At 38.5% G+C, this 129212-nt stretch overlaps 1 protein-coding gene and 2 long non-coding RNA genes across 12 annotated transcripts; 2 read left to right on the top strand and 1 right to left on the bottom strand.

The window, feature by feature from the left end:
• Positions 1–10049: 10049 nt before the first annotated feature.
• On the bottom strand, positions 10050–116935 carry PHIP (pleckstrin homology domain interacting protein). 10 transcript variants are annotated; one of them, XM_030490333.1, is made up of 40 exons: positions 116636–116935; positions 116445–116503; positions 116230–116259; positions 116007–116066; positions 105216–105366; positions 105005–105103; positions 96994–97154; positions 86157–86378; positions 85454–85554; positions 78627–78697; positions 77779–77864; positions 77581–77621; positions 77093–77191; positions 74937–75090; positions 73817–73951; positions 57909–58037; positions 52471–52696; positions 49668–49805; positions 48432–48615; positions 47619–47742; positions 39163–39306; positions 38244–38320; positions 37275–37506; positions 36080–36199; positions 33024–33131; positions 32496–32620; positions 32207–32289; positions 27645–27756; positions 27362–27423; positions 26337–26492; positions 24508–24628; positions 22394–22519; positions 20338–20410; positions 19886–19936; positions 19438–19587; positions 17732–17884; positions 16191–16354; positions 15451–15731; positions 14939–15100; positions 10050–13061 (listed from the first exon to the last, which is right to left on the bottom strand). In XM_030490333.1, the coding sequence occupies exons 1-40, from the start codon at positions 116679–116681 to the stop codon at positions 12418–12420; spliced, it is 5460 nt and encodes a 1819-aa protein (XP_030346193.1). In that variant the 5' UTR covers positions 116682–116935; the 3' UTR covers positions 10050–12417. The 10 variants fall into 10 exon arrangements, with proteins under 10 accessions (XP_030346193.1, XP_030346190.1, XP_030346191.1 ...); XM_030490330.1 differs by having other exon boundaries at positions 77741–77841; XM_030490331.1 differs by having other exon boundaries at positions 10050–13058; positions 77741–77841.
• Positions 75671–82533, top strand: LOC115609730. Its single transcript, XR_003991974.1, has 3 exons — positions 75671–75684; positions 82321–82325; positions 82435–82533. It is a non-coding gene; the product is annotated as an uncharacterized LOC115609730 (long non-coding RNA).
• A 413-nt stretch (positions 116936–117348) lies between the features above and the next one.
• On the top strand, positions 117349–119670 carry LOC115609727. The gene is made up of 2 exons (XR_003991973.1): positions 117349–117660; positions 117952–119670. It is a non-coding gene; the product is annotated as an uncharacterized LOC115609727 (long non-coding RNA).
• Positions 119671–129212: the final 9542 nt, after the last annotated feature.

Here is a 129212-nt window from a genome sequence, read left to right as displayed (position 1 = left end):
GAACAGAAGTCTCCTGAGTGGTTTCGGTAGTGCATGTATCAGTCATCAAGTAGAGCCTCCCTCTGGGTCTGTGGCCAGCGAGCTGCTGCATGGGGGTCAGAGCCTGTTGATGAGTCAGGGTTCTCTTTGGCGTAAATTCAACAGTGATCAAATTTGTTGATGACACCTAAATCAAAGTGGGAGCAAACAGAAGAGGACAGGCTCAATCTGCAAATGACCCAGAGAGGTTTAGAGCAACGGGAACATCACAAACAACACAGGAAATTCAGCAGTAGCAAATGTTGAGTCTCATCGAAGGAGAGGAAATGTTCTAGTCATCTCTTCTCACTTACTGAGCATATCTCTGTGAAGGGCAGCACTGTGGAAAAAAAAAAAAAGGAAAATGTTATCAAGCTGTTGCTTACTCTTCATTGTTTCTTCAGAAACATGTTGATAGTTACACCTTTCAAATGAAAAACTTCAGAAAGTACTTTTTCCTTTAGGCACATGCTAAAAGCAAAAATAGTCTCAGAAATGACTTGAATAATGCAGAAACTACACCATGTGATGATACAGACTGAAATAGCCCCTGCTCTCTGTTGTGGACAAAATCAGCAATGTATAGTACAAATAGTGCTACCAATAGTGGCCCAATATACAATGTTATTAGACACCTAACAAGTCATTATGTCTAATCTTCATTAACACGGCCTGTAGTGACAGGACAAGGGATAATGGTTTTAAACGAAAAGAGGGTAGAGTCAGACTAGATACAAGGAAGACATTTTTTATGATGAGGCTGGTGAAACACTGGCACAGGTTGCCCAGGAAGGTGGTAGATGCCCCATCCCTGGAAACATTCAAGGTCAGGTTAGACTGGGCTCTGAGCAACCTGAGTTGAAGATGTCCCTGCTCATTGCAGGAGGGTTGGACTAGGTGACCTTTGGAGGTTCCTTTGAACCCAAACCATTCTGTGATTCTATAGATGGGCAATATCATGTAGCATCTCCTACATCATGTTGGACAGGGCAGACGTGTTAGCTTTTAAGCAGAGCACACTGTTGGCTGCACCAGTTTGACACAGACAGTTGTCTTGGGCAGTGGTTTTGAGCCTGGGGCCCATGAAATATAGTTGAGAAAAGCAAGCATAGTATCAGGAAGCTTACATGTAGCACCCTGGGGCAGGCTGTCAAACAAGGATAATCCATTTTTCTAGTGCATAAAGTGCTTTGAATTCCTGTGTCTTGGCTAGGCAGGAAGCTAAGGAAAATAAGCATCAGGATTTGGCACTGCTGCTTTCCCTTCTCCACTGCTTGTGTTGCCACTTGTTCTTCCTTTCTCCTGCCAACTCAAGGTCTCCCCAGAGACCTTCTTGCTTTGGGGACTGTCTCAGTTTGTCAATTTTAAGGTTGTACAAAGATGATGAGAGGTTGGCAAAAATTACAATAGTGATTTTAAGACAGCATTTGTAGAAAATACATTATGTGGGAACTAAAAGCGGCCAGGCTTTGGGTTTCATTTGTTGATGGATTTAAACCTGTGCAACATGGCAGGTATGCCCATGTGAGTTGAAAACTCACATAAATACTGACCCAGACTAATAATACAAATTTAACCTAAGAAAAATTTGTTTTTAAAACATAACCAATCAAGTTGTTTCTCTATAGATAAAATACAACAGAAATAGCTTTGGTTTGATAATCTATTATTCTTCAACCCAATTAAAATCTCATTATAGGGGCAACATAACAGCTTAAGTTTTCTGAGAGTCTTTAGGAATAGCTTATCACAAAGGTGTCACAAACCATGGCCACATCAGCACAAGAGAAGATGCGTGTTTATCCACTACACTGATATGGCAGTAACAGAAGAATGAGTTTAGGAACGCTTTTAGGAGCCCCACTTCCCTTACAGCCCAGTCAGCATCAAAAGGCAAAGCAACTTGAAATAATAGGAAGAAATAAAAATAGGGACAGCAAAGCACACTGGACTGCTGTGAGCGCAGCTTCTAGCATTTAAATGGGCTAGCTAGATTTGAAAGTAACAACTGTCTGAGAAAGCAGTGATAGAGAGGTTGAGGTGGCACTTATGCTGTTACTTGAATAGAGACAATTTCTTGCAAGACAGGAATATATTCCTACCTAGTGATAGAAAGGTTATCTGTGCAGTGGGAAAGTCTCTCCATACGTTCGTGATATGAAAAAATCTAAAGTTATCAGTGAGCTGGTGAGGAAGCTCCCCAAAAAGAAGCTTTTACAACCTTTTGCATGTCTCTGGATTATTTTAGAGTTCTCTGCAGTCGTCTTCCAGGTAATAAGAGCATGGCCAGCAGGGAGAAGGAGAAAGGCTGCCACAATAACTATGTTACACTATTCATACACTTACATACTTTTTCCTGTAAGGAACAGGCACATAATCAGCAGGGTGTCAGGTGGTTGGAAAGCAATCTAAATCCACACACTTTTTTGTGAATGATACAGGAAGTGGTGAAGAGGTGCTGAACTATTTTTTTTTTCCTCTCAACTGTTTTCCTGTTCTTGGCAATGGTATGATTTCAAGTTAAGATTGCTAAAGTCAACCGTTTTATTGTCCTGAACTAAATATATACCTTTTAAAAAATTAGGAAACATTTTCTTCCTGTGCTGTTGTAAAGATCAGATGCTGTTTGGGTTTTGTACACAGAAAGTAGAAAGACTGAGAAAAACAAAAGGGGGCTGCAGTGGTTAAATATTAAACGTCTCTTCCCTGGAAATGATCTTCCTTACAAAGTCAAGGTGGAGAACCCTGCACAGTACAGTCTGTATTAGATCTTCCCAAAAATAAATAAATACCAGACATTTTTCAAGCCCAGAGTTTTCAGTATCACTATGCCCATGAAGAACTTTGAAGTTCTGTGCAGCTGAACTTTGTGCAAGTTCAACCAGATACATTTGCATACGATAGCACCAGATGTTTTGTAGTTACTCAGACTCTTCTCTCCCCGCAGATGGAGGCACACACAGCACACCCACTGCAAGGAAAGGAAGGCATCAGCAGTGAGAGCTGCTTCTGGCATGAGCATACTCAAACTGAGCTCTCAGTCCACCATGGAAGACCACAAAACTGCGGCTGTAAGGGCCTTAAAAGCAAGGGCAGCTTCAGTCTCTGCCAAAGCAGGCTGTGCCAGGGGTGTAAGAAATAATTATAAAATCAATTGTGCCCTATTGTCTGCTGACATTTTGGCTCCCAGAGTCCTGGACTTGGATGGGACCAGCTGCAACACCACTGTACTGTGATCTCTTTAAGGAAGTAAAATTAATCGAAGGACTTTTAGTTCCTAAAGGTTTTGATTTATTAGAATACCAGGGGAAGGGAATCAGAAAAGTTTTCCTGATGTGTAAGGGGAACCTCAGACCAAATGCTTAGAAAGCAGATGTTTTTTGGATGTTTCAAACAGGGGAGGGAGAATGACACGTGTCAAGAGCTACAATTCATTTGGGGTGCTCTGGACTGGGGAAAGATCCCAAGTTTAGGAAACAATTTCTTAAATAGTTGCATAAACTTGTTTGCATGTGTAAAATTCTCATTGTTTCTGCTGTCCGTTTCCTCCATGCAGAAGCAAGAACTTTCAGATGTGCAAAAGAACCAAATTTCTCTTCCTCAATAAGACAGATAGCTGTGAAACAGCAGGGATTACCAAGCTGTGGAAAACTAGGAAAACTGTTTTCTGTCTTGTAAAAATTCCAAACAGCCTCTTTCATGAAGACAGATTTCTCCATAACCAAATAGAATCAAATTGCATGCACAGAAAGAAACTGCAATTCTCGACCGGTCTGCGAAACCTGGGATAAGGAGACTGTCACTCAGCAAACCGCAATTCAGCCACATGTCTTCCATGGCAATAACAATCCCCTGAGGAGGATTGAGGAGGCTCAACAGAGAGCCAAGGGCACCAAGACAAGTGCAAAAATAAGGTCCAAAGCTCAAAGAAGTTTTATAAGACTGTAGGTTTTGTAAAAAGGCTAGAGACAATGCTACACAGACTGAAGCATTTTCTTGGGACATTTCCAAAGCCAGAGGAAAATTAGAACTCGATGAATCAGCACATAAGAAAGAAAACCCTGTCCAGAAGACAATTTCAGATGATCTACCTTTCTTAACACAAAGCTTATATGAATTTTTAGTATTTTTCCTAAACGATTTAATGTCTCATTTCCCTAATAACTTCCTCAGAATAGTTTAATATTAACTCACATTTTACAACCTCAAACCCTTCACAACCATGGGAAGTTTTTGATATTTGTTAGCAGTTCATGGAAGCTTACCCCACCCTCCTGAGTTATAAGGAGAATTCAAATTTTGAGTTAGGGTGCTTGAATGTGATAAAAAATAACCCCACTGGATTTCTTTATTGTAGAATGTAAATAAAGTCATTCTTTCTAGAATCTTAGTCATATTCTAACTAGCTTTGCATTTTAAGTTACAGTCTTCATTATTCGGAATATCCTTGTTCAAAGTCAAATTCAGAGACCTGAGACAAAGCACAAATTCACAGATAAGGCTGTCTGGCCCCGGAACACCAACATTTAGTTTGAATTCGGTACCTTCAGGAATACGCCTCTGCAGAAGTTGGATGCTGAATGAACCGACTACCTGCCTCTGCTCGTCTCCTTTTTCTCTTTTCCACTGAGAGTAGCTTGTAGTGCTAAAAGCTAAAGTAAAATGAGAGGCAGATAGGACCAAGTCTAGGTGAAGCCTTCCCATTTGCAAGATGAGAGAAGGTAGCATGAAGGAAATTTTTATGTCTGTTACCATATTAGAACAGCATTCCCAAATTCTTTACCCTGTCCTCCCTTCAACACACACAGAGCTTTCAAACTATGAGAGGGGATTCTTGCTACATTTCTGTAAAAGAATCAGTTAAGCCCGTTGTGAAGATATCGAACACAAGATTTCTCTGAGCTAGAAAAACAACCTGACATTTTGGGCTGAGTTTCCTCTTCACATTAGTAAAACCCACAAAAAGTGTATTTTGCATGCTAATTTTCTGTACAGAAACTCAATCATAAGCCAGTTAAATTCTAGTCACCTTCTGCGTTGCTTGCTGGGTTTAGTTCTCTGGCGCTTGCTTTATTTTCATCATGTGCTTCAAATAGAAACATCGATTAATTTTTAAAGCCATTATACTTTGCTCATTTGTCTTTGGGAAAATGACACATGCACTCTTGTGAAGCTCTTATTGATAGCTAGAGCAGGAAAGAGCACAGGGTTTGGTACAAGAACTTGTCACTTTGAAAACAAAATGGTCAACTTCAATGATCGCACATAATTTCCTTCATTTAATGAGCATTATGATCCATCTAACAGGAATAAATGGTACTAACAATGAAGCATTAGTACTGGCACAGTCAGCACCTAGCTGTCAGATACCAACATTTCACAGAGTTAATCCTAAGCAAAGTCTTGATTCCTACCTAAAGTAAAATAACCACAGTAGGTTTCTAAAAGACACCTGTCACACCAGTGAGAACTGGGATACAACTGTATTTTAAGGATTCTGTACAAAGTTATGTAGAAAAAGATCTTTTCAAAACAAAAAATATTAACTTCTTAAGACTATTTACAGTAACAGAACAGTGGCTTGTTTTCAGAAAAGCATGTCACTATTGCAGTACTGTAATACTGAAGATGCATATGCAATAGAACTACTACCTCCAGAACTTAACAGGAACATGGAGGCGTGCTGCATCTTCAGTAATCTAAAATAATTTATCTCCAAACAGAACGTGCCAGTTACTAATACTCAGATACTTGAGACAACAGAGATTTTTCCTCATATGCTAAAAACAAGTCTTGCTTTTGCCAAACTCTGTAGTGGATGTGTCTGGAAAGCTACAGGGAACTCAATTGGTTCTGCTATGACCATTTCCTGACCCTGTTGCTCAACAGCACACATACCTGCATCTGTGGGGTAAGAGTTCTTCTATGACTTCCTTGTGATTTCAGGTAAGGTACATAAGGAGGAAAAGATGATCTGATAAAGCAAGTAACGTGAAATGAAACAGAATCCACATGGTGCAGTATTTAAAATACCAAGCATTTCTTTAGTTTTACATCTGTTGAGCAGAAACGTGGATATAAACAAAGAAACCCCACAGCACTGTGAGAACACATCCTATATTGACTTTTCTGTGTGTTACCCATTCAGGGCAACTAGCCTGGAAACCAGTACTCTGTGTGCAGGAAGGCAGGAAATTTCTCTCTGCTTAGTTTTTAGCTTCTTTTAGAGTTGCTGGGAAGCAGAGATTTCCACTGAGATTGGACATAGCTCTGGTACGAACAGCTGTCACCTGAACAGAAGTGGCTTCTTGGAGGCAAGGGCTACCCTGCTGCACACATGGAAGTGAGCTAAGAGGACCAGCAACATGGCATCTTCAGTGCCAGACACCAGTGCCTTTACAGTGCCTCCAGAACTGCAGGGTTTAGTGAAAACTCTACAGAACAGTAAACTTGGAACACTATCAGAGTGTTCTGGCTGTGATTTTGCCTGTTCCCACATAAAACACTAGGCGATACCACCACATACTGCTATACTGTACTCCATGAGGAATCAAACCAGGCCAATTTTAGGCTGTTTTGAAGAACACATAAGCAATTGTCCCTTCCCTTAACAGTAAATTACTAGATAGAAACACACACAATTGGACAGCTTAGAAAAACATGTTTTCTATTTATTTAAAAATAAGTTTGTAGTTACTACATTGCAGTGACAGTAATTCTTACACATACATTCTAGTTTGTATAAAAGGATTCAAAGTATTATGCATCAAAACTAACATAGAAAGTGTCCACATAACAGTAAAGAAATTTCCAATCCATATGTACAAAAAGAAAGGGCACTGTTATCCTGGTGAGATACTTCAGGTTATAACATGATAATCTAGATTTCTGGAAGGAGGAAAAAAAAAACCAAAACCTTGATAAAGCTAAAGAATTATAGTTTTCAAAACTGTTACTCATTACATACAACAGATTTGTGTTTTACATAATTCTGTACAAAATAAGCGTAATTTTTAATCTGAAAATGTGTCAGTTTCAAAATTAACCTTTCTAGGTCATTTCCTTGAAGTTGAGCTCCATTCTATACATATTTAAACATTATGACAGAATTTGATTCACGCAAGATCATTATCCAGTTGTCCACCACACTTCTGCAGTTATAGTATGGTCCAAAAATGTAACTTCTGTAGGGTGTCAATGTATCAGCAAACCAACGCACGCAGTGGTAAGCCCAAAATAGTACATGTACATCATACAGGCATGTGTACATGACCGGTACCTATATTTCATTCTACTCCTAATTTGTATGACCTCATTCTTTGTTCTTTCAGGGCAGAAATTCATAGTACAGCACTACCTTCCCTCCCTAAAATGTCCTGTTTGCATTATTTGAAGTGCATTTCCTGATGTATTTATCTGCATTAAAAAGGATCCAAATGACTACTTGTCTCACTACCTACCTCCTAAAAGCTAAATTCATTCACTTTTCTTTTATTGCAGCATATAGGGTTTCTCTTTAGAGTGCCTTGAGGCTGTTATAACCTTGGGAAAAGGGAGGGGGGAAACTAATCACCTTTTCCCACTATTTAAGATGTCTTTTAATCTTGCTTTCCTGGCGTGTTTCCTCCTCTAACACACTGTAAAAATGACACGGCAAATTCCCACATTGAAATTAGCACAAGTGCAAGAGCACCTAGAGGTTAGCTCTAGTTTAAAAGCTACCTGTTATTCCTCCCAGGCACAGTAGAAAGCATACTAGCTATATTCCTGATTCGAAACCAGGAAACTACGTAAGCTGTCAGTACCAGATTGCTATTGGAAACACAGTGTCAAGCCCTGGCCAATTTTATGAAACTCAATACACCTTCCTCTGCATATGAACAAGCCTGTATGTACAATATTTTACAGCAGAAAACTAACAGCCCTTCTATCAGTTGAATATCTAGGTCCCCTTGGAAACCAATCTGTTACAAGAACTTCAGGGATAAGAGAAAATATATTATATAGCAATTTTACACAGTTAATTTGTCTTCATTAGGTAGTAAACAGAAAATGAGCTTTTGCTGTTTCTAGGTGAGGTTTTAAAGCCCTCCACCTTCTGGAGCACAGCACCGTGGCCGAGGTGTATTTAAATTGCTGTTAAACACTCAACTCTCCAAAAAAAGAAACCCCACCAAAAAAAAAAAAAAGGCAAAAAGAAAAAGCTTTGAAGAACAGCCGTGGACAAAATATACCATTTTAGAGTAGGGTAAGGACTAGGACACAATGTAATTATTGTGCTATGGCGGTACCTCCACTGACCAGCAATATGCTAAAATTACCTCTGCAAGATTCGCATGCTTCAGAGTAAATGTGAATGCTGATGAAAGTGAGCTTAAACACCTGCGACCTCCAATCTACTCTAAGTACGGGGTGAAAGGGTCCCATCCAGTTAAGCCTATTGCTTTTACAGAACCAGTCAACCATTTAATATGTGCCTGAATTCAAATTACATGCTAAAGCATTTACTTGCTATCCTTGATCCAACAAATGTAAGCAAAAGACTGAACAATGTGGTGACAAAATTGTAACAAGCCTGAAGTTACTGAATGGACAGACTATTTTTCGTGTTGTATCTCATCTTTTTTTTGGTAAGACAAAAGCCTCTGGCACAGAATCAGAATTGGTACTTGAAAAATATTTGTACAGCAGTACAGAAAGTTGTCTCTACACTACAGTTTATTTTTTTATAGATATTAATATATCCTACGTGCTGCATTAGGGTCCTTTATCAATTAACAGTTTTACAAATATTAAGCCATAGTAATATTTAACTCAACCAACTCAATCTTACAAGTCTATCAACAAACTGATCACATGTACAAACCGGACACTGTACAAATAAACATCTGTAAATCTATATCACAGCAGGCTAATCACCGGAGGAAGACATTTTTCTGTAAAGTTGAATCGCCCATCGGTGCCAAGTGACAAAGACCTCTAGTTCAATATTGACAGTAATGAACGCTACAGTGGTAAAATTTAAGTTCAGTCCCCAGAGAACACACTAACAACCAAAACAAAATGCCTAAAGAGTTAAGTATGCGGGCACAGGTACAATGATTTCTGTTAAACATTTAGAGCACACTGGCTTCACAGCAACAGAAGTTATTTCCTCATTGGTAGTTAGAGAACACACTGTTATTAAGATACTACTCAGTGGTAAATACCAATTTGAATGCTTCCCAGTATAGAGTAGAAATATCAGAACAGTATCCTCATACCCATGTCAAGTATAAATTAATTTAATGAATAAAACTGCGTTAATTGCTGCCAGGCCTGTAAGATCGTTTGCATGTGTATGACTATGAACCTATTTACAATGCAAATGTGAAACAAGCACATAAGATTCTGATACTCCATTTTCTGAGCCAGTTGTTAGGTACTTGAGATGGCATTATAAAACATGCTTATAACCATAATTCTTAAATTATGTCAGAACACTGACCAATAGTTCATTGCTCACATTTAAAAACTTAAGACTTTGTAATCAAAGCTCTTTTTCTGTGCTGATACAGTATGTCACAACAACCTCAAGTAATACATTTTTTCCTGACCAAAATGCACAGTCTGATGGTGACTGAAGTCTCATAAATAAAGTCTGCAACCTCATGAAATTAAATTATAAAAATATAACTTTTAAATAAATCTGGTATTCATTTCTAATAAATTCTTAGTGTTGCTGCTATAAAAAAAAAATGACCCTAATTATCCACAATTTATTTTAAAAGGAAAAATGTTAATGTGTCCAATATGAATTAAAACATTACTGGCTAAAAACACTGATATCACTGCGTGGGAAGCAGTGCCCAGGTTCTGCAGGTAAGGCCTTCTACTCTCATAGAATTATGATGTACAGTTGTCTACCTACTGTTAAGGGAACGCATATTATTTCAGTCTCCAAAACTTACATACAAGGTATTTCTGATATATAAATATATACATAAACATGCCATAACAAACATTATCACAAATGGAGTAAATACAGAAGCTGAATTTTAGATATAATCTATTTCATACATTACAATGCAGATAACATCAGGAAATTACACATTTTCAAATGATTGCCTTCATCAGTGAGATTTGACAAAATTAACAAGTAGAATGCATTAGCTGTGAACTGTGAAGCATTATTGCAACTGTACAACCATAGCTTGTTCTCTTACCACACATTTCGGGACTCCATTTTAATTGGATCATAGAGAAATACTTGTTAGAAAAATAAATATCCCAACAAATGAAATGCAAACTAATCCCTGCTCCCCACAGTCAGACCTGCAACAATTCAAAGAGGATCTGGACAGTATTTTAGTCATTCTTTGTAGCTAAATGCATGGTGAACAATGTAAAACTAGGTATGGTGGATACTAATTTGCTGTCCGCAGTAGCATTGGTCTATTCCTCTCAGTGCCAAATACCAGTGTTCTTTAAGCTTTTGGTTTTTTTTTTTTTCTTTTTGTATGTAATAGAAAATAAAGAGTGAAGAATCAGGCCTCAAATATGAATACACAAGACAGAATCTGTGCAAATTTAAGGTCTTAATTCTGTATGCCCTCCCTGCCAGATATTGCAGATGACATTTGTAAAAAGAGAGAAGAATTATTTTTCAGTAAGGGTGTACAGAATTGAGGTTTCATTTCAGGTTTATTTTCTTCAACTAAGTTAGGGTCGCACACACACACACAAAAACCCCTTTCACACTACCCAAAGTAATGTATAACCAGAAAATTTTGGTTACATTTTTGTACCATACCGGATCTCAGAAAATATGACCGCTTCCGTAGTTTTTTTCCTTAAAACTGGACAATACTTTTTTAAGTGATAGAAAATGGTATTAAAGTTTTGTAAAGGTATAAAATAACTAGATGTACCATAAACAAATAAATAACTGCTTTTCTTTTCCAGAGCAGTACATATAACAATACATTCCCCTACGTCATATAGTTATCATTTACAATAGACAACTTAATTTTACTAAGGATGCAAGAAATAATAGAATACAAGGCACAATCATTAAATGGATTTTTTCTTTAGGGTGTATGTTGACTTATGTCAGCGTGATATACCATAAAAAGTGCAGAAAAACACAATGTGCAATGAGACCACTGTATAAAACATGATTGCATAAAAAGTGATTTGGCCTTTTAACCTTAATAATTGAAAATAACCAATCTTCCCCTTAAAATTAAACTATAAAGTATGACATTTTAAAATTTATTTTCAGTTCTAGTGCTATCTAAAAAATCCTGAAAAAAATTTATACCTGGGTAATATTCTATATGTATGTGTTCATGTATATATTAATATATACACATACACTCTTCTTTGTAGGTCATTTTAGCCTCTTCAGCACGTCTAAAGTTGTAGAAACAACAATCAATCTGGATCAGAAAGTAAACATCTTCATTCCATACCTGTCCTGTAATTTCCTTGAATCCTTTAACCAATTATACGTTTTGTCTAAAACATCTCTGTCAAAGGACCCCACCAGTGCATTATTTTCTACCAAAAGTACCAAAAAGGATACATTTCAGAACAATGTTAACAACTTACTATTTAAAACGATACACAGCTTTTATCACTGCAAATGGTATGCTGTACTGACACTCGGAAAGAAAAAAAGGCTCTCCACTGCACTGATTCTCAGTCTTTGGCACAATAAACAGAAATTTAGTGATTGATACAAGAATCAAGGTCTGAAAAATTAGACATTAGTCAAACTTTTTCCAATGTGGATATATATATATATATATTTGTGATTACATTTTTGCTATGTTTGGCAGAGCTTGGATAAACCCACAGCCTGTGCTAGGCTTCCTTTGCAGTTGAACGTTCCATCACAATTGAAATTAAGCATTTTCAGATTAGCAAAGTTTGGTATTTTTGTATTTAGTAGAAATGTAAGTGAATTTACTGCCACTTTTTGCCAAAATCTGCCTTCCTACGCAACTTGACTTTACGATCAAGGTGTACCTTGCATGGTTAAAAATAGACTTCTGCTTTCAGTTTGTGGCATTACAAGTTGTATCATCTGTTTCTTTATTTGTGTAAGGATACTACGCACTACTCGAGCAGAGTAGCTCTCAACTCTGTACATCAGCCAGAAATTGCTTTCGTTACTCTCAACTGTGAACAAAATGACTGTTGAAATGCATAACCTATTTGGAGGGCAATAAATAGCAAAAGTTTAAAATATATATTTCTGTCAAAGCCTGCTCTTTATTTTTTTGCTAATTTTTTCTCCTCAAACCAGAACATACTCTTCCAACCCATAATAGCAGCAGGGAAGCAGAAGTCTGTTCTGCCATTCCTTAACTGTACCTGCTTCATAGCATTCCGAAGTAAAACCCCTGGTAAAAATTACCAACCAATTAAATTAGCTTTTGCTTTTTCAGTCAACTTTCGGACTCTGCCTCTGCTAGATGTTCCAAAAGTTAAGGAGGTGTCCTCAAACAATAGCTGCCTTTGCTCTTCCTCAGAGTCATCTTCATTGTAAAAGGCTGTCCTCCTACCCTGGTTTCTAGTTCTCATGTGAGGTTCAGAATCTTTAAGCTCTTCAGACCCCTCCTCCATAGGCTCATCTATCTTTTTCCTCCTGCTTCTTGTTTGCATTTTAACATTCGCAGGAACTAGGAGGTCCGAGCCTGGCTGATGGGTCTTTATCTTCCTTTTTGGCTTTCTACCCCCACGGCCTTTTTTTTGTAACAAGTCTTCCTTCATATTATTTTCAGAAAGAGAATTGCATGCAGTAGAAGCAGAGGCTTCTTCTGGTACATCCCTTGTGGTCTGGATTGCGTTCTGCTCTGCAACCTTCTGCTGTTCAACAATTTGTAGCTTTTTCGGTTTTCTGCCTCTTTTCTTGTGCACCACCTCACAGCTACTGTTATTAGCCTCCACCTTCGGCTTCCGTCCAGGACCTCTTTTAACTGGAGGTTTCGAAGGCTGTCCACTGTGTCCATTTACCTGGATGCTTCCTGATGCCAAAGCATTATTCTTGCAATCTGCTGCAAAGAAATGAGAGTACATATCAGGTAACAGATTTGGATTTACATTCACTTTTTATTATTTTCATAATAAAATTCTTACTAAAATATCTGAATGGATTCACAGTGATTGACAATCTGTCAAAATCTAAGAAACCCAAAGTAGAGGTCAAAGAGCTTCATTCCAGTATGCAATGAGGACTAACTTCTAGTTGGGTTTAGCTCAAGGTAGCTTGAAGAAAAAACAAAACAAACCCCTCCTCCACAAAAACAAACAAACCAACCCCATAAAAAACTGGGGGATGGGGAGGGGAGAAGAAAAAAGGGAACAGCTGAAGAGTTCTTCTTGGCTGATACACCACTAGTGGTACAGTGTAGTACCACTAGTACTAAATTCGTATTTAGTACCTGCAACAAGTTGCTCAAGAAGCATTGCTGTAAGGATCAAGAATGCTTCCCAGCAGGACATTTCTGAAGAATGCTACCTCTTTCAGCTTGAGGTAGCATCCTTTATAGCCAGTTCATTAGACCAGGGTTATTTCAACAATACGCCAGGAAAAGGGTAAAAACATGGGAGAGACACACACACAAACACACACAAAGGTATGCAATCTGCACAGATCTCTCACATTAACAGATGTACAGCAGAAGGTATTTGCTTGGAGACTTTCACGGCCTATGAATTTTTCTTAGGTGAGTGGTACCTAACTTCCTCGTGGGGCATGTCACAGGACCTCTTACAGAGGTGTTCTGATATCACAACGCTGCCTAAAATGCGGCCAGGAACAGACTCACAGCCAGCATGACACTTCATCCTATCCTTTGATGGAACATTCACGCACAGCTCCTGCTGTGTTCAAATGTGCTCCATCACACACTAAAAGCACAGGCCTCCACTGCCGTATGAGTGGGTGTGCAGGAGAGACAGGATCACGTCAACAACATTCAAATACCTCTGACATGACCAAACATTCAATCACATAATGGGTGCATATTTAGTCACATAATATGCTGAGGCCTTTGTGAGAAAGCTTGCAAGGGATGGACAATTTATCAGACCACAAGCTTCTTTTTCAGAAGCATGTAAGAAAGAATGGATAATCCTCAGGGAGAGGAGGACTACAAGGAGTAACCACATTAATTAGGCAGGGCCCAATCTGCAGACCGCTTTCCATCTTCAGAGAAAAGATGCTTAGTGGATCTAGCTGCTTCACAGAAGCTTCATAACAGTTCAAAGCTCCTTGAAATCTTTTCAAACAGGAAAGATTTTGACTAGGAGATCTTACTTCAGTCTCCACAGAGCCTTAAGGTACTCAGACTCCAAAAGACCAAACAAGTTCAGTTAGAAGACTACATAAAACTAGGTCCGATCAATCCTATGATATAGGATTGATACACTAAACAGAAGCAGTAAACACTACATAGTTCCATTTTGCTGTGGCAAAAAATGAAACAACAAAGTCGCAGCTGAGATACTCTGATTTTTTGCTTGTCGTTGTGGAGTGTCATCACACTCAGTGTTACTGACCCAAACATAACCCACCTAAGTTTTACTAGGTAAAACCCACAGGCTTCAGTGTGTGACCCTGCATAAATCCGCTTCGGAATCTGAGAACTCATAATATGACCCTTGTAATAATTTACATGAAAGTACAGATATCAAAATTGGCTAGACAACAGTTATCGAACCATGGAAATGGTGTTCAGAGTAGTCAAAACTGTGCTGATTTATGAAGAAGGAACTAAGTGTGACTCAGTTGCTCTATGAGACTTCCCAATTCTGCTAAATCATAATGCACACTGATTTCCCCACCCTCAAACTCTCACTATTAAAGTACACCACTACAGCCACTACATCAATAACTAGAGGGGACAAATGTCCCAAAGAAACTCTGTACCTTGTTGATTAACAGTGGTAGATTTTACTTTGCGCTTGACTTGCTTCTCTTTCTCGGGATTTTCTCTTGTCGAGTTATTCCTAGTGTGATGACTGTAATCAGATTGAGTAGGGATTGATACAATATTCTGGTTCTTGGAATGTTTGGTCAAATTCTCCAGTACTAGAAGGACAAAAAGAAAAAAAAAAAAAAAAAATGTTTTTCTAGTCAAGTAGTTTATACCGCAATCATTCTGATCTGGCTAAAAAGGAACTCATGTTCTACTATAAACAAACAATTTGAATCAGTGATCTCACAGTGAAGTGAGAAAGCTTCCTGCATAAAACAACACAGCCTAACTTGTTGAGTTTTCCTCTGAAGAACCTCAAACGCCCAGCAGCTTGAAAACAGAACCAGTCTTAACTGAGACAAATAAACTGTGTTTCCAAAAAGCAAGTTTTATGTTTAAAAATATTCAGTTTAAAAGATTCCAACAAAACTCCCCACAAACCAGTAAAAAAACCGCAACTTGCCTGACTTTCCTGGCCCTGCAGTAGTATTAGACTTTGTAATTAAAGGCTTTATTGTTAAAGGCTTTGCTCCCGAAGAAGTAGATGGTTGCTCTGTAACAGCCACTTCTGTTGTTCCCCTATTGCTTCTAGTCCGCACAAGGGAAGAGGTTTCAGCCGCTTTTCCATTCATCTGAGGTGGAGCATGTCTCAGTGCTGTTGATCGTGCAGGTGCAGAAGATGAAGAGGTGGCAGCAGTTTCTGCTTTCAGCTGAGGTTTTATTAATCTCCTCTTCCTTTCAGGGCTGTAAAAGGAGTAACAATTTGGATCCTGGATGACCACTTTTTTACTCCCACATCTGAGACTGTGCGAGTAAAACACTCATCCTCTGTATGAAGTATGTTCAAAATATGACATTTACTGTGGAAATTCATGTAGTTGTGAGCCTTCAAAAAGTGAATCTTTACAATAAATGCTATAGTTACATGACAACGCATGATGCCATCACTACCCTAACGATGCTGTTTTACTGTACATGTTTAGCAGTTATTTAAATTTTAAGCACTTACACTAGGATAGCTCTAAGTAAAGTTTTAAACTCTTCCGCATCATAGGGACTTGCATGTCAAAGCTATCATTCTGCAATATAGGGAATAGTAAAGGAACTATTATGAAAAAAACCCAAACAGCATATTAAGTTCTACTGTTTAGTTATGTCAAACTTGCATAGCATTTCATGAATAATGTACAGGAATTAATGTACCTGGATGCAACACTACTGGAAACTGAGCTGCTTCTACTTCTTTTTTTCCTTCGTTTCTTTATTGTATTTCTTTTATGAAAGCGTAGGGCAGATTTATAATCCGATAAAATAGAACTTATGTGTTCTTCAAAGAAAGCAGACAGGCGCAAACTCATGCTGTAGATCTAAAAAAGAAAAGCCAGTAAACAAGCAAGTTATGTACTTTTCCAAAGCATCGCTGTACTTATTTACCATTGAGCAATAGCTACAAAAGTAAACTGATTGAGATGGAAATGTTTAAGGAAATTTACAGTTTGTCTCAACAAATTTACCCTAATCCATGAGTAGGTTTAACTATTTTTGTGTGTTACAACTGCAGATTACACACAAAAGGAAAAATTAGAAAAGTCACCTTTTCAACCACCCCCTTTCATCTGCCTTTCCAGAAAGCATCCCTTTCTGGCTTCAGCAGAAACCACAAAGAGAGATCCTTAATGGAATTTTACTGTATCATACCAAGGGTCAAGAAATCTGATTTTCTTCTGTATTAAGTTGCATCCTTATATCCTGTATTTGAACATCAGTCTCTTCCTTTTATATGGATGAACCGATACCACCAGTGAGTTGTTTGCAACAGGTTCAATGCATGTATTAGAATTACGTAGGTGCTGATTCTCAGGCAGCCCCAACAGCGAGTGGGATTGTCTATTACTGACTGAAGAGAGATCAATCACTGATCAGTCCTTCTTGCTAGTCACCTACTAAGGAAATTTGTCCCTATGTTGTAAGACAATAAAGTCCTGATGATTAATTTGCTATTTAGAACAGCCAAACATAAAAGCTGTTAATAATTCTAGCTTAAGTAATGCACATTACTAGAAGAAAAGCTACACAGAAGCCTTAAACATGTGTAAGCATACATTTATAAAACTTTCACTGCTTACAGATCCTGTACTGACAAGTCAATTTTAGAGAAAAGCATTATTAACTCTACCGCTGGCAGGGCATTTCAGTAGCAGGAAGAATAGCTTTGTAGGCTCATGCTTTCTGTAAACAGTTTTGTTTCCCAGAAAGTCTAAGTGCTTCATTACAATCTCAATGCATACTAACGAGTAGCACAGAATTTCATCATCCCCTATTCTCTATACCCATGTATTTCAGTTTGGGGCAACCTCCAAAGTGAACGAGTTTAGGGCTCCATCTGTGTGTTTTGAAAATCTAGTTTCTTCACAAAAACACCAGTTAAATTCCATTACTGTGCCCACGATCGTGTTTCTACAGATCTTTCTTTCAATGTGGCTCTTCCTTTAGATCCACTTTCAAGTATTTGTTTTTGAAACATACCTGCAGAACATCAGAACTTCAGGCATTTAAGCAGCACACATTCCTTTAAAACCCAAAACTATACTACTTTCTCAGAAATATTCCTGTTTGAAAATCAGAAATAATTAAACTTGTTTTTAAAGTAATCTCTCTGTTAACAGTGTCTCTTTTTTTTTCTGTCCTGTATTTTTCAGATGTAAGTATTCTTTCAAAGAACAAAAAGAAAGAAAAAGTCTTACCCTTGATCTTTTACTTGGTGTATAGGCCTTGGAATTGCTGAAAATAAGTCTCACATCTTTACATAACTCCGTTGGTGACTCATAGTTGCCAGCTTCCAGTGTTTCTCTAACAGTAGCAAAATCCATAGGAGTGTCGATAATATCTCTGTAATCCTGTTAAGAAATAGCAAAGCCATGTATTACAAACTCTTTTTTCCCCCATAAGTCTTAATGTATCATGTTCATTAGGATGCATTTGACAAATCTGTTCAAAGCAAATGTCTTCTTTGAACAGGTATGGAGAGCAATTTGCTCCTTTCCACTCATACACAACGTAACTCCTCAAGAGGATCGAGGATAGAAGTTAACTGATACAAGAGTTAATTAATTTTTAAAACAGATTTACTGAAATACAGAGCTCAAAATTTGCATCCTAAGGGCTGTATTCCTGAAACACACTCACGAAGGTAACTGTGATGTGAAAGTGTGACTACAAGCTTTCTGTGTGGCTTACCAGCTCAAACTTGGTATTAAGCCTAACACTGTTTTTACATATTAACTTTAAAATATGAAGTTTGGCTATTTGAACCTGATCACAGGCTTAGCACATCCCTGCTGAAACCAGAGCAGTTTCCCAAAAGCAGACCTGACAATTTAGGGAAATAATGTTAGAATAATGAAAACTCCACAGGCTTAAATGGAACTGTATTCAAACCAACGACAGAACTTTTCTCAGGCTATGGAAGAAACAGAGGAATGAAAAAACTTCAATACAAAAATGAAGCAAATAAGTTAACTTAATCCATGAGAACAAAGAGACCCTGTGTGAGTGCTTCTGAATGTTAAACAAGTTTGTGACATCAGGAGCAGAGTGTTTCATGCCTAAACCTAATAAGGTGCTCTCTCTCTCAGATCATTTGAGGATCTCAAACACAAAGGGCCACTTTTAGTTGGCCATGGCATAAAGCTTAGTTACTTCGAAAATTACGGCTGCAGAAGTGTCAAGACAGACATACCAGTGACTTCTGAAAGAGAAGCGTTTCTTTTCTCTAATTGGGAAGATTCATTTCCCCCATGTTAATCACCTTAGAGTGATATTTTAAACAAGACCATAAGATACACTAGAAGGAAAGCAAGCAAACCCTTCGGCTTTGTTACTTAAACTAGCCTAAAAGGCTAAAACAGACCCAAGGCAATAAGACTTTCATGTTAAAATATTCTGAAGTTACAAACTAGCTTATGACTATCTGAACTCCAGTGCAATCACCCAAGCAGAAAGCGAAACTGGGGGAAGTCATCATTACTACAGTTAATGGTTCACTACAGTTCTTCAGTGGGTACTTTTTCTGCATCGAGCCCAGATGACTGATATGAAAACTAATTTTTGTACTTCTGAAAAAAAAATGACCCATGACAACATTGGTCACATGCAACAACCAAACACATGTACTTCATATATGACCATTTTTCACTCAGAAAAGGAAAGACGCATCTTAATTGTAAACGCTGGAACTTACTTAACACAGGCATCCCTGAATACAAAAAATTTTGCAACTAAAGTATAGAAGAAAGTATAGGTTTTTTTAAAATTACTTTAAAAAGACAATAAACATTACTGTAAAGTGACAACGAAGCACTGAAAAAAATTGAGAGTTGGAAACACGGTCACAGTTTAAAAAAAACAGGAACCAACCACCTAACAACCCTTCCTGTTCTAAAATACTCACTGGATATTCAAGGAGATCCACTGGTTGTCGAAACGGTTCAGAGTCTTCACACTGAAAAATGAGATTCAGCAGCTCCTGGCATTGCTTCTTCCATGACTGAATGTCATATGACTGAGCTCTATTACGTAGCCGCCGCTTTGGCTGATGATCCTGAAATGACAATGTTGTCTGGTATATATTAAACAAACTAGCTGTTCTTACAAAATCTAATGGAAAAGGTACCCTGCAGGATATAAATTCTAATTAATGAATTCGTGACATGCAGCAGCACAGACAAAAACGCTTTTGCACTCAACAGATCACTAGAACAACATGTCATTTTAAAGTTCAAAACTTTCCAAAAGCTGATATTAGATGGTAACAAAAACACTTTCAGTTTTGCATTTCTTTGTTTAACCAATGCTTGTCTAATTATTTGTAGCACTGTAAATCATAAAATAAAATTTACCTTTCTTTTTCTAGTGGAAGTTCCTGGCACATTTGTATCTTTCTCTTCTTCCTTTGAGCAAGATAATGAGTCGCATAAAAAGGTTAAAAAAATATAAGCATGTATGAGTAAGGTGAGTTCTTTTATACTTCATTTATAATTTGATATTTTACAGTTCTATCCCTGTCCCTCTGGGAAGCACTTCATGTGACTGCCAGTTTTAAGAACCTCTCAGAATTCTAAGCAGCGTCTAAATTTTCCAGCAAGCTGCTAAAGCTCTCTGCATTAAAGGAAAGGAGCCTGAATTTTTACCCAGTCTCCCAGTTGACAAAAAGAATCATTTAATTGACAGAAAAGTACACCCCACTCCCTTACAGCAACTGAAACCAGTACTTTTGTATCCAGCAGGACAGAGACAGCAGTCTCGTTTCTCCAGTCAGTCAATGCCAACATCTTAAGACACAACCACTTACCTCATCAGAGTCAGACAACACTTTCTTCTTCATTGCATTGTATAATGGAATTATGTCATAGCAACTCTGGTCTCTGTGTAAAAAGAAATACACGCTAACATTTATTTTCCATCTTCACCTATGAGATCAACTGTATTATGCCTGAGACAAGGAAAATGTTTATGAAGCCATTCCCAAATAAAATGATACAGTGTTTAGTGCTGTATGAATACTAAGAGGACTGCAGTAATGAGAAAAGCTTATCTTCAGCTCAAAAAGCTGTAAAATACCTCTGCACTCTGTAAAGTACAGACCATTTAACAGTGTCAATGTTTTAAAATTGAAAATCATTATCCTTTACCATGAATGCATTAGCATTAGAAAAATCTAACGCTATACCATATAAAGGGCTCTGGGGCCCATCTAGCTTTATAAGAAACAGTACAGTGGATTTAGCGTACAAAAGTGCAATTTAATACATTAGCACCCACAAGGTAAGACATCCGAAATGTAATGTTTATTTGTGTATGGACTAACACTGTTATTGTATAAACCTGCATAATTAAATCAGCAAAACAAACACTGATTTTCAATTCTTGTATAACACAGCAAAGTCCTACACAAAAGAAAGCCCAAAGGTGTTCTACTATGTAGCCATACAAATCACTGTAAAACCAGGAGTAAACACTCAGCAACTCTACACTGGAACTGCAATCCATAATACAGGCTACTATATTTAACTGTAATTATCACTAGAAGAGCTAGGGGAGAAGGTGAGAAAAAGATCAAGCAACACCCCCTTCCCTATTTTCTGCTTTTTAAAAGACTTGGGTAATTTAAGAGCCTAAGCCTTGGATTCCCAGATGCACCTAGATATTTCACTCTTGTTAGAACCAAGGCGTTTGCCTTCCATGGTCTACACCTTCTTCCCCACACTGAAAAAAAAAAAGTCCGGGATTCATGTGCATTGCTAGTTCACTTACATGGGTATATTAATAAACACAAGCTATAGGCCATTATTAAGGAAGAATATCCATGTGTTGCACTAATTTAGCTTAGCCAATTAAAAACCACACTTTAACAAACACTGAGCTGCTTAATTAATCAGAAGAAAACCCCCATGTAGGACGAAAATGTTAAAGAACAAAAACAGTACTAGAGAAGCCCTTTAGAAACACATTTGTTCCTAAAGTTGCATTTCACTAATGCAGATTTTAGTGCATTCAGATCTTAAGATCTGAAGCAGTTAAGTATTTTTCATTCTCCAGCCAATATCAGAAATCACAAGCACTGAACATATAAAAAATTTATGTATGGAGTCCAAGTCCTACATTTACAAATACATAATGCAATTCTAATGCTTTTAAGAGCACACGAAATAAAAAATAACAAGATACATTTAACACTGAGAAACTAAATTACTAAAAATATCATTATTTTTGTTACATTAATGAAGTATCCCGCTGTTTCTAAAAGGCAGGAACAGGAGCATTCACAGTGTACAAGCAAATCAAGGCACACTCAGTAACCTCTTCTTACAAACTTTAGGCCCACAGATGTATCAACTGACTGAGAAATCTGAAACATTTCTCATTCAGTTTTTCTACACACAATAATAAAACACTTGAAAGACAACTACTATCTGTCAACCTCAAAGCTTTCAATTTTTATTTTGCATAACACCATTTTCAATCACACTATAAATTGTAAAGACTTCAGAATTAAATGCCCACAATTATATTAATATAGGAGTTCTAATTTTGAGTTTGAATACTGCCTAACTTACCTATAAATATATCTATCACTTCATGAAGTTAGTCAGACCCATTTTTATCATTTAGCAGAAAGTCTCTTGAAATGCCACGTCAATCTATGTCAATCAATGTATTACAAAACTTCATCTTGTTTTGCAAACTTAGGCATTCTTTGTCAAGATGAGCTTTATTCTTTTCTGCCCCAACAGCAGACAACAGGCTTATTCAACCTGCAGTACTATTTCACTTTAAAATTCAGATCTGAAAAGGCTAAATACCTTGGGAAGAGATAGGAACAACAACAGAGCTACTAAGCAACTCACTTTATGAAGTGCAGCAGCAGATCTGTGACAAATTTGGCAGATTTGACAATAGGACTTCCAGGTTCATTAAATGTGCGAGTATTATGTTCTATGTACCGGACTTCCCACATTAATGAAGAAAGGCGCCTGTATATGAAAGAAGGGAAAAGGGGATGGGAATTAAAAAACCCATACTTCCAGCGACATACATGAAACAGGAGAAAAAGCCTTACATCCTTCCTCCAATGTATTATCACATTCATCTTTTGTTTTTACACTAAATCAGAAAACATGCACGCTCTGAGATGTTGCCCTATATGACCAGCAGAAGGCAGCTTCCTCAGGCTTCCTGCGCTCATGTTATATCCTGCAGTAATCTCTACAAATGGCTTTCAGCATATGCAGCTGATACTCCTTGGGATAATTCAGCTGTGATGCTTTTCAGCTTTTATACATAACCCAGCCCCTATCACTTCTTCAGTCACAGCTGAGGATTAACAAAATAGTAATAAAGAATTTATTAAAAATACACATTTTTCTGACAGAGAATGATCGAATTTTCCTCACACAGCTCTAATGACGTAACTATAGAATAGCCACATTATGAAAAATGATGCACAAAACAAAAAAAACCTGAAAAAAATAGACCCAAATCTGGGGGGAAAAAAAAACCTAAAAAAATTTGTGATTTTAAAGAATTAATACTATTTCAAATCTGAACTCTGACAGCAAGGAAGTTACAAATACTAGTATGAAAGTAGAAGGTTACATGTAAAACAAACATGATGAAAAGAAATGCTGCACAAGTGTTTTGTGGAGTGAAACAGGGCATCATCTAACATGCTTAGTGTAGCGTAAGCATCTAAATGCAATTTACTCATGTTTATGGGTCCAGCATTTAATGCTACGCAGTGCCAGTAGTTACTAGGAAAGTTAAACTTTTCTGTTTGGTTTTGCATTTTTTAAAACCATACAGGCATGCTAAGACTCCTGGTTCAGAGAAGAGAAAGTTTGTTTTAAGGTAAGCCTCACGAAAAGCTACCAAAGTCACAAGTGATCTGAACAATCCCTGCTTCAGAAGGTAAAGAAAAAAATGTTACTGGAAAGCACAACACAAGGTGTTGCTTATTACCTAACCAGGCTTTGGCAATACTAGAAACTAACAACAACAGCCTTACTGAAGAAGGTATATGCTGATTACTGAAAATATCTACTTACTCTTTTGACAAGAGAAAAAAAATCCAGCAAAAAATCCTCTCCACCTCTGATTGCAAAGCAGTACATTACAGAAATGAAAGCTGGATTACCTTATATGACACAATAAACATGGAACAATAAATGTGCATTATTGCATTATAACATATAAAAAAAGAGGTGAGGTCTTTTTTTTCAAAATTAAGAAGTGATTTTAATTTAGAATTCAATCTTCAGTTAGTACGCAAAGTACTACAAATCAACTTTGAAACGTGGCCCAAACCAAAATACTATCCATGGTTTACTCAAAACAAGTATTAGAGGGACACTGATTTTCAACCCAGAAATATCCCAAGAATGAAAGGAAACAGAAGAAATTTAACAGAGCATACTCCTTCATAGGTAATATTTACTGCAAAAAAGAAAAAAAATACAGCAATTGCAATCACAGTTTAGGAAAACATTAAAACAGTCTCAAAAAGTTAACTTACTTCTGTTGCTCTCCAACAATTGAGAATTTCAAGACCAGTAATTTGAGAAGCTATTTTCTGTGTAGCTTCTTAAGTGATAATACAAGATTTATTTTTAGAGCACATTAGGACAAACACTTGTCATACTTCTAAGATTTCGCTTATTAAAAAACAGGGGGTTTGTTTTGTTTTTTTAAATTATAAAGTGGAAACTTAATCCTTCTGACTAAGTTTGAATCTCATTTGCATAAAAAAGCAAGAATCTGAATGTCACATAATACTAAAAGACGTTTTGGAGATGTACAGTCCTTTTTGAAGTTTTATAAAAAGGAAACCTTATCAAGGATAGAAGCTGGGAGAAGCGCAAAGCACACACCTGTACCCATCTCCTAGCTGGGTATTACAAGACAAAGAGCTACCAAAAATATGGTTGGCAGTATTTCAAAGCAGGAACCAAGATTTGGATCTAACCTGTAAAATCTGCTTTCCAGTCTTTGTTTAATGGTACTGAGGTCTGTGGGATATGCCACAACAGTGCAATACATTGGGTAAGCTTGGAGATCCACAGGTGCCACAAACGCAGAAGCAATATCTAGACAGAATGAAAAATAAATAAAAATAATAAGTTATATTCCACAAATGTCCCTTAGCAGTTTCACATCCCCCCACAACATATGCTATTTCTTATGTTTGAAACACATTTCCCAGAAACAGCAACACTAACTACTCCGAAAATTTGTGACATTCTCCATAGTGCGGTTGTACACTGTAAGTACAACCACTGTAGTGACTACGTATTCAGCTGTGCATGAAGCACCACGCTCCTCAGAGACAATGCAAGCACATGTAAAAATACAAACATTTGAAAAGTAGATTTAAATGTATAAATTATATATATATGAAAACGTGCAGTTCAGTATTGTTATTTACAACATAGGGTGATTTCATTTGGTTTGATATAGCCACTCTCCCAGCTTCAAAGCAAGCAATGCATTGAATTCTTACCATAAAAGTTACAGTACTATTTCAATCTCATTAAGATTGAAAATTACACTTAAACAGAAACACATCTTCTGTCCCTATCTAACAGCAAAGACATCTAAAATCAATCCACCATAATGCTAGAAGACTGCTGAGCAATTTAAGTCTGCGTACCCACACAAACTTGCTTTTTTCTTCCTGTATTTAGGAGTATCATGAGTGCTTAGACACATGCTAACATTTTATACCTCAAGGGAAAATACTGTAATATAAAAACATAAAAAAACCTTTAAAGTCTTTCAGGAAAGTCTTTAAAAGAAGAAAATACCTTGTTGCTGAACAGACTGCTGCTCTTCTAAAAGCTGTTTACTTACTCTTATGAATGTTCTAGGAACTGCTACTTTGTACCTATACCTACCACATATGCTACAGTTAAATCCCAAACTAAGCAGTATGCCCTAAGAGGTAATGCAAAATACAGAACCATTACTCTTAGGCAACAGAGTGAGAACAACCAGAATTTCATTTCCTCACAAGTTTTTTAATATAATTCTGTAATTTGGATTACTACACTGTATGGCTATTACCCTGCCTCAAGTACTTCAAAAATCAGTTAAAAAACAATTATCCGTGACAACTTATATATTTACCTTATGACCATTGTTAGCCCCGTCATAAACCCAAGACTGCTGACTTAACACAGTTTGCTTAACACAAAACATACAAAAGACTTATGATTTAACCTGTATTTCACTGGTGGATCTCCATCTCTGACACCTATCTTTGATCATGTAAATGTTGCAGTGATGTGTCTAACGTTTTAACAGTTACCTTTTCAGAAGCTGCCTGTAAAGACTAATTGCTCTGCAACTGAATAGGAAATGGCTTTTAAGTTAATCAGTTACTTTTTCCTCAACATTTTTCATAACTAGGCAATGTAGGGGAGAAAACAGGAGTCAGAAAAGTTTGCTACAGGGGAAATCTACACATAGGTATCCATGCTGTCATTAAGTATAAAAGATACCCCTGGCCCCATTTGCTTGCAATATAGTTAATATTCTGTTCATCATTAAGTTTGCCATTTTAACCCCAAGAAGAGATTCTGGCACCTAAAGTAAAAAAAACAAGGACTTGTTTTTCTCCTGTAAAACCCAAACCCCTTGCTTATTTTGAAACAATAGTTACCTGTGGAAACAGGAGAAAATTTAGGTTTTATACTCACTACATGAAAAATTTAAATATGTGCAATGATAAAGGTACACATGAGCCTAGTCTGAAAACGTAACACAAAAAGACCTCCCATATTATTCAGGATTTACCTAAAGTCATGAGTTGGTTTATCCCTGCAATAACTCTGTCACACTCCTCGTCTCGGGTCCTGGAACCCCACTCTCCATCCAGAGGTTTGTAGAGCAGCGTTCTACGTTCATCATCTGTTAAAGGAACACTAGTTCCCAGTTCTTCTGGAAATACAGCTAGAATGTAACATGAAAACTAAATAAAACAAATCTTTGTATCTTGTGCAATACATGTACCTGTAATTCAAAGATATATAACATCATTTTACTAACCAATACAAATGCATAGTACCTGATTTGCTCAAAGACATTTTGGATGCAACCAGTATCCTTTCTGTATATTGCTGTATAACTTAAAAGAATTATTTATGGTTACTTTTATTCTTACTTATGAGTGACAGTATTATCAAATGTTTCCTAGAAAACACACGGAAATTACGTGATTCTACTTCGGTTTTGAACCCAATTTTTATGAAATCTTAAAACCCCCCAAAAAACTAAGTGACGAAGAACGAAACTCTACACTCTTCTCTGTGAACAGTACCCATACTATGCTGTCCACTTTGCAGCACGTCTATCTGCCACATGTGCTGGGCCAGACAGGGAGCAAGTGCTACTGTTAATTGAACTATCGCACAGGCATATGTTGAATCTTCAATACACTCAACATCTGCAGTCATGCTGCCAGGTCCCAGAGCATCCAGCTTCCTCAAGATGACACAGGGCACCAGTTTATCTTCAATCCTCCCTAACTGTACAAAACTGTACCTTTAACTGGATGTCATCTGTTACAAGTTTTTGTAACATCTCCATTTCCAACATACACTTAGTTTGTCAAAGTAGGGCTGTATTTTTTTTGCAGTTCATTTATCTTGACTCACTTTTAGTTTAATAATTGATTTAAGGATGTTCTTGAAATGCAATTGGTTTGTGGGCCTTCCCCCTAATCTCCAAGAGAAACAGCATTATTTAAGTAAAATCATACAACTTTTTTTTTCCTTCTTTAAATATACTCTTAAAGCAATTACATTATTAATGTACCATACCATTAGTTGGTATCAGCTCCATGTCCCAAGGGCTCATCTTCTCAGTATCACCATTGTCCCAGCTTAAAAAACAAACAAAACCCACATTTAAACTATCTACTAATATTGCTTCAACAATGTAATTATTTAATGTTTGTAACATAACTTATATATACACCACAGAGTATTATAATAAACTGGTACAGTGAGATGCATGACTGAATTTAATGAAAGCAAGTTCCTCAGTCAATACTTCAAATGAAATAACTAATTAAAATAAAAGATTGATGATAAATTTGCTAACCAGACATTGTAGCACTGAAATAAGCTATCAGGATAATCAGGCTGAAGAGGTTCCTGGCTTTCAATTGTTCCAAACCACCAAGCATCATCTATCACTGATCTGAAACGATCACCTAGGTGAGAACACAAAATAATTTAATCAATACAAGGCACCTTACACCTCCCAATAAAATCAGTCTTTTTAGATACCTTTGCCTTGATCTTGAACACAGAAATCCTTTTGAACATTTGTAGCATCAACAGGCAAAACACGAATCACACTCAGTTAAAAAAAAAAAACCAAAAACTTAAATTCTTTCTGAAGGCTGCTTTTAAACCAAAATGAAAGTTAATATGGCATTAAAAAATTATTTAAAAAAATAATCTGTCTACATATGCCTTATATATGCATTTATTTCTTGATTTCATATAAATGTAAGACATTTCAATGATGTAACTTTATGACTCAAATCTACTTGTCTTAAACACTACATGCTATCTTAAAGTAACTGAGTACTGTGACGCTTTGTATGCGGAATATTTTACATGTTGCAGAGCTCCTCTGAAGTGCTTTTTCAGCTACCCAAATGCAATTCAGAGGTTCGTTCCCTTTACTATGCAGGCAATCTGACTGATAAAGAATAAAATTTATTAAAGCTTTTCCAAAAGGTTAGCAAAGTAATTTACTATGACTTGAAATGGTTTCATTACTGCAAAGCATTCGCCTAGCTGAGAAAAAAGGTCAAAAGTGTTATTAAAAAAAAATTACACATGAGAATCCATGTATTACACACCATCATAAATCCCAACATTTTCTGTAACAAATATCACAGCATTTAGGAACAATTTTTAGTGGAGTATTCAGCTTGCTCAATACAAGAACAAATGTAATTAAAGTGTAAGATTCCAAGAACCGCAGGTTTTTTTTGTTTTCACGGCACTTGAATATACACATGCTTTCTCAACTGCTGCAGTATTTATTCTACTCCAACACGTCCACACTCTGCCCAAATGCTTGCTGCATTGTCTGAATTAATAAGTAAATATATTCTCAAAATTGTTCTTTACTGCATTTTTTTTTCATTTAATGGATTGCAAGTAATTCTATGACAATTACAAAGCTTCTGTTAGTAGTCCTAATTGTGCTGATTGTAACAGAATAAAGTATACCAGAAATATCTGAAATGCAGGATCAAAAATATAAGTAAGGGGTGATGCTTTATTATAAGAGAATACATTTTTTTCTAAAGAGTTCTTAAAGCAGTCTCCTAACATGGCATTTCCTAGCAATCAGTTTTACAACAAAACGTGTGTAGGTACAATTGTAAGTGCCCTCATGGGGCCGAACATTAAGCAGATCAAAACCACTTAAAGAAGTGTATCCTGGCAGCAGCTTTTGATTTCTCAAGAGCCACAGCATTCATATGGACAGAATGCTAAAGGTGAAAACAGCGTGGTTGAAAAAGCCCAAAGAACAATCTCCTGAATCACTGTTTTTGCAGTGTTCTCTGTGCTACTCCATCTATGTGAACAGCAGACTGAAAATTCTTACTGGAATGATTTAGCAGAGTTTCCCAGGGCTTTTTAATCACCAGATGTCAGCTTGATAAAAATATAAATTGTAGGTTGAACTTCAAGTGGCTTCTATGTAAGAGACACATACACACACTTGTCTAAGACACATAGCTAAAGCTGCACAAATCCTGCCAGAATATAGCTTTTAGCCCATGTATTAATCTTGTAGTTAAGCTATAATAAAACAAAGATATGCAATAAATACAATCTGAGTAGAAATATGAACCCGTCACTTTTCAAACTTTGTTCTTTCCAAAAGGATTAATACATTAATATAAATTTAATATTAAAAAAACCTCCATAAATATAGATAAGCAAATATGCTTCCCTAAACCAAACAAAACCCAAAAGGTAAAAACACACCACCAAAAAAACCTACCAAAACCCCCCACCAAAACACCAGTATTGTTATTTGTTAAAAGATCAATGTTTTAATGACTTAAAGTGGAGGCAGAAAATTTAATATCCAGCAACTCTCCAAATAGTAGCTATAAAAATATTGATTTGTAGGCTAGGTGCCAGAAATCATAGCAGAACAAGAAAGATAGTAACAGTAGTCCTGAGAAGACAAGCCAGCAACTGCATGACATGAAAAAAATACCAGTTTGTTGATGAAGAGTGAAAGTTCAGAAGACTTCAGCATGCCAGATAAATCTTGGAGATTTCAGATTCACATGGTTGAAAAGTCAGGAACGGTTTCATGTATAGTTCTAAGGTATTTCTCATTATCCCGATAGAAAATATGACCTACTCTCAAGGAACACCTTTATATTGTGTTCCACACTGCAACAAACCAGTGCATGATTTGTCCCAGATACATAAGCATACACTAGTAAAATACCTGAAGTGTCAACGCAGAAGTGTCAACTCTTCCAGATTGCAGGAAAGCCTCTGGAAGAGTTGTAGCAGTTATAACTGCAGTGTCTTTGCTACCTCTGCTTTAGCATTTCATATGGCCTCAAAGAAGGAGGCTATTTTACCACTATTTCTACCACCCAAAAGAAGAACTGAAGAATGAACTCTAATGCGCACTTGTCAGTTACAAGCTGGTATTAGACATCACTGGCGTGAAACTGACATATATTTACACTGAAGCCTTGAGTATAACAGTCATTCTTCTACTGCTGCTGTGATCTTGTGGGAAAATACGTATGGCATGGCAGAGCAAGACAAGACCACAGATCCATAACCATCACGAAAGAGCAAAGCTTGGTGACATATCAGCAGATGTTGACCAATCTTGTCTCTTAAGAAATCTTTAAACCAAAATGATCTTTAACGAAGAAATCAAGGTATAAATTTCCTATTGTATCAGAAGCCGAGACTTTGCCAAAATCCCTACAGAATCAAAGACGAGCTGTCTTTCTGGACAACAGAGTATACAGTATGAGATGATATGGAACTTACTAATAAGGCCGTATGTAATTTACACATCTACTGCTAAAGCACACATCCTAAGCAAGGATATCATGATGTGTATCAAAGGACAGAAGATAATTCATCTTTCCTTGCAAAGCCAGGTAAGAAATGATACAAAAAAAAATATAAGGCTTTTAATATCCAGCTGTGCCACTTCTTCAGGTTACTTAGCTATGATGAACTTGAGAGGACAACACTGAAAATTGCAAATGCAGACTAAGGAGGCAGCATATTTATGGAGATGTATGTTGTATCATTTCTACACAGGTAGTCAGATACACCATCATGTTCTTGCATTAAAACCCTCCATTCTCCTATATGATGCTTTGCCTGAAGTGGCAAGAAATGCTGGCAAGTCAGCTGTGTAAATATTCGCCATAGTTCCTGAATTAAAGAACTGCGGGACTTGAGTTGGTACACAAATCACTGCTACTTTACAGATAATGTGTTTTTAACACTGAGATCTGCTTAAAAAAACCGCAAACCCCCTCCCCCAAAAAAAAACCTACAAGAAAACCCCCAAAAACCCTGCAAAACAACACACAACAAAACCAACCCAACCAAAAAGGAAGGCTATCAATATTTCACTTTTAGAAACATGTCACTTCACAGAATATACAGAGATACTGGAAAAGACATAACGCTGCCTCTAATTCCGTAAACATGGTATCGTATACAGATTTCTCTCTTAGGGGAACAGAGTTTCATCCTGAACTCTGAAGAATCAGTAATACTTGCTTAATCTTTTAAGTTTCAGAGACAATCTAAGGCTGTTTTTATGAATGAGAACATATGTATTTTCTGATCTCCTAAACACTCTCCCCCCCATACGATCATATTATCACAATGCAGCTTTCTCTCCCCCTAGGTTAGATTTCACTGTTGAAAGGTGTTCTTTATTATCATAAGAAAAAGATGACTAGGAAATAGATGTGACTGAAGGACAAGCCTGTCGCTGACTTCCTCCAGTATACAATACTTGGAAATAATTAAGCACGGGCAAAGTAAAATGAATAAAAACATTCCCACTCACACGGCAGTAAATTATAATCATACACATTTCAATAAAGCTAAAGCATATGGGGTTTAGAAGAGAATTCAAACAAATACAGAGATGGGAAGGGCATTCTCTTCGTGCAGTCTAGAAGTCATGCATTTCCTATTTCCAGTAGAAATTCCGGAAAAAGACATCCCCCCCCCCCATTTCTAGTTAGCAATGCAGTTGTAAGAAGGCCTTCAATCAGAAAAGAGACAAGCAATATAATATGTAGGCTACAGTAAATTATCAGTTACCAATAAACACATTTCTAAAAAGTATTCTTCATTTCTCTCTGCAAACACACAACTGAGATTTTCTTTGCACTTTCTTTTACAGATCACCTTCTGTATTTTGTTTGCTTTCTGTAGGCATCAGTCAAGGACAAAGTAGGACTCCACATCCAAATATATAGAGCTTATTCTCTGACTTCAGCAGAGCATTAGGATTTATTTACCATAACCTACTTTTTAATAAGTTATCATGAAAATAGGTAGACACTTATAAACAAGCAAACAAAACCACACCAAAAAAACCCTCCCCATGCAACTCACCTATATTCCATCGCCTGTGTTTTGCATCGTCAAACTGCTGCCTCAAAACTAGGAAATCTATGACATCTGGCATATCGTGGTACCTGATTACAACGGAACACACAACTATTAACCAATAAAACAGCAAAAGCATAAAGTAAAGCACTTAAAAAAAAACCCCAACATTTTGAATTCAACACTTTGAAAGCAAAAGCTCAAGTCACAACACTGTTATCTTTTAACTTTCAACCTCTCCCCCTTGCCCCCAAGATGAAATCCCCCAATTCAAATATCGTATTGTTTTCCTTACTTCATGGTGAACGATCCTCCAGTTAATTTACCCGTGTCAGGGTCAAGAAAAGCCAGTTTAAGACAGCAGAGTGTAGGCAATCCCACTTCATACTTAATCCCAACTATTTTCATCAGCTCTTGCTCCTGGAATAAACAAACTGTTATGTACCACCACTGAAGTTGACTATCATAACTTTCTAAAACATGAAAATATGGGTATACTGAAAAGATCAGATTTCTGCCAGAACATGTCAAAATCAAGTATCTGAAATTCAGTCTTTTGAAATAAGCTATTATTTCACAATGTAACTTGTCTGAAAAGTATTTTGCTATGAAGTGTAACCACCTCATCTGCTCAAGCAGATGCAAAAGGAAGCACAGTTTAAGGTCTGATTTCATTTGACTATTTATTAGATTAACTTTTCTCCCTTAACTTAGTATTTTAAGAGCACAACATTAGAAACATCTGTAACAAGAATCTTCTTTCAGTTAGTTTCCAAATTTTGAAAAATATTAAAATACAAACAAAATAGAAAATAAGTCATACCCGTAATTCCATTTTATGCCATGGTTGTTTCTTGGGATTAATATTATATATTTTGTTCTTTTTTGCCATTACAACGTATGCTTCATGACCTTGTCGGAAATAGTAGACCTAAAAGTGAAATGTGCCAGTTATCTACCAAAGACTTTGAGGAGCTGAAATGCTAGCATATGACTGCCATACAATGTGTGTCCTTTCTATTTTATTATCAATTTTTCCCATCTGGTTTTCCTGCAAAAGTCATATGTTCTCAAAGAAAAAAAAAAAAAAAAAGCAGTGGGCAATTAAAACAGGTCTCATAGAAACATTTATAGAAATAGTAGGAAGATTGAGAACACCATTTTCCCTATGAGCAAAATATCCTAAATTACACAAGACAAAAACAAAATCAGTAACAGAACCATCTATTTATTACTGCACTACAGAACAATTCAATGACAGCAACATGAATTCCACTAATCCATCTGGTTATTCATCACTGTTGGACAGCCCTAAGATGACAATCAAGTATCACTAAATTCACTGTCTGGCTAATCATATCCTTTTTGAATGAGAAATATATTCTAAAAGGAAAATCCTGCTGTTTCTTATTGTTCTTGTAAGATTTTGGTATTCGCTTCACTGAACAAATAGCCTAACAAAGACATGAACAAACTGAATATTTGAATTAGCACATTTTGAATTGAATAAGCACATTGCAAGTGCTTATTAAAATTTTTTAAATCCTTCCACCATAAATTTCCACGGTTCAGACATCCAGAGTCCATTAGTTTTACTTTGACCCTGCTGTATATGGTATCATGTGGAAGAATGTTTTTTTCTAAACCATCACTGTAATGAAGTAGTAAGCTGAAAACCTTAAGCATCTATTCAAGGAATGTACCTGAAATGCAAAACAGAGGTTTCCCAAACTAATTAGAACAAAGATCTGACAAACAGCTGTGTTCCAGCTACGATGCACTTGAAATACAAAAATCCTCTGTTTACAGAAGTGAAAAATTGTTATTTTCTAAATGGCTCTAAGCATTGCATCTTCTGTCAGAGAAACAAATTAGAAAGATATGTGTGGAAAAGAAAAATAAAAATACTTCTGCTTTTTCCAGGAAATTATACTTTTAATCTTGATAAATTCCTGCTTCTGCATGGTTGTTGCAGTACCCAGACAAAACTATTCTTTATTGTGCTAATAGCAGAATACCCTAATGAATAAGCATTGTAGTTCGATAATCAAGACAGGGAAATTGCAGTCACATCTCTCTGGTGTGTTTCCACTGACCCTCAAGACACATGACAAAGGTCTGTAAATGAGAGTATTCAGAAAGGGAAAAGGGACGGTATGTGCTATTCTTATGCACTGAGTAGAACTAAATATAGCACTACTGGTTTTTCTTACTTGTTTGTACAGCTGTAAGAGAATGAATCTGAAATATCTCTACTCCCAAATCTTATAAAACACACCAACCATCCACAAAAATGTCCAAAGGCCACAGGAGACTTCTTCTCATCACCATTTCTAATTAAACCGATCTTTTATTCCTGGGGATCTCAAAAGTAACTTACTAGATGAATAGCTTCTTTTCACATTTTATGCAAATGTAGGGAGGGCAAGCATCAGAGATGGAATTTTAGACAGAGCAGCTTGATCACAAATGTATGCTCTATTAGTGCAACTACTCCTGCTTTCTAGGCACAGGACACAAAATTTCCTGTTCACCAATATGAAGCCTTTTTCAGCAAAAGGATGCAGCCTACTTAGATATTCCTAGTGCACACTGCACACACTATTCAGCAGGTGCCAAACCAAACACACCAGTTTAGCTTACTAAACCAATATGATGTTAGTCTCCTGAGCAATATGATACAGATAAATCCTTGGCTGCTTCACTGTACCCAGATGGCATCAGGCACCAACTATATTTATTTGGACTTGAACTTTTGAACAGCAGAGTCTCCAAAACATGCTTGCTGGAGGGTATAAACCCATAAGCATTTTCTCCAGATGCAACTCTCAACTTGAAATGCTCCTTCCCTCCCTCATGAGCAACACCGATGTAATTTTTGCATAGCTGTGCTGTGAACTGCATCAGTGAAGTGATCCAGTAAAAACAAAACCGCTTGCACATTCAACCTCTGCTCCCGGTTCAGTTTCTGAGGTGATGCCTACAAACAACTCTGGCTCAGGACCAAAGTTAATCAACTTTGCCATCACGTCAAGTATTTCTCCAACTGCATTCTGAAGATGTGAGCTCTACAAGCACTCTGTTTAGTACCTCCCTGAAGAGCCAACAGACTACATACTACAGCATAAGGCAGCTATTTCCTCTTATTTTAACCTGAGGAGATTTTAGGAAAAATGCAGACTCTGGTTTTCAAGATTGCCTTCTATCTGACACTATTTATTCATACTGTTCACTGTAATGTTCACACACTATACTTTCTGAAGTAGAAACTGGGGGGTGTCCTTTTGCTGCTGGGCTCTGTTTACAAGCTGCTTACAATCTACATAAATTCTCTTACGGTTTTCTGTTGTAAGAGACCCGCAGAAGCTTCCCAATACCAGAAACACAAATGAAAAGGACAGTATCAGTTTTTCTTCAGAATAAATGAATTCACAAACAAACAAAAAACACACAAACCCCCACCCTCAAAGGTTTAATTCCTGGGTTTTATTTCAAGTCCCAAACTGAAGTTTAATTAAACTTCAGTTTGTATTTGATTTCTTACCTGTTTTTCAGCATACAAGATGTGCTACCACTAAGAACTAGTCTCACTACAAAAAGCACATCACACAGCTTGTATGCATGTCATAAGGAAATTAACACAGTGAACATAGCGCAAGAAGGAATGTTACTGCAATAGCATGGAATAAAAATAAGTCAAAGCAACACTGGGAAAGACTAAAGGGAGTGAAAGCAAGTTTTAGCCAGACAAAACAACGTTCTGAAGAAAATCCCAAATATTCTGATAATAAATCTCTTGGAAAAATTGCACAGGTGAAAATAAAAGGCGGCAAAACCAAGCTGAAAGAAGCAAGAACACAGAGCTAAAAAATACAATACCTCATCCCCCATCTGTGGCACAAATGGGCATCGACGAGGAACAGTGTCTGTAATCCATGCCGAAGGCAGCCATTCTTCCAGTGTCAAACCATTTTCTGCCAGAACTCCTACAGCCAGCCTCTGAAGAAAATGCACACAGAAGATTAATATGAATAAAATAACATTTGAGGAAGCCCTGTATTTTGGGAAGTGTTTTATTAAAATCAACTGCCTTGGTCCATAAGACCAATTGTACAGGTGCCAATTAAGGAGCCCCACAAAAGGAGGAGAGATTAACAAACATAAACAGAGGTAAAGCGTGTCGAAATGACCCAGACTGGGTACGTCCATGTTACCTACTGGTATATTTTCCTATAATGTGCTGTGGGACTGCAGTTGCATATTCTATGTGCTTGTATCATGCATCTGTAAGTAACAAAGCTCACTGCAGTTGCTGGTCCTAAGTGTACACTGCATGTCTATATCTGATAGGCCAGATAAAACAGGGTTTTAAACAACCATTCGAGCCAGGTTGCTTTAAAATTATTAACAGAATCTTGTCCATGTACAGAAAGAAACCTTGGCTGGCTGTACAGAAATCCACACCAGATAGCCACTGATGGATGACTGTATCACCAGACTGCAAATGGGATACTCCAAGGGTAACAAATTCAAATGCAACAAAAGTAACTCAAAATTTCCATGTGTACTGATCTAAACCGGAATGACATGACTATATTAGAAAGCAAACAAAATACAAAACAGACAAACAGCAAAACTCTGATCAAGTGAAATTCTCCTTGATAGAAGTATAGCAGCAAGCATAAAGCAAACATCATACATCATGGAATTGACAGAAAAAACCGACAGACCTAAAAGAAAGTGCCATCAAGCAGGGAGACAGTACAGCTGGAAAAATACAAGCATGTGTTATCCTAATACTCAATAGGTCCATAGAAAGAAGTTTCTGGTCTGTGAAAAGATGGTATTAAGAGCATTAAAACTGTTCCTTAAGTGAAACGCCTCGTACTTAGAAAGCGTATCATTACAGCAATCTATCATTTGACTTACAAGAGTCAGTAATTATCATTTCTCGCAAGTCATGATGTGTTTTCAAATTAGACAATATTAAGTGGTACACGTAACTGAATCATAGAACTAGTTCTTTCTAAGACATCAAGAGTGAGCATCTTGTGATATACAAAGAACATCTAACCTTTTGTTTTCTCTCTTTGGGTTTCCTCTTCTTTGGTGATGTTGATGGTCCATCTTTCTCCTCAATTCCTTTTTTCCTTTCCTTTTTAATTTGCTTCTTCTGTTTTTCAGGTCCTTCTTCATCTTCTGAACTACTTTCTGCTTTCTTTGTTTTAATTTTAGGGATTTTCTTTGGTGGTTGCAAATTGATTCCTGCATCTGCTGTCCAGTCAGAATAATCACTTGAGTAGTCACTACATATGATATACCGAAGAAAAAAAGAAATTAAAAAATGGAACTTAAAAAGCAATTCAGAGTGCACTGGATTATAGGATATAACCCAATGGAAGATTATAGTAAACATTCTAAATAACTATAATATTTTAACAGTTAAAACCAGTGTCTAAACCCCTATATTCTATCTACGATTGAAACGTCAGTAAACTAAAAGCCTTGAGATCATTCAGTTTTGCAAGAAACAAGTTCTAGCACCACAAGAAGTAAACCACTGTTTACGTGGTCAGTTCAAGAATGATACATGTTAAAGTCTGGATATTGCTCTCAGGACTTCTGATTTTGAATAGTTTGAAGTTAAAAAAAAAATAAATAATCAATCTGCTAAAGAAACAAAAGATGGTGTGAAACTTCCTCAAGCTTTGCTCTCTAATTTCAAACCAAGGGTCAGCAGAGGCAGTCACGCAGCACAGACAGTCACAGGAAAAGGCTACCACATGCCTGAAGCATGCATGTGCCTGCAAGGAATAACCCTCCTGCAAAACCAATTGGAAGCAATTCTTCTGGCAAACAAGGATGAAACCTTTCCTAGATTTTAGTTAGTAATATAGCTAAAAATTAAACCCTGAAAGTTTAAAGTTCTTTTTCATCTTTTCTTCTAAATGTGCACAAGTTTTAATTATTACTCATTAACTGTTTACAGAGAAGATTATTTAAAACATATCAGCAGGACTTTATAAGTTATACTGTCACGTACCTAGAGCTGCCATCACTGTGCCATGCTCTTTCATCATCTTCTGATGTTCCACCACTGGCAACAACTACTTCCCCTTCCTAACAAGATGAGGGCATAGGGGAGGCAGAGAAAAAGAAAGCATTTTCTTTAAACCTCAAAGAAGTTGTAACACATGACAATATGACTAAGACTCTTCTATGCTTTATATGTGTTATAAACATAGAGCAGTATAAAAGCTTTATATTGTTAAAAAGGCATTTTAGTTTGCAAATAGTTACCTAACTTCAACGGAATTAAAGTAAAACAATATCTATGCCTGGACAGATGCACAAGTGTAGAGCAACATTTTTTTAACATATAGCTAGTGGAGACCTGAGTGATTCTCAACCTCCAATTAAAAAGGCTAGCTTACCTTTTTAAAAATTAGTTCCAGTCCTTTCAATGCAATTATTTCCACATCTTTTCAATTCATATCAAACAAAAACCCACTATGAACTTTATATACTCTTATTACTCCTTTCTCTATTTGTAGCTACAGAAGCACAGAATGATTGAGGCTGGAAGGGATGTGTGGAGGCTGTATAATCCAACCTCCCTGTTCAAGCAGGGCCACCTAGAGTTGGTAACCACACTTGCTAGGCCATGTGGGCCATGCCGATTAGGCTTACAAATACAGGGAAGATTTAACATTGCACACATACACTTCATAAAATGCCCTTACAAATGAGCATTTCTCCCTTTCTGTCAACTATTTTTAAGTCAAAACTAAATATACGAAGCATGTGAAAACCTAATTCCACATAATTTTTTAAACAGGTGAAAGAAAACGCACAGTAAAAAACCACGAGTTTCCACTAGAAACAATGTTCAATTAGCTGAGACAGGAGCTTAACAAGTAGAAATGGAATACGTAAGACTGCCTCATGAATAAGGATCTTACATCTGAGGAACTGTGTCCATTTTCTAGCTCTTCAGCAGGCCTTGCAGTTTCTTCTACTGCGTATCTTGTACGGTAGTTGTGCTGATTAGCTTGCTGCTGTTTTTTTGAGTCGCTCGTGTCTAGTAAATGATCATGAGAATGGTTCTGTGAAGACACAAAAGTCAAAATACATCATTTTTGTGTACACATTTTATTATCACATAGTATTTTCTTTAATAATAGTATCCCAGGAAGCAACTTTTGTAGTAGCGAAAAGATACAAGTTTCAACATCACAAAACGCAAAACAGGCCCCAAGTGCAAAACTGAAGAGCTGCTGAAGAAAGCACTCCACGTGCACAGTTGAATATAAGCGCCAAGCAGTTCAGTACATTCTGGAAATCATGAAAATTTCTTCCCAGATATAATAAACATTTTTCAACTTTAATTATCAAAACTCTTCATTCTTGCAAGGTATGTATCAGTTAACTACCAATAGGCTGCTAAGAGCTTCTAACAGCTCAAAATTACACTAAAAATGGCCATCAGAGGAAAGGGGACTCTTACAGAGAACTCCCGAGTGTGTTATTTTGCAGTCGAGTGGTCAGATCTGTTAGAAGAGACACCCATATGGTAATACATCCATTGGCATACAATGATGACTGTTAGCAAGTAAAGGCCTTTAAATGGTACAGTGATGCATGGAACAGTTCAAACAAATGAGTCAGTTGGAAAGAATCTGAGTTCTTATGAAGATTAGGAGAATGAAACAGGGCTCTAATTAAGAAACATTTCACATTCCAGCATTAAGAGATTTTGTTCCTCCTATAGAATATACATAATGCAAACACTTGCTCTCCCCACGAAGCGCTTGATCTCATCTTAGGCCCCAACCCCGGGGGGAAGGGAAAAAAAAAAAAAACCCAAAAAGCTACAGCCTCAATTTCTAGAGTTTTGTGCTAATTTTTTTGGCATGAATATTCAAACTTAAGCCTACCTCAGACCCCATGAAATAGTTTCTGGACCCATTCCTAGACGCCACAAAAGGTGGTATCACTTCCCCAGTGCTTTCTTCCACAAAGGAAACCTCACATATCTATTAGGTGCTGATATGGTTGAAAACACAGTTGCAGAGATGAAGAAAGCAGAACTGGAGCAAACCATAGAAAGGTGCTAATATTAACAGAGCCTTCTAGCAGGGCAGACTACTTGTACCTATTCCTCTTGGTTTTTCTTTTGTAGGGAAGAGACGATCTGTCCTGTCATATATGATGAAAGTTGATTCACGAGGTTAAATTTTCTCATCGAGGCAAAAAAAACCCAAATCCCACAACTGCTTTTTGGTGAAAACTGTACAATCGCATTACAGTTTTCACTAAAGCACATCAGACCAACACAAACTGCTCTGTGCTCTATTCAGTGATCATTGTGTTTCTGTTGTTCTGTCCAGTGAATTCAAGTTGGGTAAGCTAGCACTGACAGCACAGCTACCAGAGACACTTTTAATGGCACTGCTCAGCATTTTATCATTACCCAAAACTTCTGAGACCTTCTTCTGGGCATTCCTTCTTCTGGATTCAAACTGGCAGCACATACCAGATCTCCTCAAGCTGCTCCAACTTGACCCAGAACAGCTCCAGAGCAGCCCTAAGACTAGTGGCTGAGCCCATCGCACAGCCTTCTGTCCCTCACTCCTTGTCAAGCTTTCAAGATTCATTGCTGAAGCAGACAGGTTACAAGAGCCAGCGTTACAGCAACTTGCTTCTGTTACTGAAATGTAACTTTTTTATAAAGCCCATCTGCCTCTTAGCATCATGAAACACAGTATGAGAAGGCATAGACAACAGAATGGAACCACATAAACTCAATGAAACAAATTAGTCAAGTATCTTTTACAATAATGAGGACATATTTTACAGAAGCTATATCACAGCCTGACTAAAATAATCATGTCTTCTCTCTAGAAATAAAAGTCCTAAAAATTTACAACCCCATTTCTATTAAGAGGTGAGATTTCTTGAACAGTTGTTATAAATATAGCTTTTCCCTACTTATGCTAAAACTATGGAACCTTCGAAAACTGAAGTGTTTTGCATTACTCTGGTTTTGGAAAGAGTTGTTCTTTTCTGGCAGTTCAAAGCTTGAGGGAAAAAAACCACCCCCTCACCCAAACTATTCCTTCCTGGAAGCAAGTAACATGACTGTGTAAAATAACTCGGCCAGAGTGATGCCAAAGGGTAACAAATTGCTTTGGAAAGATGCAATGGCAAAACAAGAATAGCTAAAAATAATAATAAAAAAAGCCCCAAACCAAAACCACAAAAAAACCCACCCAACACACAAACCCACATGTACTTATCCATAAGCAACAGAATGGCAGAATGATTGAAGTTGAAAGGGACCTCTGGATATCACCTTGTCCAACCACATTGCTCAAGCAAGGACCATAAAATGGTCTGTAAGGTATACATCTGCCATGTGTTGCCAAAAAAATGTATTTAACATGACTCCTATTCCACACAGCTTTGTCAAACTGTGATGAGAAGCTGTAGATCAGGCAGATCTTTCTTTATTTGAGGGATGGGTGGGGTCAAGTGTGAAGGTTTGACTAAAATCAAAGTATTACAATCTTTTTCTGACAAAATGGAACCTATCACCAACATGTTCAACAATGACTGAAGAAACAGCTGATGGTCTCTACCCTCTCTGCCCTCCCTATATATATATCCTAAACAGTTTGAAAATTGGACTCTCAACTCTAATGGGAGGCTTGGAAACAAAGCCAAGATAACCTATGATCTGAGGTTCAATCAGCACTTTCTCTTGATACACTTTGATAAACAGTCATATACGCTGACAAGTACTTTGTACCGTATCCAAGGCTTCCTTCCAAGTCAGTATCAGAGCACATCTACAGATACGCCAGAAGTTACAGCTGCTATCAGAACAGCCTTTCTGCAAAATACAAATGATGGCATTTCCTGTATTTGAGCAGGATAGATACAAACATGTCATCAGGACACTGCTGAGCATCTTTGTAACACTATTTGTGAAATACACAGTGGAAACTCAGTGGTGTCCTGACAACTCAGACCACTGCACTCTACTGTCCTTGAGACCGTGAAGGTCTTAAGTGAAGCACAGCTTCACTGTTGCTTTCATACAGGGCTGCAGCAATTTTGGAAAGCTTTGGCTGTAGCAATTTCATACTATTTCTTCACCAGCAGTATCTATTCTTTATCTAAAAATAGTTTCTCCTTAAGAAAGAGGAATTAGCCTCTACCAGAAAGTTTAACAGGGGCAGGGCACAAGCATATGTCAAGTATCAGAACCCTAACATTAAACAGATGCTTGCAGCCTCTTTAAGATAAAGAAAGGAAACTTCGGCTTTTTTGTCTGCATATGATTTTCACAACATTGCATTTGAAATGATATGCTGAAAGTCAATGTAGCCTACACAAGTGTTTTCACTCTTGACTAGATATGCTATTTAAATTCTTCAATCCAACTTCTATCTATGAATTTAAATGTCCTTACTGAATTTAAGTTCTTATTTTTCTGGAGAGGGATACTTCTGCATTACCGAGGTCATTAGCATATACCTTTGTCCAAGTTTAACATTCTTTGATGACCATGAGTTCTCCCCAGATGATAAATACAACAAATCTCCCAAGCTGTTAGAGCTAAAGCAGTTTTTATTTCACAGAATGGTTGAGGTTGAAGGGACCTCTGGAGGTCATCTTTTCCAACCCCCCTGCTCAAGCAGGGCCACCTAAAGCCAGCTGCCCAGGATCACGTCCAGACAGCTTCTGAGCATCTCCAAGGTTGGAGACTCTATAGCCTCTCTGAGGAGCCTGTGGCAGTGCTCAGTCTCCCTTCACAGTGAAGGGCTTCCTTACGTTCAGGCAAAACTGCTTGTTTCAGCAGTTTGTGCACACTGCCTCTTGTCCTGTCATTTTCTGTCTGACTAAAGAGCACCCTTACATATTCTCAAGTCTGGATCAGTGCTTGTAATTACTTTGTTTTCACTCTTACCACATCACATATGTGTAAGAAATTAGTGAGAACTATTCCAAAGGCAGTGAAGATAATGGGCACTAAGCAGTAAGTGCTTAGTCTCGCAGGTTTTAGATTATTTTCCTCTTAACATCTTGCACATTTACCTGGAAGTAATGTTTAAATAACATGTAAGTGGAGGAAGTACTACTTTTGAGGAACACAACGGAACAAAACAATGCACACATTTCTCATGTCTGGTTTCTGTTAGTTTACAACAGCCATTGCACCTGTCACAACAGAGGCCTATGCCTGTGTCCATCCATAAAAATCTCAAATTTTAATTCCTTGAAATTTCTGCTTATAATTTCTAATTACCTTTAAGCTGAAATATTTCCATTTTTGTCATTTTTTACTAGAACATACACATCAACCCTCTGCTGTATAAAAATCTCACACTCTTCCAATATTTACTAAAATGCTCTGTAATCCCAGTAGACCGATAAACTAATTACTTGGACTGGGAACATTTACCTAAACATGTTATTCTCTCACTTCTCATCTTTGGCATGGTCTCGGGGGGAAAAAAAGATAAATTAAAAAAATCAAAAAAACCCCCAAACCAACAAACTACAGGTCCACTTTGAAAATGAAAAGATTCCAATGTCACATTCTATCCTCTGTCATTAAGGGCTTGGGAGTTTTAAAGTGCTTTTGTTTAATAATAAAACCCAAAGAAAACCCTATTCCTCACCAATGACTTTGAAAGTCAAACTGAGTTCTCCATTTGACATGCAGATCAGTGATACTAAACATTATTCAGGTCACAATACCCAAGCTTTTAGGTTCTTCCACACAAGTCCATTAGTCCCTCAAGCAATCACATACAACTACTCCTCAGTATGACCTGTGCTAAAGAAACGTGGGGTTTCTAGCTTTAAAAATGAGAATGCTTATGTGACTTCCATCTAAGTTATAGAAGGAAGACTAAGCTGTAATTCTGTGCTACTTTTAACATACCCTATAATGACCCTGGACTAAAAAATTAGGAGGACTTGGAATCTCCTCAAAAAGTAATTACAGTTGCTCTGTGTTCTTTACTGTCCTACACTTTTAGCTTGTAATCCAAAATGCTAACATTTGTTCCTGCCCTCCTTTTGATTTTACTTCTGTATTTTTCGCTCTTTACAGTTAGAAGGGAACAAAAGAAAATAAATACATTTTTCTCACTATATGAACAGAACTGATAAATTTCACAAGTTGATATAAAAATGAGTATTTCCTACTGGTATGAATACAAATGAACCTGCATATGAGAACAATGTTTTAATACAAGCTCTGTTTACTCTGTTCTTAGACCAGCTGACAGTACTGTAGAATGACAGACTTCCTAGAAATTTTGATGCTGTAATTTTTAAGTCTATGCATTACTGGGTGATAATGTTTTCCCCTGTATTTCATTTAAGGTGTTGCTTGTCTCCTCTAAATCATAAATTCTCTCATTAAACCCTTAAAAATTCATTATGCAACACAAAAGGACTGTAGTCTCACAACGCTACTGTAATATAAATGACAAGGTATCAGTATCAAAACCTACTGCATGCACTCAAGGAAAAGGAAGATTTACACAATACTTTCCAGTTCTATCTTCAACTTAACACAGCTTGTATTTAAAGCCAGACAGTTACTGTAAAGAACAGCAACAGAAGAGCTGCTATAATTAAGCTACTAACTTCTATTTAAAAACCCTTAAAAATATCACGTAACAGCTTCTGAAGTGCAGTCAGTCTTGCTCCTCTTCCCAGTTTATTTGATTTTATTATGGACGCTGCAGAAGATGACAATTCCAATTCACCGTGCCTATTGTTCAGACGCTACTGGGCAGAAGCGTTGCTCATGTTACCCATAAGCAACAATGCCAATCACTAAAATCTGAGTTTACTTAATTTGGAGACTCAAATCACTTATGATCGAGAACTCTTTTCTTCTTGCCAATTTGCTTATTTAAAGCCCATTTGATAGCTACTCATTTCTGAATCCCTCTGAGGTTTCTCTCAGGGGATTTTAATTAGTGTACTTCTCAACAACGCAAGTCCTCCAACTAGAGACACATGTAATGACGAATAAACTAGGAAGAATGTGAGTTTTTTGTCCTGAGATGCCAGTATCCTGTAGGGTTTAAGAAGGATTTATTTAAATGTTCTGAAAGTGTTACTGAATTCAGCAGTAATTTCTATAGGGAAAATTTATCGACATTCTCAATTACAGAGACCATGACTAGCTGCTTTTTGCTCTATCTCCTCTGGACAAAGGTGGGAAGTGACTGAAAAATTTACCAAGTTCTCTCCCTCACATTCTGGGCATCAGAATCCAGATCACGGACCCTTCAAGGACTAAGATAAATGAAGGACATATACTTCTCTGAGTAAGTATATGAAACTGACAAAAGATTTTCCCAAACTAGCTGCAGTTTTGAAGGATTTCAAGGGCATAAATATCCACAATGCAAATGTGGGGTTCAAAAGGATTCAGTGCTACCTTTAAAGTCTGAAGACTAAAAAATGTCTCCTCTGAGAACAGACTTTCAGAAACATCCATGTTAAGTTTCTTTGTTTCAAAGATGCAATGAAATTAATTGCTGAAACCAAAATGCGGGGCCAACTAGCCCACTCTGCTATTTTTGTGTCCTAGTGATATTTTAGAAAAACTGTAATCCAACTAGAAATTTAAGGGTAAATTGGTAAGAATTCACATAATCAGGAAGGATCTTCTAACTAGGTTGTAGCTGCAGGAAAAACAAAAACAAAAATACCCTCGAGCAGCGCAATTGTTTAATTCAACTAAAAGAAAGTCTATAATTCAGCACCAAAACACATCCCCTCAAGACAAGAAATAGCTTTGTTAAAATCTGAATTTGAGGCCTGCTTTCTATTATTCCTGAAACAAAAAAAGGAGTTACTGAGATTTCTGGTACCCTGATATTCCATTAATAAGCCCTCCCATGTCAACCTTCAGAACTGTAAGTGGCATACAGCTTCTTCCCTCTATGTACAAAAACTGGACATACACTGAAAAAAAAATGTTTGTTTGCTTTACCTTGGGCAAACACAATGTTCTGACCGCAGCACTGAAATTAGCATATCAGTACCATTTCTTAAGACAGCAATGCAAGCAGTTTTGATACAGAAAAGAAATTGGAGAAAACCTGAAAATTATTAGGGGACTTTTGGGGGTAGTGTTAATCTCACTTCTTTCCAAAGCTTTACTTCAGCTGAGTATAAAAACAGAAGCAAAACTGAACACTCAAATTTAATATCAAGCAGAAACTTGCCCATCTCAAATTTACACTTTCAACTGCATACAAAATTAATTCCTCATTATTAAAAAACACAGAAGCACTTCTGAACATTTGAAATCTACTTATTTCCAGACGGCTTTCAATCTCAGTCCCTTCCTCCCCCAAACCATGAGTAATAAACAGCACAGGCATTAAGTATGGTACTCTGACAGAGTTAAGAGCTGTACAGTCTTTTATATACTTGTTCTTAATATTTATTTTTTTCCTTTTCCACCTTGAGCCCTATAAGCCACCTTTACTTTTCAATGGACAATGTACAGGCATTCTCTAAGGCCTGTATTTTACTAAGCTTTTGATTAAGGGTGAAACAGTCTCATCTAGAATAAACATACTACAAAACCCAAAGCATGGGTTCTCCTTTACAGTTGCTTGAAATTTACTTCGTTTATTACAAAATATAATTGGTTATTAAGCTAGAAGAGCACAAATAAGCATGTGAGATACACAGATAAAACTAATTTCTAACAAAAAAGTGGTAAAATAATATTTGTAAATATAGAATATTCATCTTTCACATTTTCTTACCTGCATAAATGTTTAAGATTTTTTTTGCAAGTTATATGAAAACGTCAATTCAGTTATGACTGTTTCATTTTTGAGACAACCCATTCCCTTCTATTTCATCTATCCTGTTTTCCTCTTTTCTGAAAAATGTACCCCAGCTCTAGCAAAAACCACAACTTAGAAATATCCCATCCAAAACCACCATGTACTTATTAGGGTACCATAAGACAAAATACCCAGTTCTGTATTTGGGGATGTATTTAACTGTGTTAAAGTTAAGAACCATGACTTGAGTTTTAATTGAACCTTTCCACAGAACATTATGTCAAACAGTAGACAAGAGTAGCAGAGTATATTGATTAATAGTGACTGACTCCCTCCATCAAATCATGTCCCAGACACCACATTCATGTGGCTTTTCAGGAGGTTATAAAAGCAATCCCTGTTGATTATTCAGAATATAGTGAAGTATCAGTAGAAATGCGCTTCCTCATTCTGGAGAGGTAAACAAATTCCTGTACCCCTGGTTTTTTAAACTGAGGAGTGTAAGTTTATGTAGCCTAAGTCATTGAGTTGTATTTTATGCTTCTTACTGCAATAAGCTACAAGCGACTGTTTACCTTAGAGAATGTAGGTATCTTATTTTCTCTTTGAATGTGACTTGTTATGTGTTTCCTTTTCTCTTCTGATCGATACACCCTTACTTCTTCTTCTCCCTTTGCTGTTCTCCATTCTTCCTGCCTACTGAAATAAGAAAATTGAGATGTTAACTTTAAAGCAAGTTAATACTACAACAGAGATGATCTATTCCAAATCAAGGAATGGATGTTCAACATTTACAACACTCTTTGAATACTAGTTCTTTTCTTTACAGTCAGAATATGACTTCAATATTACACTTTCTGAACAAAGTAAGATTTCAATCTTACTTCAAAAAGCTAAAGCAGCTTATGTTTGATTGTGACTAGAAGGGTTTTTTGACTTACTCATGTAAGTGTTCATCACAAGAGTTAATTAGTGAATTAACTAAAGTTCCAGTTTGGAAATCAAAATTGACCTCAGGCACCTAATGGGTCAGGTCAGTGTCCCAACCATAAAATGCCATATAACGTCACGTACAAATGGAGTTAAAACATACTGTAATCTTATGCTACAAGTCAGAATACACTGAGGCAGCTAGATCCCACTGCATATACAACTTAAATTACTCTGTCATTTGTTAAAAGATTGTGATTTTTATTCACAATTATTCTACAATTCCAAGATGTTTCAAGTGGTATGCAAACAACTGATTTGAAACTAAATCCAATTTTATAAGAAATATGAGACCATACAATAGATAAATACCACATAAATAGTTCTATGACAATGTGAATTCCAAAACTGTTAAGTTCACCAAACTAATATTCACTGCATGCTTGCCCTACGCTTACCTGGCCACACCAGAAGACAGTTCAGGCACTACAACCCTTCGACTCCAAGCCACAAGGTCTCGCTCAGTGGCTATTTCACTTCTTGGTGCGTTGCTATGCATCTGACGCACACCTTCAATTTGTCCACTACGCCTTAATCCTATATTTGGTGGTGAATGTACTTCTGAGGTAGAACTTACAGATCCTAAAAAAGTCAAAAAGTGATAAAATTTCAGATCAAGTACAACTAAGGGAAGCATTTAAAAAACAAACTCAAACTGAAAGGAAAAGGAAAAAAAAAACAAACCCAAAAAACTTCTACTTATCTATTACTTCAAAAGAAATTAAATATGAGCTGAATATAACTATTTCACTGGTTTCTGCAGCTATTGGGCTGCAGCATTATGCTTAAAAATTCACATCGAAATGGAACAGATGTATCAATAATTGGAAGTGAAGCAAATGTTTCATTGGTTTGCTTTTCCTTAAAAGCATGAAGCTGACTATTGCTACTGCACTCTAGATCCACATTATAAAAAGCTGAGCTATCCCACTGAACCAGTGTACTCCTTAAGCTGTCTTCTACCTTCAAAAAAGAAGCCACAACACTGAGAATTATTAGGAATCCAAGCTGTAAAATTTACAGACAAGAAGTTGAAATGATCAGAAGATTAAAAGCCCAAACAAACAAAATCAACAAAAATCTCCAAACCAAAACCACGAATGCCTTCCAAAGCCTTCAAAACACCTACACTGTAGCAAAATTTCAACATTTCTCCACGTCTTTCCACAAAGAAGCTATTCTTGCTTACTCAGGTGGACTGCCAACTATGATGTTTTAAGTGTTGAAAACTACTATGTAATCTAGTGCAAGACACTGAAGCATGGAACAGCTGTACTGAAAAACAAGCAGCTTCTTCCTCTTTCCTCCCTCCTTTTTTCTTATTTGAGATAATTCAGGTTTCAACCAAGTAGGTGGCCAATTCCAGATTAAACAGTAGGTAGTTACTTCTAAGGGAATGCAGTTGCTCCAAGTTCCCTGAGTAAGCATACAATAACATTAAAGATAAATTTGTAATGTTAAAAATGCTGAGATTTTGCAGAAAGGTTAAAAAAAAAAAGAGATGGGGAAGTTCCATCTTTTCCATGGCTCCACACCTCCTTTCTAGTAGTTCAAGAAAATTCACAAATCATGCACAATAATGTGATTCATGTTTTCTAACTCTCAGCCACAACACCCATCTCCCAGTAATCTACCTCTGTTTATCCGGCTGGTACTACTGGTTCCTGCTTCCCCAGAACGTCTCTGGTCCTGCTCTTGCTGAAGTCTTTGAATCATGCTATCCAACGGACTAACTTCTTGATTTGCTTGTTGACTAAGAACTTGATTCAATCCTGTGAAGTAAAATACACAAGAAAACAACACACAAATGTTGAAGGACCGAATGCATATACACATGTGTAAATATGGGCTAATGCATATTTTTGTAACAGCCACTTTTTAAACAGGACAGCCTTTTTCTTCCTATATTGAGAGTATTATATTGTCCAAAGGAGGGTCAGGATGACTACATGCCACTCCTAATAAATGTTTAAATTTGATCAAGAGCAAACAAGTCACAGAAGTTGAATACAACTGTTTAATATAATGGTTGTTTCTCAGTTAATGTAAATTGTTCTAATTCATGCTTTATAATGCATTTTGGGCAGCCTAAACACCTCAGTATAAGCTTCAACAAAATAACTACTCCAAGGACTAACTGAATTAGAGAAGAATTATCTATACTGCAGAACACCAAATAGTAAAAATGTTTGACTGAATTCCATATGGGCATAATGACAACACAGATTAAGTAATGCTAATAATCTTTGGTATATAAAACAGCCATGAAAACTCCTGTGAGGTAGGTCTTGAATAAAAGACATGAAGTAGTTCTCACAGAAGTGATTACAAGGTGATAATACTGTCTCTGTGCAGCAAGCGAAATACACAGCATGTAAGCATAAAACACACAAAACTCCTTTTCATACAATGGTCACCAAAAAATTAGAGCCATGGAGAAACAGGCAAGGGCTACAGTAATCATTCGAAAAGGATGTCAGACACCTCCACACAGAATAGTCAGATGGTGGAGTGGTAGGAAGCTCTGGTCAAGAGAAGCAGAATTTGCAAAATTTTGTACTAAAGGATGACAATGTTCAAAGAAACAAGCTATAGAAACTATTTTCCCAGCATAATTCTTAAGAGATATCATAGTATAAACTGCACTTTGCAAGATCAAAGACAAGATATTGCAGTAATTGTGCTATGAAATGAAGAACTTTGATTACGTGGCTAGACAGAAGCAGCTCTCAATAGATGATGGTATGCAGAAAGAACATAAATATTTAAGACAGTGCTCTCAGGGTTTCAAAGTTATTGTAGTTGAAGTCAACTTCCCTAAAGCAGCAGAAGCTTGGAATCATGGAATGAGCTCTGGTATAACCACAGCTGGATGTTTTCTGACTCATGTAGTGAGACAGTCAGATTTATTTGGTGATCTCATGATCCAACATACTGCCTGCTGAAAACAATGGGAAAAACAACTAATAACCCAAGAATGCTCTTAAATAAGGAACAGCTACCTAAACAAAATGAATGTTTCTTTATGTATCTAGCTTGTGAGATTTTGCCTTCACAAGTTACAGCAAGCTTTTTGGGTTTTTTTTTTTTTTTTTTTAAGAAATAATGAAGACATTGGTATATATTTGATTTTTTCAAAATATCTGGTTTAAAGGAGCTTCACATACATCTAAGCAGTAAATCAAGCATCACTACCTAAATTCCCCCTGGTCTTAAAAAGCCCCCCCAGAAAACTTGACAAGAAATAAATTATCAGTGCTCTGAGGGAGATCCATCAAATCCCACAAAGTTTCAGAAAGAAATGAAGCTTCCTTAGTCGAAGATAACATCTGAAATACATGAACACATTTTAGCTCTGCTAAGACTGCATATATTGTTGCTAAACTGTTCCTTCCTTGGAAATCAAATTTAGCTAGAAAGTTAGATAAAACACGGCATAGGTTCAGCCACAAAGGACCTTTTCCTTCTTGTAGTTGCTTTTCTGGTAACATTTTTTCCTAAAATTTTGCAGGAAATATGGAAGTGCTCCTTAAAGATTATTATTTAAGTATTCAGTGGCTTATACTCCTCAGGTCTACAAATGAGGATAAAGAGATCTTTTGTTAACAATGCTGTCAATTAACCTTCCCAGAATGTGTGACACAACACAGGATTAAGTGTGGTGTACATATAAGCCACTACTTACAGACACAGTCAGTTTCCCCACATTTTCAAGAATATCCAAACACTTAACGATGCTTATCTTGAAAACATTTAAAGCTACTTTCACCAGTCACTATTTGCTCATTCATACTAATATTGAACTAGTGACACGTAACAAGTAGGCATCATTTTTACAGCCCCACCCTTGTGGACCACATTTAGGCAGTTTCCAAATAGCCACTCACTGGCCCAGAATAGGCACATTCCTCCCACGTTGTGTGCATGGAGAATACAACTTTGGAGAAACCTCCTAGATTTTGTATCCTCATCAAGTCTTCAGAGTTCTCTAACTAAACCATCAAAGCTTAAGTTGAATGACTGCCTTCCTCCGAAGGGGAAGAGGATTTTGCATGTTTCAGGTGTCCTCTCGTTTTCCTCTTCTTGTATGTGTTACCTGTTCCAACTGATCTGTGGCAGAACAGTCTATTTCCCAGGTTGTCTGAAGTAGGAAATCTTACCCTAAAGAGATGAACTGAAAGCTCAGCATCATACACTGTTCCAATAATGAAATGAGCTCCAAGCTAACTGGCATTGTAACATCAACCAGTACTGACTTGAGCAATGACAATACTGTAATTGTCACAAGCAATCAGTGCCATGGCCATTGCAATTCTTCCACACTACATGAACTGCTATGCCCAGAAATTAATAAAAAGGATGAAGGGAAAGGGAAAGTGTAGGACACCTAGAGGTAACTACATAGGCTACTGTGTAGTGAAGTGAAAGTTTCCATACCTGAAGATGTCACTCCCATCTGAGGAATAAGCTGTTCCTCCCTGCAGTTCTCACGACCAGGAACTAGTCTTTGATACCTTGCAGGATGAGGGTTGCCATCCACATCAACCAAAAATGGGGGAGGCATAAGGTGTGGAGCCTGCTGTGTCTGTTCATCCAGGACAAAGTTGTTGGCATCACGGATAAGGGGCCGATAATCACTATGAAAGAACATCTGATCTGCTATCTGTAAACAAAGTCATTTTGTAATTTTTTAAAAGAACCTATTAAAAAAGTCAAGCAGAAGATAACTGCCAAAAGTATTTTTAACAATGTTACTCATGGTCACTTTTCCAAAAACAAGGTTATAAAATGATCTCTTTATCTTAGTTTAAAGGGCAGAATTTAATGACTCCATGATTGAGGTTTTTTTCCCCCCCCACTACTCCTTTTCTACATTATAGTGCAAGGCGAATAATCCACGTGTTTGAGGGTGGGGAGCATTCAAGGAACAGGGGAATGGGGCAACGTTTAACTACTTGAAGTCACTTGACTGAACACAGCATGGACGTATTGGATTACAAACTTTCTTCTATACTCTGAATATATATCCTGGTAACAAGAACTGTGTCACAGACTTAGGAGCTATGTCCTAAGGAAGAGGAAGAGAAGGAATAAGAAAATAATATCACATCATGTCATTGCCAAATATTTCAATCAGCAGCCAAACATACATATTCCTATTTTAATGCTAGATATGTGAAATAGTTCCAGTACATAAAACAAAGCTGATCTAAATTTGAATTCTTCAGGCTCGAAGCTTTCTTCTTTATTTCAGTCCACCTGCTCATAATTTATTCTAGATGACTTTCCACAGACACTCAAGACTGAGGAATTCTATTGTCCAAATAGCATGTAAAAAAGCTTATGCTCCATCCCTCGCTGGCACATGCATCTCAATACAGTGCAATCAGAAAGATATTAAACCACAAAGAGAAAAGAGAAAGAGAACAGAAGACAAGCTGACACTTATCCTATACATCCCAACACTACCTACTGGCAAGCAAACCCCTTGGCAGCTCATGCACTCAGTTTAACTATGAACAAGTAAAAATAAAATCATAAAATCACCATCCACACAAATTAGATTGTGCAGTATAAAAATGATTAAATAATTGACTCAAGGCATGGAGATGTCCAGAAAGTCTTGCCTTAGGTGAGGTATTTGAATATATACAGAGGAATGCCTAAGCTGTCACAGAACATACTCTGATTTCTGAAGAGAATGCTCCATAACATAGTTTTCAGTTACTTGCTAAGTAGAAATCAGTAAGGCAGAGGTTATAGCATCTGTGCAGAGGTCTGGTCTCTCAATGACAAAGGTCTTCCATTCTTGATGTGAGACAATCAGGAATGAAAGACAATAATAAACTTCTGTCAATTACAACATCAGCAAGTGCCTACATGCATCCACAGGAGATGGATAAGAAAAATTTAAAAAAATCATAGAAATCACAGAATCCGGACCCCATAAAGATTCAGAAAAGTAACAACAGGAAGAAACTGGAAGGATGAATGGCAAGATGCCACAGCAGAGAACTTACTTTATGGATTCCAAAAGTTATCATTACAAAGTAAGGACATGAACAAAGTAAGTATGGACAAGGTGACATCCCACTGCAGTAAGAAGTCCTGACTGGATGAAGTCTTGCTGCCAGATTCTCTGTAACTTAACAAGGAATGGGAAACATACAAGTACTTTCATGTGCCCAACTGACAAAATCAAGGCCTGCTTAACAACTTCATTCTTTTAGCTCAAATAGCTCAATATGATAAAAATACAGGTCTTCTAGGACAACTTAAAATTTTCTCTAGAATCATAATAGTAGAGTATCCAGTACTTTCACCTAGTGTAAACAGTCCTATTAAATACTTCCACACTAAGAGAGATTCCAATGGCATCGTCAAACAGACTGTGAGTCCTAATGTGCTGTGATTTGGCTGTACAGTGTTGTCTGCATCCCAGGTTTTATAAGAAAAGGGAAGATCTGAAATTCCTTCCTTAGATTCAGTGACCTCTACCAGAATAGTCTCTGGGTGCAAGATCATGAGGGACTTCTTTGCAATCACCCTTCTTTGGACTCTGTATTGCAATTAGATGTGGTAAACAACAATCTTCTACTCCAAAAGATAAGAACGGCATTTCATGAAGAACCCAGGCGCAGACAATTCTTAGGTAAAACACTGGAATGTCCCTACTGGAAACCCAGGGCAATAACTGCCCTCAGGCTACTCCAAGTCCTGAGAAAAATAAGAAGAATTAGACATTTCAGAGAATCTTAAATGGCTATGTTCAGCAGTCAACCAGATGACAGTATTAGATGATCATTTGCAGGGCCCACCTCCTTGATGGACCCATGAAGAGCATCAGAGGTCTGGAGCACCGCAGTGTTCAAGGCCAGGTTGGATGGGGCTTTGAGCAACCTCGTTTAGTGGAAGGTGTCCCTGCCCATGGCAGGGGAGTTGGATCTAGAGATCTGGAACTTTCAGGTCCTTTCCACCCCAAACCATTCTGCGATTCTATGTTACTAACAATCATACCTATTTCTTGATATACTATTAAGAAATCAAATTCATAATAAGAAGATGCTACAACACCATTAGGACATATGAGTCGTATGATTTCACAAACCCACTTGGGTTTCAGAACAAAAGCTTTCTGCAAGGTCTGAGCTCTACAAATGAGACTCTCCTCCAGTAACTGCACTACACATTCAGAACACTCAGTTTCTCCCAATGGGCAGACCTATGCAAATGCAAAGAGATTTGCCCCACAACTGCATCAATCCACCACACAGGTCTTGCAACAGAGAACTGTGGTTTGGGCAGTCTAAAGGAACAAAAGCCTTAGAAAGCTCAGAGATCTAGTCCAGTCTAAGATCTGAAATCAAGAGAGAGGTACTTTATGCTTTAGAATCATTAGGCATTCCTGGACAAGTTTCCACCTAAGCAAGAACTTCTGAAGCGCCCATGCCCTGTTGACAGCGAGCTCATCTCATCTCTGATGATCTTCACACACTCAGAAATCTCAGCTGAGATTCGCTCAAGGTTCCTTTAACTGGGTCAAATAACAAAGGAGCCCCAAACAAGCAGCAAATGTACTTTTTCTTTCCATCAGTAAAAGTTACTCCACTAAACCATATATGATCAAAAGAACACCCCATCACCTTCACTGTGGCCAAGATCACACGCAGGAAAAAAACCAAAACCAGAACAGCAGTTCCAGTGAACTAGGAAACATGGATACTATCTGAACATCACATGAAAAAATATACACATGGAAAAACAAGAGCTTGCTCTCTCAGCAGAGCTAACATTACCTCAGCTATAATTACTGTCCTGAGCTTAACTCACAAATGCAGGAATACAGGACAGGTTACCCCACTCCTTTCTTCTGTAAAGCTCACTACCCAAGATGGATGGAAACCACTTTAAAACAATAAAAACCTGCAGGTCCTACCAGAGCATATTCTCACAAGATGTCTGAAAAAAGAACCACAACCATCCAAAAAAACCAAGCATCTTAAGTGGGGGTAGGACAGAAAAAAGAACATCTAATCTCCAGCACCTACCTATCTGTAGTTACATTTCTCCATAAATCAGGTCAAAGAAAAATTAAAGACAGGATGGAACCAGACAAGAAGGAGATCAGAAACTTCCAAGCTGAGTTTTCTGAGAGTTGACGACTAAGATTAAAGAGGTAACAAATGTAAGCCCTATTTGCTCCCATTTCTTCTATGGTCAAGAATGACAAGATTATCACCAGCACAATAACAGCTGAAGAAGATAATTTTAGATCACCCAATAAGTGAAAAATTTTAAACAATCTTTTTCTCAGAGGCTGCAGCAAAAGTGCCAGGAGAACAAAGGTCTGTAGAATTCAAGAAGTAAAAAGCAACTCCTTTCATTCTTCAAACAGCTATAATCCCTCACAAGATAAATTCTCAAATGGCAGTCTAAAGGCAACTCCAGCAAAGACAAAAAGGCTCTCAGTTCCAATTTCATTTCCAACATTTTTGAGAATCAGAGGACTATATGCTTCCAAAATGATTGGAGAGAAAAAAATATACCTGGAACAATCCATGGCTATGGTGAGAAAAATGTTTCTATTACAACAGGCTTTATTTAAAGTTTGGAACTCTTAAAGAGAAAAACCTTGAAAATGATCTGATAATCCTAATTTTCCTTGCTGTGGTGTTTCTCTGCTCATTTGCTTTCTTGGAATGGAAAGGGAAATGCACAGCTAGAAATAGGTGAGGAACAGCAACAGCAGCCAAGCACCAAGTACTTCAAATAATACTTGAGAGCCAAGGAGAAAAAAAAAAAATCCCCAATATGCAAACGCTGCTGTAACTAGCATCAAATTGAGAGTTGGAAGACTACAGAAAGAAATGCAGTGGCTTACAAGACAAAGATTAAAATTCCTTTTGCTATTCCTCCTTCGGGCCTCTCTGTGCTACTCTTTGCCAAAATGCTTTCAAGGCCAGCCTACATCCAAAGATCTAAAGCAGGAAGCGAGATCCAGAAGTCAGCAGTTCACAACCAACCTTCAAGTATCAGCTACCAGAAGCAGATATGAAAATCCTGGAGCAGACATGCTTAAATCTTAGAAAGAGGGAGAAGAGATACACCTCACCTCTTCCCTGGATGGTAAAAGAACTAGGGCTGTGTAGGCACTCCAGATTAGGTAACCTGTATGGTTCACAGGGCATGTTCATCCACAGAAAAAAAACCCTACCACATATCTTTACAGTAATGAGGGTCTGTGGCAAGACACCCACACTTAGAATACACCATGTAGACATTAGAATAAAGATGTAGTATTTTAATTGCATAGTAACAGTGAAACATTGCGGTGTAAGCACCAAGGCATCCACAACAGAACTTCATTAGCAGACATAAAATTGTATCACTACATCACATAGTATATTTACTGTAAAAAATTGTCTCCCAGGCTATGCAATATTTAAGCACATATAGCAGGAATTAATTCTGTTACCTGCCCCTGCCCCCATTTTTGTCTTAGTTAGAAACCAAAAAAATAGTTAAAGCAAAATATTTAACTATTATCAACTCCAGTTCATTCACATGATCCATGTGGATCCATTAGCAGACACTTGTAACCTCGTCACTTAAGAGAGTAGATAGTGACCGGTTAATATATTATTTATTTTTAACTTTTAACTTCCCATGTAAATGGTAGCTTAATAGCATGTTCCCATAGTTTAAAAAACAAAGTGAAAGAAAGCTCAATGTCAACAACAGGAATCTGAAACATCCCATAATTAATGGCTCAAACTTATGTTAAGATATACCCTCTTGCAATGAAGCTCTGGAGGAAAGTTTGCACGAATACATTCAACACAGACAAACATTTTGATTTTCATCTTGCACTGTACCTTGTCATATTTGCTACTGGAACCAAAGCCAAAAATCAGAAGGTGACCGTGAGAATCAGTACATGCAAAATGCTGTCCATCAGGAGAGCACTTGCAGTCAAAGACTGCACCATGTCCTTGTCCTTCAATCTGAAATACATCAACATACAAAATAATTAAGTTACCAGAAATACTTTTCAATTATGATTCTCAAAACTGTGGTGCTGATGTTGAAATTTATTATAAAATTTGTAAGACAGTATACTGCTAGATGGAAGTTACTTTAAAACAGTTTACTTTTTAGCTATTCACTTTTCAGTGAATTTTGTAATAATGCTCATGAAAGATGCCAAATTGATAGCAGTAGAAACTGACAGACTTTATCCACAAAGCAGGCACAGTATAGGAAGTGAAAATAAAAGCTTCCCCTTGAACGTCCTGCTAATGAGCCTAACCAGAGAGCTGGGTCCAGTTCAGGGCTTAGTCACTACACCCTTTCAATCCTCTGCCTTCTTGCTAAGCTAGCCCAGAGCATAGGTGTTTCACAACACCTGCCTGCCAGGAACGCACGGACATAGACAACCCACATTACACAACTTAGCAACTGCCTGCTTCTGTAATTCCTACTCCTAATTTATTGGAGTGGGGGAGGTGTAGATTTGTGTAAAAACTCCACTTTTTAAAGGAGAACTGCAAAGATTTTAAAAAAGGAATTTTTACCTGATACTCATTTTCTGTTTTCCAGTTCCATTAAGCCAGAACAAATGGGTTTTTGTTTTTCCCTGCAACCTGTCAATCAAGCAGAGGTGACCAATCACCACTCTGAATTTTCATGTCTTCAGCACCTCTTCAGAAAGCCCCTTTCTATTCTCCCCAGCAAAGCACTTTTGCATTTTCTTTAAAGAGACACCAAACAAAATTCTTTCCCTAACTGTGGCAGGCCTATGCACTGCCTGAAAACACAGCCTGCAGGCAGTAACACTATGCACTTCTGTAGCACCTTCCAGAGGCCATTAGCATTACTTTAAAAAGTTAACGAACCAAGCCTCCAAAAACCTGTGAGGCAGGTAGTGTTCTCACTATCTTACAGGCTGAGACAAAGGCAACAAGTCTACATCTTTTGCCCAGGGTCTTACAACACACCCACACCCCTGCACACACCCCCCAGTGGTACAGGCTGCTACACCTATTGCCAGTGCTTGCAGGTAGGTGATGATAAAGGTCTTTCTTACTCTAAGTACTTTCCATAAAAGTCAAACAAGTTTCTGGATTAGCAAAAGAGGAACATAAACCAATGCTAGTTTTATGTTCTATTTTGCTCATTATTCCAGAAGAAATAAAGTATCCTATAGAAAGAGATGAAAAATAAAAAACAGAGCTTCAGGAGAGTAACACTAACATTGCAACAGCTAGGAATACAGAATTAATTTATACTAAGCAAGATCCAACAACCAAGGCAAAGTTACAACTTTGTGCTGCTTTTTGTATGTAGAAAGCTCACAGCATTCAAGGGAGACAGTCTGGGGAAGTAGGTGGAAAGGGGAAGGAACTTCAGCCCAAGAATAAGCGTTGCAGATGTATAGTAAAAACCTGGAAAAGGAGTACTTTCATACAGATTTCTGTTCCCTTTCCCTTCCTCCAACAAGGAAACATCAAAGTATCAAGCTTCTTAACATTCAAGTCCTTTATACATAGAATTTCAGGGTCCTTCTATAGCCTAAGATTTTAAGACTTTTTGTTTTACAACAAAAACAAGGCATGCTGCGTGAAGAACTATTTGCTAACTGCAGTGAGGGGAAAAAAGTCAGAAATAGAAGGAAAAAGATCAGACTATTAAGATGATGGGATTTTTAATCCTTCCCAGTAAGAAATGGTTTGGATGGATCAGTTTCAAGAAACCCCTGGAATTTAGAATGTTAGTTGGAAGACATTCCCTTCTTATGTAAAGAATAGCAATCTACTATTAAGTGACTAGTACAGTGCAAATAGTTTTACTCTGCATGTGGCCAGAATCTGGTTTAAAAAGTGCTTTTGGAAATGAAAGCAGCAAGACCTTTTAGTACAGCCTCTCAAGTCTCATGTAATTACTTGGAAATAAAGATCCTTAATATTATAAGGAGAAGAATTACCATTGAGGATAAGCTTCCAAGATATAATTACTATCACAAATTAAAGAGCAAAGACTGCCAGAGTGTGCTACCCAGTAAAATTTTTAAACAAAAGTATTTTTGGATTAATACATCACACTTTACAGTGAAATTTCTTCAATAATAAAACTAACAGAGAGGAGTTGGTCATTTGGAACAGAAACTAAATGTTAAGTTGCAAAAGGAGGAGCTGTACTAAATCATTGAGTTGTAACTTCAGGAAGCAAGATAAAGGATTTCAGCAAGAAGGAAACTTCCTTCCCCTCTCCAGCCCTTTCGAATCAAAGATGCAAGAACTGTAGGAAGACTGTATTCCGAAGAAGGTAAACTGCCTGTTCTGTCTGGAACCTTTACCTGCTGAATAAAAGGATGGTGAAGGGAAGAGACCACCCATGAGAACAGAAAAAGCACTGGTCAATTAATAGCTGTCCCAACAATGGGCTATGAAGAGTGAACATCTTAAGACACCGCTGGTAGCAAAGCAAGTAGCAAGGATTCTTTGGCTACGAACAGGGAAGAACCAGTGATGATACACAATCAGAACTAAGTTAAGATTACTTTTAGTCTCAACCCCAAGAATTAAGCTGTTTGCCTGTATTTTCACTATCAAGGAAGCAGGACATTGGTACATCACAAAGGGAGGAAAGTTGATTAAATAAGAGAATGAAAAAGGGAAGCTACTCTTTCCCTCTCAGTTTTGAAGAGAGCTTATTGTTCTGCCCAAACCAGGAAGAACAGAGCTGTGAAACTAGTATAGGAAGTAACATGTCTTAGATCCATAAAAATAATTTGTTGTGTGAACACAGAGTAGTACCACCTACAGAAAGAGCGAACTAAATAATAAGCCTTTATGACCTGTCATCAATAGATAGTATGAAAGACTTTAAACCTAGTTTTTAAGAAAAGTAAAAGACATGGGAGGAAAAAAAATAAACAGTCAACAGTAGAGAGTACCAGATAAACTTAGCAGACTCTCCTCAGTATAGTAATTGCTTTCTTTTTTATACCAAGAAAATATAATTCATTCAACCTAGGTAGATTTCACCGACATGATATAGCACCGAAAACTTAGTTTAAATGGAAGAGATTGTAATTATTAGGAGAAATACAGAGCAGGTAAACTTGCTAAGGAAAAGATAATAGTTACTGGTTTTGGAAAGGACAGACAGAGCTAAAGGAAGCTAAACAGATCAGTGAAGTTCCTCAAACCAGGCCTTTCCGTAGTGACTACAGAAAAAAATAAGAGCCCATTGATGAAATGAACATTAAGAAACCATCCACTGAGAACAGATCTAGGACACAGCACAAACGATATCGACTGAAGCAATTAAAAGCCAACAGGACAAAATGCAATAGGTCATGAACCTAGTAAGATCATTAGAAATAACTTACTAACACACTGTCAGAAAAAATAAAGGAACACAGTCTACATACAGCAATACTATGCATTTCTATCACACTTTCCAACATAAGACAGCATTGTTTAAAAAGTCAGTGAACTAAGCCTCTACTAGCCTGAGGTAGATAATGTTCTCTCCTGTCCTTCACATTAAGGGACTGAGGCAATTAGTTGGAAACACAGAGAGATAGGTCACTGTGTATTCGTTGCAATGCATCACATACAATGCAACATCAAAAAGAAACCTATAATCCTAAAATATACCAGAAGTATATCCAGAAGAGAAAGAGAAAGCACATACATGCTAGGCAACCAGACAACACTATGAACAGTCTTCCAAAGTGATACACATCTTTACTTCTGATGTTCAAGGTAAGTGAATTCTAAGTAGAACAGCTACAGAGAAATGTTTTGACTTGTCATGCTAATGGAAAACTGAAGAGCTCAGCTTCTTCACGTGGACACTAAGGAAAGAGGACTATTTTTTGTGCCTACGCAAAAAGACCTTTAGCAGGAACAGAACTACTCAACTTAAAAGACAGGAAGAAATGAAAATTAGTTACGAGTAACGTTCGAACTTGAAAACTGAAATTTCGATGCTAAAAATCATGATGGAATGCTAGACCAGCTTTCTAAAACTAGTAAAACCCCCCAAATTTAACTAATTGTTATTAAAACATATAACCTCTTTCATAAGTGATGAAACTACATGATAGCTGCTTGAGTCAAACCAGTCTCCTAGTATTTTGAAGTCCCTTCGAACAGTCTCAGATCACAGCATGCTTACGTGATAAGCCAAAAGATATGCACAGACTTTCTGCAAAGTTAGAAGAGGTTGCTGCAGATCTGGAGGAGTGGAAAAACCACTTAATTTTTAAGATAGGGAAAAGAAAAAAAAAAAAAAACGAAGAAAAAGCAGAGTTTCTACACTGCTTCCAGAACAGTAGCAAAGGATCAAAAGTAGGAAGACATCAAGAATTAATTAGGTGTAAAATGTTTACTAATGATATTTCTCTCTTCCTACCACACAAGTCAGTTATCCATTCAGCTCTGTGGTATTTGTCTTGAAAGATAAATGTATCAAAAAAAAGATCTGACAGATCACCCACCCTATAGATGCCTGAAGTTACATAAAGACTATAGAAAAAGTATTTATGACTTAAAAAAAAAAAAAAAGAAAAAAAAAGAAGAGGAAAAAAAAAAGAAAGAAAAAAGAATAAAAGGGAGAAATTTATTCTTAATAAACAGTCTGCAAGCTCAGCACTGGCTTCCACTTGGACTACTAGAGCATCATGTTGGCTTTGCTCTTATGTACCATTCAAAGGCGGAACCTCTTGAAAATTTTCAGGAACATTTCAGTAGGACTATACACTGATTTAAAAATAACGCATCTATAACTTTATTCTAGCCATTCTGTAGCTCAGATGACTATAAAACCTCATCTAAAACTACAATCCCATATAATTCCAGCAAAAATGGAAGTCTCTTCAGACTTTATGAAGGCCACAACATAAGAAATAACCATCTCCGTGTTAATTAGAGATTACTATGCATTATCCATACAAGCAAGCGGTATGCCTTCTGCACATTAGTCCAAAAATATCACCTCATGTGACAGAAAATCCATGCACAGAGCATTCTGCTGAGCTGTCTTAGATGGAATCTAATCTTTGATGTTGACAGAGACTCCAATTGTTTGGCACGTCACCAAACATCACAGAATGGTTGAGGCAGGCTGGAAAGGACTACCAGAGGTCATCTAGTCCAACTTCTCTGCTCAAGTGGGGTCACCTAGAGCACGTTGCTCAGGACTGTGTCCACACAGCTCTTGAATATCTCTAGGGAAGGAGACTCCACCACCTCTCTGGGCAACCTATTCCAATGCTCAGTCACCCTCACAGTAAAGAATTTCTTCCTCATGTTCAGGTAGAACTTTCTGCGTTTTAGTTTATACCTGTTGCCTCTCATCCTACCGTGTGGCACCACAGAGAAGAGTCTGACCTAATCCTCTTGATACCCTTCCTTCACTTAAACACACTAACCAGATCCCCTGTGATCCTTCCTTCTCTAGGCTGAACAGGCCCAGCTCCCCAGCTTTCCTCACAGGAGATATGCTCCAGAACTATAATGATCCTAGTAGCCCTTTGCTGGAGCTGCCCCAGGAGCTCCATGACTTTTTTGTACTGGGGAGCCTAGAACCGGACACAGCACTCCAAGTGAGGCCTCACCAGGGTTAAAAGCAGAGAGGGAGGATTACCTCCTTCAACCTGCTGGCAATGCTCTTCCTAATGCAGCCCATTTAGCCTAAAACTAGTCAAGTAGTTGCCAACAGATCTAGGTAGGCCATGCAGGTTTACTGATTAATGAAAAGGAAGGAATGCTGTAAGTGACATGATAATGCTTTTAGGGCTTCAGAGTTTATCAGGTTGCATTGACAGTAGAAGCAGCTTTAGAAAGTAAGGAATCACACTGCACAGATCAGTGAAAGATCAGACCTCAGAAGATGGGGCAGGAAAAACCATTAAGATACACAGACATAAGGAGGCATAGCATAGGAATTGCCTGTAACAAAGTGTCCACTCAAAGCTAAAAGACAACCAACCAGCCCTCTGAAGGAGCAGGAGCACACAGAAAAATCCTATTGCAACTTAGTAGCCTCTGCTTGATTGACAATTTGCAGGAAGAAACCCTTCGGACTCAAATCAGTTGTTGCCATTAATACTGACAGTAAATTCTAAGCAAAACAAGGATTAAGCTATACTAAAACATTTGAACAGTCATTAACAGGAGATGTGTGTGTCCAAATTTACAAAAAGTAGATATTATTGCCATTATTAAACACATTACTACTATCACCTCCATGGGGGTGCCCAATTTTTCTCACCGATTTATATAAAAACATAAGATGTGGGAAGAGGGCAGGGAGATTGGGCAGGGAAACCACCAACACATCACTGCACCCAGATGGAGTGATTCTCCAGCTGCAGCGCAGACTCTCCATTAGCTTCAAATAGGGTCAAAATTACACCCTCTACAATTTCCCCTGTAAAAATCAGGAAAATTCCACAGGCTGCTTGAACTTGACTTTTTTATGGTCAAGTTTTGTATATGACAATTTCAGTCACTGCTTATGCTAGTAGCTTCAAATATATCTATACAAAGCTAAGCAAGTGTTTCTATTAAAAATTTTCAAAAGATAAATTAAGTGTCAGAAAGTTGGGGAAAATGTGTAAGCTTGAAAAAGGACCATGCAATGCAACTGCCATAAATCCTATAAAAGTAATTCAGGACCCACTTGGAAAAGAAACACATGGAACCACGAATAGTACCAGACAACTTTACATTAATTAGACAACCAGCCAGCTACAGACTTGGGGCCAAAAGCTCAGGCATTAGCTTCAGCAATCTTGAACTTAATTCTTAATGTCTATGTGTCCAGTACTTTTCAGCCTTAACATCAACATGGGGTTTGTCTGGTTGGGGGGACGAGGCGGGTGTTGTTTTGTGTAAAACATTTATCTGCATTTACGCAGAATAGCTATGCTATGAAAAGGCATATATTAACCATTGTGACTTCACATAGTGAATGTAAAGCAAAACTAGTATGAATGTATCCACTTGCTTCAAGCTTTCTCACCGGATGCGCGACAGTACATTTTCAATTTCAAAAAGCTTAATGTTTTAAGCACAGCTATTGCTTTGTCATAATACACATCAGTACATTTCCTGATTTTGTGCCAGCATTTTTAAGAAGCATACCCTGTTTCATTAATACACCATTTGAAATAGCAGCAGCATTTCAGAGCTATACAACTATAATTGTCATGTAACCAGAAGAGGGTGACCTTACACGGTAGGCTAGTATCTGCTTGCTGATTCTACCACTCTATTTGTTTTCAAAACAATCAAATGAAATGAGGAATTTCAGAGATCACCTTCAAAACAAGCATATCGAAACCACTTTTTGTTTCCTCAGCCCAAGGCTTCTCAAGAAAAAAGCAACCTGAATAAGAAAGAGAAGGACCAAAGAGAGTCACATTTTTTTCTTTACTATATAGCTCAGTCCTAAGAGCTTGAGTCTAAGCTTTAAGACTGATCAGGAAATCAAGGACCTAAAAATAAGTTTGTGAGTATTCACAAATTCTATCCTTTTGATCACATGAAAGCATTACATACTTCACTGCATAAAAAGTTAGAATGTAGTCTAATGAAAGCTACTGCAGCAAAGTAAATAAGGTTTTATGAGCAGTCCTGCAGCATCACAAGATCCTTCCAAATACATGTTTTCTTTTGCCTAACTTTTCCTAGTGCTAACTGTTAGAAATATGGTCATGTTGTAATCCTTTAAATGTGAAAAGCAGATTCTGTAGCCTTGTCTTCTCAATTCTGGAGTGAAAGATCTTTTAGTGAAGTAAAACATTTTGTCCTTCACAACTTCTACCTCAGGAATACCCAGACATAACCATTACAGCTCTTCAAAAATGTCTATCAGGCTTTATTTACATTGCTTCAGGTACCTGATAGGTGTATAGAAATTAAAAAGGAAATTTAAAATTAACTCATTTTAAAGTAACAATATATAGTCCTTTCTCTAAAAAGTAAGTAATGCTGAGAAAGGTATTACGCATTTGCTTGAAATCTACATCAAGCAGCTGTGCTACTTTTAACCTTTTCAGATATTTTCTCTTTAATTTGGGGTAAAAAAAGCCACAAACAAATAAACACCACCCCCTCCATATCCCCTCCCCAAAAAATCCAAAAGCCAACAACATTAAGTTGGTCATGCTGAGTAGTTCATCTTAAGTCTTGCTAAGAAATCCTGAACAGCTTTCTGAAGTACAGCTCTGTATTTTTATATTTCACATAACAAGTACTGTCCCATCAAGTTTGAGACTTCTTTAGAGAAGTTAACCCAAGCTTCTGGTCAACCTGGTAAGACAGCAGATGACGCTCAATGCTATGTAAAACAAGTCATAACCCGAACAATTCTATAGATAAAAAGTTTTCAGTTTCATTGACATTTTAACCCTGCTGCAAGGCTACAAGCTTTTTTGGGGTTGCTTGTTTTTATTTTTCTTTTCTTCTTTCAAAGATTATTAACTTCTGTTGTATTTTCCTAACTCTATCCTTGAATATAAGTAAAAGATCAGCCTACAGGCTTGTTAGCTCCAATGATAAAGTAACTTATGCCTGTGGTGCATGTTCAATCACAGTTCACACTGAAGTACTTTGAAAAGATTTCAGTACCAAGAACACTAGAGCTGCTGTTGACTATGTTTAAATTTTGATGTGGCAATATAATACAAAGTCAAAATAACTTTATCTTGATGAAAGAATCCTTAACTATTTACATACGGTTCCAATAAGATGTCCTTCAATCTGGAGTTTAGAAACTCCAAAGCCAAAAGGTTTTGTCCCCATTTTCCTTTTAGCTATCACAAATTTTCTTTAGAAGTAAAAAGGAGAACAAAAAAAGAAATATAACTTTTTCTGCAGTTAAATCCAGACTTTACCCTAAAATCTCATGTAATTTGCTTCTGGGCTGAAAATTTTACATGAAGTTGGACAAAATCACATATTACTAAATTTATGTTAAAACAGCAACTGCAAAACATTAACTTGTTAGAAAATTTACACTTTTCAGTTCAGCTGCTTACACTGTACCTGTTTTAATACAGATGGAAGAAACCATGCTCATCACACTACCCAGATCTTTAACATTTTGTGAAATAAACACTAAAGTGCATAAGTCTTTACCCTGTTTGAAAAATGTTCATATTAAAGGTTTCATAATCTGTTGCTAATTAATAAGCATACTGGAAACAACACATGCAAGTCACAAGCTTCCTAGTTATGGATATCTTGCCTATTTACATAAAATGTAAGTAATGTATTCTATATGGAAGTGTGGGACTATTCATTACGAGCTTCCAACAGAAAAGTGCCTAGAACAGAAGCAAACAGCTAGGATTCTGGTACAGAGATCTAGACGAAAATATGCTCCAGTTGAAAAGAATTAAAAACCCCTTTTTTTTTTCTGAAGACCTGTGAGAAGGCTCATCCTACCTTGCAGCAACTACAGCTATCAAAAACATCATGTCCTTCTAGGTCTTAATGAAAAAGTATGTCTTAACCTGATCAAAGATTTTAAAAAGCAGCCAAGAAATGCAAGTGTACCCTGTATCTTCTCCAATACTAATGCAACAAGAAGGTCAGCCTCCCCATCAGGCCCTGCGATTTTAAAGTTTCCTTGTGTGTCCCCCCACTTCTTCCTGATGGTTCCCATAAAAGCGGGACAGAGAGCATAAGAACAAACACCAATTCCAGCACTAAGTTACACTGCCTTAAGAAATCGTCCACTGTTCTTGAAGTACCAATCTGGTTTCCTGGGCAAGCAACGTTTACTCAGTGACACAGAGAACAGTGGTGTTTCTGGGAGAGATTAAAGCTCTTCTTTCATAAATGTAACAGAGTTTGTTGTCATTTCAAAGGAAGCTGAAGGTGGGAAAGGGGGAGAACAGGTTCTGTGAGGAATTTCGTTTTTTCTTCCTCCTCCTCAAAAAGAACCTGAAGGTTGCTTCAAATCACCACTTTACAGAGCTTGAGCTATAATGCGTTTCTGAAATATAAGCATGGTATTTCTACATGCTCTGATGACATGTGTTTTCGCATTTAGAAAGTGACTCATCATCAAATTCACAACAGCTGGAGATACACAGTGTGACCTTTAAGTGTCAAAGGCTAAGGTGGCTTAGCCTTTCAGCAAGTCAGGTAACGTCACAAAGGTAGGAGGATTCTGAAGTATTCAGATCTGTGAATTTAATACAAGATTGTAAAAGCTTTTGTTCTGTTTTTTTTTTTTTTTAATCAGTATTTCAAAGCATTCTTCGGAATACGACGAAAGGACTAAGGCCACCTTTGCACTGAGTTCAAAGTTAGTTCCAGAACTACCACCCACTCAGAGCACGTTGCAAAGAACACTGTAACACCTGACTGTATATACAGTCTTGACCGTAATACAGTGCTCAGAAAGACTGTCTTAGCCCTAAGGTAATGTAACATAAATGAACTCTCCACAACCACTAGAAGCACACTGAGATTACAGGTAAGCAGAAGTCTGACCTTAACAGGCATTAAACCACACAGGCTCCCCTGAGGTATGTGAATCATGTCAGACAGAAGACCACCTACTACTGGCTACAGCAAAGCCCGACTTCTCGTAGAAGCATCTCCCAAGAAGCATCAATCCATCAATCCAGTAAAACAGAAGAGCAACACCCAGTCATGAAAGACGTTTTGTTGCTTGTTGTTTGGTTGGGGGTTTTTTTGTTTGGTTGGTTGGTTTTGGTTTGGGTTTTTTTTTGGTGGGGGGTGGGTTTGGGTTTTTTTAATCTGTTGACCAGGAGAATAATTTTTTTATTTAAAGGCATCAGTATTCCTTCTTAATTTCTACATTACACAAGGATTTCTGAAAACACCATAAGGCTAGTCCTTATCAACTAACACACAAGCTTCCTGGTGCAGTAATTGCAATGCCTACTTACAAAATCTGCTGAGTCAGGTATCGGATTCAGCCAAAGCAATTACATTCAAAGATGCAGTACAAAAATCCAATATTCTACAGTGACAAAGACTGTAAAAAATGCCTGTTCTCACCCGTCTTTCATTCTTGCTACTGTAGTACAGTTTTCATACTTCCAGTGGCATACTTCTAAAGTAACTGCAGTCACCATATGTCCCTGCAACTGTTCATGAACTGTTCATAAAGCTATGCTGTAAACCGAATTATAAAAAAAAGAACCAAAGAAGAACAGAGCTACAGGCCTGGAAATACCCTAAAATTTTTAGGCAACTTTTTTCAATATCCTTGTACAAGGCACCTCACTCACATGACAACTATCAGCTTTACCACAGGAGAAACCTGCACTCACAGGCTGCAGACAGAATGCCTTTTGCAAGCAGCCTCAATCAGCAGAGCTCACCCCCGAGAGGTACTGCTTAAAGGAAAGCATGCTTAAAGGAAACTGTCTAAGTCCAAAAAATAAAAATCAAGGGCAGCACTGTAACACTACAGATCTACTTGGAGTCAGACCTGAGGAACACCAGTACTTAAGGTCCAAATTGCAACACTAACAAAAACCCAAACACCAAACCAGTGCACCCACCTAACATTACTAGGCACCATTTATTTTTTTTTGATCTGGAAGATTCTTAAGTGCCTGTAGTTTTCTTTTTCCCCCCTGTACATTCTCAGAATTGAGAAACTTCTGCTTAAAGCCTATAGGAACTACAAGCCTTAGGCTAAGCTGCAGCACATACCATCCAAGTGCCAACCCTGGCATTCCTAACAAACCAAGTGTCAGGTCTATTAAGAAGTAACTTTGTGAGAACACCAGAAAGAAAACAGATCCTATGACATAAGAGAGCACTAATCCTGCAAGTTCAAAAGCTTGCCTTAAGCTTGAAGCCAAAGGCCATTTCTATCACTTTCTAATTTACCTCGAAAATGATTTCCATATATGATTTCCAAAACAAGCCTAGCAGAAGTGCCTAAACCCACAGGCTACAGATTCACGCCTCTCCACAGTGGCACAACTTCAAGAGAAAGTTGGGAAAAAGTCTTGTCTGGAACATTTATAGCTGAGATACCCTCTTCGGTAAGTGACAGATATTGAATTGAACACCTTCCCATCGAGGAGAGAAGAGAATCTAGGTCTTCTATTTCCCAGCTCAGCAGCTTAACATTAGTTAAAGCAATCCCAAAAGATGAGTGCCACCTGCGCCTCCACGCTCCTTTTAGGGACCTCCCTCAGTTACTGGAAAGGTGCCTCACCATGCCAGGGATTCACATGCCTCACTGCAGCTTTGAGTAAGAAACTGCATTTCAAATCTATCTCTATATACATTATCACACATACATTATTTCACTAGATAGCCCACCCCTCAGTGTGGGCTATCTAGTGTATTTTTTCCTGGAACAAGGACACCTAAATCTCATATCCTGCTCAGTAAACTGAAGATTTGGTAGGATATTGCATTCCACTTTGGAGACTAAGGACCTTGGTCCCCAATACTTAGGTACCACAACAGTCAAGTCCTTCAGTGAATCTAGGCCCTGGATAATGGGTCACAATTTAAATATGTACGAGGTTTTGTGCTATCCTTCTGTAGCAAACCCACTATTTTTGTGAAATATATAAGCTCTGAAACAGCAGGCTGCAGCAACCACTTAAGGTTTTTATTACCCTGTTTCTTCAGAAGTCTGCTAAATGCTTATTTGTAACTAGGAAATACAGCACGTGAAACTGCATCAGTATTACAGCACCAAAACCATACACTGAGAACACATTTTTCATTAGCAGCTGCATTCAGTCAGGACCGGCAGGGGTATTACACAGGCTACAAAACAGAAAGCACCTGTATTTGCACATGCAATTTAAAATCAGCTCAGGACTTACTTGCTGCATCTCAAAATTGCTTAAAAAGCTTTAACCCTCTCACACTCTTGATATTTCTATGGCAGATTTCATTATCTGGAGTAAAGGGTATACTCCCCAAGTCTAGCTGACTCAAGTCACTGAATTAAGCCAGTTCTGAATGCCCATGAAGTCCAGCAGACAGTTATGCAATACTTACAGACCTAGATCAAATGAAGTGAAGACTACACGTGAAAACAGAGAATATATAAAATATATACATACTTACGGAGAGTAAACGCATGTGTGTAAGCAGTCACTTATGGGACTGGGTTTACTAGTAATTATAAAGACTAAAATCTGACAAACAGACTGAAGATTCTTCAAAAAAAACTGTGACTGTGCCAACTGACTTAACAGCAAATTTTAAGTATAAAAATATGGGAGAGAATGATCTGCAGGAGCACCAGAGTCTCCTGGTGACTCCTCTCTGTAACCATCAAGGCACAGACTTTGATTTCCCAAGTTAAATTAAACACAAATCAAAAAGTATATTTGGTTACTATGGCTTTACAATTTCACATTCCCTTACTGGATAAAAGAAATTAAATTTCAAACTAACTGACACTGCTTGCATCTTTTTTGTTTGTTCGTTTGTTTTGGGGGTTTCTTTTATGCTGACAGTGAAGGATTTTGGGGTGGGGGGGACAAACAAAACTTAAAAATACCCAACTCAACTTTCCAGATTTGCCACAGGGCTTTAGATGTACCAAGCATCCCACCTAGGATGGGAATACCTGACTGGATTAACATTAAGCTAACAGTTACCTAAGATTTCCTGCTAGTTCAACCAACACCCCCGCAGTCCGCAATTTTTTTTAAGGAGCTGTTATTATGACAGAGTCATCCAGTGGTAGTTCTGGTACCACAGATGCTGTTTTATAAGGCATTACAATACAAGGTTCTTGAACTGTGTATCAGGATTCTCATGTCATTCAACTCTCACGTTTGATTCCTCCAGATGACGTTCCCTGTCTGATCCAAAAGAACTCAATTTGTAAAAATTTCCCATTCCCTAAATATGAATACTGTTTCTCCGAAGTATGAGATGACATATTGAGCAAGTCAATGAAGATAACAGTGGTTATCACAATAAATTAATATTGGCTAATCTAATGATGTTCCTAGCTGACACACCGGTTAGGAAACTGGGAGAAGACTGGCAGCTCTGTATGTGTTCATGCCCTCCCTTAATAAACCAGAACACTTAACATTTGCAGCTCTACAAAGGTGACTATGCAATACAGAAGCACTTCCCCCCACCCCCAGTCATCTAAGAAAACCTCTAATTTCCACCCATGTCTTTTGAAGCATCGGACATGTAAGACTGGCTGGTAAAATATTCAGAGACTGTGAAGAGATGCCTCTCTTGCATACCTGGCTCATATGACTTATTTACTGGTTTGAGACAAACTGATTGCCAGATTTACAATTCCCCTCACCTCACCCAGTAGGCAGATTTTCTCACATTCACTTCTAGTATGAAGCACAGATTACTAGCTGCTGAGATCTTCTGATCGTCTACACATTTCTCTCATTCCAAAGATCTTAAAATGTGTGTGATTTCTACCCTTTTTAGGTGTTTGTGTTGCACTGCACCTTTGAAATAATTGTTTCAGTCTTTCGGGGGTTGCCTACTGTCACAGGCATCTATAATTTAAATTCTGATAGCTCTTAAATAGGCTTGTCTTATAAAGAACAGATGTGCTCAGCCTCTTCTGACCTTAAATTCCATGAAAACTATCATACATCCATTTTAACTGGTACGGAAAAGGCAACCTAACCATGCAATGAGAACATACACCTCAACTGGTAACAGTGAATAGCATCGAGTAATGAAGATCTGTACTCATAGCTCCAAGATGATTGTCTCAGATCCTTTATAAGTTCAGTTACAGAAATCAATACAGAGAGAACACAACTGAATCTAGGTCAGTACTGAAGGAGTCTAGGCTGCTCTCTCCTCCATTAAGCTTGGCAGAATTTCCTCAGATGCTTCTGAACTGTACTGGTACACTGCGCATCTCAAAATCTTTCTTTAGGCTCAGAGTGACCTTCCTGGCTTGACTTCATTTCTAAATGCCCCTTTTCTTGGTGAGTACATCTGTGGCAGGTCTCTTCTTCAGATGATTTTCTTTACGCTGGTCTCCAAGACTGCCATTCCACTATGGCTGAAGGCTGGATGAAGCCCATTTGCCTACTCTCAGCATTCTCAATAATGCTTCATATTCTACAAAGACTTCTGTCATTTTCTCCAGGAGACAAAGTCTGAATTGCACAACACATCACTACCTTTTTGAGAAAAAAAGGTATGTACGAAGACCCACTTAATATGAAGAAACAGATGGAAATACCTGTTGCATCCATCTTCCAGAAGAATTAGTTTAGTGCAGAACAGACCAAATTTGAAACCTGCATGTGGAGGAGCTCTACACAGAAAGGCTGACAGTATTCTGTCCAACGGGCCCAGGCAGCATACAACAACATTGTATGAGATCAGGTGACTCCTGAAGAGCTTTAGCCAGATTAAGAATTAGTAACGCAAAAATAAACCAAGTTCCACCTTGGTTCCCCAGGCAGGAAACAGAGCACTAAAGGAGGGTCTCTGTCACCTTGTCTGTCTCTTACGCATGATCTCTGACAATGTGAACTAGCACTTCAATTTTATGTGGATGAAGCATATAGAAAGATGACACTATGAAAAACAGCCAAAACCCAACATTTTGCATTTTACAGATTTAATCTTTGCCCCACTAAACTGAATAGGAATTTATCTGGACTTCACTGGATGCAGGATCTTGCCCTGTACATAAATGCATGCTTCAAGATGGCCTACATAAGAATGTACTAAAAGCAAAAAGTTTAGAAAGGTTGCTTTGGCATATCTGCCTACAGCACAATAATTACCATGTTGAAGTAAGACCGGACTTTGACCCCTCTTGCCAAATCCCAAACTATGACATTTCCATCATGTCCAGCAGAGAAGAGAACTCTTGGATCAAATGGATGAGGTTCAAGTACAAACACTTCATCTTCATGTCCCTGAAATGAAAAGATACCGCGAGGTGAACAAGAGGATTGTCTTAAATACTTACCCAGGAATATGATAACACTAGCAAATGCAACATTAACCTGTGGAAGTGTTCAGGAAAGAACTACTTTGACCACACATTTCTTATTATCAGCAGTGTATTATATTCTTTTCTTTCCAGTTGCAATTTTAGCTTCCTAAGAAGAATGTTCAAGTATGTCACCTTCACAACAAGTATGTCCTAATACTTTTGCCAGGATTTTAAAATATTAGAGTCCACAACATTCGGTATTTTTGGTCTTAATGCTCTGCACGTTTCAAATTGTTTAGCAGAGTAGCAGTTAGAAATTTAATTCAGACCCATAAAGAATCAAATAGATACATAACTAGAAGTTAGAGAACAACATCTCCAAAATTAGTACTAAATTTTAAAGCTTTCTATGAAATACTTCCATCTCTAGCGGAGTATCTAATTACCTAGAGTTACCTATTTTCTCAGTTAAAAGTACCAGGCATAGGAAAAATGTTGTTTGATTCAATCTAGCTAAAAGACTATTCTTTGTAGTCATTAAACAATTAGGCTGCAGAAGTGTCTTTGCTGAAGCAAGGTAAATTTATCCACTAAAGGTATTTCAAAACATTTGTCAAATTAAATAAGGGTAAAAAGAAATAATTGTTTCATTTTCTCCTTCAAGATCACACTTTAGGGGAAAAAAAGCCCAAAATTAGTTTCAGACATCTTGAACAGCAATGGTTATTTGCAACTTTAAAACTCTATTTTCTAAGAAGCAGCTGACAGACATCTCTATTACCCTTCAATTACTCAGAAACATTTGTTAAGGTAGTCTTCATACAGAAAAAAAAAAACCAACCCAAACCACCAGAAAAAACCTAAACAAGCAAACAACAACAAAACAAACCACATAAGGAGTAATTTTGATAATGCATATGTAAATTTTGCATTCAGGATTAATAAATCGAGATGAAACACCTTACCATGAGAATATGAATGAGTTGGCCAGTGAAAGAATTCCAAACTTTCAGAGTCATGTTATTTACTGCAGTTATAACAGAGTTGTCATGGCGGTCCCATGCTACCATGGTCACTTTCAGCTTTGTGATTTTATCTTCAACTCCTTGTAAGCTTTGTCTAAAACAGAAGAGCAAAAAGTTTTGAAGCAATCTTAGCCTGCCAAAACATTTTAATGTCTCTAACAAGTGAAAATACTTCTGTATTTTTCTTTATGAAGAGGAGAAGCATTACTTCTTCAAGAAACTGGAGAAACAAAGATGTTTCCTATTACGTAGCACATGCAACCACAAAAGAACTGTAGCTTAAAGAATGACTAGAATTCTTTTAATATCTTAAAGAATGCTGATCCCTTTTTCCAGAAAATGCTCTCTGATACTTATGACCTAACTCAACTAAATTTGATAGCTACAATATTTGTTGTGACATTTGAAGAGCAAAAATTCAAACTAGTCAACCAGTGAACAGTAATTTGTCCTGAAGAGTATTTGTAACAAGTAGTTACAAATATGGAGAGAAGTATTCTGATATCTTTAAATGAGTTAAATTCTCAGGCTATATTTAGGTACTATACCACCACCCTTACATCACTTTACTACCAATAATAACGGTGCTTTATCCTGCATGTATTTTACTTTTATCCCTATGAAACCCCACCATTAGCCATCTGTAACACAATCTATCAGAATAGTCCAAAATTACATTTTTGTCACTGTGGTTTCAAGATGATTCAACACCGAGTTCTCTAGCACATTAATTTCTGGGAAAACATCAACCAAATGCAACAACAGCATGTTACCACCAAGTAGGCAGACAAAATATAGAATCTTCCATACAGTAAGCACTCCATTACACAACAGTATATATTGTACAACTCAATAACAGAAAATGTAGTTATAGCCAGATTCTGTTCTAGATTCATTGCAGAACCCAGGAGGCTTTATAAGCCAAATTCACTCTTTCCTTTCAGTGCAGTAATTTCATTTTCTTTGATAAAATTGTGCTTGTGCAGAAAACATCAAATTTGGAACTGCACTTAGCCTCTAGTCGAAAGGACAAAACAGCATCCAGCTAAAGGTGCTTTACTGAAATGAGCAGTTCAGTTCCTCAAAGTTTTGCGTTTGTGACCATGACGAAGAAGAATCCATTCCTATTTTTTACCAGGATCAGGTAGAACTAAGAATTCTTACAGGCTGCACTTTCAAGAAACAGTAACTCAGTCTGTTCTCAAAGTACCAGTGTTTTATACACTCTTGTCCAACAGTTTTATATTCATGTTTTGTTGCATCTGCCTGTAACTGACAAGATAGTCTAAGCTGTGATTTCATGAGACGTTTAGATCAGATTTGGCCTTCTCTTTCACCTCTCTCTTGGCTTTCCAGACATCCTTCCACAGGATTACCCCTGAAGTAGGTTTTTTTTTTCCTATTAAATATCATCCTTCAAACCACACAGAATGATGGGTAAGGGGAAAAAGGTTTAAACCTTAAATCTTTCTAGGGTATGTCAGTTGGAAAGATCTCCTCCATGCCAAAATAAAAAGGTGCAAGCCACAAGACCTACTAAGTCATTCTCCATCTTCAGGCCTCTTTTGTTGCTTGTTCCAGTGTACAGAAGTTTCCCATACCTACAAAGTCCTGTAAATTCTCAGACTGTTTTAACAAATGAAAACCTGTTACAGAGCAAGTGATTTATCTGCTCTGGCACATGGTATGAAAGAACCCAATACTGTTCTTCTGGGCATGCAGACTCTACAGTATCTTTAAGTATTACTAAAATGCAAGCAGTCTCAAGAACAGATCCGACCTGGTTTTCTTGCTCCAGGAATAAATATCTAAGTGAAAAGCCATATAAATTTGACCTTTAATGTGTTTTGAGTATCTTTTATTCTTTTAATCTAATCAAAACACTAGTGGAGCTATTATGAGGACAAGCCAGTTTCCACAGCTGAATATATAGTCAAATATTTGGTTTCATTGGACTTCAAGAGCTAGACAAGCATATTGTGCATTTAAGCAGTAATAATGTAGGAAGGCCTTTCCCCCTTCCCCCAGTAAGTCAGCAAATGATATCAATGGCCTTTAAGTATCTATCTGACAGCAGAATGTTTTACATCACTTACCCTGCTGGGCGAGTAGCCATATCTAACAAAATGCTTTTCCATTCCCTTCGCTTAAATTGCCAGATTCGTGCTGTTCCATCTCGGCTTCCACTCACAAATCTAACAAAAGGAGAAAAAAGTTACTCGGACACCAAAGGCAGATCTGTACAGAAAAGACACTTGAAAACTGAAGTCCCAGAATTTAGAACTTGAGAAAGGAAGCTATAAGTAAGAAGTCCAAACAGCGTCAGAATACTGTACTACTGGTTTGAGGTGAAAAGCACCTCCTATACCAGTAAAAAATTGAAGACCTGCAAAAGTGGAATCCTGAGCCCCATGTATTATTAAAATAAACTAGCGAGAATCCAATAGTTACAGATGATTTAACTGGACGAACCTCAAAGCAAAAAAACAAATTTTTTTTTTAAACAGCTACTTCCAGAAACTGATATTTACAAATGTCCACCAGGTCAAAAAACTAGCTCTGAATAAACAAATTGTCTGCTTACCTGCTACTACTATTAGAAAACTGAATGCTGTCAACTTTGTCCTATATGAAAAGAGAGTAGAAAAAGAAAAAAAAAAAAAAAGAGTCAAATATGAGTACGAAATATCCAAATTTATACAAATTATTATTTTAATCACATGTAATTTTTTAAAAGTATTTACAGTATGAAACTCCAACTCTGATATCTTCTCTGGCTGACCTGATCCAAAGAAATAAACCCTAATGATGTGATCTGTACTTCCAGTGGCCAGAAACATTCCACCTGAGAAAAACAAACAAATAAGACTTCAGAAAAAAGGGCAATCTAATGTTATTACAGTATTTTCAAATACCTGTGACATCAAATACTTATATGTATTCCCTTAAGTTTATAGCTGTATCTCATTTCACCTATGTCTGTAACTGATCTTTAAATACAAACAAGATTTAGAAACTCTAAAGTTTAACTGAGTTGAATTACCTCGCATATGCTCTCGGATAAATACGTACCTGCAGATGTACCTGAAAGATCAGCTAACTACAGCAATTTGTTTGCGACTAAGCTGTTAGAAGCCTCAATCTTAACAAAAATTGAATAAAACTTGAGCTCTAGCACATTTTCTCAAGTAAGTTTCTGTCATTCTGATACTTTATCCAATTATTTATGTTGTATTCTTCAATTGCTAACTCTGGAATCAATGAAATTCAGACCATAAGAACCTCCTTGTCCCAATCCCCACAAATTCCACCTCAGATAAAGCCAACTCTCACGATCACTCTGACAAAAAGGTATACATCATGTTTTAAAAGACTGGCAGTCACAAGAGGCTTACTTTCAATATTACATATTTAACTGTTCCCAAGAATTGCCATATTACCAAGCATTAATGCATAGATTCTGAATTTCTATTTTAAGTATTTGGGTTTTTAATAGCTACTTTAGCTCAACTACATCTTACTAACAAGAAATATGCTACAGCAAATGCATTATACTTTCATCATTATACTTTCCAAATGACTTGTTATATCGATATAAGGGAGAAAAAGAAAAAAACAGCAGACTTTTACCAGCACTAAAAGAGGAACAGATCATTTGGACTCCGGGACGAGGGCGTTCTGTAAACTTTGTTGGCCTTGGACTACAAATAAAGAAACAAGTTAAATAATTTCCTAATAGGGCTTCAAAAAATCAGTCAGTATCTTAGAAATAAAGCACAGAAGGATAAAATTAAATATGAAGGAACAGATGGCTGCCCATCTATAAACAATTTTGTGTGACTATGCTTCATGATCTGATCTTTAGGAAACTAAGACATCCAGATGGACTAAGTAATCCATGTATCAAGGAGAGTTGTCTCACAACTTAAATACCATTCCCCTCTCCCCTCCTGCTATACAAGACACTGCCCCTAAGTCACCAGCAAAGCAGAACAGAAGGCACTAGAGCCAGTTGCCCATGATGTCCCGCTTTAAACCACTAAGTGTACTGGAACCCTAGTTTTCTCCTGCAGCACATGACTGCTTTCACAAGAGACAAACAGGGCTTGCCACTCTATAGCAGAATACAAGAGAAATTTAAATAAATACAAGAGAAATTTAAATAAATTTTTCACATTATTAGACTACATAGGTTTATTCAGAGGACATGTATTCTTTGTGGGCTGGTTCCAAATAGTGCCCACTATTGGAACTGTTGCTGTTGTTCCAAACAGTACCCACTATTGGCCTGTGCTTTCTTTAAGACATTTCAGAACCTGATGTTCAAGCAGAACTAAAGCTTCAACAGATTTAGCACTTTAAGAGTGTATAAAACCAAAACAAATCAGATCTGGTTCTTCAATCATTACTTCAATTCTGCTCATGCACTGCAGCAACCTCAGAACAGTAGGTGGTCTTGCATAGTATACCATCTGCAATCTTCACTCAAAGAATAAACTTACTAGCGAACAGCAGCATTACACCCACAAATGTCATCACTAAAGATTTGTTTCAACATAAAAGAATGCATATTCATAACTTATCCAAAATTTTATCTTTTAAAAGCAAAATGGTCTATATAATTTATTTCAGCTGAAGGCAGATGCATAAGAGACCTTTCTCTGCTAACCATCTATTGCTATCTCAAAGAAAGTGGTAAGCATTAAGCTTTAGTGGTGCCTATGTATAAAACAAAGCAATAAACACCACTAACACCTGTTAAGAAATCTTTCTCCAAACTGTCCATTCAGTATAGGCTGTTTCCGTGAACTTTCCTCCAGGAGTTTTAAGGTAATTCTCTGCAGACTTATGACAAGGAAACTTCACAACAAGATACACGAAACAAGACAAAAATCTTTGCTACAGCAGTTGAAACCCTTCTTAACTGAGATTCTAACACAAGAAGAACTATCAGACAATTCAATATGCAGCTTACATAATTTGGAGCAAGTGTAAATAGATAAATAGGCTGCTGTTTTCTTCCACTGTGGTTTGTGAACTCTGCCTTTGGAGTTAGGACAGCTGTAAAATAGAGCAAGTATGAACTTACGTTCTAGTTTTAATAACTGAGTTAAATTCTCCAACCTATGTCTCTCTAATGTGTGCTACTGTATGCATTAGGAGACAAAAGATTATGGCGTTCTTTTACAATAGAGCAGACTGGTTTTTCAACATGAGCCACGCAATCAGTATTTTTGGGAAGCAAGGTAAGGGGACAAAAGCATAATTTGTTCCAACATACAGAAACCAAGCTAATTGTCTTGCTTTACGAACATTCTCAATCCAACTATTAAGTGGCTGGAAGGCACTAAGATACCTTCACAAACATTTGATAGAGAGGTCCAGAAAAGCCCTGGTCAGCCATTTTCCTCTTGGAGAGACCTGCGTTAAGTTCAACACAAATCCAGAAATGAGAGGGGCTGCAGTCAAAAAATAACCTGCACTTAGAGTTGCAGACAAAGAAGCCATCTAGTCTATGGGTCTCAACTAAGGGACAAACTCAGCCATATAAATGTCTCAAAATTAGGAATGGTTACCTAAACCAGCTCTACAGACTAACCTCAATCTGCACATGTAGTATCACAAGCAAGACTTCCCAGAAAACACCTGTGTGATACCACCTCTCCAAAAGACGTCATTGCTCACAAAATAACAACCAAGGTTCAGCACATCAGAATTCCCATGTACGACCAGCCCCTTTAACATCAAGTGCCTTCTGATTAAGAAAAGCAGATGGGAAGTATCACATCACACTGATGACAACTAAGAAATCAATGTCTTGTCCGAAACAGGAACATCAAAATCATCAGCATGTGTTTTTCCTATCATTTTTATCTCTTTTTAAACTTATGGCGAAAAAAACCAGTACAGTAAGCTCCTCTACCCAAATTTGTGAGACTGCTCTGCTGCCTTCTTCATATGGTCTGCCAGTAACAGACTAATAATGGAAACTTGTGATCCAAACAGGTGGCAGAAGAATAACAAGAAAACTCACTATCTTTCTCAGAGAAGACACATACGCAAATATTTTGCAGTGCAACTAATTTAACTTTGATGCACTGACCAGTTGTAATAATTCTCCCTTAAACTTGAGGCAAATTATTCATTTTCTGATGACTCAAGGCTGACTCTCTCTCTTCTCCTTACTGTCAACTGACACAGGATCCAACTCTTGGGTTTTCTATCACCATCTAGCATACATGGTAACTGCCTGGTCAGAAATCTCTTCACTGAAAGAAGAGGAGCACACACGTGGGTCTATAATGCTGAAGAACATGCACCCACACTAGTCACGGAAGCACGTGAACAAGGCTGATCGTTCTCCTTTGAACAACATGAGAATTTTGTGGTTAGCCATGCCAACGTCTGTGATTCATCCTACAGCACCAAATCTACTGTAATCTGTCCTTTTGCAAAAAAAAAAAAATAATCAAAACAGAGCTCTGTCACCAAGCATCTCCTGTCTGGGCCATATGTGTGACCTAGATACTGAACATGCCTCAATTAACGACGTTATCCTAAAATTGGGAAACCAACATAGGAAGCCTCTAATTTCAGAGATACTATTAATACTGCAGCAGAGCTGCAGGCAAAGCTGAATACAAGGATTTTTGAGATCTAAGAATGAAGCAAAATAAACATTTGCAGAGATGAAAAACCAAACAAAACAAAACAACCAGCTAAAATAAAACCAAACAGAAAACAGAACTGGCAGAACTGGGATAGGGCACTAGACACTAGAAAGCTTAAAAGATGTCTAAATCCATTTTAATGGCAAATACTACAGTTTTCAAGGCAGCGAGTTTTCCAGTTTTTCATGATCTGTTGAGATAAATAATTGCTCTATAATATTTTGATCTTATTTTACAAGTGGGGAATAAAGAACGATTTCTAATTTCCTCACTTCCTGAAGAAGCTGTCAGGGAAAGACCCCCTTCAGAGGGAGTCCTTCCCAGGAGGAAGTAAGTCCAATTTCCATTTAAAGACAGGGAGTTAATCCAGTAGACTTAACCATAAAGCTGGTTTCTACTGAAACAGTTTTCAGCGTAGTTAAGAACAAACCTGGTTACTTTTAAATTGAGAGCACTCAGAAGACAGCAGCGTATGCAAACGCTGCCTCTCCCATATTTCATGGAAAAAGTTCAGCAAAGTACTGCTGGCACTGCCAATCATCTTGAAACTACAATCAACCACATGATCATCATGAGGCTGCCCAACAGCTCATAATCTTAACTTACTGCCAGATGATTCAAGTAGTACCGAGTATAAAAAGCAGGGGGTGGAGGATAGGTATATACATATATCTTTTTTCTTTTAAGCAGATGAAATTTCAAGACTTCACCACCAGTCCCCATTTAAAGTATGGGATGATTCAGTAACACACTTTCATTGCCGACAGCAATTGTGTTCTTGATGGGCAGGCTGCAGTCAAGCTCAGGAGGAGCATGAAATCAAGTTCTGACTTAGGCATGTGATCGCACCCTTCTTCACCTGTACAACTCAGATTTTTTGGTCTTGCTTGAAAGCTCCCATTTCCCAAGCTTCCTGGGGTGGGAGTGGTACTGCAATCATGATACATGGCTGCAGGCTCAGAGCCTGATAATTGTTGGAAGAGATCTTATTTTCTCTGCCAGCTTTCCTCTGTTTTAGAGATACTGAACAGAAGCAAGTCTGGTTTTTTTACTGTATAGATGAAAGGAAGGAGAAAATTCCCACCCCACCAGTTATTCTCTCTTCCAGACAGCCTACACATCACGTTTTTCAAAAAACAACCTCACAAATGGCCTTTTGAAAAAAATAACTGGAATTTCTATTTTCCTTGATACTCTTATATTGCTAGCACTTGCTTTCCCCCAGCACATTACTGAATGGTTTGCGTGTTGCTGCAGTTCTGGAAACAGATCCAAATCTAGAGGTGTAAGGAAGTGCAATCACTTCATTGAAGACTGTTATGACAACATACATCCATTACTGAGACACACCGACCATCCGCTGCAGCCTACTTGTGGAAAATTACACTGGACTCTTAGTTTCCCAGTATCACTTATTTTGGCTTACTGGAATAAGCATGACAACCACAGCTAGAAAAGTTTACAGTTCAGCTGTAAGTAAAGCCTTAAGTGAAACTTCCCGTAACTAACAAAGTCCCCTGAACTAGTATACTGTTCATTAAGACTTTACTGTGTGTCCAACTGTTTTGATATTGTATGTGACATACAGCTTTGTTCCAGTCCGAAAAGACATATCTGTTTCTTAGTCAGACTTTACCATATTTTTACCAAATCTTAACCATATAATCATAGATTCTTTTAGACTTAGGTTGGAACAAAAAATGTCAATTACTTCAAATACTTAACAGCTCTACCAAGTTCAAACAAAGATTCAAGACCAGCATCCTGCCTCCAAAGTAGCCAAAACTGAATGTGTAAGAGCAGAAAAAGCACAGAGTAATGCCTTTTAATATCTTCATATAATGCTTAATATTCTGTGGCAAGGAGTTTCGTAACTATGTGTTTCGTAAAGAACCATCTCCTTACAATTTGGAATTGGCTACCCTCACTTGATATCCTCTAGTACAGTGAGGGCCAAAAAGCAGTTACTCATTATATGCCTTCCTCAAGACACTCATGACTGTACATGTCTCATCTTCATGCGTTCATCTTTTTTTCCACGCTGAAGAAACAAAGCTTAAAGGGTTCCTCTGTCTTCTCAAACACAATGCATAAAATACTTCCAGAACAGAAGGTAAGGATGGCACAACTTCCAGTCTCAAAACTTGCTCTGCATTCTGTGGTTAAGCAACATGAATCACTGCCATTACTTGGTTTTCCAGACCACTTCCTTGCTGTGCTGCACAAGACAGCTGAGCTACAATCTCTGTGCCACTGCCCGATCACATCTGCTGCGACTACTCAGATGTGAAAGCATTACTCAAAAATCCTTTATTCCTTTCATATTTTCTGAATGCATCTCACTGCAAATTTTTATTCTCCATTATCACCATGGAAAAGAATTAGTTGAGAATCCCCTACCATAACTGATGCCAGCTTTCTCACTCCCTAAGTTTTACCTCAAGATAAATCCCATGTGACCCCATGATTCAACCAAACATTCACCTCCCAGCTCACATAGTATAACCCACTTAACTCTCATGGATTCCGCTATTCTCCAATGACAGCATTTCTTTCAAAATTCAATTCCATAGACTCAAGCTTTACTTAGGAAAAGGAGAAAAAAAGGAAAAAAGTGAGAGAAACGTGGGCTCAAAGGTTTACAAATCAGGCAGATTAAGATTTCATCTTGTCAACAAGAGCTCAGACTTAAGAGACATTAAGAAAAATAATGTGGTGGCAACTCCTCTCCTTCACACATTAAAAATAAGCATGTAAGCCATCTCCTCCTCTCAGTAAGAAAGAGTCTTAACTTGATTATAGCATGCACCAGGCAACAGAGGATTAACAGCCTGAGAAGCAGCTTCATCTACAGTATCAAGAGAGCCAAGATGCCCAGAGAATGTCAAAATAGTTCAGGGCCAGACAACTAGAGAAGTACCTGGGCAAATATACCTACAAGCCCTGCATAAACCTTGCGCACTGCAGGAAAAGTGATTCTAACAGCAATTATCAGAACTACAAGAAAATGGAACCTACCTGCCAGGAGAATACATTTGTAAGAACACATCCCATCCCTAAAGCTAAATTGCTAATGATTACCAAAACAACTATTTCCAATTTTAAGCTACAGGTGTTTTGTGATAAAGGAAAAGAAGGAGCAAAAAGCATTTGAAAGCCACGGGAGAATGTAATTTTCAAAAACTATCTCTATTTGAGGGTCCTGACAACATTAAAAATGTTTTATACTTTGAAAGCAGAAACTTCAGGCTCAACTTCAGCCACCAACACACAGCTGCCCAAGAATTCTGCCTCCTGCCATGCTACTGAAAAGAGCAACGAAGAAAAGGTGATACAGATAAGGAAAGAACAAACATCAAAAATACCCCATCCTACTTATACTAAGACATTAGAGTCTCCTAAACCCCCTGGATTTTCAACTCTAAATTGCAATCATTTTATCAACATAATTTCAATTTCATTTGGGCTTGAGATCAGAACAGAACCAAAAAGTGTCAACTTTGGCATTACAAAAAAAAAAAAAAAAAATTCATTAGACTTTTTTACTAAAAGTGACAGAGCTACAGCAAAAAAAGTTATAAAAGTTACATGCTTCACTCCACAAAATGTTATATTATGAACTTGGTCCTTAAAAGATAAGCAAGCAATAGCTACATCACACAGCGACCCAGCCAGTGACAAGTTTTGTCTCAGTCACATTTTTCTCAAACATTTGTACATTATTCTTGATTACAAATAAAAAAACAAAAAAAAAAAGAAATAGAAACAATTAAAATAGCAACTAACTTTATTTTAAGGGTGCCAGCATCCCACAGCCAGAAGCATATTGTTCCATCTGCCCCAGTTGAAGATAAGTATCTCTTTGAGCCACTGCACAGTGGAGAGAACTGGGGGGAGAAGGGGAGAAGAAAAAAGGTCTTCTGTTAATCTGTTCCAGATGTTCTAAGAAGTTCCTCAAGTCATTGACTTCTAACACAAAAAGTATCAAAATGTACTTAGGGAAAGTAAATTATAATGAACACCAAAATAACACAATGCTGCTCAGAGCTACTCTCTTCCTTCAGAATAACCCTTCTGGGTTACTTGCCAAAGCACTCTGGATTCTCCCTCCCCACAACTCAAGTTGTACAACAGCATGAAACTCTAAACAGAAACAAACCAAAGTATTCAGCAGTGACTGTGGTTCTTACTCAATGTACCTGCACTCAGAATCACAGCCTACAAAGGAATTATACTTCAAAACAGAACTGCCCACGTGTCATTCAACTTTTTTTGAACAAGAATTATGCTTGGCATTTTTCAAGGGTCAGGCATTTTGACAATAGACACATGTTATTTCGCAATGTGTACCGTGAAAATTCCTTCTCACTTCATGGCTTTGTTGCCAGGCATGCATTTTTTTTTTTACAAAGAACATTCTTGGGTGGTTCCTTTTTCAGTCAAATGATGCATTTTATTGCTCAGGTGAACTTGCAAAGCAAAAACCTACCTGCAATGATGTTATAGATGCACTGTGGCCCTGCAGAACTGCTAAGGGTGCACAAGTTCGAAGGCACCAAACTCTGATCATTTTATCACAGCTTCCAGCAGCTATCATGGTGTTTTCATAGTTCACTGCCATATCAGATATTTCAGCTGCATGCCCTCTCAGGGTAGCCAACAATCTTCCATCATCTGTTGCCCAGATTTTTACAAGGCAATCATCTGATCCCTAGAAGTAAGGTAGAGATCATTTCAACCATACGATTAGTGGTTTTGATGTTACAGTTAACTAACACAATGAACTGAAAACAGAACTAGTGGCATACATAAACGTTCCCCCCCCTTGTAATGGTTTTCCACACTGCATTCAAAACACAACATGAGATTACATTAATTTTCAATAGTATATACAAAGCATGATACATTTATAATACAGATCATAAATCCTGCAGCAAACTGGATTTATGCTCTTCAGCAAGCCACTTTTTGCAAAACTCCAGCACAAACTGAAGAAGCTGCTGCAATACACTGAAATGAAAATTTACATTAAATGTGAAAATGAATTACGAATCAGTGCAGTGTCTGCCTGTTCGCATTATACCCACTTATGTACCTTATCTTCCTAGTTTGATCTTCATGCCCTACCAGTATTAGTAGCATACTTACCAAGTAACAGTGAGGTAAAGAGCCTGCTTTAAGAGTTATGCCATTATTACACTGAAGCACTATAAACCTGCTTTGACATTCACATTAACAAACACCAAAATGCCCACTCTTTGTCAACAAACTTCAGAGGCTTCATTGCCTATTCATACTTAACTCGTATTTTGCTGGTCTTCCTACACCATTATAACAACTGCTTGCCTGTATACGACAAAGTCACAGCTCTAGCAAGAATTTCAGAACTCAGCCCTTCATTTCTCATTGCATCTGAAAGTCTGAATGTCTTTGTAGCTTGCTCAACGCCATGGCATTTGAACACTGCTCAGAGACACCGACGGAGAATTGTTGTAAACATTCCACTCATTTGCTTAGGTTCAGGAGCAATAAAAAGCTGGGTGTTGGGTTTTAACATGTAGACCACTGATGTGCTACTGAACACAGACAGGTGCCACAGCAAGTTACAATGTGACACCATCGTAATATTTCACCTGAGTTTTCCTCTTCCATCTATGTACAGAAATCCTCTAGGATTTATTCTTTAAAGATGCCAGAAGGCAAGGCAATACTATCATCCACCTTTTATAACAAAAAGGTATCCAAAGTACAGGGGCCAACAGCCAAATTTTTAGAAGACTGGTAAGCATTCAGTGAATGCAAGCATCAAACAACCAGAAGTCTCATATTTAGAGCCTACTATTTTCAACATTACAGCTTTTATAAACAGGTAAATTATAGATATTTTCCTTATTTAGTACACTCTTTTAGACTACGTTCATGGAACTATGGAAATTCCACACTGCCACAGCCCAATTTAGCTACTGTTCTGGGCAGCCCAGTCCCAGAACACCAACACCCAGCTTGGCAAGTTCTCACCAATGCAGCTACTACATGTGGAGTAGAGGCAAACACTCCAAGGCAATGCTTTCAGGAAGGAACCCAGACACATCCCGCAGTTACTGAAATGCAGAAAAGGATTTAGAAAGCTTTTTCTTCCCTTTTCTAAATAAATACTGACTAGCCTGTTTACATTAATGCTGATGAACTGACAATTGATTTCCCCTTATTTCCTTAACTTTAATCATTACTATATTTTAAAAAAGTCAGTTCTCTACCTGAAAAAGCAGCTAAATTTTACTCATTAGTTCAGATTCAAAACCACTATTTGGGAGAAGAAGAACAAGATACCTGCAGTAACCTAACAGTTATATACCCAATTGTCCTATGTAGCAACACACTGCAAACCAGGCAACTTCCTCTGGCTTACTTTTTGCTCAGTGAACCAGAAGTTGTTTCTGGCTCACAGGAAGTTATCCACAGCAGTTTCTCTCTTCCTTATTTGTATCAATTCAGACAAGACACACATATCTTAACATCAAGAGATACAGCTATAGCCCCAGTTTTTGAAACAGTAGAAAGCAAGCTGATTGTGTTTAGGTACATTGAGAGAGCACATTTTTCTACAGGTTACTTCTCTACAGGTCTTTAGCATCATCAAAAAGGCTACTCTGGAGCATTGGTGACATTTTAACCCCACAGAATATCTTGCAGGGGGGCTCCAGACATGTGAAATCAAGACAGTTTAAAGGTATAGTCTATACTATTTCTACTTACGCATAAAATTTCCACACTGAAATTGTGGTACACATTTGCTTTATCTAACTGATAGGCTGCTACAGTGCCAGCCCAAGGAAAATAAACGGACTCTAGATTTGAACAGCAATGGACAGACAGAATCACTGAGGTGGGAAGGGATTTCTGGAGATGATCTAGTCCAACCCCCTGCTCAAGTATGGTCAGCTAGAGCAGGTCACTCAGGATGATGTGTCAACCATTTCTGTTCTGTCATCTTCTGCACACTTACTGAGGGAACCCTCTGTCCCATCATCCAGCTCCTTAAAGGAAATGTTAAAACATATTGGCCTCAGTACCAAACCCTGTGGTACACTCCTAATGACTGGCCTCCAGCTGGACTTCGTGCTGCTAATCACAACCCTTCAAACCTGGCAGTTCAGGCTATTTTCAATCTCACTGTACTTCTCTAGCCTGTACTTCATCAGTTTGTCAGTAAGGATGCTATGGGAGACAGCGCTGACAGCCTTGGTACAGTCAGGAAAAAACAACATCCACTACTATCCCTCATCCAACTTAGTCATTTAATCGTATAAGGCTATCAAGTTGGACAGGAATAATTTCCTCTTCATAGACCTATGCTGATCACCTTCTTGTTATGTTTGGTAATGGCTATCAGGAGGATTTGCTCCATCAGCTTCTTAGGTGATTGAGATGAATGATCTGTAGTTCCCTGAAATAACCTCCTCGCCCTTCTTGAAGACAGGAGTGAGAGTTGCTCTCTTCCACTCCTCACGAACCTCTTATCATGGCCTTTCAAAGGTAATCAAGAACGGCCTCACAGTGTCACCGGCCAGTTCCCTCAGCACTTAACAGTGTCTCTCATCAGGTCCCATGGTGTCATGGTTTAACCCTGGCTGGTAATTAAGCACCACACACCCGCTCACGCACTCCCATCCATGGGAGGGAGAGAATTGGAAGAGTAAAAGTGAGAAAACTTGTGGACTGAGATAAAGACAGTGTAACAGGTAAAGCAAAAGTCGCACACACAAGCAAAACAAGGAATTCATTCACTGCTTCCCACGGCCAGGCAGGCGTTCAGCCATCGCCAGAAAAGCATGGCTCCATCACGTGCAACGGTTACTTGGGAAGTCAAAAAAACACTATAACTCCAAGCGTCCCCCCCTTCCTTCTTCTTCCCTCAGCTTTATATGCTGAGCATGCCACCATATGATCTGGAATATCCCTTGGGTCACTCAGGGTCAGCTGTCCCGGCTGTGTCCCCTCCCAAGTCCTTATGCACCCCCAGACTACTCGTTGGCAAGGTGGTATGAGGAGCAGAAAAGGCCCTGACTCTGTGTAGCAACAGTACACAGCCCGACACTAGCTACTGTGAAAAAAATTCACTACCCCAGCCAAAACGAGCACACATGGATTTGTGTACGGCCAGTTCATTTAGATATTCCCTAGCCTGGTCCTCCTCCACCAAGAGCAAGCCTTCCTCACTCCACACTTTCCCTCTGGTCTCAAGGACTTGGGATTCCTTCAGACAAGTCTTGACACTAAAGACTGGGGCAAAAATGACAGACATGCATCTCATCCTTTTCCACGTCCTCGGTCACCAGTTCTGCCCTATTCATTAGCAGGACTACATTTTCCTGCTTTAGTCTTCCCTTTTGCTGCTCATATACCTGAAGAAACCATTCTTGTTGCTTTCCATGTCCCCTGCCAGATGCAACTCCAGGCTGTCTTCAGCTTTCCTAACCCCATTGCTGAGCTTTCAGCAAGAGGCTTTGTATTTCTCCCATGTCATCTGTCCCTACTTCCACCTCTTGCATGTCTCCTTTCTATGTTTCAGTTTTGTCAGGAGCTCCTTGCTCATCTGCATGGCTCTCCTGCCACCTTTGCTTGCCATCCTCCATATCAGGATGGACCATTCTTCAGTCTGGAAGAGATGATCCTTAAAAAAAACCAGCCAGCTCTCCTGGACCCATCTCTGTTAATGCAGTTATACAATCCAAGGAAAATAAGTAATCCATAGACAAAACTGCACAATAATCAACCAACCCCTTTGTTTTACACTACAAGTTCTAAGCCTCAAGCACGTTAGAGCACCCTACTAACAAGCACCATTTTGGACAGTGCCACAACTGTTTTCTGAGCATTAATCTTCAATTTTTCCAATATCCTTAGGGCATTACCATTAAAAAAAAAAAAAGAAAAGAAAAGAAAAGAAAAAAGGGATCAGAGCAGTCTAGTAGCAAGTACAATACATATTCTGTGTTTTTTCTTAATTTCATCTAACTCTGGTAGTCATTTTAACAGTAACACAGCAACTTAAGTATATATTAATCCAATTACTTGGCATGAACCTCAGAAGCCCTTCTGAAATATCAGAACTTCTTCGAACTGTATCATCACAAACTGTAACAAGTGCTTGCAGTCTTTGCTCTTTGCCCTTTGCCCCACCATGTTAGACTGTATGAATATGAAACCCAAGTGCTCAGTACTCTTAACTTGTTCTCTTTCTCTCTCAAAATCTTTATCAAACCCTTGAAATAACCATTTCCTTCTAGATCACTGACTTTCTTTTGATTCAGACCCACTGAACTAAGATTCAGTAAATGAACCTACCATGCACCTTATTCTACCTTTATTGCTACTTGCCTTCAGAAACAGGTCTTAATTAATAGGTAGAACTTGGGACCTCCCAGAAAGATGCTCACCTATCCAGAACTTCTACAAGAAAAAAGGAAGATTCAAGGACATTTTGAATTGACAGTTGTTGAACTGCATTCAAATGTAGTTGTTAATCTCACTCCTATAGAATACCTTAAAAGAGACACACACTGTTATTTGTTAAAAAAAAAACCAAACAAACCCAAAACCGAACGTAACTGATTAGCTCAGTCACAGAATGCTTTTGACAACCATATACACACAGGCTAATTTCACTTTTAGCTTGATTTATTCACTTGTAAGTTGCTAAGAAGCTAAAGAGAAGCAAAAAGAAAGGAAAAAGACTGGTAAACGAGCTCAATAACACATACTTCCAAATCAATTCCAATGAACAAGTTAACACAGGTTTACAGCGGAACTAGCAAACGATGTTTAGAGCTTTATAAGCAGTTTAGAGGAAAAATGGGGCCCTTTTTCTCTAAAGTCTGTTAATAAAGCTTTAAGTAGATTCAGTTTTAATCCCTTTGCTTCCTTAAAACAAACATACAAGCACTCTATAAAGCACTCAGATTTGGATTTTTTCCCCCATGTTACTCAGTAATTTTCCACAACTGTTCCTGTATTCTAGATTCCAATTTGCATTTCTGCACCTAAAGCTTCAGAAAGGTTGAAACTCTCCACCTACTTGATGCAATGATTATCTGAATAATAGTATCACCTCATTCTGTTCTACTGTTATCAAGATGTAAGACTTCAGAGCATGAAAAAGCTTGTGTATTCTTCTCAAAAGCACAGTCACCACCAAAACACCTCAAGAAGCAGAGAAGACAACAAGGGTGTGCATGCATGCATGTATGTATAAAACTGATGCTGACAAATAACAGCTTCACTGCTCAGAACAGACCTGAAAGCAGAAGGGAATGTGGAACCCCAAACTTCCAAAACACTATAGAAGGTGGAAACAGTTCACATGTGGATTTATCTTTCTCAACGCAGTACAAGCATGAGAACTGAACCAAGCCATTAACACTAATTGCATCATAGTCTAGAAACCTCAAACCACTGGTCCTGTTTTTCTTGGGGCTGCACAAATTAACTAAAAAAATACTCCATCGACAGAACTATACATATTACATCAAACATGCTTCTGCAATTCTCACGTTGTACAGATCAATATTACGAATAAGCCGCTGACTTCACAGTAAGATTATGGCCTGCAGTCATTTTATTAGATGAACAGATTGTTCAAAGCACAGGAAAAAAAGAAAAAAAAAAAAAAAGAGAAAAAGTCAACCAATAATCAAAACCTTGCATTATAAGACCCCTAAAATGCTGCTTGCAGAATGTAACTGACAGGCAGCAACTTGCACATAGACAACTTAAATATGTAAAAGGGTCAGCAAGAAAAGAAGAGCTAGTTCTGGGACATAATGCCACCTGGAGGGTCCTCAGAGGTCTATTTAATAACAGCAAACCAAGGAAAGAAGATCAGCATAAAATGAGGCTGCTCCCTACCAGCTGGCTATAGTATAGCTACAGAGGCATGCGGCATCCATTGCAGAGGAAAATTAAATGACCATTAGCAAGTCTCAGCAAGGAAAAAAAAAATAAAAAAAGAAAGAAGAAAAACTAAAAAAGACTAAAGATAAAATTGTAAATTCTGTAGCATCCTGGCAAGATAACAACATTAGAATCCCATAAATCTATTTGAATTCTATCCGAATTGAATGGGACAATTCACAGCTCTTAAAATACTGCTACAGCTCTACTAGCAAAGGCACTGGCTTACACCACAGCTCACGTTTCCAAGGTTATATCTACAACTGCTATGAATTATGTGCCTACTAAAAAGCATTTGTTGAAAGTGAATCCTAGAACAAGTTCAGCACCAAGAGAGCTAATGACAGCATTGCTAAGGTATGGAGTAAAACTGGTTCACTTTCCTACTACTACACACACTTGTGGGCTGAAGTGAAACTGCCAAGAAACATTCAAATTAATCTTGGGTTGGAAATCTTACACAGGCTATTACACAACGCTGTTTGTTATTCCCTAGAAAGAGTAACCTCAGAGGAGACAGGAAGGTAAAGGTGGGGAAAATGGAGATAGCCATCCTTCGCAGTCAGAAAGTAGTTCAGGAACCAGAGAAGACAATGCTCGTTTCTATTACCCTGTGTGGGTTCTGCAAGTCATGCTTTTCAAGAGATGCAGAATACAAAGTCTCAGGAATAATTAGGTTTTCTTCACTGATGACTGATAGGTCTTTTAGCTGGGTCTTTGCAAGTAAAGATGCTTTAATTGTAGTTAATTAAAAAAAATGAAATTACCAAGACAACGTAGTTTGTGTATTAAGAATATTTTTGTATATTCACAAAAACAAAAAAAAAAACAAACAACACAACAAAAACCCAATGTGTAAAAGGTTGAGCTTCAGAAATAGCTTGGGAAAACCATACCAGAATACAAATAGAAACAATCATTGCATGAGTTTGTGGTGGGTTGACCCTGGTGGGACACCTGGTGCCCACCAAAGCTGCTCTATCACCCCTTCCTCACCTGGACAGGGGAAAGAAAACATAATGAAAGGCTCATGGGTCAAGATAAGGACAGGGAGAGATCCTGTCGTAACAATCACATCAAAAAAACACCATACCAAATTATAAAAACGCCTTCCCCACAACCCTTCCCATCTTCCTGGGCTTGACTTTACTAGTCATTTTCTCTACCTTCTCCCCAGCAGCACAGGGGCATGGGGAACTGGGGCTGCAGTCAGTTCATCACGTGTTGTCTCTTCTACTCCTCCTTCTTGGGAGGAACAACCAGCGTGGGGATCCCCCCATGGGAGACAGTCCTCCACAAACTTCTCCAACGTAAGTGCTTCCCACAGACTGCAGTTCCTCATTAAGTGATCCAGTGTGGGTCCCCCATGGGATCACAAGTCCTGCAGCAAACCTGCTCCAGTGTGGGCTCCTCTCGCCACAGGGACACAGGTCCTGCCAGGAGTCTGCTCCAGCACGGGCTTCCCACAGGGTCACAGCCTCCTTTGGGCATCCCCCTGCTCTGGTGTGGGGTCCTCCATGGGCTGCAGGTAGAGATCTGCTCCACCATGGATCTCCATGGGCTGAAGGGGCACAGCCTGCCTCAGCATGGGCTGTACCATGGGCTGCAGGGGAATCTCTGCTCTGGTGCCTGCAGCACCTCCTCCCATCTTTCTGCACTGACTTTGGGGTCTGCAGAGTTGATTCTCTTACATATTCTCATTCCTCTCTTCCAACTGCTGTTGCCCAGGTTTGCCACCCCCTTTCTTCAATATGTTATCCCAGAGGCACTACCACCACTGCTGCTGGGCTCAGCCTTGGCCAGCAGCAGGTCAGTCCTGGAACCAGCTGGCATTGGCTTCATCAGATACATGAAAGGATTCTATTAACCTCTCACAGAAGCCACCCCTGTACCCTTACCCTCTCCCCTTGTCACAGAAACCTAATGTAGACCTACGAACTAGTAGGAAAACTGAATAATGTCCTGTTTTCACTGCCTTTAGGCAAACTAAGAGCATCATCTTCCTAGCAAACATAATATCTCCCAGAAGAGTATGACTCAAAAGTGTGCTGAGATCACTTCATTTTCCTTTTAATTTGAAGCAGAACATAAACAGAACTTGAATTTAGAGGCTTTCAATCCTCAGAGATCAGGAGGAAAAGGAAACAGTTATGATGCATCTTCTAGAACCAATTACAAATCTAAACCAACCTCTCCTCTAGCTAATGCCGCACTGAATGCTGGAGGGTTTAGAGTGAAAAAGCAGAGCAAGAACGATTCCCTGTTGATGCATGCAAATCTACTTGCCAGAAACAGACATGTCTGGAATGAAGTTTGGCTTACTTTTTATTGTAAATTCCTATTTCTCCTTATTACGCTAGAGACTTTAGAAACTGCAGTGGTCTAGATTGAAAAGAACTGGCACCATTTCATTACAAAGATGCAATTACAACAAGACAGTTCATGACTGTCCACTGACTACATCACGCCAGCTACAGCAACTTGGATTTTACTGTAAAATGGAATCCAACCCATTGGTTTTCCATTTGCCAACAACCACTTAAACATCTACACAAAAACCCTTGGATCTACCTCAGAACACCAAAGTAAGAAGTTCTGTCTGAGACTCTCCAAAACGAATAGTCACCAGCCACAACTGATTTCTATACACACTTTATTTAAACACTAGATTTAAGTAATGATGATCTAAACTGGGACTTTTTTCAAGCAATCACACCAGGACACCAGTATATCTGTCAGCAAAGGACTGACAGCAAAGCTATGGGGTTGCAGCAGAAGCAATACTGCTCCCCCCATTTTATTTCAGGTTCTTCTACTTTTCTTTTGGAAACAAACTGTTCTTACAGTCAAGAGAATTCTCTCTTTTTAATCACTTTTAAATAAGACTGCAGAAAACAAGGGAATGTGCAACAAGGAGTGATCACTGCAGATGCACCCAAGAAGAAGTTAGTGTATCTCTGGAAGAAGAAAGATTTTAGGTAAGTTTTAGAAAAATGAAGAATTGAAGACCTTAACAAGGAGTTATATGCACTTAAATAAAAAATTCTGTTTGTGCTTCCTAGATTAAAGGCGAACAGGGTGAGCATAGCCGACTTTTACACAGGAAATCTCTAATCCATTTTGCCATGTCACATATAAAATAAACCTACAGCACAGAGCCCTTTTCCTGATAGCTTAACCACACAAACTACAGGACGTAAGAATTTAATGCCTGTGACTGTTGAGCTCAGTGATGAAAGCTAAAGAAATATGCAATAAGTGTTTGCAATGCCTGAAGTAAAAAGTGAACAAACGGGTCTGTTAAAAACACTGCAAGTGTCCCATTTCTGCAACCACACATCCCTCCATGAAACAAAGCAAAATGTGTGTGCGCAAAAGGGCCAATTATATTTACAACTGCCTTGAAAGAATTTGAGAGGTCAAGAATGCAGTACATAAAGTGGAACTGAACTATACCTCCACCTGCATTGTTGGCATTATCTGCCATTAGGTTAGAAAGGACGGAGTCAAACTCCCGGATCCACAAAGGTATCAATTACATCCAGTGTTTGTGGGAAGGTAATAAATGCAGCCAAAGCGTCCCAGACTGGCACGAGGTGTGTATGTATGAGCTCTTTGGTTCTACTAACATTGACTACTTACCAAGAAATCCAAATTACACTGACACCTACCTGTTCTTATAATTCCCATTCCCTGGGAAACTTGCAATTTCACAATTTCAGTACTGATTTTAAACATCCTTCCAATATTTATTTAACAACAACAAAGAGCAAATAGTTAAAACTATGAAGACACTGGTACAAAAAAAAGAAGTTCCTGGGATCTCATTGAGACAATTCCTTATGAACCAACATTTGTCAGAACACACCACGTGAATTTTCGGCTTTCTAGTTTCCTTCAACATGCTGTACCAAATCTAAGTGCACTACCAGACTGTTAAACTTAATATTCATGCTTTAAATATAACAAAAGTTACAAAGAAAGTCAAAACAACCTTTAATTACATATTGATTGTCCTCCCTGACTTCCTAATCAAATTCTGCAGTGGTGGTCCATTCTTTTGCTTATGTTTTTGCTACAGAAAATGAGTCTAGAGGAAAGAATCTACACAGGATAATTCCTTTCCACTGAAAAAAATGAGTTTGCTGATCTGTGTAGTCCAGTCAGAAATCATCTGGCCTCAAGACGTGTGACAAAACTATTTTAATAGGTTATTAAGTTTTAATGGTTATTAAAAAGCATATATGACAGCAATAGTAGTAAAGCATATATCCACTCCTGATACACAACAAGAGTGTATCTAAGTTTTGGAAACAATTAGGTAATGCTATCTGTACTTAAATAATCTGCAGAAGTAAAGACTTTGTACTTACAGTAAATATTCGCCTGCCAGTCCGATCAAAAGTTACACAGTATACAGACGATAAGTGGCCTAAAATTCGTTTGTGCATCTTCATATGTTGATAGACTGCAGTTGGAACAAGGCGTTCAAGTCTGTATTTTCCATTTAGTTTTCTTGAAAATAGGGTGTCCACTACCAAATGGGGAAAGAAAAAAAGAAGAAACAGCATTTATATTGGGTTCATAAGCTAAAATACATCTCCAGGATGGAAAGCTTATTTCAACATTGGACCACTTGCCATATGAACAGGTTACTATAGTAATTCTCACATTTTGCCCTAGTTAAGGAAAAAATACATACAAAAGTAGCCTATGACACAGATGGTCAAAAAAATTACCAAACTGCAAAGCAGAACATAAAGTTGCAATACATCTTTCAACTCTGAATGCTCAAACTTCACACCTACAACGAGAAATTCAGGAGAACTGAGGCGGCTTCCATAGAGGAGTTGAGTAAACTTAAGAGCTTCCACACAGCTACTAACTGAAGATGATTAAACATTCAAATCTCCAAGACAACCTGATTTTTTATTTCTACACAATCAAATATTTATCTACCACTTGCAAGTCAATAATTAATATTGCTACCCACTATAGCTAAACAAAACAAAAAAACCCAAACAAATTTACATAAAAATCTATCAACACCTTACAGAACATTCTGATTTTGATTAACAGAACCTTATTCAAAGAGTTTGGGATTTACTGTTAAAGTTAAGCAGGTCCAGGAGCAGGAATCTACATTGTTTTAACAAAATGGAAATCTTCCATCAAGAACTTCAGCAAGGAAAACGAAGCTCAGTGTTACTAATTTTAAACTGCTACTCATGCAATGACAAAGCAACAGAGTATAATTCTCACATTAATGGATACATAGACATTACTCAAACAGCTCTCGGTACCAGACCACAGAATGGCATTGGCGATACATTTTACACTCCATAGAATGGTGATAAAGCAGGCGATACAACATTCACTCCCTAGCATCAACTGTGGAACAGCTACACACCTCTTACATTGCTTGGGTTTGGCCCAGACCAACCAGACACTGGTTCATGAGTCAGCACAGGTCAAACTACATTAAATATGCAAACTGGATTGTAGCTACTCTATAAGGAGCAAAAGCACTTAGTGGTATGGACAACTGCCAAGCCCACTGGCCTCAGGCCATAAGAACAGCCCTGAAACATTTCAGTTAACTGCCTGTGTAGCCCAAGGATTCAAGGAAGTTTTCACAGTTCAAGAAGTTGTGTGAGGGAGCAGGATCATTAGCTGTGGAGAGGAGGCATTTTTAGTCAATGTGCCACTACTGCCTTAAGGTTCTACTATATGCTCTTCACCCTCCCTTTTCACAAGAAAAAGATGCAGTTGCATTTGCTTTATGACAAAGCTTTTCCTTGCCAAGAGTCTACTTTAGAACAGCAGGAAACCAGGATTAGTTCAGTCACAAGATAAATCTAGTTTTGGTTTCTGACAAATCATCCTATGGTTAAAGCCAAAACCAAAACCACCCCCACACCAACAAAAAATAACATGTACCCCCCAAAAAACAACCAAACAAAAAACCCAAACACACACATATGCACAAAGAGAATAAGAAAGGTGTTTGTCACAGTAATAAAGTGAACTTACACAATAACCTACTCAGAAGTTATGTTCTGCTTGTTCTTAATGTAAGACGGAGACGGTTATTGGAAATCAGCTTCTAGCAATGCCTTCAAATGAAACCACAGCTTACAAAAAGGGAAAAAAAGCTTAACTAAAAGTTTAATTTGAAGAGATGTTCTGTCAATAAACCAAAACTGTAAGCAGACTCTTTAGGATAAAAGAACCAATGACTTCATATAAGCCTCTGTCCTGTCAGGAGGCACCAGTGAGAAGAGTCTGGCTCCATCTTCATCGCACCCTCCCATTTAGGTATTTATGCCCACTGACAGCACTCCCCCCCATGCTTGCTCTTCTCTAGGCTGAACAACCCCAGCTCTCTTGGCTTCTCCTTGTTATGACAGACACCTCAATTCCTTCATCATCTTCCTAGTCTGTTGTTAGACTAGCTCCAGTCTGTCCATGTCTCTCTTGTTCTGAAGAGCTGGACCCAACACTCTAGGTGTGATCTCACCTGAGCTGAGCAGAGGGAAAGAAACACCCCTGACCCAATGGCAGTGCACTGCCTCCAACAGCCCAGAATGCTGCTTGGTTTGTGTGTGGCAAGGGCACGTTGCAGACTCAAAATCTGACATGCTCAATACCAGGACAGCCAGCCTGTTTTCTGCAAAGCTGCTTTCCAGCCTGTTGGCCTCCAGTGTCTGCTGATTAATGAGGTTATTCCTCCCATGACTTTTGCACTTCTCTGTGGAGCTTCATTAGATTCCTGTTGACTCATTTCTCCAGCCTGTTGAGGTCCCCCTGAATGGCAGCACAGACCATTTGATCCATCAATCACTCCTAGTTTTGCAATGTCTGCAAAACATGGTGTTTCACCATCTAAGTTATTAATGAAGATGTTGAACAATACTGGCTCTACCAGGATCAACCCCTGGAGCACACCATGAGTGACAGGCCCTCATGCCAGTCACTGGAATTCATTCTGTTGATCACAACCCTTGGGGCCCAGCACTTCTGCCTGTATCTTACCAGCTGGTCAGTCAGAATGTCATAGGAACGTGTTTAGACAGTCTTGCTGAAGCCAGGATAAATAACATTCGCTCCTGTTCCCTCATCTTCCAAAGTACTCATCTCGTTCAAAAGCCTATGAAGCTAGTCAGGCATGACTTCTTCACAGATCAATGTCAACTAGTCAGCCACGTCCCTGTTCTTACTATTCTGGCTTCCAGAGTATTTTCTTCACCACTTGCCCACGGACTGAGGCAAGAAGGACCCTCCTTTAGTTCTGCAGTCCCTATCTTGCCCTACTTCAAGACAGGAGTGACATTTGTCCTCCTCCAGTCCTCAGGAAGCTCCCCTGACCATCATGAACATTTCAATGATAATCAAGAGTAAAAGAAGAAAAGAAAATGGGGAAGGAGGGTGAGAAACAAGGCTCTAAGCTTAAGCTTTAAAGCTAAGAGTTTAAATTCCTTTTTTGTAAGGGCCACTTAGGAACCTAAACTGTGAATGGACAGGTGGGCTCTTCAAACAACTTAATAAAATGGAACTTTGTTTTTTATAATCTCACTTTGACTGTTACAATTCACTGCTGCCAACAACCTCAATCTGAAACCCACACATCTCAAACAGTCAAGATGACTTTGTTTGGTTTCCTTCAGAACAATCTATCTAAAAATCAAACATAAAGCTGCTGAAGATAAAGTGGTGGGAGTCTTCAGGGAAACTTATGAAACAGTAGCCTTTCTCCCACTCAAAAGGTATGCAACAGGCACCAACTGAATGCCTTCAAAGTTTTAGAATGTCTCTAACTCACTCCCTACCCACAACAGAAAAAGCAGCTCAGAGAAAAACAGTGATCTGTAAAAGGAAAATAAATTTAGGGGTCTGAAAGATATGGCAGTATTAGCTGTGCTGATTTTGGCTTTCTTATTTCAAGCCCCCTCTTGGCTTTCTTATTTCAGTTTTATCAAAGTGATCGATTCCATCACCTTATTTACATGATCTTGTCCAGGGTGTGAAATACACCTTAAAGATGAGAGACAGTATTCTGCTTTATCCACTAGTTAGTGATAAAGCAAATTTAATTTTGTACCAAGTGTATGTCACATTTTAAAAAAGCATACACAAAATCACTCTAACTTTTCTTTCATTTTCTTCCTTTCTGGAGTTGTATTTAACTAATGAAAGTTCTATTCTGAAGAACAAAATCCACCTGCATTCCTTTTCCAGTCACACAAAAACAGAACCAAATTCAGAAGAAACCTGGAAGGACTCCTAAAGAATATACTTCACTTACAACTCTTATCCATATCGAAACAAGTTTCCTTAATCTGAGAGGCTAGCCAAGCCTCTAATGAATACCAAAGCACTCAGAGCTGTTGACAACATATACATATGTATATATACATATACATATATCTATCTATCTATAAACAGTCACCTGGACTCCTTTCACTCTCCAGACTAAATGGATCAAACACTCAATTTTGGGTTGTTGGGGTTTCCCTCCCCCCCTTCTGTAAACATGTCCAAGTTCAAAAAAAGCAGCTGAAATTGACTTCTACCTTCCTACCATTTTTCTATTCAACTTCTAAACTGTATGCAGTACTCCAGCTCTCTTGGCTTATACATCATTGTCAGCCAATGAAAGTGGGTAAGCTAGCAATTTGATCAAGCCAGAACCTGTCTCTGGGCATTTCATGGAAGTAAAAGTAACCGACTTTTCACTGGAGCATTTATGAAAATATAAGAATTCTCTACACATCTAAAACTTTATATATAGTGTTAATTCACCCAATAAAAGTAACTGCCAATCCTTCTAATTCAGAGAGGCAGGATTTGAGGTGTTTCAAAAGGCGTAAGGTAAAAACAAATGAAAGTTATACAATCGAAAACATTTCCAAACTGTTCCCTGACTTCAATGCAAGCCCCTTTGCTTTCACAATATATTTTTTCAGTTCATATTTTACTCAAAGTGTAAATTCCGTAAGACTTCTATAGCTCATTTCTTCTTGCATAACAAAAGTAATTCAGTATAATTTACTTTAGACTTGAATAAATGTGTAACAAAATGTCACTTTCACACAGATCCTTTAACACAAGATGGTCTTTTAGGGTTTTTTTACTTTCATTAACAGAGTAACAAAGTTACATGAAGTACTCTTAGGTTAGCTTTTAGGCCTAAAGTATCTACTATATTTCTAGAAACAGACATCTGCACCACTTTCAGAATCTCTCATTCTCTCTACAGCCAAAAAAGTAGCATTATTAAATAAGAAACTGAGAAAAGTACAAAATGCCTCGGAATTTTTCTTGAGGTGGACTATTCAGCAAGACCATGATATACTGTTTTTGATGGTCAGGAACAACATTCTTCAATGTCTGGGGTGAACAGCCAGTCTCATGCAGGTCTTCACACCTGAGTGGCCAGCTTCCCCAAGAGCTTTGAGCTGGAAACTCTCAAAGCTTTGTGCTTTGGTTCTGTGCTTTTTCAGCAGTTCCTGAAAAATACTGGAAGAGTTTGTGTTCTCTTTCTGCACCAAAGATGATTTTTTTTTTTTTTCCAAAAAAGATTTAGCATATGACATAGCTCTTTTTTTCTTAATTCAGCAACTTTTCAGATGATGTTGCACAAGTAATAGCAACTGGACAAAGATTATTCCATATTCAAGCTTTGTTTCTCTTCATTATGTTCTACAGATATTCCGTAGTTTTCTGGAGAAGTACATATTTGTACAGATGTATTTTAATTGCATATAAACGAGCTACAAGGTTGCTGGCACAACATACACAAGAATTTGATTCTAAAGACTATCCTAATAGCATCGTAATTGCATGGATTCATCAGGCTAGGAAACAAATGAGTATTTCAGTATGTTCACTGAAATGTAAATTAAGTTTTCCTGCCCAAGACAAAGACTTCAGTATGTTTGCTATTCCTCAGCCACTAGCGGGTTCTCCACCTGAAATACATACAGCCTGAAGAATAATAGGTTCCTTTTTTTTCTGTTGTTGTTGTTGGACAAACACATAAAATACAGCCTTCCATGGGGAAAACAGGATATTACTTAAGGAAACAGAACAAAATTTCATAGTTCAATTTATAAAAGAAGTGACATTGGAGTTCATGATTTCATTGAGAGGATCAGACTAGGATAGGACAAATCAAAACCAAATGCTTTAACACAGAGCTCTGAACCAGACATCCAAAAAATCCAAATGTACTTCACAGCTGAAAACATTCAGTTACCAGCACTTATCTCAATGTTTGGAAAAGGAAATCATTGGTCATGAAAAAAGTGGTATGTTGAAATAACTGCAATTTTGCAAATATTCAATGTTCTGCAGAAGGTTCAATAACAATAACATTTATTTAGAAAGCCTTATTTGTTCTTCCCCAAAGAGAGTCTGGACATTATTTTTCTTAACATTTAATTCTATTACCACAGCAGCTCTAAAACCTGCTTTGAACTCCAGCCACCGCGGATTTCATACACTGGTCTTTTTCCCTCTAAAAACTATATACCATGGAAAAAGCTACAGTACAATGCAGAACACTCCTCTTCCATTCTGATTTCTCCAACATATTTTAAAATGTTGGAGTAAAGCTTAGGGTAAAGCAACCACTACAGAAATCTTAGCTATTAGAAAGCGCAGGCCTCCAGTCACCTTGCAGAAATAGCTGCTAATCTAGCCCAAGATTTTCCAAGTTTACAATACTCAGGCCAATGCACAGCCACTCAAGAGGGGAATTATTCTATTCAATAACAAGCATTCTCTCCCCCACATCTAGGGCACAACACAGAAACAACTCTCTACATGAATACCAAAATAGCAGCTCTAAACAAAACCACATTGAATGGATGCAGGTGCTACATGAGCATTTAAGTGAACCACCTCTGACCAATACACATACTAGGTGATGAGATTCTGAACTTAGTTCTAAACACTCAGCAAAACCACATTTTCTTCCTATATTCCAAGCAGCTACAGAAATACCACTGAAAGCATGCAACTTGTGCTTTAAAATGAAAGAGCTACTAAGACAACCAAATACTTCTGACATCTGACCAAGTCAAAGCTTCTCAGCTGTCGCATGTTTTTAAGCTATAATTCTCTGGGTAAAGTGCAATGGTATGCATTTTGAGATTTGAGTTCATTAGAAATAATATAAACAGCAAAAATTAAGCTCAGTCATATATTTTATGTATTTTTATATATATGTCCCAATTAATGGAAAACCTACAGGCTACCAATAGCCTCCAAAATGAGTTCAGAGACTGAAAAAAATGTAATGGCAAGTTACCACTTTAAATATGCCTCTGTTCCGAAAGGCACCTAGCTATGTATTTGCACACTGTTACTCCTTAGTTCCCCAATATATACTCAGCCTTCTCTCTTTTTCCAAGACTGAAACCTTTGTCTTTGCAGCAGCTGCACCTGATCAGAAGCCAATCAATTGGATAGTCTCTGCCCACTCTCATCCAACGTTGCACATCTATCTGTAACTACTGGTTTGGTATAAACCACTACTGCTTTTGTATAATCCACACTGGTAATTTGGTCTTAGTCGTTCCCCCTTCCCTGGACATCAGCAGAAAAAGATGAAAAGACAAAAGTAATTTTGCACATTTTCCTATCCATGACAAAATAAAAAGGATGATAATTTCCTAAAATATCACAACTCAATTCTTCTAGCAACTAAAAAAACCCCATGTATCTTCCTGTTAAGAGGTTGAAAACTAAAACGTGTTTTAGTGACCATATGAAAGCTTAAAAATAACGAAGAAAGGAAAAAAGAATACCTCTGGCCCGCAGCTTCTCAGTTTTTCAGCTGTACAGACAGCACATGCATGCTTCATGATACAGCACAGCAAACTAAAGCATGGCTACAAAATTACTCAATGGACCAGAGAGCAGAAAGAATAACTTCTACAAGACGCTCAAATCCTTCCAAAGAAAACCATTACCAGTCTACATCACTCGTTCTCCCCAGCAATAGGTGCAGGCCACATTCTCCTGGTTTTAAGTTGTTATATACTACTAATTATTTATCTACTGACAGCTTTACTACATCTTTAAGGAAGTTTTATTCGTATGCATTCGCTGCTGAAATATATTTTATTTCACTTGATACTTCAAAGACAAAATTAACTTCAGAGCAGAACTAGTATACTAATTTACAATACCCATTTTTTTCCCCACATACAAACCGGCAAATATGACAACACATCTTAATAAAAAGGATACTAAATGTAAGGTACATGACACAAACAAGGTCAAATACACACAGCACTACTACTTAGCTCTTATCCTCACAATAATCAATCAACCTGGGAGTTAGGTAATAGTAATGCCAGAATAAAACTGACTTACCTATACTAGGTGGACTGCCATAATTTACAGGGGACTCTGGAGGCCTTCCACAATGTAGCGCAGCAAGAGCAGATCCCTTCCACACAACATGTTTGCAACCTGTTTTAGAAAAAATACACAAACAAAATGTAGGCAAGCGTTTTTTCGTGCAAAAATGCAGAAGAGGCATGAAATATCAAGAACTCTCAAAATTCTCATAAATTTTTCATACTTTTGTTTGTACGAAGCAAAGACTGTCTGCCAGCTCCTAATAATGTCTGCACTCCAGGGACACTTTGGGGAATTTCTTGCTCTAGAAGCGGTCCAAGTCGATGGCATATTTGAAGCAAGTGGTCAGGTGCCAAGTGTCTGTAGTATTTCACCTATTATATGAAAGAGCAAACAAAACATTTGCTAAAAAACCCCCGTATTTTTGAAGACTTACTGGGGGTTTTTTTTCCAAATTGTTACACAAATTCGCAGGAAAATCATAGTATATTACGGATAAAAACAAATAACGACCTTTAAGTAAACTAATTCATTCCAGCTGGTCCTAATTACTTCTTCTATTCAACACATGCCACTTTGCACAGAGAACTGTTGGTATTTTCCACTTTCTGACTTTAAGGCACAGTTGGTCACAGACTAATAAGCTCCCTTACATTTTGTATTGTGATTATAAAGTATATAGTCAATAATATATTTAAATAGTGATCTGGTCAATATGAGTTACTCTAAGATAAAGATGAGACAAAGACTGTAAGAACAGCAACACCATTCTACGGTTGTATTTACAGAATTCTTGGAAGATCCACATGCACCAAATAAATAACGCAGCTTTGTAGAAGACAATGCAAAAACACCCTCCCTCAACCTATCGAAGTTACAAGACTCTGCTGTAGCTCCACAACTGGATTTTTTTTTTTTAATCCTGAAAATGTTGGCTTAGGCAATTTAATTTTAAAATTGGTATGCATGATCCTCTATTAGGCTACAAACATGACTAGTTTTGGCAACTGCTCATCGTTTTCAATGGCGCAGTATCAAAACAAGCTCCTGTTATCAGCAAAAGAGCTTCTCGCCACTTGATTATAGCAATGTTGAACGAGTGTTAATGACTGACCAGACAAAACCAGTTCGTTCTTTTGAACTACTATAATTCTAGATCAGAAGACCATCTTACATAGGAAGGGAAAAAAAGCTTCAAACGTGCCAACAGTACAATCCTATTAATATATAGCTCTTGGTTAAGAAATAGCATTTTTAAAATGCATAAGCTATTGTCAGCTTAGACAATAACAAAGCATATTTAAAGTAATAAAATTAGGAAGGAGGATAGAAACTCAGTTTTCTTCAGTTCTTGTACAGGATTTAGTGTGTAGTAGTTTTATCCTTCACACACAGCCTGAAATAAGTCTTCACAGTTTTACTTTGCAGAAACAAGGGAAGAAATAAAAGAAAAAAAGGCACTGCAGTAAAAGCTTGTGATGTTTTGTTACTCTGCAACTAGAGAAGGCCTTGACTGACATTTTAGGCAGAATGATGCTTCTATGTTACACCTAATTAACAGGAATTTACCTCATTCTCAACAAATGTGCTCCTATCTTGCTGACACACTGCAATCGCTTCATGTACTCCAGTAGTTTGTTAACATAAAGAATGCTGATGTCTGAAAACGAGACTCTGGAAAAGCCTTGCTTACACCAGTAATTCCCACCACCACCAACACAACCTTCTAGTGAAGGAGGTGAAGTTCTCTCTTTTGCTCCTGCTGTGGTTCAACCCAACCGGCAGCTCAGCCCCACACAGGCGCTTGTTCACTCCCCCTCAGTGCAGTGAGGGAGAAAAATCATAAGGGTAAAAGAAAGAAAGCCCGTGGGTTGAGATAAAGACAGTTTAACAGGTAAAGCAAAAGCTGCAGGACAAGCAAAGCAAAACAAGGAATTCATTCACTACTTCCCATTGGCGGGCAAATGTTTAGCTGCTTCTAGGAAAGCAGGGCTTCCCTTCTGGCAATTATGTTACATCTGTAGAAGGCCTTGCAAGCTGCCGCAATTTGACTCCCTAAAGGTTAACTTGCATGAATCTTGTAAGTCATTTAAAAAAAGAAAAAGCCTTTTCTTAAAAAAAGGATTATTTTTTTTTTATCAAGTTACAGTTGATTGTACAGATCAGCTCTTCAAAATGGCTAAATTCAACATCATTAGACAGGGGCCCTGTTAGAAGAGCGTCAAAAAATTATCTACTCAATTCAGAACTTGCTATTCTGATTCATTTTTCTTATCAGTAAGATGCAAACAGAACTTGAGGTTTTTTCCTACTTACAGGAGGAATCACAGTCAAAATACATGCTTGAGAGCCCTAAAATATTAGAATAGCCGTAACAGGTGACAAAGCTACGTATGTTTCTGCCACCAACAGCCCTGATTAATTTCCTGAGCTTTTATTCCCCTCCTCTACTACCAAAAGGAGCACAAAAACTTAAATACTGCCCTTTGCATAATTCTATCTGAAAACAGACTTCACATCTGCAGAACCTAAACTTATCTCTCAAAGACTAATAATTATTGAATTTTTTGTTTCACCACAAGTATTAGAACTACGTATGCAATTCAGTTGTCATTTTATCCTGCTCAAGAACCTTCCGTTTTACACATCCTCACAAATGCACAAAATCTAAAGTAAATGAAGCAAATCGGCTTTGACACATTCCGAAACTACAGCGAGCTGACATCTTGAGTCATACTTCTCATGATTTGTCATAAGCAATGTGTTCATTTTTTATTTTAGCAGAAACGAGGTAGGCTCAATTCCTCGTGCAGTTTTTAAAGGAAACGTTTTGGAAAGGGAGATCTATTTGCATTACTCTTGATCATGCCTATTAAAGATCTTAATCCATACTTTACACCCACACTATAGTCTCTCCTCATGTAAGTCCATTTGTGTCAAAACAGCTATTTATACCAAATTACGCAGTAGTTTTATGATGCTTCTGCACAGCATTTGTCTGAATACTGCTACTAAGCAGCATCTGCAAGCAACTCATTAACAAACTGATTCAACAATACTAAGTGAGCTGTACCCTTAAAAAAAACCAAAACAGAGTGACACTGGCCATCTAAACAATTCTCAGTTCCAGAAAGTTTATACAACTTTATTTTAAAAATAAAAATGTAAGCTGTAAAATCCGCTACGGAAAAACCCTCTTATTTTGTTATGGGTTTGATTTTTCTTTCCCTTTTTGTCGTTTTATAAAGTAGTAAATGGTGGAACTGGAATATTTATTAAAACCAGGCTATTCAGTAAGTTTTCTCCAGGTGTAGTACTTTCTTCTCCATCAGAAAAAAAAAAAAAAAAATTTTTCTTTAAAAAATATTAATAGAATATTTCCAGTTGAAAGAGACCTACAGCAATCTTCTAGGCCAACTGCCTGACTACCTCAGGGCTGACCAAAACCTAAAGCATGGTATTAAGCACATTGTCCAAATACCTCCAACACTGATGGGCTTGGGACCACCTCTCTAGGAAGCCTGTTCCGGTGACAATTTGTATGTGTGACTATCAGCGTTACAGTAAAGTCACAAATAAAGCGCGTAACCGGAATTCACCTTAATCCCGATTCCTCCCTTTTGAGAAAGGGAAAACAAAACAAAGAAAAACCACAGTGTTACAGCAACAACTCAAGAAAGGACAAGGTAAGGAAGTCTTTTATTTAATACATTAAACAACAGAGTGGCTTGAAAGCTAAAATTATTTACATTTTTCTAAAGTGCAACCTATCAGGAGATAATTCTTGCACTGACAAACCGTAAAAAGACGCTAGAACCAACGTAAAATACACCTACCACCCTGAGTCCTTCTCCTAGAACAATTAACAACAAAGAAAACCAATCCTTGTCAAGAGTACTTTCAAGTCAGATTTCAGTGACAAAAGATATAAAATTATTTTTTAAAAGGACACTTTACAAGCTTTGTCAGAAACAGGAAAGCTTATGACAACGCAATAGAATGATGGAAATTTGTCTCGATATCAATCTCTGATACCAAGAGGAGAAAATAAAAGCAAAAGGTAAAAAAACCCTAACAGATGTATAAGTATTTAAAATTCACACAGCTCTAAATGAAAAGCGAGAACTGGACTCTACGAACAGGAATTTTTAAATTTTATGCCAAAACTGTGATGTCAAACCGCACCAGGGTTGGTTTTTTTTTTCTCTGCCAATCCTGCCTACCTGAATCTCTGGCTGGTTTCTTTCCTCCTCCTATTAGACTACCCGCAACATTTAGTTCTGCTCTTTCTTCCAACAGAAATGCACAGAAGATATGCTTTTTAAGTATAACAATGAGCTCTGGTTTTGTTCAAATAGACTTTCCACACAGACTTTTCAAACGGACAAGTTAACATTTCTTCAACATTAATAAGAAATCAGAACCCTGTTAGCAAGTACAAAAAATTACAGATCTTAAGCACAAACAATATTTTCTAGAAAATAAACAGCAGCATTATCCTCAACTTGACCCTTTACCTACTACCTCCAACTTTACTTATACCAAACAAACAGCATGGGAATACACAAAATGCAGCTACACGGCTATTTGGACAAACGTTCAAATCTTTATTACCTTTGAAACAGACCTAAGTGCTTGTATTTTCATTCTGCATGACTCTGCAGAATAATTCAGCATCAGAATCACAGTGAATGCATGAACAGAATCATGATTTGATCTAGACTCTTTAGTTAAATTTGTAATACATAATGCAGTTATTCACTGCCAGTGTTTTAGGCATCAATTTAAATATGACCCTATTCTGGATTCTGCTCTAAGCACTAGGCATACGGAAACGTTCTCCAATGTACTGTTGTTGGGGGTTCCCCTCCTCCCCATGCTAACAGTTAACATGCTTAACTACAAGTCAGATTGTAAATATCTTTCAGAAAAACACATTTCCACACAAGGACATTTAACAACAAAATCCAGAGTCAGTCAGCTACCTACGTTTCAAGATGCGAGAGCTCTACCTTGCCAATACCAGCAGCTATCGTGGCTTTAACTATTCTGCTATGTAACATATTACCCAAAACAAGCTCCAATTGAATTACAGTAACTGTTGTACTATATCAAACCATCAATCTAATAAAGTACGCTGTACCACCAGCAAGTGCCTTATCACTTTAAAATTAGGAATTGCAATGAAGTGCAATTACTTTTCCCTGAAGGATTCTCTTTTTTTTTTCTTCCTTTGGGGGGCTGGAGGGGCAGAACAACAAACAGGGAGAGGAGAATTGGAGAATTAACCGTTTTCCCCAAAGTATGTTTATTTCTCATGTACTTTCTAATTATCTTTGAGCTAGAAGTATATGGATACTTCACCATGATTTCCTATAGGAATGCCTCTTATTTTAATGCCTGATTACTTTTTGTCTAATGAAATAACACTTTTTCAATACCTAAAGGGGGCCTACAAGAAAGCAGAAGAAGGACTTTTTACAAGGGCATGTAGTGACAGGACAAGGGGAAATGGCTTTAAACTGAAGCAGGGTAGATTTAGATTAGACATGAGGAAACAATTCCTTACTGCGAAGGCAACGAGGCACTGGCACAGGTTGCCCAGAGAAGCTGTGGCTGCCCCATCCCTGGCAGTGTTCAAGGCCAGGCTGGACGGGGCTTTGAGCAACCTGCTCGAGTGGAAGGTGTCCCTGCCCGTGGCAGGGGGGTTGGAACTAGATGATCTTTAAGGTCCCTTCCAACTCAAACCATTCTGTGATTCTATGAAACAGACCTATATGAAACCAGCCATCCCAAGAACATACTAGTTTTCCCAACTATTTAACACTTTAAAGAGATGTGAGGTCAGAGCACATAAAAAACTTAAACATTAGCATAAACAGACTGTGGCAAGCTTGATATTTACCATGAGAAGGTATGAAGAGGAGCAGCATTTTCAACCTTATGAACTAAGACATTCACCTACGCCTATTACTGTTAGATTACCTATACCTATTTGCCTATCTTAAGCTCATTCATCTGGGGGGTTTTGTGGGGTTTTTGTTACTTGGTTTGTTTTTTTAATAAAAGGTACACCTTAGAAACTTGATATACCTCTTTATCCCATCTCTCATCAATGTTCCTTAGTTTCAGTTTGAAAGAAGTAGCACAAAACAGTTCACTTAGCTAATCCTCTCGATTATCCATGGAATGAACATATGTGTGGTATTTTGCGCAATGAACAGTTCCTCCTCATCAAAATGTAATAGTTTGAACAGACAGGCTCTAACATCACCTAAATTTCCCAGGTAAGGCAATAATCCGTAGAAATGTTTGTCTTTTAGAACTAAAAGGAAATCATTTAAGTTGATGTATGTCCAACAGAAGCACTGACGATGAGACCAAAAACACGGCTATGAATCGCAATGATTTCACGGGTTTTCTTACCTCCAGTCTTTCAGAACACCTTCCAAAGCACTGTATAGACTCTCCCCAAAATACTGTTAATAACAGAAACTAGATGATGACACAGCTCTCTGATTCAATGCAAGTTTTATTTTTGCACCCCATTTCTTTGAATACCTTTACAGCACATTTCCTGAAGAAAAAAAACTCTTATTATCTGGTTACTCATTAAGAAACAGAATTATTAAACAGTAACCACAATGCTGCCTAAAAGACTTCTACTATGTTGGTAAAAGTCTTTCAGGCACTGTATTTCATTGTTTGTGTAATGGACTTAGTGTCCCAGTGCCACAGATACGCTGTAACTTCACATACATTTGCATAACCAAAAAGAACAAACAGCGGAATGGCCTGAAAATAGCCATTCTGACATTTCCACTTTGAATCACATTTAATAATTGTGGGCAGGGGAAGAGAAAAGGACAAATGTGAGCAAAATAGTAATAAACTGTTCTGTTCCTGAGAACAAGGCACGCTGCCTCCTAAGCCTATCACACCGCCTTCCTATTTCTCCCTCCTCAACCACCACCAACATGAATAAAATTCTAATTCAACAGTGAAAATGACAGTTACATTAATATTTTGGACAAGAAGAAGTTAACTCATACACAGTATGATGCTTATACCCTAGAAGACCTTTAACATAATAATTAAAAAAAACAAAACAAACAAAAAAACCCACACCAAAAATCCTCCAAAAAAACAACAAACAAAAAAATCCAGCCAGCCTCTATGGTAGCTCTAAATTGTTGCTGCGAATCTAAATGTTCACCCATCTGAAGTCCGCTCTGCTCCCAAAAGGAGCAACCCCAACACACTGCCAAAACCCTCCACGCGCAGTCCTATCACGTCCCTCAATGTGCTAGTAGGATACAGGTTGCTGCACGCAAGATGAGAGCTGAACCATCTGAAAATGATTTTTGTACTGTGCATTTTTCAGACAGTTCAGCTCCCTTATCTGACTAACCGTGCGCTGGGATGAGCACCCCTGCCCACACAAAGGATGCTGCAGACATGCACAGCTTTCATCTGCAGCGTACAATTAGAGCAAGCTACACGCACACCGAAACTGCAATGTGAAAAAACAATTACCCTGGAGTCAAACGATGATGCACACCACAGCTCGTGCATATGTCAAGGCCCTAGCAAAGGTGCTTTAAAGCCTAACCACACAACACTTAAACAACATCTTTAACCACAATCTATAAACAATTTGCAGGGCTGCCTTGCTCTCCTGAAGGGAGCTGCTAACTCCTAAAACTCCTCAATTTCTGCCCCCCATCATGAGAAATCCTCAGTCTTTCAAAAAGAAGAGAAGAACAGCTGGCTTACCATTAATATGTCTCAACTAATGCAAGAGAACACAAAACATCTTGAGATCTGTTGCTGGAGAATCCCACCACCCTTGGTACACCCAGACTGAGACTAACCTACCCGTGTACTCAGTTCTCAGACAGTGTTTGGTTATCACACAAACAGACATCTTAATACTGACAACACAAAAATGAGACTGGCGCTCTGAAATGAGAAACTGTGCTCTCAAAGAGAGATTCAAATGGTTTATATATACCACAAATGGTGGCCATAGAAAAGTATACTAGGGAAATAGTATACTTCTGAATTCAAGAAAGATCACTTCAGAATGTAAACTGTATTATAATAGCACTTCTGAACACATTTATTTTCCTGTAGCATTACAAGCACGCACAGCATGGTGCTAGCTTATAAGATGATGAAACATTTACTTTCACTGACCAAACACAAAAATGGAAGTAATTTACAAGATGTAAATTGCATGGAATTTAACATTATTTGCACAAATTAAGTGACAGAAATAAAGTATCTAAGGCTGTGAATTTTAGTCTAATAGCAGAAACTTAGCTCTAATAAGAATTCCTAAGTAAATGTTTTCAAAACGAGAACAAAACCAGGAACAACATCATCACTTTAAAATATATGTACCTTAATAGATGCATAATAAAAGGCATGATTTTGCAAGCAACAAGACAGAGCCTGGGATTAAATTCCACCCCTGTTACACAGAACCTTTATTCCCTTCAAGAGCACACGTCAGACATCCAACACTACATTTACGGGTATTTTTATTTCTTAGCTTTTCTCCCTTCAGCTCCTTCTATGAAGTTTACTGAAAGCTCAAGGCTTTCAAGTCTGAGAAGCGGTACCAAAACATGACAAAAAATGCTGTCTCCAGAAAGAAGCAGCAGCATCTTAAAGCTGGAAAAAAAATTTTAATAATAATAAAAAAAATAATAAAAATGGAGAAACAGATGAGCTTATCATCACCCCCTATCTTAACAGATTCCTTGGTTTAAAATAAGCAATTTTTGTTTAACGAAACAAGACATTGTGAAAAACATTTCTTTTGTATGAAATGTAACTGCCACACTGCAAACACGCTTCCGTGACAGCTTTCACAAGCCTAAAATGTAAAGCAATACAAAGTTCACATATCTTTGACAACTGAAGCAAGAGCAGAGAGAGGATGGAGAAAAGCATCAAGAACAAAGTAACCAATTTCTTTCCCCCCTTCTCCCAACACATAGGTAGGGACAAAGTGGAAAAGGGCATATAAATGTTTATCTGGAAGTCTAAGGAAACTGTTAGGAACTGAAGACTATGAAAAGAGAAAGGCTCTTGTCAGCATCTCATTGCCTGATGTCTGTACCCAGGATAGAGTCCAAATTTTGAGGAAGTACACCTTATCTCATTACATATCTATTCTGACTAAATACCTACATTCCAACAAACAATACATGTTTCTTGGAAACAAGGGTCTGAATGAACTTATTTCTCATCAAGTCTTCCTACTTCAACCTTCAAAATGCCTTTTTCCTCACTTTCTCTTTTGTCACATCCTTTCATATTCTGACTATACAGAAGAAACCCAAATCCATTCTACACTAAGAGTACACCTGCAATTCTTCACAGTTTATTGGAAAAAAAGAGAATCATGGGAAGTTTTACCAACCAACTTCTGACTATTGTTTGAAATAAATAATATGGCCTCACAGTCTTACAAGTGGGTAGACAAAGCACAATATATAATGCAAAAGTATCAGCACTCTGAAACTCCCTGTCGAATTTCTTGATGATCTTTCATTTCAGGAAAATTGAAAACTATAGGTATTTATTGGTATAAATCTGTTTTCAACAAGTCAGCTGCTATCAGTTCTTCCGCACCACATGCATTAAAGTGCCTGGGCGAATCCACCTCTTGCTCCAGAGAAAACTAATGCAGTAAGTAAACCTGTTCCAACTGTAATAACTACCTATGATTCGTACTGTAACATTAATAATATAACTAAGATAACATATGTGCCTTTATATATGTATTTACTGGACGCATTACAGATGGAGACTGCTCTGCCTCCTTTTGTGTGAGCTCGAAAGTTCTCTGGCCTAAGTCTCAGAAGTACTGGAGCTCGGAACTGCCACAACCAATCAGAAAGCCCAAAGGGACACCTTGCTTTGATGCCTATAATAAGCAAGGCTCAATCTGCCTCTGAAATCTTATTCAGAAATCCAGAGACTAAATTACACAACAGTGCACCTGTAACAAAAACAATACTAGCAACAAGTTGCTAACAGACACAATCCAGACATCTTAATTGCTGTTTTCCCAACTACTGCAGTTCACAGTATAATAAAGAAAAAAGAAAAAATACACAGGCCCCTCTCAGCTAGCAAGAGCTATACCACTTATGCTGCCAGTACTTTCTTTTAAATCACTAATGTACACCCGAGATGAAAAGCACACACTGGGAATTAGCAGAAAATAAAACAAAAGGGGGAGGTGTGGAACGGACGACACCACCACGTAAGTCACATTTGTGATGTGAATCTGTGAACCGGTTATTCCTACACACCGGATACACTGTATAAAAACTTCAAACCGATACAACGCAGGGGCACACACCGCACCGGGAAGGACACCCCGAGCCGACCCGACTCCCAACCCGCCGTGTCGATCCCAACCCGTAACAAAACGGCGAGAGGAATAAAGCCCTCGCTCAGCACAGCGGCCCGGGTCCCGGCCTCTCCCGCTGCCCACCGCGGGGCCCGTGCGCGGCAGCGCCGGCGGCGCGGAGGCATTGTGCGTGCGGGCGGCGCTGCGCGGAGCGGCGGAGAGCGCCCCCTCCTGCCGGCGGCGCGGCCCCGGCCGCCCGCCCGCTGCCGGCGCTGGCCCCGCCCCGCGCCGCGCCGCTCGCTCTCGCCCGCCCGCGCCGCGTCCATGACGTACCTCTGTTTGCAGCCGGCGAGGCCGCGCCGGGGCTCGGGCGCTTGTTGTTATTTACCCCGCGCAGGCGGCACCGGCGGGACCCCCGCGGCTGCCCCCGGGGCAGGGAGGGACGAAGACGAGGTTATGTCAAAAAAATAAAATAAAAAAAAAAAAAAATTCTCCCAAGTTTTTTTTTTCTTTTCTTTTTTTTCTTTTTTTAAGTTGTAATTTTTTTTTTTGCGGGAAATTCAATTTTTTCATAGGGCTGCTCAGGGAGAGTGAGGGGAAAAGAAAAACCACCCAACTTTGCCCGCCGCGCCGGCCGCTTACCAGGTTCTCGTAGCTGCGGGGATGCTCCTTGCCCGTCCAGTCGGTCCGCTTGGGCAGCAGCTAGGGGAGGGCAGAGAAGACGCCCCGTGAGCGGCTCCCCTCCCTCGAGCAGCCCCCCGGCAGCGGCAGCGCCCCGGGATGGGGCGGGGGAAGCGGGAGAGAGCGAGGGAAGGGGGAGGGAGGCCGCAGGCGGGGCGAGCGCCGGGTGCGCGGCGCCGCTTACCTCTTTCTCCGCCACTTCTCGGATCAGGACCTGCAGCAACAAAAGGGATGAGGGGATGTGTTGAGAAAACGGGGGCGGCTTTTAAAAAGAAGGAAATAGGGAGAAAGCGGCGCCCGATCCGCCGCCCTGCCCGGCCGCCCCCTCCCCGCCAGGCCCGGCGGCGCCATCCATCCCTCCCTCCCTCCATCCCTCCCTCTCCATCCCTCCATCCCTACCTGAGCCGCTTGCTGGCAGGGTCCGTCCTCCAAAAAGCGAGCGATGAGGAAGTAGAGCTCTGCGGGGAGAGGAGAGGCGGTGAAGGCTGCAGCTCGCCCCTTCCCCGCGGGCTTTTCTTTCTTCCCCCCTCCCCGCCGCCCCTCTCCGGCTCCCGCCGCCCCGCACGGCGGCTCCCGCGGCACTCACTCACCCGCTCGCAGCTCCGCCGTGTGCCTGCTGCCGCCGTCCCCGGACATGGCGAGGCGAAAACCGGGGAGGGGAGGGGGGGGAAAGGGGGGGAGGGAGGCTCGGGCCGCGCTCCCGCGGCAGCGTCGGGTCCCAGCGAAACGCGCCCGCCCGCCCGGTAGCTGTCACTGTTCGTTCACCAGGAAGAGTGTCGGCTCCACCATTCAACCCACGGGCAGGAGGAGGAAACAACTCACACCGACCCGCCGCCAACGCCGCCGCCGCTGCTGCTGCCGCTGCCGCCGCCGCCGCCGCCGCCGCCGCCGCCAGCCAGCGCGAGCGAGCGCGATTCCTCCGCACGGAGAAAGAGTCCCCTCCTCCTCCTCCTCCTCCGCGCCCCCCGCCTCAGCCCTCCCGGCCCCTCGCTCCGCGCCGAGCGCGCCGCCCCTCCTCCCCCCGCTCCCTGCGCCCCTCAGTCCCCGGAGCCCGGCGGCGGCCAGGCGGGGAAGGGGGGGGGTGGGGGGAAACCCGCGTTCTCTTGCCCCCTCTCCCGCCCTGCCGCCGCCGCCGCGGCGGTCCCCGGCGCTGCCCGGCTGAGGGGAGAAGGGGCGAGGGCGAGCGCTACGTGTTTATTAGCGGGCGGGCTGAGGCAGAAGATGTCGGAGCGGCAGAGGCGGGGCGGGCGGGAAGGCGGCTGGCTGGCGGCTGAAAGGCGCTTTCTCTGCGAGGTGCGGGCGGCCGGAGCGCGGAGGGATACGACGCACGGGGAGGAGGGGCAGCGGCGATTCGCGGTGGCGGTGGCGGCGGGGCTGGAAGTTACCGAGTTGCGGTGTCGCAGAAAGGGGAAGCGAACGGAGCCAAAATGCCCCCGGGGAGCGCGGCCCCGCTGGGGAGGCGGGCTGAGGAAGCCTGGCCCTGCCCCCCTCCGCCGCCCGCCGCGGCTCCCCCAGCCCCCGTAGCCAGGCTCCTCCCGGGCGCGGGGCTCCGGCGGCCCCGGGCTCCCTCAGCGCCCGGCGGGGCCTCGGGGCGCGGCGGGTTTGGCATCTGCGCGTAAGTGCCGGTGTCACGCGTTGTTGGGTCTCGTTCTTGCAACATCGTGCCCTGGGCCGGGTTCCTGCTTTGGGGTTGGGGGGAGTGGGAGCCCCAGCAAGCCCCAAACAACCCGAAACGCGGGTTTTTTGCGTTGTTTGTCAGGCGGCAGCGCTGCCTGGGGCCGGGTCTCGGCCACGGAGAGTGACGAGCTCTCAGGGTGCTCCCTTTCAGAACTTTCCTTAAAAAAAAACCCAAACCCGAACAGCTAATAACCGTTTTATTCATTGTTCTTGCCGCCAACCACATCAGACACGCCGGACTGACGAATCTTGTGGCTTCTAGGAGCGATGGCAAGAGGAGTGTTGTCAACGCGAGGACAAGCGAGGGATGGTGATGCCTGCAACCTATGGCTGAACTGGAGGTAATTCACTAGCGGATCAATAACGTAACCGAAGGTTCCTGAAAGGCTGCAACATTGTACAGAGCCTGATTAGAGATTAAACCATTGATTTATTTAATGTTTGGTAGCTTGACGATACCGAATAAACGCTCTGATTCGTGCTAGAACTGTTTATTTGCTGCTTGCAGTCATAAAGGAAAAGGAAATAAAAACAAAGCAAGTAATTTTTGCTTTGTTTAAAGGTAATTATCGTTACCACTGATAACTACCTTTAAAAAAAATCCGTAACCGATGAGGAAGGGGTATAAAGGAGCATAATTACTTTATGGCTTGCAATGCATCTGTGCTTTCTAAGGTCGAGTTTGGGCCTTGCCAGAACAAACGCGCTTGTGGACAATAAGAGTGAATGTAGCAGGAATCGGTGTAAACAGGGGAAGCTGTCATTTTTTAGTATTTATTTTGCCCCGTTTATTAACTAATGTAACTCGTGAGGCAAAGCCGAAAGTGTGTTTGAAATTATGGAGGAATTAGACAAAGAACGCTTTGTGTGTAAGACCCTGAAGCTCACGACTGTATAACTTTTAACAAAATTCGATTTCAGCCGTGTTTCTGTGCAGCTGAGGGGAGGCTGAGTTGAACATTTTTACATGTACGTTTCCAAGCCTCTGAGTTTGGTGTACGAGCCTCTTGCTTGAGCTTTGTGCTGGGCACGGTGAGAAAGCTGCTGCGGCCACACTTCGGCTTTATTGGACAAACATATCCGTGGAAGGTTAGAGAAGGGAGGCTGAAATGTCAGATATTTCCATGAAGTCGTGTTACAGAAAGTGATAGAAATCAGATTCATGTAGCAGATGCCGAGTCGCTATGCATTTTGACATACTGTTATAGAATGTCCTAAAAATTATTAAAATTGTAATCTAGCATGTGGGCTAATCATCAGGGTAAATGTATTTTGTAGGATAGGGGGTTTTTTTAAGATGTAAACTCGTGCGTTCTGGATTTGATCACTTTATCTGTAGTGAGGCTCACTTTATATATTTACAAATGTATGTGTGTCTCCCTTTTCCCAGTTTTTCTAACAATAACTGCTCCGTGTTCCAGCTTTATTTTAAATCCACACGTCACATAATTGAAGTGGCAATGAAATCATATTTACCATTTAATAAAGATTTAAAACATTAAGTGACTTGTCTTTTATTAGCGATGTAAAATATGTATTGTAGTATCTCTCGTAGGTGGTTCTCACAACAAAGGGCCACATGAATAATGCGATTAACATTTTATTTTCCCTCGATGTTTACATAAAATATACTTCTGTATGGCATCACTAAAACTAGAAACTGAAGAACAGAGAAATTATAATAGTTAAAAGAGTCTGAAAGTAGAGGAAAACTGTCCTGAATATACTGAACTTCTCTCTTCTTTTGGCAACTCACAACTTTTCCTGATGCAGTTTAAAATACAGCCCACAGTATCAAAATGTTGCTGGTGTTTTGACTGTAAAATAAGGATTGTGTCTTTTATTTAACTATTGTAAAGCGCTGAGCAAAATGGAACCCCAGTCCCTGACCTGAACTCAAGCACTGCAGTACTAAAATAATATTCAACAAACAGGTTTTGCAAACATACATTCTGCCTCTCCTGACAGGTGAAACCTGATGGGGGGTTTTGTTTATTTGTGGCTTAATGTGGAAATCACACAGGCCACGGGAGAAGATGCAGGATTATTATTGTTTGGTAGCGTGTGTTAGAATGAGTTTAAGAATTCCTGCAGCAGTAACAAATATTCCATTATTTTTTTGGAGATGTTTTAAAAGTTTAAGTTTGTTGATTTTTTTTTTTTTTTTCTTGTGCCCTGTTGCAGTCAAATTGAGGATATTTGTTATGTACGCAAGTGGAGAAAAATATCCTAATCTCTCAATTTTTACTACCTCGCTTGTTTTGCTTTCAAATAATTCCTTTTCTTTTATGTGATCTTGTCACCTGCCTTTATCGTTAAGTAAAGCTACATCAGTTCTGCTTTGTCAGTGAGATCTAGTATTTTTTAGGAGGTATTTCTACTCCGAAAGGTCTGCATTAGAGGAAAAAAAAAAGTTATAGTAGTAATGGAATTATTTTCCTTTTTTCAGCTATAAAAATTGTTTGAGTTCAAAAGAAAATCTCATATAATTTTAATCTAAAAATTTAATTGGTTTAACATCTGATAGTTTTACATATTCTTTTTGCCAATGTCGTGTCCTGTTACTTTGTGACTTCTAAATGTGAATATTCATGTGTTCACTAAAATAATTTTACAAAAAATCAAGAGTAAAGTTTACTCTGTTCTGCTGTACATAAAGCTGATTGATACATAAAATTTACAGTCAGTTATGGACACATCCCAAGGGTTGTTTGTTGGCTTGGGGTTTTTTTTTCCCCTACCTTGGCCTTATATGTTTTTTTTCTTCTCCTCCCCCTTTCCCAGAAAGTGCTATAAGCACTGTAAGTATCCAAGTATTTGGATTCTCTTGAATTACTGGTTACTTTTGATGTAGTATCTTTGGTTTCTTCTTGATTTTTGTGTACCTCGATAGTTTGGGGATTTTTTTTAACTGACATTTCTTCCCCTCGTAATTGTTTATATCAGTTTGTACGGTTTAATAGCTTGCAACCAGCAAGTGTGCTACTTGAAACTTAATGGTAGCAGTTCTCAAGAAGGAAATACTTTGTTTCTTGTGAGATTTGCTCTTTATAGACAAAGGAAAGTATTTAGGGTTTGTAAATTCTCAAGCTGAACAATGTAGCTAAATATCTGAAGCATGATATTGGTGGGGGGTGGAGGGGGAAATGGTTGCTTGAGAGCAACATAAAGCAATGACTAAGCTTTCCTCAAGTTTCGTTGGTGGTTTGTTTGGGGGGTTTTGGTGGGTTTTTTTCACCTCAGATGAGAATTATCGCTACCAGTTGCTTCCCTTTTTGTGACTGTTAATTCTTACACTTGAAACCAACCAATAATCTCACAAGGGCAAGAAGTGAGTGATGGAACTTAGGAGGCCAGCCAACTTTTTTTATTATTGTCACATACATTAAACATCTGCAGAAAGAACCAAATATGCCAAAATAAAATACCACTGAGTAAACTCATCCTGTAGTCTTAAACAATGTCTTAAACAATAACCTACAATTTAACTGTCTTCACATCAAAATTCTTTTAGCCTACAGTTTAACAAAGCATCTTTACAGCAAAATTCTTTCGGATACTCACTTGTTCGTGGTTCATGCCAAGAATATATCCTTTCTGCACCTTGCAGTGGTAACCTGAATTTTCAACTGTGGAGTTCCTTACAGAGTGCTTAGCCACTGTGTATTCTGCCCATATCAGATACTAAATAGCAAACTGTATTCTTCTGCTCTTTACCTTTCTTTCCTTTTTCAGTGCACCCATTACCATAGATTCTGGATGCCTTCCCACTCCAACCAAAACACTTCTTTACCTTGCTTCTCCTTGTTGGTGAAAAGCAGTGTAGAGTTAGGTATCTGTGTTACCCAAACCACCATCTGCACTGACAAATTAAACATCTTTTAAAAGCACATGCAAAGATTAGTTTCTGACAGGCAGGTTTCTAGGTGTCCTCCTCATGTGCAGGTAGAAGAGTAAAGCAAAATCAAGTCACTTAGGAAGACATAATTTATTTTTGTGTAAAAATAAATAATAAACCACAAATCTACTATTGAGCATCTGAAAGTAGATCTAGATGTCATTTATATTTTGAGCAGTAAATGAGTCTAGTCGAAATTCATCCAATAACCCTAAAAATCTCTTTAGGATGTTGTTACCCAAATAAACTTGAATCACACCAGCCGTGGTGCTCTTTCAGTTTCACTATTATATCTTTCAGTACAAAAAACTTCCCTTACAAAGAGAAACTAAAAATTAGCCCTTCGTAATTCCTACTGAATAAAGGAATTCTACTGGTTTATGGTGGGGTTTTGTTTGGGGTTTGCTTTGTTTTGTTTTAAAGCAATTGAATTTGTGCTCCTGTATTTCATGAAAGACCTTCGATTAAACTTACTGCATCAGTTTGACAGTACAACTTTCTGTGCTGAATACATTCCCTCATTATCCAGGGAACTTTGAGAAAATGATTGAACTGCTGTGCTTAATTGTTTGCTATTGGGCCTTTCTTCGCAGAGAATCTTGGATGTTTGCCATGTTCAGTTTCACATCCATTTGATGGCCAAAGTTTTCTGAGAATTCTAAGGATTATGTGGGGGTTTTTTTAAGCAGAGCTTTAAAAAAATTAATTTTGGAGGAGGGCTGCTCCATGACAAAAATAGGAGCAGAAAAAAAGAATGTTTACTATGGTGCTTTGTATATTGGTAATTATTTTCTTAGGTTATTGCTTTTGAAAATGCTTGCTGTTACTGCACTTTCTGGTAAGGTATTCCAGTATGCTAAAGCAAACTCTGTGGAGCAGAAGATTCTCAAAATGAGGTGTACCATTGATGTGTTTTACTGGTTTCATATTAGAGTTCTAAGTCTGAGAAGACTTACTTTAAGTCTTATGTGACAGATGTTATTTATATTGATAAATGATAAAGTTTCATAAGAAACAATTTAATGGTGTCCTTCAGTGGCTATTTATCTTAATGTTTCTCTAAAGTTTCTTTGGATTTCTGCTTAACCCAGTTTGAGGGCCATTTGTGATTTGGGGTTTGGATTTGATGGTTTTTAGTTACAATAGTAGCTGGTTAGAAATCTATGCAACTTTTCAAAATATAGATGAGGGTTTATTTATCTGACTTTTCAGAACGGAGCTGGTTATCAGTAGCTTTGGTATAAACTTGGAATTTCACTGAAGCTAATGCAGTGGGCTATTAAAGATTTACGTCTATGTAATAACTTGAGCCATTCTGTCATTACTGTTATCAGAGATATAGTCTAATATACTTGTTAATGTGTAATTACAGGAAAGACTGAAGGAAGAATATTTCAGTGTTTACTCATTGTGCAATTTAGATAAAACCAGAGGAGGCCATAAGAAATATCAGAGAGATCTACCCAGAGAAGAGATGAGCAGAACCATGTAGGCAAAAATTTGTGATATTACATTCAAAATAATCTATTGGAAGAAATAATACAAGTCAGTCATGTTCCTTCCAGGCTCCTAAACCAGTGTAAGAAAAAAAGCTATATTTGACAGCTGGTAGTAAATAAATTAAAAACACCTTTCTATTTATTACAGATTCAACATTGAGAATATGGTAATTTTTTTCTAGAACTCTTAAAATTAAACCAGTCAAACAGAATAATGATACACCTTCTGTTGGAATACTGTGTTGAGTCATTCACCGTATCTCCAAAGAACTAGAGTTCAGAGATATAGGAGGAAAATAGTTAGGAACAAGAAAAACATACTCTAGGAATAGGATTAAAGAGCAAGGGAAATGGAATAAAATATTTGGCAGACGTAGTATTTAAGTATGGCATGCAAAATTTCTCTGTTTCACAGAAGATAAACCAGGATCTTCTTCAACTCCGGGACATAGTTCAAGAACTGAAGTAGTTGAACAATTTCAAATTAAAAATTACTTTTTTCCCCATCACAGAATACAGCCATCCCAGCCTTACTTTTTCCTCCAAAACCACTAACGCAAGAATTTTAGCAGTTTCCAGAAGAACTGCCACTTCTATAGGTAAGAATCCCGTGATAGTACAGATACGTAATTAGAAAGATCATTAGTCTGATCCAACATAGCCTTGTTGCTAGCTTTAAGACAACCCTTAGTTTTCCCCAAGTGTTCCCTTCTACTGTTGTTTGATTTCATTTAGAGCTGCGAAGTATTTTTATGTCTGTGTAGTTGGAATATCTGCTTTCCCCAAAATAGCAATGATGTAGTGAGAGTAGTACCAATATTTGCACTTACAGGAAAGATTTTAGTGCTGTTAGCATTGAACCATTTGGCTGACAGTGCCTACTTTGTGCGGCATATGTGATTTGTCAATCATCCATGAAATACACATCACTGCGATTCTGATCTCCATTTATTGTTCAGTCTTCTGAGAAAATACTGGGTTGCTGATCCAGATTTCTCAATATTTTGTATTCCTCTGTAGCATCTACTTGGTGCCTTGAAAGGATTATTTTGTATTTTTCAGTTTCCCCAGAGAATCTGTAGAAGAATTTTGGTGTGCCAGGTAGGCATGATGTACTAATTGAGATCTAAACTGTGTAAGGTAACCGCTGATTTAAAATCATTGAATCAACCTCTTGATTTTACGTATTTTAGAGTACCGCAGACAAGAAGTGTGATTAGATCAGAAATGACCCTTGCATATATGTGCTGCTGGTTATGTTTTTTGTTAGCTTCCTTCTTTTTAACTTACTACTAATGTAAGATGGAGATTGGCACATGTGCCTCCCTTTTCCCAGGTGAGGACCTACTGCAAGATTAAAAGACTGTGATCACTCCAACTCAACTAATGTGTAATTTTCCCATGCGGAGTGGAGCAGCTTATTTAACAGAGACTAAGAAGAACCGTTTTTCTAGGGTATTTACCCAGATGGCTAGCTCATTCTCTTCAGAGGTATACAAAATACGGGTTTCCCTTCCCTGTAGAAGAATTTGAGCTGAAGTTGGATCCCCCTGTGCATCAGAGTAGATGAAAACTAGAAAGTTGATAGATGAAAGGCACAACCGCCACTTGGTTGGGACCGTGCAAGCAAGATAAGCAGATTTGTGGATTGTGAGCTATTCAGAACAGGCAGCTTTGAGCGTGCTTGGAAACGTTCTTGATGCCCAGAAACTTTTACTATTGGAGAATTAAGTGTCTGCATTATGAGTGGTAAAATAATGTGAAGGTTATTTTAGTTAGACTGCTATACAGATTCTCACCCAGCATTGGGTCACCTTCTCATTGATAAGTGTTCTTGCAACAAGCTCTGGAGTATTAGCACACTGCTAGTTTCCACACGTGTACATTTTATTAAAGCTCAGACTTCCAAGATCAAATAAAAAAGGAATTGAACTTGATCTTTCAGCATCAAGTTTGACTACTACTAATTGCCTCTTGGCAGGTCCTTATAAAGCACTGAATAACACTAAAAATCAACTAATGTAAAGAAACACGGTATCTTACAAAGACTAGATTGAGCTTTTAAAGGAATACACAGGTATTTATTTTTAACTTAGTGCTAATTTTAGAGTTGGTTATTCTGGTTATAATAAAGCTACATTTATTTAGTCCACGTTATCAGGAGGGTTTTTTGTATACATGTTTGAAAGTGCTTTAAAAGAGAAATGACTGTGTAGGGTTCATTGACCTTTCCACCTAAATCCAACTAAATTTTGAATCACCTAGTTAAAATACAAGTCATGCCAGACCTGCATGTCAGCATTTGAGGAGTTGGGACCCTCCAAAGTCCTTATCTAAAATCACTGAGATTCTTTGTGCTTGCGTGCAGGGTATTTTTGTACTTAAGAAGCAGCTGAGCCATGTTTTAAGTTTTATATGTGAGAAATCAAAGCTGAGGTTTTCAGAGTTTACTTTGTCCTAGACCTGAGCAAGAAAGTAAAATAACAAATTCCCACAATTTGAGAAATAAAACCAGAAAACATGATTTCTCCCCTATAGTCTAATACAGTTCATAAAAATCATAGGGTTTGAGAAGAATAAGGCGGGGGGGGGAACTGTTGAGCTGCAAGAGGAATGAAAGGATCACATGCATCCTGCTAATCACATTTTCATCAGAACTTAATCTTTATTTCTCAAATTAAAGCTTAGATTTCAAGACATAGTTAAGTTTCAGAGCATTCTGAAAAATATGTTTTGTGCAAACAGAAAAGATTTGCCTAATAAATTATAAAAATATTCCCTGCAGAGCCTGCTAGTTGTCGGGTTTTTCTAGTTTTGGTTTTGCTGTTTTTAAGGGATGAACAAGGAGTTTAGAGAGAAAGTGAGAAAGTAGCAGATGAACCTGCCAAAGTGACCTGTGCCATAGGAAAGCCATTTAAAAATTGGTGGGTGTTGGTGATGAAATTGACTTATTTTGATTTATAGTCTACCACTCTCAGTGCATTGAAGATTCCACCAGATTAAGTGTAAACGTGTTGTTCCCATATGCTCCAGCCCTGATTTTCAATTTGAGATTTTGCAGCAGCCAGTGCCCTTGGATTTTTCTCCTCCCTCTGGGGTGGTGTGTGTGCCTCTCAGTTCATTCCCTGTTGGATGCTTCCAGTAGTGTAGAAGGGCAGGTCATGGTGTATTTACAGGCAACAACATTCTGAATTCCAGTACGCAGAGTACTTGTTGCTGTATTCCTCAATTCTGAATTTTACCCAAATCAGTAGACTGAAGAGTACTAGTGCCCGCTCTGTTTCTGAGGCCAGCTGCCTCATGCCAGTGGCTGTATCCATATCATTAAACTCTTTTAAGCACCAAAACGGGGTAGCTGCGTCTGCATCCTCTGCTGGGGCTGAGCTAACCCCTGACCCATGCCCAGGCTTGCCTGGGGGAACGCTGGGTCTCTGCTGGCTGAGTTGAACAGTGAAAGCAGCGGCCTCAAGGCTCCAGCTCTGTGCCCTGGCACCTATTAATTGCCAACACAATCACTGCCTTTGCAACAAACCAAACCACAGACTGCCATTGTGCTTTACTCCTAAAAAATCACATCTTTTTAGTGAGGTGTAGTATATGGAATATGTCCAACACAGATGTCCTTGGTCAGGAAGTTCTAGAGGCCAAGATAAATCCTAGCTAGTTTCCAACAAACCCTAGTGCATCTTAGTCCATTTTTTGCTCAGCTTCTGATTATTTGATTCTTCATTCTGTCCAGCAAGTAATGAGAAAACTCTGGGATGCTTAAAATGATCATAAAAGCTTTTCAAAGCCCCACTGAAGATCACTGAAGGAAGAGTTGATTTTAAAGTTATTAAACTATCCTGGAAAATACAAAGTATAAAGCCACAGAGAAGTTGAAAGAAAACAATGTAACAGTAAATGGAGGTAAACATAATTTAACAGCTGTCAGGTTGATTCACAGCATGTCTCAAACACTTACAGTGTCTGAACTCGTAACTACCTATAGTTAGAGGTAGTCAAGAGCTGGTTGCAGTTGTTTGCAATGTATCTATTTAAAAGTGCTTGAGGGATATTGAGGAAATGCGAGGTGATCAAAGACACTGTCAGACCTTACTAGGAACAGGAAGGTTTAGTGCATGAAAAGCACCGAAAAAAATCCTTAACTGGGATTTGGGAATACAGCACTTGCTGTTTTGTTCTTACCTGGTAACAATAGGACTGTTGGGGGGGGAAGGTGGAACACCCAGTTTTTAAAAAAGTAATATAAACCAGAGCCCTTTATTCACGGTCCAAGAACAGCATAAAAGGTGTCAATCTGCTAAACGTGACAGATGCACTGTTGTAAAGAGATATATGATGCCAAAAGCTTTGTCCAATTGCTTCATGAAATAAAGGGGACAGTCAGTATCTCCCATGCTTGTTGGCACAGAACAAGGCTATTGTTATCAGTGATAAACCGAATCAGTCATTCAATTTTGTAAGAATGCAGTATTTGTGCTGCAGGCTGCTTTCCACATACTACTTCACATGTTTTAGGATCTAGAGACCTAAAGCACCACCCTCCATGAAAGGAGAACCCGACATTAATACTGGAGCATTCATCAGATGAGAAGTGTTACTGCTGTTTTCACTTAACTTAGTTTTGAAATGCTGGATCTTTTAAGACACCCCTGTGATCATGGAAGTGTGAACGTGACAGCGGCTTGACAGAGCCAAAAGAAGTGTTCTAACATCAGTTACTTGAAGCCTGTGTGGCATTGATCCCCCTTGCAGTTTCATCACTGAGGGTGACATCTACTCGGAAATACAATTTAATTTTTATCTGGCCTTTAGGTTACCAACATATGTTCAACTGCTGCTGGAACTGGCTCTTACAACTCAACGTTTAAAATGCTTCATATGCTACCTAACAGCATGTCTACTACCAGAGAGCTAACTGCCTCTTGTAATTAATTCCTGTTATCATTATCCACATCCACTATCTTTGAATAATTATTGCCAGCTTTCTGACTCACTGTGGTCATTTAACAGAACCAGCTGCCAAAAAAGCCACAACCAAATCTATCCTTACACAACCTCCTGGAAGCGTGCCCTTTCTCTGGTGCTTGGTATCAGAATAACCTGCAGCAGTCACATCCTTCCCCTAGACGAACAACCACTACACACACATGAATTCATGGCCCAAAGCTCACCTCTGGCTGCTGAGGCCAAGCAACCCCCATCAGGTGCATGGCCACTCTGTAAAGAAGTCTCGAAGTAGCAGTAGAGGTGCCCAGTTCATGAGGCCTTCCCCTGGCGCTCTATCTTAATTTGCAATCATCTTTAGCCTCATCCCAAAGGCTGGTATCTATTGCCACTGATGTAGATAGTACATTTCATGGAACCATAGAATGTTTTGGGTTGGAAAGGTGTCAGGGTCCGACTGGAGAAAACCCCAGTGTCGGACCTATTTCGTACGTGATCCCAAGAGTGAAATTAAGACACAAACGAGGTCAAGTACCGTAACTGATCAGTTGGTTTATTACAAAAAGACAATTATTATAAAAAAGGAAATTCTTTTAAAAAAGGCTATAGCTATAGGACAGATTGGAAAAAAGATAGAAATGAAGCAAGAAGTCGGGGTGCAGAGAGAGATAGTCACCACCGTGGATCCATTGGTGTCCCAGGAGTCTGTAGTCATCATCGTTGGAGGTGTCAGGAGTCCTCCAGGGTCCATAGTCAGTATCGGAGCAGAGTGTCCCCAAGAGCCCGTAGTGGTCAGAGGTGGGTGTCCCTGTGGAGGTGTCCTTCTGGAGTTGTCCTCCCTGCTGGTTGCCTTTTCCCCCTTTTATAATGAGTTGGGGGGCTTACCTCTGTTCCTAATGTCACATATTACACGTTCCTGCTAGACCAGTTGGTACTGCTGGTCTTGCAGCCAGCTCTTCAACTGCAAGTGTCTGCAGCAATTCTTGGGATAATGGGCAGCAATTCCTCACACCAATCCTTGAGATAATGGACAAAAGAGTCTTATCTCAGCTCTTCCCACCCATCTCTCAGGCAATGGACCAGTGGAGTCCCATTTCAGTTCCTCACACCCTTCTCCCAGGCAATGGAGTCTTATCTCTACTC

The sequence above is a fragment of the Strigops habroptila genome, chromosome 6, assembly GCF_004027225.2.
Source record: "Strigops habroptila isolate Jane chromosome 6, bStrHab1.2.pri, whole genome shotgun sequence".
NCBI classification, from domain to species: Eukaryota; Metazoa; Chordata; class Aves; order Psittaciformes; family Psittacidae; genus Strigops; species Strigops habroptila.
The sequence above is the reverse complement of the archived record's forward strand: the minus strand, read 5'-3'. Positions and strand labels throughout refer to the sequence as shown.

Excerpts from the sequence above, each read along its gene's own strand:
- PHIP (XM_030490330.1), bottom strand. The coding sequence starts at position 116,681 with ATGTCCGGGGACGGCGGCAGCAGGCACACGGCGGAGCTGCGAGCGG. Across the intron at positions 37,507-38,243 it reads CACAGTGATGGCAGCTCTAG|TGACTACTCAAGTGATTATT; the intron begins GTACGTGACAGT and ends TATCATATGTAG. Across the intron at positions 27,424-27,644 it reads TTTCAGTGCTACAATGTCTG|CTGGGACAATGGTGATACTG; the intron begins GTTAGCAAATTT and ends TTGTTTTTTAAG.